Genomic DNA, 144,179 nt, shown 5'->3' on the forward strand with positions numbered 1-144,179 from the left:
TACCTCTTCCTCTGTGGCGCCCACCTGGGCGAGCCTGACGGGACAACCAAGGCACGAGCAAAGGAAATGCCGGCTAGGCGTAAAATCCCCCAAAAACGGCAGAGGCGTGGGAGCCTGGCGCGCCGGCTGAGACATAGGAGCCTGACGATCCGGTATTAGGCATGAAAGCCTGTCAATCCCGCTGAGGCGTGGGAGCCCGATGATTCGGCTGAGATGTAGCAGCCTGACGAGCCGGCTGGGCGTAAAAACCTGACGATCTAGCTGAGGCCTTACGTGGGATGGGCCCCTTCCGAGCCAACTGGGGCAAGGAAACCTCTCGAGTCGGCTAGGGCATGGAAACACGACGATCCAGCTAAAGCACCCCCAGTTCCACCGGCGGTAGCCCCGGACCCAACGTCACCACCAACAGAATCGCCAGCACTCCCCGATGCTTCATTTGATGGCTGCTGCATTCTGTAAGGGCCGATGCTGGAGTCGAGAAGCAGGTACGGGGAGTCAAACATTTAATAAGGAACCAGGAACCAGGAACCAGACAGGAATAGCAGGTAACAAAATGACATGCAAACTATAATGCAGAAGTGGGGAACAGAGCTGGGGGACAGACAGATATAGGGGAAGTAATTAACAGTTGATTGAGTCCAGGTGAGTCCAATAAATTGCTGATGCACGTGATGAGGGAAGGCAGGTGTGCTTAATGATGGTGGCAGGAGTACGTAATGCAGGGCAGTCTGGCGCCCTCAGGCACCAGAGGGGAAGAGCGGGAGCAGGCGTGACAGATCAACTAGCCTTTTAAAATGAAAAACTTGGATTAGCTAACACAACGTGGTTGCTGATAATGGGCCTCTGTACACCTATGTAGATATTCCATAAAAAATCTGCCATTTCCAGCTACAGTAGTCATTTACAACATTAACAATGTCTACACTATGTTTCTGATCAATTTGATGTTATTTTAATGGACAAAAAACAAGGACATTTCTAAGTGACCCCAAACTTTTGAACGGTAGTGTGTGTATGTGTATATATATATATACATACATACAGAATACAAGCCAAAAGTTTGGACACCTACTCATTCAAGGGTTTTTCTTTATTTTTACTATTTTCTACATTGTATAATAAACTATGAAATAACACATATGGAATCATTTAGAAAACAGACAATTGTTAAACAAATCAAAATATTTTAGATTCTTCAAAGTAGCCACCCTTTGCCTTGATGACAGCTTTGCACACTCTTGGCATTCTCTCAACCAGCTTCACCTGGAATGTTTTTCCAACAGTATTGAAGGTGTTCCCACATATGCTGAGCACTTGTTGGCTGCTTGTCCTTCACTGTGTGGTCCAACTCATCCCAAACCATCTCAATTGGGTTGAGGCCGGGTGATTGTGGAGGCCAGATCATCTGATGCAACAACCCACTCTCCTTCTTGGTCAAAAAGCCCTTACACAGCCTGGAGGAGTGTTGGGTCATTGTCCTGAAAAAACATTGTCCTGAAAAACAAATGATAGTCCCACTAAGCGCAAACCAAATGATAGTTCCACTAAGCGGTAGCCATGCTGGCTAAGTGTGCCTTGATTTCTAAATCAATCACAGACAGTGTCACCAGCAAAGCACCATCACACCTTCATGGTGTGAACCACACATGCGGAGATCATTCGTTCACCTACTATGCATCTCACAAAGACACTGTGGCTGGAACAGAAAATCTCAAATTTGGACTCATCAGACCAAAGGACAGATTTCCACAAGTCTAGTGTCCATTGCTTGTGTCTCTTGGCCCAAGCAAGTATCTTCTTCGTATTGGTGTCGTTTAGTCGTGGTTTCCTTGCAGCAATTCAACCATGAAGGCCTGATTCACGCAGTGTCCTCCGAACAGTTGATGTTGAGATGTCTGTTAGTTGAACTCTGTGTAGCATTTATTTGAACTGCAATCTAAGGTGCAGTTAACTCTAATGAATGTTTCCTCTGCAGCAGAGGTAACTCTGGGTCTTCCTTTCCTGTGGCGGTCCTCATGAGAGACAGTTTCATCATAACGCTTGATTGTTTTGCGACTGCACTTGAAGAAACGTTCAAAGTTCTAGAAATGTTTCGTATTGAGTGACCTTCATGTCTTAAAATAATGATGGACCGTCGTTTCTCTTTACTTATTTGAGTTGTTCTTGCCATAATATGGACTTGGTCTTTTACCAAATAGGGCTATTTTCTCTTTACCACCCCTATCTTCTCACAACACAACTGATTGGCTCAAACGCATTAAGAAGGGAAGAAATTACACAAATTAACTCTTAACAAGGCACACCTGTTAATTGAAATGCATTCCAGGTGACTACCTCATGAAGCTGGTTGAGAGAATGCCAAGAGTGGTGCACAAAGAGAAAGCAACTGCATCATTTCTCGTCACCCTTTTATGAACCTTTGAGCTTTTTTTTTTACAACTACATGCACTTTGTGGAAGACTATTTCACCGAGTCTGGACCCTCTTACTTATCGGTGTTAGGCTAAAAATCTCTTTAACGTGATCAGTTCAAGAACACCTTCAAATGTCAGGCCGTGGCTGCCTCGCTCTTGTGAAACACCGCTCCTCTGTGTGGTGCTAAAGTTAAATGATTTCAGAGCCGAAGTATAGGGACTGCGCACAGCGGGGAAATTAGATGGTTTTCTATACTGACATATAGGCGTTTTCAGCACTGGACAGCGCTCGCGAGTGTTGTCGAGTTTATCATTGCGCATCCCCCACCATGCTCACTCATCAGCGAGGAAAGCGGCTGTGCGGATTAAATTTTCTATTTGGTTCTCTGATGAGTAGATAAACCACCTGACATTGCGTTCTCTATCAGGCCCGTAGGTCATCGGTCTCGATGGCAATTTTATATAGTTACCCCTGATGTTTCTCTTTTCCCCTTTTGTAGCCATTGGAATAGGGGAGAACAGAACCTAATGTAGGACCGTGTCTTTTGGACCTGTCTGGCCATATAGTTTCGGACATTATTGATTCTCAAGTGACTGAACGTCTTGAGTGAGGATGATTAAAGGGGGCTCTCGGTCGACCACCTCCCTTCCACCGGAGCCGGTGGAAATCATCCGGAGCAAAGCGCACTACCGTCGGGTTAGACTCAATGTTGGGGGTCTCCTCCACGAAGTTCTATGGAGAACGCTGGACAGGTTGCCGCGAACAAGGCTGGGCAAACTACGAGACTGTAACACCCACGAGTCTCTCATGGAGATATGCGACGACTACAGTTTGGATGATAATGAGTACTTTTTTGACAGACACCCCGGGGCTTTCACGTCCATTCTGAATTTCTACCGCACGGGAAAACTGCACATGATGGAGGAGATGTGTGCCCTGTCGTTTAGTCAGGAGCTGGACTTCTGGGGTATAGATGAGATCTACCTGGAGTCCTGCTGTCAGGCCAGGTACCACCAGAAGAAGGAACAAATGAACGAGGAGCTCAAACGAGAGGCCGAAACTATGAGGGGCCGGGAAGGCGAGGATTTTGATACCACATGTTGTTCTGAGAAACAAAAGAAACTGTGGGATCTCCTGGAGAAGCCGAGTTCATCGTTAGCTGCTAAGGTAAGCAAAGTCAGGTACACCTCTTCAAGTTTGTCTGAACTTTTCCCTGCATGGTCTTACTGCTCTGTCATGGGATCGCATGTCATCTTGCTGTAAGTGGATCGCCAGTTAATGTAACTTCACCTAGGTTCTCCTAGATAAACATTATTGGTGGCTTACCGCCACGTTGAAAAGTTCCATTTAGTCATTTGCATTATACTCAACAAATACTAAAAAGGTGCTACATTTTCTGTATGTCATTTGTTTATGACACGTCATTTGCTGAAATTGTTCATATTTAAACAATTACATGGCCTGTCCTCGAAAGTGGGAGTTGTTCTAAAGAGGTAAGTCATAACTAAAGATACGCGTAACTTTAAGTTTCTAGACTTGTAAGTGCTATGACTCACAGTTTGAGTGTGTTTGTGAGGAAGCATGTCATTGTAGGTTGACTTCACTGAAGTTGACATAAACCATCATGTGGCCTCTGATGCCTGGCTGGCTCCCTTTATCTCGGATCCAGTGCTTTTAATCTGTCATGTTCAATGGCTCTGGAAAGCACTATTCCACCTCTCCTGTACCAATGAATGAATGTAGCCTGTCACTGAGAGGTCGCCTGTCAATACCAATAGAGAGGTGAAGGTGTCAACAGAGCATTAGCGCCATCGTGACAGACTGATCTGATACTATGCAATGCAGCTGATTTTGCCCTCATATTGAATACTTAGAAAACTGAGTTTTGTCTGGAGACAAGTGGGCAATACTGGGAAGTGGGAAGGAACAGGTACAAAGACCAGTTCGTGATCAGTGTGTGATTAAACGCATGCATTTTGTAATTATCTCTGTCATTTTCAAACTCCAACAGTCTCTTTGATGTTAAACCCAGTGTGATTCCTATTAAAGGTCTCTTGAACACGCCGGCCGTTCATATTTGTATAGGTAAATCGAGAGAGGAAGGAGAGAGAGCAATATCTCTTACTGGAGGTATGCATCTCAGAGCACTGGAGAAAATAGATGCAAGAATCAAAACCATTTTATACATGTAACTCTTCAACTATTTATCGTGAGTTTATCAAGTATTTAAACTGATTCTGGTTTTTGGATTTCATAATGAGTGTCTGTTGTTGGCTAATTATTTCTGATGACATTTTCAGTGTTTGGTTCCACCCACCCACTCCTCTCTCTCTCTCTCTCTCTCTCTCGCTCTGCCTCATTTCCAGCGTTGCATTTTCTCTCATCATTTCTCTCATTTATGAGCTCATTGATCACGCTGCTGCAATAAGGCCATTTCACTAGGCTGGATCAATGTCATATTCAGTCACGTTAACTGCATTTTAAGTGAAGTGTTTCCACTACTGTTTGACTATGGCAATAATTAATTAGCATGATTAATAACAGGCCAATAACATGTTCTGAATATTACATCTGTAAATAGATTGAGTAATAATTGGGAGAGTGGGGGTCAATATTACACAGGTATCATGATATAGCTGGCTTGGTAAATGTGAGTGTTGTGTTGTTTTCTTGTTGTTGACCTTTTTCTGCTTACTTGTAAACCAAGACAGCATTACGTTTTTATGAAGACGTTGTAGAGTTCATGGATCATGCCCACTCTGATTTCTACCTTCAGTATTTTTCACCTGCTCTGCCTACTATTATATAATACAGTGAAGTCCAACAGTATTTTGGCAGTGGTACATGTTGTGTTGTTTTGGCTCTGTACTCCATTACTTAATATTTGAAATGATACACTGACTATGATACACACAATGATACACAATTATGCACTGTCCCTCAATTTTAGGTAACCAAAAGTATTTGGACAAATTCAGTTGTATGTGTGTTAAAGTAGTCAAACCTTTAGTATTTCCCATATTCCTAACACACAATAACTTCATCAAGCTTGTGACTCTATTAACTTGTTGGCTGCATTTTCAGTTTGTTTTGGTTGTGTTTCAGTTTATTTTGTGTCCAATAGAAATTAATAGTAAATAATCTATTGTGTCATTTTGAAGTAACTTTTATTGAAAACAAGAATAGAATATGTTTCTAAACATTGAATATTGTGGATGCTACCATGATTATGAATAACCCTGAATGAATCATGAATAATGATGAGCGAGAAAGTTAGAGGCACTGAAGATCATTCGCCCAAGACATGCTAACCTCTCGCCATTACCAATAACAGGGGAGGTTAGCATTTTGGGGTGGTGTGATATTTATACGTATGAAGGTAGTAGTACAGAGTTACTAGGTTTTTCTTGTCTAGTCAACAGGATCCAGATTCATCTCAGTGCATTTGGCTCATGCTGCACAGTAGGATTAGTGCTGTCTGAGGACATGGATATCTCTAAGGGGCTCAGAAACTTCTGAATGGAGGGGTGGGGGCAGGAGAGGGATGCGGAGATGAGGCAGCGGAGGGGTGGGGGCAGGAGGGGGATGCGGAGATGAGGCAGCGGAGGGGTGGGGGCAGGAGGGGGATGTGGAGATGAGGCAGCGGAAGGGTGGGGGCAGGAGGGGGATGCGGAGATGAGGCAGCGGAGGGGTGGGGGCAGGAGGGGATGTGGAGATGAGGCAGCGGAGGGGTGGGGGCAGGAGGGGGATGTGGAGATGAGGCAGCGGAGGGGTGGGGGCAGGAGGGGGATGTGGAGATGAGGCAGCGGAGGGGTGGGGGCAGGAGGGGGATGTGGAGATGAGGCAGCGGAGGGGTGGGGGCAGGAGGGGGATGTGGAGATGAGGCAGCGGAGGGGTGGGGGCAGGAGGGGGATGTGGAGATGAGGCAGCGGAGGGGTGGGGGCAGGAGGGGGATGTGGAGATGAGGCAGCGGAGGGGTGGGGGCAGGAGGGGGATGCGGAGATGAGGCAGCGGAGGGGTGGGGGCAGGAGGGGGGATGCGGAGATGAGGCAGCGGAGGGGTGGGGGCAGGAGGGGATGCGGAGATGAGGCAGCGGAGGGGTGGGGGCAGGAGGGGGATGTGGAGATGAGGCAGCGGAGGGGTGGGGGCAGGAGGGGATGCGGAGATGAGGCAGCGGAGGGGTGGGGGCAGGAGGGGGATGTGGAGATGAGGCAGCGGAGGGGTGGGGGCAGGAGGGGGATGCGGAGATGAGGCAGCGGAGGGGTGGGGGCAGGAGGGGGATGTGGAGATGAGGCAGCGGAGGGGTGGGGGCAGGAGGGGGATGCGGAGATGAGGCAGCGGAGGGGTGGGGGCAGGAGGGGGATGCGGAGATGAGGCAGCGGAGGGGTGGGGGCAGGAGGGGATGCGGAGATGAGGCAGCGGAGGGGTGGGGGCAGGAGGGGGATGCGGAGATGAGGCAGCGGAGGGGTGGGGGCAGGAGGGGGATGCGGAGATGAGGCAGCGGGAGTAATTGGTTCACTTGACAAATAGGGCCTGTGTCCCATGTTTTCCCTCCTTAACGAGGGAGTGGGGGATAACAGTGTCATGCTGAGGTCTAATGGCAGGTGACTGATGCAGCCTTGTTTTCCCTTCCGTAGCGGGGGAGAGGGGGATAACAGTGTCATGCTGAGGTCTAATGGCAGGTGACTGATGCAGCCTTGTTTTCCCTCCGTAACGGGGGAGAGGGGGATAACAGTGCCATGCTGAGGTCTAATGGCAGGTGACTGATGCAGCCTTGTTTTCTCTCCGTTAGGGGGAGAGGGGGATAACAGTGTCATGCTGAGGTCTAATGGCAGGTGACTGATGCAGCCTTGTTTTCCCTCCGTAACGGGGGAGAGGGGGATAACAGTGTCATGCTGAGGTCTAATGGCAGGTGACTGATGCAGCCTTGTTTTCCCTCCGTAACGAGGGAGAGGGGGATAACAGTGTCATGCTGAGGTCTAATGGCAGGTGACTGATGCAGCCTTGTGAATGGAAGACCTGGCTGAGGCTGCACTAAAGCCTGTCTCAGCATGTTTCTGCCTCATAGACCACAGTTCACTCTCAGTGCCCTCAGCACCATGGCCATACAATATGACGGGCTCACAGTGCATCAGAGGGTTGTAGCCTGTACACTTCCATCTTACCTTACATTGGAACACTGTTTAAAGAGAAGATCACACACAGACAGGGTCAGATTACAAAGCTACTATCAATGATAGTACTATTTTGATTCAATACTTTCTTTGATTGTCCTACGGCAACATTATTTTCCCTATACAACGTCAGGAGATGTCTGCTGGGTGATAAAACATACCAGGGGCAAGCAGGTTGTTGAGTCACCTGGTCGTGGCTATCGGTTGTGATTTGATGGTGATATTTCCATATGTCCACTCTGCCCTGTTCCACTGACATCCCTGATTCTCCGTCTCCACATACAATCACAGCACTCTCCCCTGTCCAACCTCCAACCTCCCCATCCCCTGAAAGTCAAACAATGGAACCTAAAACTACTGCAGTTTGGACCCAGAATTGGACTTTAGCTATGCAAAAAGGATGCTAGTATGGTATTAAATAAATGGCTTGGAGAATCAGTCGTCAGACATTTTAATCAGAGTATATGCTGTTACAGTCATGATTCAGTGGTGCTTGACTGTGATCCAAATGCACCATTCAGCTGTAGTTAAAAAGCCATTTTGTTAATACTATTTCTTAGCTATACTGAACAAAAATACAAACGCAACATGCAACAATTTCAAATATTTTGTTGAGTTACAGTTCATATAAGGAAATCAGGTCATTTAAATAAATAAATTAGGCCCTAATCTATAGATTTCACAAGGGTGGGCCCACTTGGGAGCCAGGCTGACCCAGTGGGGAGCCAGGCACAGCCAATCAGAATTCGTTTTTTACCACACAAAAGGGCTTCATTATGGACAGAAATACACCTCAGCACCCCCGTCCCCCCTCCCCCATCTGATGATCACGCAGGTGAAGAAGCCGGATATGCAGGTCCTGGGCTGGCGTGGTTACATGTGGTCTGCGGTTGTGTGGCTAGTTGGACGTACTGCCAAATTCTCTAAAACTACATTGGAGGCGGCTTATGGTACAGAAATGAACGTTCACTTCTCTGGCAACACTCTGGTGGACATTCCTGCAGTCAGCATGCCAATTGCACCCTCCCTCAAAACTTCAGACATCTGTGGCATTATGTTGTGTAACAAAACTGCACATTTTAGAGTGGCCTTTTATTGTCCCCAGCACAAGGTGCACCTGTGTAATGATCCTGCTGTTTAATCAGATTCTTGATATGCCAAACCTGTCAGGTGGGTGGATTATCTTGGCAAAGAATATATGATGACTAACAGGGATGTAAACAAATGTGTGTACAAAATTTGAGACAAATAAGCTTTTTGTGCGTATGGAACATTTCTGGGATCTTTTATTTCAGCTCATGAAACATGGGCCAGCGCTTTACATGTTGTGTTTATATTTTTGTTCAGTATGAATGCTAATGTATAGATTTACTACCACAGTATATTTCTGTTGGACTTTCCTCATACAGGACTGAGCGTCCCTGAACCCTGACCCTCACAGTAAACTCTTGGCTATACTCCTGAATGGGTTTGTGCTAGTTACAGTCACCCACTGCTATTTACGGTCACCTGCTCTAGGTTCTATCTCCTATTTTCCAGAAACATGTTTTTTACTCAACCCCCGTCTCTGTCTCTGGTTGAGTGATGATGATTAGGCCTACATTATGGCCAGGTTGACAGGTCCTCTGTAAATAATGAATGAGGGACTCCAGCAGCCTACAGTACAGCGGCCCTGTTCACATCTCCTCACGTTTGACCTCTCACTTCTTAAATGTCACCATTGGAACTTATCTGCAGTAGTTGACTTTTCTACCCACACAAGTTTTTTAAAAGTTTTATTAGTCGTATGTACAGGATACATACGGTATACACCTTCCAAATAAATGCTTACTTGCAGGTTCCTTCTCGACAAAGCAACAACAATAAGAAATAATAAAAGATAAGAATATGAACATACAGTAAACGGTTCAGTAGAATATAGTTTTAGGATAAGTATATCACAGGAATCTCAATTTCTAGTCCCCCGTCTTTTGGGGAACGGGGGATTGGGGGGCATCAGAGTCAGAATCAGAGCAGGCTGTCAGGCTTGTAGTTTGTGGCTTGTAGACCTAATGCTCTGATACCATCTGCCCGATGGTAAGGGAGTGAACAGCTCGTGGCTGGGGTGTGTGGTCCTTGATGATGACGCAGGCCTTCCTCAGGCACTGTTTCGAGTAGATGTCGTGGATGGGTGGGAGGACGGTCCCAGTGATGTACTGGGCTGTCTCCACCACCTGCTGGAGGGCCTTGCGGTCGTGGACAGAGCAATTCCCGTACCAGGCTGTGAGGCAACTGGTCAGGATGCTCTCGATGGCGCAGCATTAGTATTTGGAGAGGACCCAGGGTGGCATCCCGAATTTCTTCAGCCGCCTTAGGAAGTAGAGACTCTGTTGCACGCTCTTGACAAGAGTGGTGGTGTTGATGGTCCATGACAAGTCCTCGGCGATGTGGACGCCGAGGAACTTTAAACTGCTGACTCTCTCTACTGCAATCTCTTTGATGTGGATCGGAGCATGTTTCCTCTGCTTCCTGAAGTCAACAATCAGCTCCTTTGTTTTGCTGATGTTGAGGGAGAGGTTGTTGTCCTGGCATCACAATGCCAGTTCACTTACCTCCTCACTATAGGCTGACTCGTCGTTGTTGGTTATCAGTCCTACAACCGTGGTGTCATCAGCACACTTGAGGATGGAGTTGGGGTCGTGCAAAGTCACACAGTCGTAGGTAAACAGGGAGTACAGCAGAGGGCTGAGGACACGCTCCCGGGGTACACTGGCTGTGTGTGAGTAACAGCTTGGAGCTGCTACATACTGTAAGGTATTCAGGCTGTCTTAGAACACACTCTGCATTATAAGAGGGTTGGTCAGTGTGAGTGTGTGTTTGTGTGTAGTCGTGGTAGTAGTGTTACTCTGATACGGTAGGCTTAGTGGCTCCCTCCATTAGGCAATAAGCTTATGTAGATCACCTCTCTGGGTGGATACCCTCCAGTGCCAGTAGTACAGTGTTGCCTAGTTCCGCTCCAAACCAAGTGGGTCAAACTGATCTTGGCAGACTACTGTGGAAGCACAGAAAGCAGATGTCTCTGTCACTTACCCTATGGTCAAATGAGATTACCTTGTTAATTGGATGTTATTATTTATACCTGTCCAGACCTTACAATATTTAGCAGGCAGAGACTTGTTAAGCTATTTTAAACCCATTACTTAATTTACTACATTCAGATGCCTATGGTGTATTACTGTAGCGGTACAAAAATATCCGTCCCATTGAGGATGGATCTGTTCCATTTATAGAGGATCAATCCAGCCATGATGACAGGTATCTACAGTCAGTCAGTTGTTGTCGGCTAATTTGGATGTCCTCATTAAAATGTGAAAGAAACCTCACATTTGTAAGGGAAGCCTTCCCAGTCCAAAGGTATTACAGAACATCAGCCTGTGTCTAGCCTATATCCTGCTGATACAAGGTAAACCCTTGCCTAAACAGTCAATTAGTCCTTTTCTCTTCTGATCTCAGTTCCATATTTGGAAGGACTTTTGGCTCATTATCAGAAAGTGCATTTAGGAAAGTAATAACCTATATACGTAATTAACTTACAATATGCTATGATAGTGAGTAGTTATGTTAGCTTTTCCATAGAGACAAGATACATGTTATCATGTCATCCTCTGCATGTTGTTTGTATTGTTCTCTATGTAAATGTTTGTCTGTTTCCACCTAGATCCGCATTATCCTTAGAACCTCTCCAATGCTTTCTCCAGGTGGTGTTGCAAGGATTTAAAGTGAATCTTCTTTGAAATCCGAAGCAAAGACGTTTAGATATTTTGTCTGCTATCAGACCTAACCAATATTCTTAGAGGAATGTGCAGCCTTGGTGTTTGTGGTTCTTGTTGGTTACTCTCTCATTGTGTCAGTAATCCCCTATATGCCCCTAAAGCAGGGTACCCAAACTGGTGGCCCCGCGGGTGATTTGATTTGGCCACCATTGTTTTCTGAGCAAAAAAAAACAAGTTTTTTTTTTGTCTGTTGCAATTTGTTATTGTTCAACATAAAGACTGTAAAAACACCCGGAAATCTGCTCCAAGTATTCCCGCGCATAATAGAGAAATATTTGTAATCATATACGAATGTAAGCAAGGTTTGAAATTATTATGTTTCAGTCAAATATTATATCTATTTGGGCTTCTTGTGGTCAATTTGCAGTCTACAAATGATTTGTATTTATGTTCCGGCCCCCTGAACAAAATATGGCTTGTGGCTGAATCTAGTTGATGATCCCTGCTCTCTTAACCTTTGAGAAAACAAAGGCATAGCTCAAAGAAATAAACAGACAATTAGACAACTTTTTGGATTTAGCCTGTTACTGACATATCTTTAAGCCTGGTCTATTTTTAGTTTAGATTTGAAATCCACGACCACAGGGAGACATCCAGCACACAGCCTTCAGAGATGCTCCTCTTCACATCTTGCTCACAAACCAACATTTACATGATCGATTCTTCACGTCTTTGATAGTATTCGATCAATGTGTGTCAGGACATGGCTGGAGAAGGAGAGGAGCCTGTAATCGATGGAGAAAATCTCCTCCATCAGTGTGCTGCTGAAATGAGGATGACATTGTTTGTGTTGTCGCCAGTGTTTCCCATGTGTGCCATATTTTCTAAGCCTGGTAGATTTTTTAAAGCCTTCAAAGACTGTGTCTCTTTGCAATCACAGTAAACTACTGCGGCAGCAAGAAACATATATTCTGCTGTCAATCAGATGCATTCAGTATGAGATATTCCCTTATTAACGTGCCTCTGAAATCAACCTTGTGGCTATTTGGCAGAATAGGGTCATGGAGAAATGTGTTGTTAATGTGTTGAAATTGAGGTCATACCTTTGGGCTACGGTTTCCTCTCCATAGAGATTATGAGTGGTGAAGAAGGTGGTTCCCTGGGACACTATTCAGGGTATGTGACATATAAATAACTTCCTCCATTGATGGAGGTCATCTATTACCTGTATGGACAGCAGCTCCTGCCTGGCTCACTATGCTCCTCAGGGGCAGCCTTTGAGTTGACCTGAGCATGTGACTAACCATACAAAGCTGTTTTATTTGTTTTGGGATGTATTTTTTGATTGCTTGATGTTATTTGGTTTTTTTTATTTTTATAATTCACTGATACTACGGCCCATACACTGTAAAACCTATTTTTTTTCTGTAACACTTTTAAAAGCTTCAAGGCATTTAGGATTTAAATGAAAACGCGTCACGGTGTTAAGATTGTAAACACCGGAACGTTTATTCACTGTAACACTTTAAACAGATGAACACGTTTATTCAGCATAAGGCATTTAGGTTTTAAACACTACTGCATGTATTTGCATATTTCCCAGCATGCCTTTCATGTGAATATGAGAGATACCCACCCATGACTGTGTTGTTAGTGACAGAGACATGGTTAATGCGTTCTTGCAAGCTATCTGTATGCTATTGAGTATGGCAGGAGCATTTGCAAAATGCTTGACTAAAATGTAAATGTAGTAATCATTGGATATAAAAAAAAAACAAAGCATGCTGGGAAATATGATAATGAGACCCTTCCCATGTTTCGTTCACTCTGAGAGACAATGGGTTATAAATGTTTCTATAGTGTAAATCAATAATCAATGCACTTGATACACATGCATTACAATGGTCTCAGGGGCAACCACCAGGTTGCCCCTGAGAAAGGTTAAATGCTAGTGTTGATCAATATGAAAGATGCGTCTCTCAGACCATATTTATACAGTATACCCAGGGGCAACAGGCTTGGCTGTGCGTGGGGTGCTGCAGGTGAATTAAACATCTGTACCCCATTTCTGGTCTGTTAGAGCACTGAGAGTGAGCGATAAGAAATGACATGAATAATTAAATGAAACAACAACATCGAACAGAGTGGAAATGATACCATGACATTCAAGAGGGCCTCTATCGGGTGCACACGCTTTTGAAACAAAAATATGGGCCTAATTGTAAAGATGTCATTTAACGGTAAAAAATGTATTACTTATTAATGTGGCATGAACCTGTCGTGGTTGTGTTCATGCCTGCGCAACAGCAAACGCAAACCTGTAGTGTATTCAATGTTTAAAAAGGCTTCTAAAGTTTATAATTTTCACTTAAAATGTCCATTAATTATAATCCACATAATAATTCACATTTCCTGTTTATTTTCCGGATTATTTTCCTGCTGTGAGAAACTATTCAAATTAAGATAGCATACCTATACCTGCGCACGTTCACCCACTCCAAAATAATTCTAGCATCCAAACAGCACCCGCCATTTGATGAATGGAACAGCAGAAAGTGTAGTGACATTCAGCTATTGTCATTAGGCCTACTCTCTTGTAGCCTGAATTAATTGATGCGTCTTTATGACAAATGAACCTTTTTTTGTTAAAAGGAAAGTCGGGACAACTGAAAAGGGGTTGAAATACGGGATTGTCCCAGGATGACAAGTGCACCCACATGGAATATAACATTTAAAAAACATGACAGAGAGGTGGGGGTGTTTGTTAAATTTGGAATATTTTTTTTCTTCATTATTATGTAACACTGTAGCAGTTCAAAATTGCATTTGAAACAAATTGGAGAATGTTTAAATTAGCAATAAAGTATTTTGAGCGCCACCGTAAATCCCACGAACATCGGAACAAAACAAACAGACGGACTGAGGAAGAATACTTTCGTAATAGATCCAGTGTTATGGTGATTTTGCATGATTGTATATTTTGTATATTGTATATACCTCATATCTATGAAATGGTTTGTATAAATTTCTGCATTGTATTTCTTGTGTTATTTCATCTCAGTTGTGGGTGAAATGTTATATCCTTATCTCTGGTAATACATGCTAAAATGCTGATTAAGTTATTTTCACCTAAGTAATTAGAGCGGAGAGAGGGAGAGAGGGAGAGAATGAGAAACAGGGAAGGAGAGAGAAAGACGAGAATGAATGATGTAGAGTAAGGGGGAGAGAGGGCTGAGATGGAGAGATGAGAGAGAGCGAGAGAGAGAGAGAGAGGTGATATGGAGAGACGAGAGCGAGAGCTGAGATGGAGAGAGCGTGAGAGAGGGGAAGATAGCATGTGCGTCAGTGCTCTTTGTCTGTCACTGTGCATAGCGGTGTCAGGCCAGTGGGAGATATATGGCAATTGAATCAGCAAGGCAGCAGAGAGGCTGTGTGCCATGGATTTTATAGGCATTCAGAAAGCACCTCAGCCAGACACTGTCACCCAGCATCGACCCCTCAAAAACATCTCTTTCAACACAGATCATAGGAGAGTCTCTCACACATCTTGTCAGCATACTCCACTCCTCACACATGTTCACATGATCATTGGTACGCACACACACACACACACACACACACACACACACACACACACACACACACACACACACACACACACACACACAAATCCATCCATCCCTAGTCTAATCTTATGTCCTAGTAGTCATAAAGCATCTGCCGTGTCAATCATTTAAATAACACAAACCCCAGCATGCTAATGTACTGTAATTCTAGTGTGGCCATCCATCGTCAAGTCATGCTGAGCCAGTGGTCCAGCGGTCCATGCACGTTACTTTGCCTTTCAGCCTTTCTCTATCTCTCTGTCTGTCCAGGGTGTGTCCTGACTGTCCTCACCTGACCCAACTTGCCTTTCATCTTAATGCAATTGTCATCGATTTTCTCCGCAGAAACAATTTGCTTGTCAACCCATACTGGGTGAAAATATATGGGACCTGGCGGGAGCTGTAGAACTCTGTTGATGGCTTCACCTTGACAGAGCACATAAAACTGTCATCCTCAGCCCAGACGGATACCCAGTTAATCCTTAAGAGTCTAAGCCAGAGGGGAGGAACTGTTTGGAATTGTTTTAAGATGGGCATATCAAGGATCATTTAGCAATATGATTTGGAATGGAAACACTTTACTTGACTGCCAGCACTATAACACGTTATGACACGGTCATAACCATGTCATAATAAGTCATAATAGCTGACATAACTTGTCATAAGCTTTTATAATATGGTCATAACGCTGTCATGACACATATACTGTATTTAGACCTGTTGTGACATATTGCATTATTTTATGGCTGGTTATGACACCTACATAACAGTGTCAAAACCCACAAAACCTACCACACAAGGCAAAACATACCATTACACCATAGCCTGTGTTAACAGTATTTTTACGTCATATGTACAGTACCAGTCGAAGGTTTGGACACACCTACTCATACATGCGTTTTTATTTATTTTTACTATTTTCTACATTGTAGAATGATAGTGAAGATATCGAAACTATGAAATAACACATGTAGAAACCAAAAAAGTGTTAATTAAACAAATCAAAATCTATTTTATATGTGAGATTCTTCAAAGTAGCCACCCTTTGCCTTGACAGCTTTGCACACTCTTGGCATTCTCTCAACCAGCTTCACTTTGAATGCTTTACCAACAGTCTTAAAGGAATTCTCACATATGCTGAACACTTGTTGGCTGCTTTTCCTTCACTCTGTGGTCCAACTCATCCCAAACCATCTCAATTGGGTTGAGGTAGGGTTATTGTGGAGGCCAGGTCATCTGATGCAGTACTCCATCACTCTCCGTCTTGGTCAAATAGCCCTTACACAGCTTGGAGGTGTTTTGGGTCATTGTCCTTTTGAAAAACAAATGACAGTCCCACTGAGCGCAAACCAGATGGGATGGCAAATCGCTGCAGAATACTGTGGTAGCCATGTTGGTTAGGTGTGCCTTGAATACTAAATAAATCACAGACAGTGTCACCAGCAAAGCACCCCCAACCATCACAGCTCCTCCTCCATGCTTCACGGTGGGAACCACACATGCGCAGATCATCATTCACCTATTCTGCATCTCACAAAGACACGGTGGTTGGAACCAAAAATCTCCAATTTGGACTCATCAGACCAAAGGACAGATTTTCACCAGTCTAATGTTCATTGCTCATTCTTGGCTCAAGCAAGTCTCTTCTTATTATTGGTGTCCTTTAGTAGTGGTTTCTTTGCAGGAATTTGACCATGAAGGCCTGATTAAAGCAGTCTCCTCTGAACAGTTGATGTTGAGGTGTGTCTGTTACTTGAACTCTGTGAAGCAGTTATTTGGGCTGCAATTTCTGAGGCTGGTAACTCTAATGAAATTAACCTCTGCAGCAGAGGTAACTCTGGGTCTTCCTTTCCTGTGGCAGTTCTCATGAGAGACAGTTTTATAGCGCTTGATAGTTTTTGCGACTGCACATGAAGAAACTTTCTTCAAATGTTCCATATTGACGGACATTCATGTTCCATATTGACGGACACACACACACACACACATCCATCCCTAGTCTAATCTTATGTCCTAGTAGTCATAAAGCATCTGCCGTGTCAATCATTTATATAACACAAACCCCAGCATGCTAATGTACTGTAATTCTAGTGTGGCCATCCATCGTCAAGTCATGCTGAGCCAGTGGTCCAGCGGTCCATGCACGTTACTTTGCCTTTCAGCCTTTCTCTATCTCTCTGTCTGTCCAGGGTGTGTCCTGACTGTCCTCACCTGACCCAACTTGCCTTTCATCTTAATGCAATTTGGGCTGCAATTTCTGAGGCTGGTAACTCTAATGAAATTAACCTCTGCAGCAGAGGTAACTCTGGGTCTTCCTTTCCTGTGGCAGTTCTCATGAGAGACAGTTTTATAGCGCGTGATAGTTTTTGCGACTGCACATGAAGAAACTTTCTTCAAATGTTCCATATTGACGGACATTCATGCCTTAATGTCACGATGGACTTATTTAAGCTGTTCTTGCCATACTATGGACCAAATAGGCTATCTTCTTTATACCACCCGTACCTTGTCACAACACAGCTGATTGGCTCAAAAGCATTAAGAAGGAAACTTGAACTTTTAACAAGGCACCCCTGTTAATTGAAATGCATTCCAGGTGACTACCTCATGAAGCTGGTTGAGAAAATGCCAAGACTGTCATCAAGGCAAAGAGTGGCTATTTGAAGAATCTCAAATATAAAATATATTTTGATTTGTTGAACACTTTTTTGATTACTACATGATTCCATATGTGTTATTTGATAGTTGTGATGTCTGCACTATTATTCTACAATGTAGAAAAGAGTAAAAACAAAGAAAAACCCTGGAATGACTAGGTGTGTCCAAACGTTTGACTGGTACTGTATATTTTTTAAATTGACCATATTAAATTATCATTGTAATTGCGCACCCTTTGATGTCAGACATGCACCTACCCCAATGCTCTGCTGTTGATGACTGGGATGAATGCAGGAGCAGATTTCAGGAGCAGGACAAGACACCATCTTTTTGACTGATGACTGATATAAGGGCATGCACGTGATAGGCCTATCTGGCTTACAGTTTATGATTATGATGATCATAATGCTTCTTGACAGTATCATAAAGTATATTTTCTTAGTCCAAGCAAAGTGACACAGGAGGGTCATAATGCAGTATGCCATTGGAAGGGAGGACAGTAGCAGGTGACTGAACTGTTGTTTATAGCCATTTCAATTTCAGTATTTGTATTTATTATGGATACCCACCATCTGCTGCCAAGGCAGTAGCTACTCTTCCTGGGGTCCAGCTAAATTAAGTCAGTTTACACAATTTTTAAACATTACAATACATTCACAGATTTCACAACACACTGTGTTCCATCAGGCCTCTACTCCACCACTATCACATATCTACAGTGCTAAATCCATGTGTATTTAAGTGTATAGTGTCATTCTGTTACAGATTTTTGGTTAATTCTGTTACAGATAAGAGTGTATTTACAAGTTATTTAAAATATGATTTAAAAAAGTCATGACTGTGAATATTTCATTACAATAACAACAAAAGATTTAAGAAACAAACTTTCAAACGAAAGGAATTTCAGATGACCGTCCTACCCATGCTAGATTACGGAGATCGGCTAGATGTTCTTTACCATTCGGCCATCAGATTTGCCACCAATGCTCCTTATAGGACACATCACTGCACTCTACACTCCTCTGTAAACTGGTCATCTCTGTAAACCTGTCACAAGACTCACTGGTTGATGCTTATTTATAAAACCCTCTTAGGCCTTACTTCCTCCTATCTGAGATACCGACTGCCGCCCTCATCCTCCACATACAACACTCGTTCTGCCAGTCACATTCTGTTAAAGGTCCCCAAAGCACACACATCCCTGGGTTACTCCTCTTTTCAGACAGGAACAAGCTGCAAAAAACACTAAACCTGAACAGTTTTATCTCCATCTCTTCATTCAAAGACTCAATCATGGACATTCTTACTGACACTTATGGCTGCTTCACATGGTGTATTGTTGTCTCTACCTTCTTGCCCTTTGTGCTGTTGTCTGTGCCAATAATGTTTGTACCATGTTTTGTGCTACCACCATGCTGTGCCTCCAACTTGTTGTGTTGCTATCGTGTTGATGTCATGTGTTGCTGCCATGCTTTGTTGTTGACTTAGGTCTCTCTTTATGTAGTGTTGTGGTCTATCTCTTGTTGTGATGTGTATTGTCAAATATTTGTATTTTAAAAAAATCCCAGCCCCCATCCCCACAGGAGGCCTTTTGCCTTTTGGTTGAATAATGTAAATAAGAATTTGTTCTGAACTGACTTGCCTAGTTTATGTCACGTTCGTTGAAAGGATCGGACCAAGTCGGAGCGTGGAATGCGTACGTTTTCTTCATTAAAAGAATGAACACCAAACAAAATAACAAAATAACAAACGATACACTATAGTCAAGATCCCACACTAGAAAGTGGTGAAAAGGCCTGCTTAAATTAAATATGATCCCCAATCAGAGACAACGATAAATAGCTGTCTCTGATTGGGAACCATATCAGGCCAACATAGATATACAAAAACCCTAGACATACAAAAATCCTAGACATACAAAAACTAGAGTACCCACCCTAGTCACACCCTGACCTAACCAAAATATATAGAAAACAGAGATATCCAAGGTCAGTGCGTGACAAGTTAAATAAAGGTGAAATAAAAATACATGACCTTGTAATGTAACTGGGTGTCAAGTAAAGTGTTACCAAAAACAGATAGTCAAAAATAAATCAAAAGGAAGGTTGTTTTAAAGTATCTGTCCTATATCTGTGCCAATTGAACTGATATGTTGCAGTAGTGCTCTAACAATTGAATATGTATAGTGGACAGATTAGAGTGGTTGAAGTCTTAAACCTTTACTGCAGCATTTCCCAAACCAGTCCTGAGCACATCAAGGGGTGGACATTTTTTTTACATATTTTTTTATCAACCTTGCACTGACTGTAAGTCACTTTGGACAAGAGAGTCTGCTAAATAACCTAAATGTAAAGGTTAAAATGAACACTTGCAAAGCACACTGCTGGATATTATTCTAATGAGCTCAGCTCTATTTATATTTTGATCAAATTTGGCCTTGTTTGGGGCAAAGTCATTAGAATAATACCCAGCAGTGTGCTTTGCAAGTGTTAATTTATAACCTTTACATTTTGGTTATTTAGCAGACACTGTTATCCAGAGCAACTTATAGTCAAGTGCATTAAACTAAGGTAGATAAACAAAAAACATCACAGTCATAGCAAGTACAAAGATGGTGTTACCATTACCGCGAATGTTGTGGTTAAGCAGGCTACTTTCAAGTTTATTTTTGTATTAGAAATTACAAAAAAGCATGTATTTTAATTAAACTGTTACAAAATACATGACTTGTACTTCAGGCCAGTGAAATACGAAGTAGGCATTGAAACTATTGAAATACCCATATTATGCAGAATAACAATATTAATGGAACATGCAACAATTTCTAAGATGTTTACAGTTCATATAAGGAAATCAGTCAATTTAAATCAATTGAATAGGTCCTAATGTATGGATTTCACATGACTGGGAATACAGATATGCATCTGTTGGTCACAGATATCTTTTTTAAAAGGTAGAGGCGTGGATTCAAAAAACAGTCAGTGACCACCACATGAAGCGTGACACATCTCCTTTGTATAGAGTTGATCAGGTTGTCGATTGTGGCCTGTGGAATGTTGTCCGACTCCTACTCTTCAATGGCTGTGCGAAGCTGATGGATATTGGCGGGAACTGGGACAAGCTGTCGTACTCGTCGATCCAGAGGCATTGGAAGAACTGGGACATTTTCAGCTTCCAGGAATTGCATACAGATAATTGCGACATGAAGCTGTGCATTATCATGCGGAAACATGAGGTGATGGTGGCGGATGACTGGCACGACAATGGGCCTCAGGATCTCGTCATGGTATCTCTGTGCATTCAAATTGCCATTGATAAAATGCAATTGTGTTCTTTGTCTGTAGCTTTTGCCTGCCCCATACCATAACCCCACCGACACCAAGGGGCACTCTGTTCACAACGCTGACATCAGCAAACCGCTCGCCCACACAACGCCATACACATGGTCTGCGGTTGTGAGGCCTGTTGAACGTATGCCAAATTTTCTAAAACAACATTGGAGGTGGCTTATGGTTGAGAAGTTAACATTACATGATCTGGCAAAAGCTCTGGTGGACATTCCTGCTGTCAGCATGCCAATTGCAAGCTCCCTCAAAAAACTTGAGACATCTGTGGCATTATGTTGTGCGGGAAAACTGCACATTTTAGAGTGGCCTTTTATTTATTTTATTACCCCCTTTTTTCTCCCCAATTGGTTGAAGTTACAGTCTTGTCTCATCGCTGCAACTCCCGTACGGACTCGGGAGAGGCAAAGGTCGAGAGCCATGCGTCTGCCGAAACACAACCGAACCAAGCCACACTGCTTCTTGACACAATGCACAACCGAACCAAGCCACACTGCTTCTTGACACAATGCACATCCAACCCGGAAGCCAGCCGCACCAATGTGTCAGAGGAAACACCGTACACCTGGCGACCTGGTCAGCATGCTTTGCACCCGGCCCGCCACAGGAGTCGCTAGTGCGCGATGAGACAAGGATATCCCTGCCGGCCAAACCCTCCCTAACCCGGACAACACTGGGCCAATTGTGTGCCGCCCCATGGGCCTCCCGGTCGCGGCCTGCTGCAACAGAGCCTGGGCTCAAACCCAGAATCTCTGGTGGCACAGCTAGCACTGGGAGGCCCAGAGTGGCCTTTTATTGTCCCCAGCACAAGGTTCCCCTGTGTAATGATCATGCTGTTTAATCAGCTTCTTGAGATGCCACACCTTTTAGGTGGATGGATTATCTTGGCAAAAGAGAAATGCTCACTAACAGGAATGTATACAAATTTGTGTACAACATTTTGAGAAATATGCTTTTTGTGCATATGAAACATGGGACCAACATTGTACATGTTGCGTTTATAATTTGTGCAGTGTAAATACATGTAACAGAATTACTGCCCATCGTTGACACTAGCTGCTAGCACTGTAAATCTGTAACAGTTTACTAACCACTGTGCTTCCACTAATGGACGGTACATTCTAGAAAAATAGCATGTTGCTGTCAGGTTTTACAGTAATATGCTGTAAATTTAAGTTTCAATAAAGGTCTTGTAAATCTGCAGTGATTTACTGGCTTCTGTGCTGCCAGTTTTTTACTGTAAATTGACAGTAACCTTTGGTCAGAAGAAATAGTTATGTTGGCGGTGACAACAACTACTTGAATACAGATCTGAAAGAATGACTACTTTTCAAAAATATTTAAATACAGATCTCAGAAAGTGACTACTTTTTACAATCTTTGAATATAGATCTAATAAAGCAACTAATAAAAAATTCAATAAAAACATGTGAATACCAATCTCAGGAAGTGATTACTTTTCAGAAACTATTGGATTTCCTGCCTTCAACTAAAAGGCTCTGCATGACCAATCTGCCGTCTACAGTAGCTGTACAGCATTTACAGCGATGTGGCCACCGTAGAAGCCAGAGCATTCATACTTATGCACTTCGCAGAGCACAGCTGTTGTGAAGGAAGATGTCAAGGAAGTGAGTTGATGTTTATACAGTACCTCCCGCCCCCACCTACCGTCAACCAATCATGTCAATGTGGAGCTTTACGGAACTATACAGAGCCCTCTGTATTCTTACAAAATGTATGTGGCGAATGGCGATGGGGTACGGAGCTCAATTTGGCCTCTGCAAGCCTCTGGAAGCTCCGGCTTGCATCCAATTGCATCGTCCAGAATCGCATTCACAGAGCAAGCATGAATTGGCATTCTATCTGCATGTTGCAGATAGAAATATGATGAATAGAGCACACACAATGTCCTATAATATTTCAATCTATTTGACAATAGATCATATTTGATTTACATAATAGGGTGAATCTAGGCCCTCAAAAAAATACTTTATGAAATATGTATAGTACATTTGGGAAATTTTTGAATAAGGTTTAACACTAAGCAATGTGTTAATTTAACCAGTGTCTACATGAGTCCACAGACTGCACACTTTCGTTGTTGACAACTTTCGTTGTTGATTCAACACTCTCAGTGTTGATTCATATTAATAATAATAATTGTATGCTCGCTTCGAGGCAACCTTTACGCAGGTCAACATTCACAAAGCCGTGGGGCCAGACGGATTACCAGGACGTGTACTCAAAGTATGTGTGGACCAACTGGCTAGTGTCTTCACTGACATTTTCAACCTCTCCCTGACCGAGTCTGTAATAACTGCATGTTTCAAACAGACCACCATAGTCCCTGTGCCCAAGAAAGTGAAGGTAACCTGCCTAAATGATTACCGCCCCATAGCACTCACGTCAGTAGCCATGAAGTGCATTGAAAGGCTGGTCATGGCTTACATCAACACCATCATGCCAGAAACCCTAGACCCACTTCAATTCGCATACAGATCCACCGATTACACAATCTCAATCACACTCCACACTGCCCTTTCCCACCAGGACAAAAGGAACACCTATGTGAGATTGCTATTCATTGACCACAGCTCAGCGCTCAACACCATAGAGCCCACAAAGCTCATCACTAATCTAAGGACCCTGCGACTGAACAGCTCCCTCTGCAACTGGATCCTGGACTTCCTGACTGGCCACCCCCAGGTGGTAAGGCCAGGCAATAACACATCTGCCACGCTGATCCTCAACACTGAGGCCACTCAGGGCTCCGTGCGTAGTCCCCTCCTGTACACAAATCAAATACAATTTATTTATATAGCCCTTCGTACATCAGCTGATATCTCAAAGTGCTGTACACCCACAACTGTGTGGCCAAGCACTACTCCAACACCATCATTAAGTTTGCTGACGACACAACAGTAGTGAAGAGGGCATGACAGCACCTATTCCCCCCCAGGAGACTGAAAAGATTTGTCATGGGTCCTCAGATCCTCAAAAGGTCCAACAGCTGCACCATCAAGAGTATCCTGACTGGTTGCATCACTGCCTGGTATGGCAACTGCCCGGCCTCCGACTGCAAGGCACTACAGAGGGTATTGTAAACGGCCCAGTGCATTACTGGTTCAGTACCATACCAGGCTGTGATCAACCCAGTACACCACTAACGGCCCAACGGCCCTGCCATCCAGGACCTATATACTAGGCATTGTCAGAGGAAGGCCCAAAAAAGTGTCAAATACTCCAGTCTCCCAAGTTATAGACTGTTCTCTCTTCTACTGCACAGCAAGTGGTACCGGAGGCCAAGTCTAGGTCCGAAAGGCTCCTGAACAGCTTTTACCACCTACCACAAGACTGCTGAACAATTAATTAAATTCCAACCTGGACTATTTACATTGACCCCCCCCCCTCTTTGCCTTTCACTGCTGCTACTCGCTGTTTATTATCTAAGCATAGTCACTTTACAAATTACCTCGACTAGCCTGTACCCCGCACATTGACTCGGTAACGGTTCCCCCTGTATATAGCCTCGTTATTGTTATGTCATTTTCTTGTGTTACTTTTCATACCATTTTTTTTACTTTACTCGTTGAGTGAGGTCTTAGTGCAAGCATCGGTTTATGTTGGTAAATAGATGCCTACGAATAATATAGATGAACTCTCTTGGTAGATAGTGTGGTCTACAGCTTATCATGAGGAGCAATACCTCAGACTCCTTTAATATTAGACATTGCGTACCAGCTGTTCTTGACAAATAGTCAAACACCCTCACCCCTCGTCTTAATAGACGTAGCTGTTATGTCCTGCCGATGCATGGAAAACCCAGCCAGCTCTATATTTTCCATGTTATCGTTCAGCCATGACTCGGTGAAACATTTGATTTTACAGTTTTGAGTCTCCCGTTGGCAGGATAATCTCCAACGGAGATCATCCAGTTTATATTCCAGTGGTTGCATGTTGGCCAATAGAACAGAGGCCCCCCGATCTCCACCCCCTGTATTTCTGTCTTTTCTCTGTGCGAATGATGGGGATTTGGGCCTAGTTTTGGGAAAGCAGTATATCCTTCACGTCGGACTCATTTAAGAAAAAATCTTTGTCCAGTTCGAGGTGAGTAATCGCTCTTCTGATATCTAGAAGCTCTTTTCGGTCATAAGAGACGGGAGCAGCAAAATTATGTACAAAATAAGTTACAAACAATGTGAAAAAACAAACAAAATAGCACAGTTTGTTAGGAGCCCGTAAAACGCCAGCCATCCCATCCGGCGCCATTATTATCAAGGACAGATACTGTGCGCCAGTGGATGACCACTGAGCAGAATGTTATTTTAGAATAACAGTACTCTGCCTCTTTCTGTTCTGTTCTGTGCTGTGGATGTGGAAAATCACATGGTGTGTTGTGGCAGACAAGGCTGAATGGATGCATATTGAAATCACACAATATTTCTCCCCTTGCTTTTCCCTTTTTACCTCTCTTCTGTCCTGCTGTTCCTCCCTGCTATCACCCAGAGAGGTGTGGCAGCCATGTTGGGGATAGTGTTGCAGTGCTTGCCAGCCTGGCAGATGTAATTACATGAAACTGATACACAACCCAACACCGGTAATCTCCATGGAGGAGTAATAAACAACAATGTTCAATTAACACAAGATCATGGTTGTTACCACATTCACAAAGTCAAAATTGGATATATCGTTACAATTCATAAAACCAGAAATGTGCTTTTTGTTCTTAATTGAAGATTGGGGTTAGGCATATGGTTTTCAGTGTGGTTAGGGTTAGGGTCAATGTTAGGGTTAGGTTTAAAATCATATTTTAAGTAGGTAAATTGTAGAAATAGGCAGGGGTTAGCCATTTGTGACTGTGGTAACTAGCGACGAACCAAGATAGTAGACTTAGCATAAAGCTGCAGGGAGTCATGTTTCTGGTGCAGACACTTTAGATTAAATAAAGCTTTATTGTGGACTGATTTTTGTATCATCCATTGTGCGGTTAGACTCCAGTTGCTTTTAGACTATAACAACTGACTATAGCAATTCTCTCATACTTTCAGCAATTTCTCATACTCTCCTAGCTATGTATAGGCACAATATAAGTATAAATTCACCAGTTTTCACTTACATTCTGTCAAATTCAGTTGGCAGCAATATACAGTAGATTTTTGTTGTTGATGCTTTTTCCCTTTCACTAAGCAGTTCCTAAAGTGCAAATGGAAAGCCAACCAGAATTAGGTAGAGCAGAACAGCATTTACAGCCGCACCTGACTGAGTCAGTGAGTGAGTGAGAGAACAAAGCAGGCGTAAAGACAGATGGGTGAGAGGGAAACCTGCAGCTATCCAGATGGGTCTCTCTCTATGGCCTCTGCTCTTAGACAAACACACACATGCAGAAGACAGAACAGTCAGTGGGTTCAGGTATATCGCTCATTCCCAAACGAATGGAGAAGATAAGCACATAATGAAACCATGGAATTATATCAAACGTATCTTTCCATTTAGTATTGAGGCATGTGTACAAAACATTAGGAACACCTGCTCTTTCCATGACATAGACAGACCAGGTGAATCCAGGTGAAAGCTATGATCCCTTGTTAATGTCACAAGTCAAAAGATTTAAGTGCCTTTAAACGGGTTATGGTAGTAGGTGCCAGGCTCACCGGTTTGAGTGTGTCAAGAACTGCAACGCTGCTGGGTTTTTATTGCTCAACAGTTTCCGTGTGTATCAAGAATCCATCGAACTTGACAAAACTGTGGGAAGCATTGAAGTCAACATGGGCCAGCAAACCCATGGAATGGTTTCGACACCTTGTAGAGTTCATGCCCCAACGAATTGAGTCTGTTCTGAGTGTATTTGGAACTACAAGCAAATGGCCTGGGACATGGACTTATGATATGACACATTTTTGTTTAAAAAAAATTACAAATAATAATAATAATTAACACTGAGAGTGTTAAACCAATACTCAAAGTGTGGAGTCTGGACCCAAATAGACACCGGAAAAGTTTTAAATGAACACACTGCTTAGTGTAAAGCCTCATTCAAATAATAACCCCCATGACTGTATTTAAGATACTTTTCAAAATGCATTTGGTGAACTAACCCATTCACTTGACTTGTATTGATTATTATTTTTATTATTAAAAAAATATAAATAATACTTACTAGCTCTGACTTTAATGATAACTACTTTATTGTGTGAAGAAGTACTTGACTGTGATATGTGGTTGTCCCACCTAGCTATCTTAAGATGAATGCACAAACTGTAAATTGCTCTGGATAAGAGCATCTGCTAAATTTAAAACATGTCAAATGTCATGCATTTGTATGCATTGTATTTATTAGTATTTATTACGGATCCACATTAGCTGCCGCCAAGGCAGCAGCTACTCTTCCTGGGGTTCAAGAAAATTAAGGCCATTATACCATTTAAAAAAAACATTACAATACATTCACAGATTTCACAACACAATGTGTGCACTCAGGCCATCCCTACTACGTATCTGCAGTACTAAATCCATGTGTACGTATGTTATCGTGTGTGTGTATGCATGTGTCTGTGCCTATGTTTGTGTTGCTTTACAGTCCCTGCTGTTCCATAATGTGTATATTTATCTGTATTTTGAATCTAATTTTACTGCTTGCATCAGTTACTTGATGTGGAATAGAGTTCCATGTAGTCATGGCTCTATGTAGTACTGTACGCCTCCCATAGACTGTTCTGCACTTGGGGACTGTGAAGAGACCTCTTGTGCTATGTCTTGTGGGTTATGCATGGGTGTCTGAGCTGTGTGCCAGTAGTTTAGACAGACAGCTCGGTGAATTCAACATGTCAATACCTCTCACAAATACAAGTAGTGATGAAGTCAATCTCTCCTCCACTTTGAGCCAGGAGATGTTGGCAGGCATATTATTAATGTTAGCTCTCTGTGCACATAGAAGGTCCTTTTTTTATGGCACTTGACCACACGACTGAACAGTAGTCCAGGTGCGACAAAAGTAGGGCCTGTAAGACCAGCCTTGTTGATATTGTTGTTATGAAGGTAGAGCAGCGCTTTATGATGGACAGACTTCTCCCCATCTTAGCTACTGTTGTATCAATATGTTTTTACCATGACAGTTTACAATCCAGGGTTACTCCAAGCAGTTTAGTCACCTCAACTTCCACATTATTTATTACACGTTTTAGTTGAGGTTTAGGGTTTAGTGAATGATTTGTCCCAGATACAATGCTTTTGGATTTAGAAAAGTTTAGGACTAACTTATTCCTTGCCACCCACTCTGTAACTAATTGCAGCTCTTTGAGGGCTAGGCCCCTTTTTTCTCAATTTCCGCCTGAATGACATGCCCAAAGTAAACTGCCTGTTGCTCAGGCCCTGAAGCCAGGATATGCATATAATTGTTACCATTGGAAAGAAACCACTTTGAAGTTTGTAGAAATGTTAAAATAATGTAGGAGAATATAACACAATAGATATGGTAGGAGAAAATCCAAAGAAAAACCAAGTTTTTTGAGAGAGAGAGACCATGCTCTTACAATGGCAAGTAGAAGGGCGTTCTCAATTCTAACTCCCAGGATGCAATTCCTATGGCTTCCGCAGGGTGTCAGCAGTCTATATTCAAGGTTTCAGGCGTGTAACTTCCAAAACGAATAAGAAAGATCAGTTTTAGTACAGGGAAACTTGGAAATTACTGTTTGCGCACACCATGAAGAAAGGACCTGCTAAAATCGGTTTCCTATTGAACATACTTCTTTCCGTAAGAAATATTATAGTTTGATTACATTTTAAGGTATCTGAGGAGTAAATAGAATCGTATTTTGACTTGTTGAAACAAAGTTTAGTGGTAGATTTTTGGATTCCTTTCTCTGCATGTTGAACGAGTGGATTACTCAAATCGATGGCGCCAACTAAACAGACTTTTTGGGATATAAAGAAGGATTTTATCTAACAAAATGGCAATACATGTTCAAGTTTGGACCCTTTGGATGACAAATCAGAGGAAGATTTTTAAAAAATACGTGAATATTTAATCACTATTTGTGAATTTATGAAACCTGTGCCGGTGGAAAAATATTTTGATGTGAGGCACCATTCTCAAACAATCGCATGGAATGCTATCGCTGTAATAGCTACTGTAAATTGGACAGTGCAGTTAGATTGACAATAATTTAAGCTTTCAACCGATATAAGACATTTGTATGTACCTAAATGTTTAATATCCTTAATTTGTAGGATTATTTGTTTGAATTGCTCATCCTCCAGTTTCACCGGAATTTGTCCCGCTAGCGCTTAAGAAGTTTGTTAAGGGTTGCAGTCATTTCAGTTGCCATAGTAGCTGAAGTGTATAGTGTTGAGACATCCGCATACATAGACACACTGGCTTTATTCAATGCCAGTAGCATGTAGTTGCTATAGATTGAAAAAAGTAAGGAGCCTAGACAGCTGCCCTTGGGAATTCCTGATTCTACCTGGTTTATGTTGGAGAGGCTTCCATTAAAGAACACCCTCTGTGTTCTGTTAGACAGGTAACTCTTTATCCACAATATAGCAGGGGGTGTAAAGCCATAACGGATACGTTTTTCCAGCAGCAGATTATGATTGATAATGTCAAAAGCCATACTGAAGTCTAACGAAACAGCCCCCACAACAGTTTTATCAATTTCTCTCAGCCAATCATCAGTCAGTTGCATTGTATCATCAGTCAGTTGCATTGTATCAAAAGCATTGTATCTGGTCAAACACATTTTTTTCCAAAATGTTACTAATGGTTGGTAACAGGCTGATTGGTTGGTAAAGGGGGCTTTACTATTCTTAGGTAGCAGAATGACTTTTGCTTCTCCCCAGGCCTGGGGACTCAAACTTTCCAGTAAGCTTAACCTTTTCACATGTGAGTTCCAAATATCTCTAACGGTCGCCCCAGCATGAGTGGTTTTATGCACGTGATGTCAGAATGCTCTCACTGTTCCAAAATGGGATTATAACACAATGGGACAGTTAACACGCTGCCTGCTAATTATCTGTAGGCTATGTTTCAACTTGTCAATTTCAAATTATTTTCTAACAAGTTGCATTTTCTAACAACAGTTTGAATTGAGGTGTGTTCCGCCTCCTAATGAATTCACATAGAAGTAGTTCATTTCAGCGTTGCGGACAATTTATGTTTGCGGCTTTACTGAGCTGGGTAAACTTCTCTCTTCCAGGAGAACCACCTGCACTTCACTCATGTTTGTGCAGATCAAGTATGCATATATTTGCACAGTCTTACAAGAATTGGACAATTGTCTTGCTGGCACTCACTTTGCCTTCCTTGTTGCTTTCTTTACACATAATAACTTTGGACATGTTCCTTATTTTCTGTGTTGTCATTTCTACTGTAGGCGCATACAGTATGTATGGAACATAATGTATTTACAGTTTTATTCACATGTTTTCAATTACTGGTGACAAATAATGCATTCTGATTATTGCATATATTGTAATGGACACCTATGATGTGTGTAAAATACTTTTTTGAAGGTTGAACTGATTATAATGAGCTAAGCTATTTGCCATCCATGTGTGGCGCCATGTTTGTTGACATTGTACAGTGCATTCTGGGTGTCACGTAATCTGCCAGACCAAAGATGTTATAATGAGGTGAAGGAATGGTTCACTAATTTTTTGGTTAAACTTTCGGAAATAAATGAAGGGAAGTGGATGATCATATACGACACACCCCCTTCAACATGTATACTATAAACAGACCAAACACATCTAGTCTCCTCTTATTATCTTTGGTTGATGCGGGGGAAAAAACAAGCATGGCGGCGCGCATTATTACTCAATTATTTTGATCAATGGTGAGCTCACCCGTGATGTGATTAATTATGAATAATATTAGCTAATTCATATTGTAGTTTCTATCGTCCTCAGTCATTTTCCATCCAGGTTAGCAGACCCCGGGTGCTTGTCATTGTTGATAAACAACAATCATTTTTTCACCTCTTCCACACTTACTTTACGGAATTAAAAATTACAATGCTTGTCTTTCATCATTTGGTCAGATATACTTGGATATGTAGTGTCGGCATTTGTTGCTGGCATGTCATGCCTAAATTTGCTCATCTTTCCAATGAAAAAAATCATTAAATTAGTTGGCAATATCAGTCAGTTTTGTGGTGAATGAGCCATCTGTTTCTTTGAACGATGGAGCTGAGATTACTTTTTTCCCCAAAATATCATTTAACGTGCTCCAAAGCTTTTTTACTATCATTCTTTATGTCATTTATCTTTGTTTCATAGTTTAGTTTCTTCTTTTTATTCAGTTTAGTCACACGATTTCTCAATTTGCAATACGTTTGCCAATCGTTTGCCAGCCAGACTTATTTGCCATTCCTTTTGCCTCATTCCTCTCAACCATACCATTTTTCAATTCCTCATCAATCCATGGGGATTTATCAGTTCTACAGTAATTTTCTTAATAGGTGGATGCTTATTAGTAACTGGAATAAGCAATTTCATAATGTGTCAAGTGCAGCATCTGTTTGCTCCTCATTGCACACCACGGACCATCAAATATTCTTTACATCAACAACAAATTAGTCACTACAAAACTTATTGTAAGACCTCTTATACACTATATTAGGCCCAGCCTTTGGTTACTATATTGTGATCACTACATCCAATGGATCTGGATACTGATGTCAAGCAAATTTCTGCAGCATTAGTAAAGATGTGATCAATGCATGTTGATGATTTCATTCATGTGCAATTCTTTACTACCCTGGTAGGTTGACTGATAACCTGAACCAGGTTGCAGGCACTGGTTACAGTTTGAAGCTTTTTCTTGAGTGGGCAGCTTGATCAAAGCCAGTCAATATTAAAATCACCCAGAAAATATACCTCTGTTGATATCACACACATTATCAAGCATTTCACACGTGTTATCCAGATACTGACTGTTAGCACTTAATACTAAATACACTTAATACTAAAGGTACAAATGATAACCTTACTGGGTACTACAACAGTGGCAAGTGTTTGTACCCCTTTACAAAAAAAATCTAAAACTTTTTTTTCTTAGAGTCTAATACAATGTCCTGGAACTCACAAATTATAGGCCACAAAAGGCCTGCAAGTCATATTGTGCTGGCTTGCAAAGTGATGTCTAATTCCTATTGGAATCCAGACAGTTTTGAATCACCCGCCACCTGTATTCAGAACGCCCGCCAGGGTTTGGTAGATGGAGCTATGATACTAGCTAAAGCATATAAACTGGGACAACCATTTTAGTTTGCACAGTTGCAATAAGTCCAAGTAACATCTTGAATTAGTTTAGAAACGGTTTGTAATTTATATTTGAATAGCATAAGATGAATTAATTAATCAATCAATGTACATGCACAAACATAGATATTGATGGGAAATATGATAACGATGGGCGTGGTTTTGGTTCAAAGTGGTGTGTATGACTTTCAGGTCCCTCCATAGAGTACCACAGTTTGAGTCATAATACTCATCAAATCTAGCGGTCAAACAAGGAAATGATTCTGATTGTTTTCCCACCAGTCATTTTTTCCCATAGGGGATTTTAGAAACACTTCAAATAAGGACTGTGTTACGTATAGGCTTACCCTGGCGTGACGTTTTGATAACTATGGAAAAGGTGACTTTTATCAATGTATTCGCCTGCTCATTAGCTGTTAATGTGGCTATCATAAAGAACTGCAAATGCCAGGATGATCTGGATGAGACTGTCAAATTGAGGCAAAGGTAAAAATCTCTGGATTTAGAGCCGCACACTCTAGGAGCTCGGATGCAAAAATGTAATTACCAACGTTTCGACAGCCAAGCTGTCTTCCTCAGGGTATAATCACAAACACTGCGGGATGACTCGTTTATATAGTGTCAAAAGACACAGGTGTCTGTAATCATGGCCAAGAGTGGCCTAATATCATTGGTTAATAATCAAATTATTTAAATGTCATACAAAGAACAACATACAAAGAACAAATGGATAGCATACGATCAAAGATTCATTTGACTACACAAGCTTACAAACAATTACAATGGTAACGTCACAATAATCACAAGAAAGGCTTCAGATCAAAGTCTACGTTGAGACCGAAGGGCAAAAATCTCTGGATTAACTATCTAATATTAGCTAAATGTAGTAATGAATAAATTGGCTACATTTCTTAAAATTGACAATTATGTGAACTGTCTTATGCAAGTTTTAAATACCTGTTAGCAAAGGTGTCAGATAGAGATGACGTAGTTTCGCATATTATGCTAATTAGCATTTTCAAATCTGAGACTCTACTGACCAAAAATATAAATGCAACATGCAACAATTTTTATGATTTTACTGAGTTACAGCTAATACAAGGAAATCAGTCAATTGAAATAAATTCATTAGGCCCTAATCTATGGATTTGACATGACTGGGGCAGCGGCGCAGACATTGGTGGGCCTGGTTCCCAGATGGGTGGTCCTATGCCCTGCCAGGCCCACCAATGTCTGCTCCGCTGCAGAATTAGACATTCCCCACAAAAGGGCGTTACTAAAGACAGAACTACTCCTCAGTTTCATTGGCTGTCTGGGTGACGGGTCTCAGACCATCCCGCAGGTGAAGAAGCCGGAAGCGGATGTCCTGGGCTGGAGTTGTTACACGTGGTCTGCAGTTGTGAGGCTGTAAATTCTCTAAAACAATGTTGGAGGCAATTAACATTCAACCCTCTGCCAACAGCTCTAGTGGACATTCCTGCAGTCAGCATGCCAATTGCACGCTCCCTCTAAACTTGAGACATCTGTGGCATTGTGTTGTTTGAGAAATGCTCACTACAGGGATGTTAACAAATTTGTGCACAACATTAGAGAGAAATAAGCTTTTTGTGCAGATGGACATTTCTGGGATATTTTATTTCATCTCATGAAACATGGGACAAACACCTTTAGTGTTTATATTTTTGTTCAGTATAAATAGAATCATATATATTTATAAGTCATGTATTGATAAGTCACCATGTCCGAGAGAGATTTACACGGTTATCAAAACGTCACGCCAGAGTGATCCTACACAAAATCCATTCCTTATTTTAAGTGTTTCTAAAATCTCCAGTGGGAAAAATAAATTGTGTAAAAACAATTGGAACCATTTCCCTGTCTGACCGCTAGGTTTTATGGGTATTATGATAGCTCCACTGTGGGGCTCCATGTGGGATAAACGAGGCCCTTAAAATTAGGCCTTATGAAATATGTATGGTGTTTTGTTAAATAAATAATAAGGCTTTACACTTAGCAGTGTGTTAATTTAACACTATTCCAGTGTCTATATGGGTCCACAGAATCAACATTGTCAGTGTTCATTTGTTTGTTTTATAATGTCACAACTTGTTTATACTTATCTGTACACAATATCATTGGTTGATTGGTTTGACTTGATTATATAAACCTGTTAAGGAGAATGGACATTTACAGAAATGTATTGTGTAGATCAAATGTGATCTATTGTCAGATAGATTTAAATATTATAGGACATTGTGTGTGCTCTATTCATCAAATTTCTATCTGCAACATGCAGTTCCAGATGCAGCCATGCCATTCATTGAAGGCAGCATATCCAATAGTTTCTGAAAAGTAGACACTTCCTGAGATCTGTATTAAAATATATTTTTAAGTAGTTGCTTTCTCAGATTTGTATTAAAATAGTTTTAAAAAGTAGTGACTTTCTGAGATCTGTATTAAAATATATTTTAAAGTAGTTGCTTTCTCAGATCTGTATTCAAATAGTTTGAAAAAGTAGTTACTGGGATCTGTATTGAAATAGGTGTAGTCACCTCTAACGTAAATATTTCTTCCGCCCAAAAAACTGTTACTTTCCACAAAGCATCTAACTATAGTTATCCCAGGTCTGTCATACAGTCAAATCTGATTTGGAGAGAAATATTTTAATTGCTTCCAGAAATATATTTCATGGTGCTTGGACATATAATGATTCCTTTATCCCCTGCAAAGTGAAAGCAGTTAATTAATGACAAGCTTAATGGAGCTGTTGATAACTTGTTGCTAGATGCAGGCTCTAGTGGGATAATGGTGGTCTTCATGTTGGTTGTGTGTGAAGGGGAGTGAGGTCAGGGGACCTCCCAGAACTATAGATCAGCTCTGATCTAGATAAGGCCAGTATGGGTGATAAGGGAATCCAGGGGTGCCTGTGTGTAGGCCTCCATTGATCTACTGACTTTTCATTCTCCTACACGGATGAGGGACGAACAGTGGTTACCATAGAGATTGGCTTATGTATCCAAGGCGATGCTCGGCCGGCTGGTGAGAGGGAACCCGTAAGAGGGAGTTCAACTGGATTTCTCAATCAATGTTTCCTCCTTTAACCCCTCTTAAATTCTTCAGGGGAATGACCTATTCAAACAATGACAGTCAATAACGATGGATAGTAAACAAAATGAAAAATCAGAAAGAGGGAGAGAGAGAACAGGAACAAAATATGCCTGTGTTTGCATGTCTGATGGCTTCTGTATTGACAGATCACATTCCAGATAGTGCACTCAGGAAACTCTGACCTGGAGGACCTGGGAAGTATCAGTGTGGTGAGCCTAGTTCCTATTCCCTGGGGGATCTGGCCCAGTACATAATGTGATGTGTGTTTTAGGGAGATTTAGAAGGACCATGCCGGAGAGGAGAGCCCTGATACTGTAAATATTATACCGTGTGCTTCTCTTTCTAGTTAGACTGGGATTCTGTAAGGAGTGTGTGTGTGTGTGTGTGTGTGTGTGTGTGTGTGTGTGTGTGTGTGTGTGTGTGTGTGTGTGTGTGTGTGTGTGTGTGTGTGTGTGTGTGTGTGTGTGTGTGTGTGTGTGTATTTCCCTTTCCTTCACAGCAGAAGCTTCTCGTGGCTTCTATAAATATATAGCCGTAGACAGGAACACACACGTGGAGATCTAGCTAATGTACTCCCCCACATATACACACGTACACAGAAGGTAAGCACACACACAAACAGACACGCAAATCAAAATAAATCAAATGTTGTATTCGTTACATGATTGGTAAAACAACAGATGAAGAGTAACAGTGAAATGCTTACTTATAGGCCCTTCCTAACAATGCAAAGAGAAAGAAAATAGAGAAATAAAATTAAAATAATAATACGTAATAATGAAAGTAATAATAAATACACAATGAGTAACATTAAATTGGCTGTTTACACAGGGTACCAGTACCAAGTTGATGTGCAGGGGTACGAGGTAATTGAGGTAGATACCTCTTCGATACCTGTTTCTACAACTTGATTGGAGTCCACCTGTGGTAAATTAAATTGATTGGACATGATTTGGAAATGCACACACCTGTCTATACAAACCCCTACAGTTGACAGTGCATGCCAGAGCAAAAACCAAGCCATGAGGTTGAAATGGGGAAGGGTACCAAAACAGTTATGCAGCACTGAAGGTACCCAAGAACACAGGGGTCTCCATCATTCTTAAATGAAAGAAGTTTGGAACCACCAAGACTCTTCCTAGAGCTGCCTGCCTGGCTAACTGAGCAATCGGGGGAGAAGGCCCATGGTCAGGGAGGTGACCAAGAACCCAATGTTCACTATGACAGAGCTCCAGAGTGCCTCTGTGGAGATGGGAGAACCTTTCAGATGGACAACCATCTCTGTTGCACTCCACCAATCAGGCCTTTATGGTATCATGGCCAGACGGAAGCCACTCCTCAGTAAAAGACACATGACAGCTACTTGGAATTTGCCAACAGGCACCTAAATGACTCTGAGAATCAAGATTATCTGGTCTGATGAAACTAAAATTTAACTCTTCGGCCTGAATGCCAAGCGTCACATGTGGAGGAAACCTGGCACCATCCCTACGGTGAAGCATGGTGGTGGCAGCATCATGCTGTGGATAGTTTTTCAGCAGAAAGGACTGGGAGAGAGAGAGAGATCCTTGATGAAAACCTGCTCCAGAGTGCTCAGGGCCTCAGACTGGGGCGAAGGTTCACCTTCCAATAGGATAACAACCCATAGCACACAGCCAAGACAATGCAGAAGTGACTTCGGGACAAGCCTCTGAATATCCTTGAGTGGCCCAGACAGAGCCCGAACTTGAACCCAATCGAACATCCCTGGAGAGACCTGACCTGAGAATAGCTGTGCAGCAACACTCCCCATCCAACCAGACAGAGCTCAATCAAATCTGCAGAGACAAATGGGAGAAACTCCCCAAATACAGGTGTGCCAAGCCCAAGAAGACCCAAGAAGACTCTGAATACTTATGTAAATGTAATGTTTTTTAAATATATTTTTTAAATCATTTTGCAAAAATGTACAAACAACCCTTCACGACAGAGTAGGGATATCCAACATCACACTGCACTGGCTGGGACACGTTGGCCAAAATTCTAAGTGTATCACTGACAATTAACAGAAAAACTCCACAGCAGGCATTAGTGTAAAACTAGGACCCCACAATAAGGCCTTATGAAATACGTATTTTATCGTTTTAAGGAGTGTAATTGTATTGATAACATATTCGCTTAGGATCTCACGATGCATGGCTCAGAGGATGAAGGATGGAGGGTGTGTGTGTGTGTTTGTGCCTGTGTGTGGTGTGTGTACCTATGTGTGAAAGAGAGGGGGGAGAGAGAGAATGAGATCGAGACTTTTCTAGGTCAGCACAGGGAAGCGTTGTAGCTGGTTGCATTTCTATTTAAAACTGATCATACTGTATGAGGACACACATTTATTTGGTTTTGAATTGGTTCTGTGGCAGGATGAGTTCGCAATGCAAAAGCCCTCATATTGGTATATTGTAATTCAGAGTAAAATTTTGGGCTTGAGAAAATAAGAACAGAGGTCATTCAGCCAACAGTAAGCTAACATTCCCAAGGAGCAATGTTCATTTAACAGATATAGTATGTGTGTTCTAGAGCTGTGTGTGTTCTGTACATTTTCTTCACTGTGCTAGAACTGCTTTGGAGCAGATAGAGAAATACCTGGAGAAATACATTACGAAAGTGCCAGGGCCATATGTGAGCATGATTTGTGAGGAGTGAGGAGCATAGGTTGTGTCCCTGGGGTCATTCTATGCTAATATCTGTGGTACTTCTGAATCCCGTGACATTTTGTTTAACAAGGACCCTCTGCCTCTTACAGCACCGGCTACATGTGAGCTAAAGCCTATGGTACTAATGGTGGTGACGTGAATAGTGTCATATCACTTAAGTAGTGTCAGTGGACTGTGTGAGGCTCATTCATCCCCACTCAATTAAAGCTGTTGGAGTCTATTCCATTCTCATGACATTACTAGGGCAATCTCCAGGGAGGAGTATCTTGTAGCTACAATGCAGTAGGCTAATACCAACCTGAAGCCCTATGACAACTCTGCACAGGGAATGATTGACATCTGAGGGCGTTTCTCATTAAAGGATGTTCTCTAATTATCTAACACTTGGTTACACTGCACTTGTAACCAAGCAAAGTGGCTGCCTATTCGAAACAGTGGGAAAGGTGTTGTTGCTGTATGTGAGAGTCAGTGCTGTGTGTCGGTGTGACTCTATTACAGTGTAGTGTGGGTGGGCTGACTGTGTGAGTCTCAATCACAATCCCATTTCTCTGCAGGCAGGCAGGAGTCCCAGTCGTCCCCTTTCTTCCCTTCCCAAGCAGACGGCTGGGTAGCCTCCATCCCACTCAGGCTCTGCTCTACCCCCCCATCTCCAGCCTCCGCCACCCCCTCTCCCCAAGTCACTATGGAACAGCCGGGACACAGGAATATTTCTGCTTGTTTCCTTGACTGTGTCTAGGAGGAGAGCTAAGTGGGCCATGCCAGCTCCCGCCACTGTGCTATATACAGCCCAAAAAGGATCAGGAGCTGAGTCGAGATAGACTGCCTCTCCAGAGAAAGAAAGAAAGGATAGACAGTGAAGGGGAAACGGGGAAGGACAATGAAAGACAAAGTGTAGGAAGTCAAAGAAAAAGAGGAGAGAAAGAGAGGAAATGTAGTATAAGAGTGGGTGAGAAGAGAGAGAAGGGGCAAGCAGGTGAAGGTTGGGGATGAGGGAAGGAGATTGGGCACAGAGCGAGAGAGAAGGGGGTGGTTAAAGGAGAAGAGAGGGGGAGATGCAACGCAGCAGGTCAGAGACACTTGACCATCCACAGATCCTGAACTGTGGGCACACTCCTAACACTATCCTCCTCTCGTTCTTTTTTCCTTCACCTCTCTATTTTCTCTCCCTCCTTCCCCTGGTTTTTCCTCACATCCTCATGTGCTCTGTACACTCCTCCTTAATCGCTTTGTTCTCCCAACCATTTCTCGCTGTCATTGTCCTGTCTCTTATGCTCCTTCTTTATGTTTCTTTATGTCTTTCCCCTGTGTCTCCCCTTCCTCGTTCTACCCCCCAGCCTCCCTAATCCTTTTTTACATCTCTCTTTCCTCTGCTTTTCCCTCCCAGCCCATCCTAAACCTTGACAGTTATGTAATGAAGATTACACAGCCACATTGCTGACTCAGAACATGCACCGAATATCGTTGCTCTGCAGCTCTCTCACATGGCATGTGTTTACAGATACTGATTTGGTGTTATTATTATTTGCCCTCATAAATGACCAGAAGTTATTATCTGGCAGTCTGATGTGGGTGGAGCTTGTGTGTTTTTGTACTGATCGTAACTTTTTTTGTACAAAATGTTTCCACCATCGTTTCCTGTGACCGAAAAGAGCATCGGAACAACGATCACTAACCTCGTTTTGAATGAATATTTCTACTTCAACGAGTCGGCGGTGCTACAGCTCAAACCGGACCAGGACCTAATCCCGGAGACTTGGAAAAGGAAGAGACGAAATAGAGAGAGGCTGATGTGCTGGAACCCTGATGAAACTACGTTGGCGAGTAAATAAACCGTCTCTACCCTTCTTTCTATTGATGAACGTACAATCATTGGAGAACAAACTGGATGAGCTCCGTTCAAGGTGCATCCTGTTTCCATTGATCGTTGTTGAGATGTTTCCACAACTTGATTGTAGTCCACCTGTAGTAAATTCAATTGATTGGACATGATTTGGAATGGAAACACACCTGTCTAGATAATGTCCCACAGCTGACAGTGCATGTCAGAGCAAAAACCAAGCCATGAGGTTGAAGGAATTGTCCGTAGAGCTGCGATACGGGATTCTGTCGAGGCACAGATCTGGAGAACCTTCCAGAAAGACAACCATCTCTGCAGCACTCCATCATTCAGGCCTTTATAGTAGAGTTGCCAGACAGAAGCCACTCCTCAGTAAAAGGCACATGACAGCCAGATTGGGGGTTGGCAAAAGGCCCCTAAAGGATTCTCAGACCATGAGAAACAAGATTCTCTGGACTGATGAAACCAAGATTGAACTCTTTGGCTTGAATGTGAAGAGTCACATTTGGCGGAAACCTGGCACCATCCCTGTAGTGAAGCGTGGTGGCAGCATCATTTTCAGTGGCGGGGCCTTTGAGACTAGTCAGGATCGATGGAAAGATGAACAAAGCAGAGTACAGAGAGATCCTTGATGAAAACCTGTTCCAGAGCACTCGGGACCTCAGGCTAGGGTGAAGGTTCACCTTCCAACAGGACGACAACCCTAAGCACACAGCCAAGACAACGCAGGAGTGGCTTGGGGACAAGTCTCTGAATGCCCTTGAGTGGCCCAGCCAGAGCCTGGACTTGAATCCGATCATACATCTCTGGAGAGACTTGAAAATAGCTGTGCAGCAATTCTCCCAATCCAACCTGACAGAGCTTGAGAGGATCTGCAGAGAAGAATGGGAGAAACAGGTGTGCCAAGCTTGTAGAATCATATCCAAGACTCAAGGGTGTAATCGCTGCCAAAGATGTTTCAACAAAGTACTTAGTAAAGGGTCTGAATACTTATGTAAATGTGATTTCCGTTTTTTATATTTAAGAAATGTGCTAAATTTCTAAAAACCTGTTTTTGCTTTGTCATTGTGGGGTATTGTGTGTAGATTGATGAGGGGGGAAAAAACACTTAATACATTTTAGAATAAGGCTGTAACATAACAAAATGTGGAAATAGTCAAGGAGTGTAAATTATTTTTCTATGCATTGGAAGGAAGGAACGGCAGCCTCGGGTAAGCTCAAGGGGGGAAGTGTCTCGAGGTTACGCTTGCCTGAGTTAGAATACCTCATGATCAGCTGTAGACTGTACTATATACCAAGATAGCTTTCATCTATATTTTTCGTAGCTGTCTATTTACCACCACAATCTGATGCTGGCACTAAGACCACACTCAACGAGCTGTATAATGCCATAAGCAAACAAGAAAATGCTTATCCAGGGAAGTGCTCCTTGTGGCCGGTGATTCTAATGCAGGGGGTGACAAGGTGACAGTGGAATGTCCTCTCACAATCATGGACTTTATTAAGAGGTACCTCTCCAGTCTCCATGTGGTTACTATGGGCTCTGTCTATTGACGACTATGTGGTGTCCTGATGAAACTACAGATAGTATGGGCCATTATGCAGAGACATTAAGTAGCAGCAAACAATGAGCAGGCATTCACAAAATATTGTGTTGTTCCTGGAGTCTGTTGCAGTAGTGATAACCAAAATATACCTGTGTTCTGGGATCTTTATGTATGTATGTGACTATTTAATGACAGATAAATCATCAAATAAGTTCAACACCATAGTGCCTTCCAAACTAATCACTAAGCTAAAGACCCTGGGACTGAACATCTCCATCTGCAACTGGATCCTGGACTTCCTCACGGGGCACCCTCAGGTGGTGAGGGTAGGCAACAACACATACACTATGCTGACCCTCAACATGGGGGCCCCTCCAGGGTGTGTGCTTAGTCCCCTCCTGTACTCCCTTTCACTGATGACTGTGTGCCCGTGCATGACTCCAACACCATCCTTAGGTTTGCTGATAACACATTGGTGGTTGGCCTATAGGGAGGAGGTCAGAGACCTGGCAGTGTGGTGCCAGGACAACAACCTCTCCTACAACGTCAACAAGACAAAGGAGCTGACCATGGGCTACAGGAAATGGAGGAGCCAAGCACGCCCCCATTCACATCGACAGGGCTGTAGTGGAACGGGTCTAGAGCTTAAAGATCCTCGGTGTCCACATCACTAAGGATCTATCATGGTCCATACCACGTGTCAAACTCATTCCATGGAGGGCCGTGTGTCTGTGGGTTTTCACTACTCCCTTGTATTTGATTAATAAATTAAGATCACTAATTAGTAAGCAACTCCCCACACCTGGTTGTCTAGGGCTTAATTGAAAGGAACAAACTAAAACATGCAGACACTAGGCCCTCTATGGAATGACTTTGACACCCCTGGTCCACACACACCAACACAGTCGTAAGGAGGGCACGACAACGCCTCTTCCCCCTCAGGAGGCTGAAAATATTTGGCATGGGCCCTCAGATCCTCAAAAAGTTCTACAGCTGCACCATTGAGAGTATCTTGAGTAGCTGCAACACCGATTGATATGGCTTGGAATCTGACCATAACTCACTACAAAGGGTAGTGCGTATGGCCAAGTATATCACTGAGGCCGAGCTCACTGCCATCCAGGACCTCTATGCCAGGCAGTGTCAGGAAGGCCCTAAAAATTGTCATTGTCTCCAGCCACTCAAGTCATAGACTGTTCTCTATGCTACTGCACGGCAAGCGATACTGATGCATCGGAACCAACAGGACCCTCAACAGCTTCTACCCCCAAGCTATATAGACTGCTAAATAGTTTGTTAAATACCCAGACTATCTCCATTCTCCACTATCTCCATTGAGTCCATTGACTCATCACATACGCTGCTGCTACCATTTATCTATCCTGTTGCCTAGTCACTTTATTCCTACTTATATGTAATATCACTTTATTCCTAGTTATATGTACTACTACATGTGTTATATGTATCTATCTCAATTACCTCGTTCCCCTCCACATCGACTTGGTACTGCTACCCCGTGTATATAGCCAAGTTATTGTTACTCATTGTGTACTTAATATTACTTTTCTATTATTTCTCCATTTTCTTTCTCTCTGCATTGTTGGAAAGGGCCAGTAAAATAAGCATTTCACTGTTAGTCTGCACCTGTTGTTTATGAAGCATGTGTCAAATAAAATGGTCTTTTATTGTATTTGTATTGTAGCCCAGGAGAATGAGGGCTCAGGGGCAGATGGGTCTTAGCTAAACTGAGCAGTGTGATTTCAATTGAACGGGTTAGTGATCTGTGGGAAACGTGACTCCCTCACCAACCATTACATGAGCACACTTGTGGTTCCTGAGGCAGCCCAGAGAGCAAGCAATCTGGTTAGATGGAGAGCTGAGGGACTCCTCAACTACGGCAGAATTGACAAATTACATTTCTCAGTATTTGATGATTTATCTGATGATGATTTATCTGTCATTAAATAGCAACATACATACATAAAGATCCCAGAACACAGGTATCTTTTGGTTATCACTACTGCAACAGCCTCCAGGAACAACACAATATTTTGTGAATGCCTGCTCATTGTTTACTGCTACTTAATGTCTCTGCATATTGGCCCATACTATCTGTAGTTTCATCAGGACACCACATAGTCGTCCATAGACAGAGCCCATAGTAACCACATGGAGACTGGAGAGGTACCTCTTAATAAAGTCCATGATTGTGAGAGGACATTCCAACTGTCACCGTGTCACCCCCAAAAGGACAAAAAGACCTTCATCAAACTTTCATGTCAATCTCCCTCTTCTTCTCTCTTTTACTCTTCCTCAAGACTGAATAGTCACTTCAAAGTGAAGGTTTACTTGAGACTGAGGACTTTAACTGAGGACATTGCTTGATAATGTTATTGTGTAATGCTGTACACTCTGCCCACTGGCACAGAGTTTCCAGTAGGACAGGACAGGGGTCTGGGGAAATGAGGAGGCTGGTGATTAGATAGTGAGTGTTTATCACACTCAGTATTAACAGGGAAATCCCCCGGGTCTATTCCATGGGAACCTTGGGTGCATGGCCACAGAGTTACAAAATCTCCCAGGATTTGCTTTCTAATCTTAATCTGATCCTGGATTCTCTGAGTCTAATGGTAAAAAGTGATTAGATAAATGCATGCAATGGCTCCTGTTTCCCCCTTAATAAATCCCCCTCCTGAATCCAAGTGTTTGAGATTGGGGAGGTGACCAGTACCTTTATGATCAAACTTTAGCAATGTAGAAGAAAAAGTCATTTTTCCTAAATTGGTCATCATAATTTGATCTGGTTTCATCCAAATATCATCCAATTTCATGAAATACATGATTTCAACCATTGAAGGTTTGTGACTTGCTGCCACTCTGATCTGTCCCATATATAATATTTTTCATGGAACCACTACCACATATCACTTTGATTGGTACAGTACTCTCTCTAACAGGCGTAACAAATATAGCCTCATACAAGACACACCTCCAAAATTGTTAATGAATGTAAAACGACAATACTATGCCGTTTCAGTGCACAGTGTATAGAATTCCTAAACAGTATATTACCATATTCTGTGTACAGCATTTTCACTCACGAGTGCAACAAATATAGCCTCTTACACGGAACGCCTTAAAATATGTTAAAATATGTTTCCATGCAAACAACATTTTCCCACAATCCACCATAGTTAACACCGTAAAACACATTGCCGGTATTTTACTGTGCATTTTAGTGTTTCACTGTTGAAATTACAGAAAGGTCTTAGAGTGTGCTGTAAAGCAATTGTACGGTATTTTACTGTGGATTCTCTGCTAATCTACTGTATTCTGTTTATAAAGTATCATACTGTTGTTTAATACTAAAATTACAAAACATCTGCTAACAGTGTACAGACAGATCCAATACCAAACAGACACAGTTACAGACATATTATCAGACATACTATCAGACATACAGACAGGGTAGGAGTGTGTTGGGAAGGGGTGGGGGAGGAGAGGCGGATAACAGCCGCAAATTAAAAGTCTCAGCATGGCTCCATGATTGATTCACTTCATAAAGTGAATGGTTGTGGTCTCGGCTGCTTGGGGCTGTGATTGCGTCCTCATTAGAGAGAGGCAGTAATGTACTTTTACTGAAGGGCGGGGGGTGAGAAGGAGAAGGAAAAGGAAGAGGGGGAGGCTGGTGAGGGAGTGTTACGGCTCCATGTATGGCAGGGGCTGTCTGGGCCAGCGTGCCAGAGTGACGGGCTGTTTACTTGCTGCTGGATGGATGTAAGCAGTGTGCTGTGTGTCACCCCCAGTCTGACGTCTGTTTAGCCTTCCCTCTGCCGGAGTGTGTCGAACCCACTTCACTAACCATGCCTGGGAGACTGGAGAGCTACAGCTAGAGAACTGGGAAGATATGTTCTCTATGTTTGGCTTCCTGTCTCTCCTTGCCTTTCCATACCCCTCTGTCTTGTATTCCTATTTTATAGATGCCCATAGTTGTTCAGGGACATGTATCTCTCTCTTTTAAACAGAGACTCCCCCCTCTCTCTTTTGCTCTCTCTCTCTTTTTTTCTCCTCCTTCCCATCCTCTCTCATCAGCAGCTCCAGGATCCTTGGGATGACAACTGCATTACACACATCCTGTTGTGATTTAAGGTTTCATTCCCCTTGCAAATCACCCTGCCTGTCACTCTCTCTTTATACAAGCGGGATGCGCTGGCCGTTCAGACTGGAGACGGGCAGCCAGCCACAGTCTCCGCTGGCCCCCTGCCAGCACGGGGCCGCGACGGACACTTATCACTCTCACAACAATATGACACAGCCAGAATGGGATTGGCAACGGAGAGTAGACAACTTAGATGTTTATACCTCCATGTGTGTGTGTGTGTGTGTGTGTGTGTGTGTGTGTGTGTGTGTGTGTGTGTGTGTGTGTGTGTGTGTGTGTGTGTGTGTGTGTGTGTGTGTGTGTGTGTGTGTGTGTGTGTGTGTGTGTGTGTGTGTGTGTGTGTGTGTGTGTGTGTGTGTGTGTGTGTGTGTGTGTATTTCCCTTTCCTTCACAGCAGAAGCTTCAGGTTTTTCCTTATTAATTATTCAACTGAGGGCACTACTTGAGTGGAGAAATCCAATCCCTCCCTCATTTTCTTTTTTTCTTTGTCTCTGCAGCCTGAGAGATTGAAAGGAGGTTTGGGAGAGGTGATCAAGAAGTCACTCTGACACACAGTCTCTTCAGGGTGTTCTGGGCCACTTAGGTCCAACTGATCTTACCAGTAGTGATAGACTTACTCACTAGCTCCCATTCATCAGAGCGCTATACTAGCTCCCTGAAGCCAGAGTTCCCAGTAATCACTCCTCCAATAAAAAGAGAGTTTCTTTCCACTCCTTTTAGCCCATATTGCTTTTCTGTAGAGATTGAGAGATGTACTGTCACTGCTATATCCCACCTCGCCTCTCTCTCTCTCTCTATCTCTCTCTCTGTCTAGCTCTGTCTCACAGCCAAGTTGGGATGTCATTCCTCCAGGCCATCCTCCTCCCTCTGTGTTTTGTTTTGTCCTGTTTTTGTGAATGCCTTGTGTCTCTGCTATGCAAAAAAAAAGCCTCATGTCACTATGGAAACTATTACTTTAGTTATAGCCAAGATACTGCAGTCTCTCTCCAAATTGGAGCATATGGTAAGTGCATATGCTTGTGTTTAGTTTTCCCATCATTCAAAAAATAGCCATCGCTTAGATCCTACCATTTTATCAATGATCTTCAGAGGGCAAACACCCCACTGGGCACTGACTGTCAATACAACATCTATTCCATATTGGTTCAACATAATTCAGTTGAAATGACATCGAAACAACGTTGATTCAACCACCGTTTGCCCAGTGGAACCACTGGACAACAAACCCATGCCATGATGTCCCCATGCCCATCCTATCAGGTGGCTGGGCATTGTTTTAGAAATGCCATAAGGACTGTGACAGCCAGCTGGCCACGCTCCCCAGTCCTATTACAGCCCTGTCCAGACTGATCACAGTGTGACCAAGACCCACTGGACTGGCTGTCCTGCTCTGCTACAGCAGGAGAGTTCCCCTCCACAGTAAAACACACAGACAGACAGAGAGTCAGCAGGGACTTCCATTACAGAATGCACAGAATGCGCAAACCTTAGCTGGAGAGAGTCTTAATAGGTGAAAAAAAGGGTGTGAACTACAGCAGAAAGGGAGATAATTGGAATGCACCCCTATGGGAGAGGTCCTGTGCAGGTCATAGGAGGGGAAAACATTGACATCCATTCATCATGTCCTTACTTTATATGTTGAAAACACAGTGTAAATATGGTGTATAATAGCTGATTGTGTATGTTCTGTGTCCCATATGCTTTACTGGCTGAACAGTCACTGGCTGTGTGGAATAAGTACATCTTAAAGTGTTATTTGTAATGAATGGCTACATCTATGTGTCTCGAGCTCTCTAAGCCAAGAATGACTGTTCATGTTTAAAGGTTATATCGGTCATGACTTGACTTTAACATTAATCTGATGACTGTTATTTATCTAATCAACTATGTTTAATTGTTACCCGATTAAATTAATCATGTAACAATAATTGTTAACTCAGTTGGGTCTGGGGCACCACGAGAGCAGTTTTTAAAGAGTTACCATCTCCCGAATGAAACTCTAAAATGTCTTTACCTATCACATCTATAAACAGTCAACTTATTAATAACCTTGTATCACATCATCATTCTGAACAGTCGTAACCTCCTTGCATATGCAAAAACCTGAGCCTTACTTATGATTATGTACTACACAAAATTGTTTAATTGTTTCTTTACTAGCTAATTAAATGGTAACACAGGATAAACATACACACTTAATACGTTAAAAACAGGTCCCTAGCGGAATAACAACAATATAGCTGCTTGTTACAAAAGAGAGAGGGCGAGAGAGGGACATGAGAAATCATGAATGTATTTACATGAAATGCCTAGGGTCGCAGGGTATCTCTCTTGGAACCGGGGCGCCTTGGAAAGGGGGATGGGCCTTTTCGCGGCACACTTGTAAGGCTCTGATTGTCCAAAAGGGTTCCAACAACTCTTCTCCTGTTGTTCTCCTCTGTAGTTGTCTTTCACTTATTTTACCTTTATTTAACCAGGTAGGCCAGTTGAGAACAAGTTCTCATTTACAACTGCGACCTGGCCAAGATAAAGCAAAGCAGTGCAACAAAAACAACAACACGGAGTTACACATAAATAAACGTACAGTCAATAACACAATAGAAAAATCTATGTACAGTGTGTGCAAATGTGGAAGAGTAGGAAGGTAAGGCAATAAATAGTAGGGAGGGAAGGCAATGTCTAGTAGCCGGTGACTTGTCATGTTGTCCTGAACAGAACTACAGAGTTCATTTTCCTTCCAATCACTCTCGAAGATGCTTCTTTGATAAGCTAGCCAGCTGTGTCGATGGTTCCCAGTGGGGTGAGGAGAGTAGAGTAAAATGATGGTTTGAACAGAGTAGTAGAATGATCCTACTTAAATTCGCTTTCGAAGATACTTGCCTTAGGACAGCTAGTCAGATGTACCAGTGATTGTCCGGGAGGTGAGTTTATCGTCTCTACCTCGTGTTGATATTCAAAGTTCAAACCATTTTTAAACGTAAAGCTGCAGCTCTACGTTTCTCTGGTCTGCTATGTTAATTCTTAACCCATAATTTTATACAGTTTGTTCAAAGGTTGTTTTTGTTTGCCTCCTGCCTGAGGAGAGATCTCCACAGAGGACTACATTATCACATGTACAGTACAGTGCATTCTGAAAGTATTCAGACTCCTTGACCTTTTCCACATTTTGTTACGTTACAGCCTTATTCTAAAATTAATCAAATATTTTTTCCCTCATAATGACAAAGCGAAAACAGGTTTTTAGAAATATTTGAGAAAAAAATACCTTATTTACATATATATATTCAGGCCCTTTGCTATAAGACATGAATTTGAGCTCAGGTGCATCCTGCTTCCATTGATCATCCTTGAGATGTTTCTACAACTTGATTGGAGTCCACCTGTGGTAAGTTCAATAGATTGGACATGATTTGGAAAGGCACACACCTGCTTATGTAAGGTCCCACAGTTGTGTGCCATGAGGGTGAAGTAATTGTCTATAAATCAAATCAAAATGTTATTTGTCACATACACATGTTTAACAGATGTTATTGCAGGTGTAGCGAAATGCTTGTGTTTCTATCTCCAACAGTGCAGTAATATCTAACAATACACACCGCTAACCACTACGCACAGTTTACATCGTTGTCTCGTCATAGTCAACATAGCTACTAGAATTAATGCATTCGTAAACCTACTGTAATCATGCAGTGCAGTGTAGTCAGCAGCAATCAGTTTAGCAGTTACGCCAGCCGGCCCCAGTGGCAATAAATTAATAAAACCAAAAGCTTACCTTGACTTCTCTGTTTGAGCGGGTCTTTGAGTAGGCTAAAGAAACTAGCTGCATTTGACACTAGCTAAGTGAAAGTGAAAGTGAAAAAAATATATACTACAACATATCGATAGCTTTCTCTCTCTTGCTTCTCCTTCATTTTTCAATAAATTCATTTGTGAAAAACTCTGGCTACACCATGGTGCTACCCTACAGGGTGCTGTTGAGGCTACTGTCGACCTTCATTGCAAAACAGTGTGTTTTAATCAATTATTTGGTGACGTGGATATATTTAGTGTAGTTTTATCTAAAATGATAACTTTAAATGTTTCACTATTTTTATTTTTATGAAATTCACTGAGGAGAATGGTCCTCCCCTTCCTCCTCTGAGGAGCCTCCACTGATGTACACATGCACACAGAGACACACACAAATGGCAATGTCCTCACTGCAGTCCTTGTCGTTCTTATTAACGTAACGATGATAAAGAGGCTGTAGCCACCAAGTGTGCACTTCTAACTGCAGGATTCTAACTAGATATTAACTAGAGAACAGCTGAGCTCTTCTCTAGCTGATGGAACTGAATGCGAATGAGACAGTGGTCTCAGACTGACCCATGAGAGAGACATCCCCTTTCTATTTATGCCCATTTGCTAGGACAGGAGGGTTCAAATATAGACCCAGTTATCCTCTCCTCAGTCCTTACCCACTGAATTATTCAACCACAGACTGACTGCTGCACGGAAGAAGTGTGTCCCCTCTCAACAATGTAATATTCAAGTTTTGTGTGTTCTGCTAACTCTGTGTGTGTGTGTGTGTGTGTGTGTGTGTGTGTGTGTGTGTGTGTGTGTGTGTGTGTGTGTGTGTGTGTGTGTGTGTGTGTGTGTGTGTGTGTGTGTGTGTGTGTGTGTGTGTGTGTACACCACCGGTCAAAAGTTTTAGAAAACCTACTCATTTAAGAGTTTTCTTTATTTTTACTATTTTCTACTTTGTAGAATACTAGTGAAGACATCAAAACTATGAAATAACACATGTGAAATCATGTAGTAACCCAAAAAAGTGTGAAACAAATTTAGATTCTTCAGAGTAGCCACCAGAGTGCCTTGATGACAGCTTTGCATACTCTTGGCTCTTATCTCTTATCTCAACCAACTTCACCTGGAATGCTTTTCCAACAGCCTTGAAGGAGTCCCCACATATGCTGAGCACTTGTTGTCTGCTTTTCCTTCATTCTGCGTTCAGACTCATTTGTGGTCCAAAATGCAAGAGGCAATGTACTCAGAATATTTCAGAGGTTAGGCAAAAGGAAATATGGGAAAAGTATTGGGAAATGAAGTATAAGGAGAAGAGGACATGGATCTTCCACATGGTGGTACAGCAATCTAAGAAAAATGTGCGGACAGTCAACACAGCAGGTCGTTTCTGTACCATCTTCCAAACCAGAGCGATTCTGTACAACAGGTGTGCAAAGTGTTTTTTCTGACAACATTGGGCTACCACCCCAAAAATGACAGGTTGATTGTCACAATGATGGGCAAGTCAATCACCAAACTGATTCCACCAAAGGATCAGAAGCAAAAGAAAGCTTCAGCGAGCAAATTGAACATGAATCCAATCCTGCAACACATTGAATCCTTCCATCCCCAAATCATCCACTACAGATAAGAGCATGCCCCACATCGTCTCTACCTCCCTAGTGACGTCAATATTCGGTTCATGCATAATGACTACAAGGAGAAGAACAAAGATGCCAGCTGCGGTTAGGAAACCTATCGCAAGGCGGTAAAGGGAAGGAACATCAGCTTTGTGAAGCTTGGAGAGGAGGAGTGCGAGCTCTGTTTGGTGCAGGGTCATCTTCTGAAGATGGAACACAGGGAGAATGAGGCCATGAAAACCCAAGCGTGCCAAGACAACAGCGATGCAGCACCTGACTTCACCATCACCAACACCGACTGCATGCAATGTAGGAAATATGAGGAACATAAGAAGTCTGCAGGGCAGAGCAGAAGCCATTACCAGGCTGATGCACAGAAAGATTGGCCTGAGGACTGGTCTGTGAGGAGCGTTGATATGCAAAAAGTCATCATGCTCCCTCGCATGCCAGGTGTGAAAACTGCATTGTTCACAAAGAATCGTTGCCTATCACGAGACATTCGCCACCATTGGAAAAGAGTCTCAAAAGCAGAAGAAAACAATCTCAGTGATATGGCATGAAGGAACAGCTGGTCGGAAGGCAGAGGAGATTACTTCATCTTATGTAATAGCACTGGAGAGGGAGAGAGATGTCAAGCATGCAGTGTATTGGGTGGATAACTGCACTTCTCAAAACAAAAACTGGTGCCTCCAAACATCACTGGTCAGTGTTGTCAATGCTGACTCAACCTTGATGGAGGACATCACCCTCAAGTTCTTCGAGCAAGGACACACCTTCATGAGTGCAGACAGTTTCCACCATGGCGCGTGGAACAGGAAATGAAAGCTCGACCTGGAGGTGTGGTGTACGACTTCGGGGACTTCCTCTATGTGGTCGCTACTTCCAATGCAGGAAAGGTGGAGGTGGTCGAAATGAAAAAGGAAAACATCCTGGCATGGAAAGCTGGCCATTCCATCGTCAAGCTGAAGAAGGCAGCAGTACCAAAGCTGGCAGAGATGGCTGAGAGCCAGTTGAAGTGTGGATCCAGGACCCTCTTCTACAAAGTCTCCTATGAAGAAAAGGACTTCACAGAGCTTGATTTCATCATGAAGAAAGTCACTCTAGAGACACCCTCGACACTACGTACACAGGATAGAGGGATAGAAGAGTCCAAGAAGATGGACATCATCACCAAGCTGTGTCCTCTGATGCCTGCAAATCAAAGGCACTTCTGGAATGACTTGGCTGTGAACAGCATTGCTGAGGATGAGGAGTGATATGGAAAAGCACTGATGAAGTTTTACTTAAAAATGAAATGTTACTTAAAAATGACATTTAACTATTCAGCATTTTATCAATTGTAGCTAAATGTCATTTGGGTCCTCTTGTGAATATGAACATGTAAATATGTTTAAAATGTATTCTTAAAGCTGTTATGTATTCATTCAAAAGTGTCATTTGAAATAATACAAATAAAATGTTTTTATTAGCAATCTCATGGTCATTTTCTATCATTTGTATTACCCTACATCATACATCAATCATGTTCCATCATTATATATTACAAGACAGGTCATCATTTCATGTGATTCAAACCATTTCAGTGCTGCTTTTCACATTTATTCTTATAACAAGACATGGGCTACTTGTCAAACACAGTATGTAATGTGACTGATGCAGAACCTACATCTCTACGTAAATACAACTGGCATCTTAATGGAAGACACACAAAGGACGCAGTTTGAACTCTGTTACACTGCCAGTAATTACACTGCTCTTGTATTAATAGCATAAATGAGAAGTATAGTAAACTAACAAATGAAAATGGAAAATACTGCTCTTTGCTTTGGTATTACCCTGCAATTTATAACATGTAAGGAAAGAAGGCAACTGCTGGCAGTTGTGGACAGATCATTTTATATTGATATTCAGTGTGAATTAAAGGGAAAGATTTAGTATGGCAAAAAGACGTGTGAGAGACGTGGAATCATTTATCTGCATGTAACAGGAGATTTTAGTCGTATGATAAAATGTGTCTTTAGTTCAGAATAAGTATTACCAGAGGTAGTGAAGTCTTCTGCTGTCGGGTGAATATATAATACTCCAAGGGAGAGACGTTTGTCAGTGCTGTTAGATGTCAGGAACAGACTGCAGGCAATTTGTATGTCTGCTCGTTTTTCTTTCACATCACAAATGTTATAAATGGCTGCCAAAGTGACAGTTAGAGGTAAGTGCCGCCATGGCTTCAATATCAACCCTAACAGGTCATGGTTTTGAAAAGGAACGTTTATCTGAGACAGAACAGACAAAAACATGCGATCAGGATAGGAAGACGAGAAAAGTGGTGAGGAAAAGAAAGATGGAGAGAGCAGAGTGATTTGTCAAACTGGTAATGGTCCAGGAACTCTCTATAATCACCACCTGGTGAGCTCTGAGTCGGTTGTCATGACCACAATGAGCGATGGGCCGGGTGGCAACAACAGTATGATTATTTTCTGGTGATGTGTCCACAAGTGACAGACCACTGTGGGAGCTCTACACCTGTGCTTCCCAAAGAGTGGGTCACAGCTGGACCCTAAGGCGACTATAGAGACACTGTCTCTGGTGAATTGACGGGTCACGAAAGCTCTAAAGGCTTTATGTGGGTAAACTTCGACTGTTCTAAATACGCCCTCTACAGGCTACAGCTTGCTGGATAGGAGAACACTTCTCCACCTCTCATCGTTGTTTGTCAGAGGGTCTAGAGGAAAATATAGTGGACCTGCCCACAGCAGGACCCACTGATCTGAGTGCACAAAAGCCTTCTCCTGTTTCAGGGAAATAAAACCTGTGGGTCCATCCCACCTACGTTTTGCTGTGACAACCTGCTGTTGCGTCAAGTGACACCTCTCTTTGTGGTAAACACAAAACAGGACTGGACAGGTCGCTAGGGTCACTGGAGCGGGATATATTAGTGACTGTTAATTAGTGGTCAACTGACCAGCGTAGGCATCTTATCGCTTCCTGTTGTACCCAGCTTTCAGCAGTGGCTGATATTGAGCTTCAGGTTGTGGTCGATAACATTGGAGATGACCAATCAAACAACAGGGTTTAGCCACTGGAAATCTTGAGATTCACATCGACGCAGAACAGCAAAGATCTAGCTGTCACTACGCTTCTGTATTGTATCTCATGTGACGTTGAGCACACCAACGTTTCTGGCTCACCTCAGTCTAACTAATGCGAACATGGGTCGTGACCCTTGCCCTTAGCCCTGTGTAGTTTAATCTCTGATTTGTACAGTATGTTCTCTCTGATCCTAATCATTGTTTGCAATCAACCTCTTAATTGTCCTGTGGCCATCTCTAGCTCAATAGTTGTTTTATAGCCCTCCTGTCACTCCAGAAGTTTCGACATGCCTCAGTTACTTTAATCGGGATCAAATCCTCATATTGTCCATCAGCTAATCCCCATGTTACACACTCGGCCCGCCAACTAAGGACAGATGGCCCACACTGGGTGTTGTTTAAATATGTGTACTGGGTGGCAATCTCAAATCTCATAGATATCCTAGTCCTCACTTAGTTCACTAGAGAAATCCTGGCAATAGACACTTCTGCCAGCCCTGGTATACCGTACGTGTGTCAAAACCATAACAAGACAAGAGAGCTGGACTTTATGCATGAAATAAGAAAAAGAACAGTCTTTAAGTACTTGTCATGTCAGCGGTGTGAGATATCTTTATCAGTAGGAAGAGTGTGAGTGCTGTGAGCCTCCTGGTGTTGTGTGTTCCTGGCCCACTCAGACACATGCCCACCACACGTAGATCAGGATCACAGCCACACTACTCCCATTAGAGGGAGCCTCACAATCTGTCTGTTTTTCCACTGCCCTGAGGAAAGCCTCACTGACAGTCTACTGAGGGTTCCCACTGCAAACGCAGCCAAACAGGAACTCAGAGAAAACGAGAGGTGCCTCCTCCATACCAAGATACAGCACAAAGAGAGGGAGAAGGAGAGAGAGGGGGGGGGGGGGTAGAAGGGGTGAGAACTAATGAGAGGGGAGAGGGAGAAAGAAAGAGGCAAAGAGAAAGAAAGCAAGAGAAAGACACCATTTAACCACTCACCAGTCAAAACTTATAGAAAACATCCTCAAAGCAAATAGAAAACCAGAGCATGTGGGCTGAAATAGCTTCTTAATAAACCATGAGTCATATGTAACATGTCTCCTGCCATGACTATCTGTATTTATCATGATGATGTCATTTGTTGTCTTAGGAGCACATGAATTCATCCCTGTCTTATCCCTATGTCAGAGTCGTTCATTTGTGACTCCAGACCCTCAGTATAAGTGGGCACCATGGTCAGCTAAGTGCTCGGGGCCATCAATCTACACACCTGCTGACCCCACTCCACAACCTTGACCCGTTCCATTGTAAGAGTACTACAGTTCTTCATTGGTAGAAGGTGAAAAAGGAGCATAATATCACACCACATAACATACACATAAAGAAGCCTCTGGAATCGTGACCCACACCGCCTCTGGAATCGTGACCCACACCGCCTCTGGAATCGTGACCCACACCGACAGTGCATTCAGAAAGTATTCACACCCCATGATTTGTTCCACATTTTTCTGTGTTACAAAGTGGGATTAAAATGGATTTAATTCTTAATTCCTTTTTTGTCAGCAATCTACTCAAAATACTCTTATGTCAACGTGGGGAACGAATTGTAGACAATTGTAGAAAACATAGGAAAAATAATACACTAATATACTGTATCTTGATAACATTAGTATTCAACCCCCTGAGTCAAAACATTATAGAATCATCTTTGGCAGTGATTACAGCTGTGAGTCTTTCTGGGTAAGTCTCTAAGAACTTTACACAGCTGAATTGTGCAAAATTTGCCCATTTTCCTTTTCAAAACCATTTTCAGGTTTGCCATAGATTTTCAAGCAGGTTTAAGTCAAAAGTCATATTCACTGTCTTCTTTGGCCTTGTGTTCTAGGTTATTGTCCTCCTGAAAGGTGAATTCATCTCCCAGTGTCTGGTGGAAAGCAGAATGAACCAGGTTTTCCTCTAGGATTTTGTCTGTGCTTAGCTCTATTGCTTTTTTCCCCCTGAAAGCTTCAAAGTTCTTAACGGTTACAAGCATGCCCATAACTTGATGCAGCAACCACTATGCTTGAAAATATGGAGAGTGGTACTCAGTAATGTGTTGTATTACTTTAGTGCCTTGTTGCATAAAGGATTCAGGTTTTGTCATTTTTATTCTGTACAGGCTTCCTTTTTTCCCCTCTGTTGATTAGGTTAGTATTGTGGAGTAACTACAATGCTGTTGATCCATCCATTTCTCCTATCACAACCATTAAACTCTGTATCTGATTTTAAGTCACCATTTGGTCTCATGGTGAAATTCCTGATCGGGTTTCTTCCTCTCAGGCAACTGAGTTATAAAGAAAGCTGTATCATGGGTGCACCTCAGCCACGCTCAAGGTCCTAAACGATATCTTAACCGTCATCGATAAGAAACAATACTGTGCAGCCGTATTCATTGACCTGGCCAAGGCTTTCGACTCTGTCAATCACCACTTCCTCATCGGCAGACTCAACAGCCTTGGTTTCTCAAATGATTGTCTTGCCTGGTTCACCAATTACTTCTCTGATAGAGTTCAGTGTGTGAAATTGGAGGGTCTGTTGTCCGGGACTCTGGCAGTCTCTTTGGGGGTGCCACAGGGTTCAATTCTTGGACCGGCTCTCTTCTCTGTATACATCAATGATGTCGCTCTTGCTGCTGGTGAGTCTCTGATCCACCTCTACGCAGACGACACCATTCTGTATACTTCTGGCCCTTCCTTGGACACTGTGTTAACAACCCTCCAGGCGAGCTTCAATGCCATACAACTCTCCTTCCGTGGCCTCCAATTGCTCTTAAATACAAGTAAAACTAAATGCTTGCTCTTCAACCGATCGCTGCCTGCACCTGCCCGCCTGTCCAACATCACTACTCTGGACAGCTCTGACTTAGAATATGTGGACAACTACAAATACCTAGGTGTCTGGTTAGACTGTAAACTCTCCTTCCAGACTCACATCAAACATCTCCAATCCAAAGTTACATCTAGAATTGGCTTCCTATTTCGCAACAAAGCCTCCTTCACTCATGCTGCCAAACATACCCTTGTAAAACTGACCATCCTACCAATCCTCGACTTCGGCGATGTCATTTACAAAATAGCCTCCAATACCCTACTCAATAAATTGGATGCAGTCTATCATAGTGCCATCCGTTTTGTCACCAAAGCCCCATATACTACCCACCACTGCGACCTGTACGCTCTCGTTGGCTAGCCCTCGCTTCATACTCGTCGCCAAACCCACTGGCTCCGGGTCATCTACAAGACCCTGCTAGGTAAAGTCCCCCCTTATCTCAGCTCACTGGTCACCATAGCAGCAGCCACCTATAGCATGCGCTCCAGCAGGTATATCTCTCTGGTCATCCCCAAAACCAATTCTTTCTTTGGTGGCCGCCTTGGCCGCCTCTCCTTCCAGTTCTCTGCTGCCAATGACTCGAACGAACTACAAAAATCTCTGAAACTGGAAACACTTGTCTCCCTCACGAGCTTTAAGCACCAGCTGTCAGAGCAGCTCACAGATTACTGCACCTGTACATAGCCCATCTATAATTTAGCCCAAACAACTAACTCTCCCCCTACTGTATTTATTTATTTAGCTCCTTTGCACCTCATTATTTCTATCTCTACTTTGCATATTCTTCCACTGCAAATCTACCATTCCAGTGTTTAACTTGCTATATTGTATTTACTTCGCCACCATGGCCTTTTTTGGCCTTTACCTCCCTTATCTCACCTCACTTGCTCACATTGTTTATAGACTTATTTTTCTACTGTATGATTGACTGTATGTTTGTTTTACTCCATGTGTAACTCTGTGTTGTTGTATGTGTCGAACTGCTTTGCTTTATCTTGGCCAGTTCGCAATTGTAAATGAGAACTTGCTCTCAACTTGCCTACCTGGTTAAATAAAGGTGAAATTAAAATAAATAAATGCATCTTTGTGCTGAATGGCTGTATTCATACACCATCCAAAGTGTAATTAATAAGTTCACCATGCTCAAGGGGATACTTTTATTTTTACCCTTCTTTGCGAGGCATTGGAAAACCTCCCTGGTCTTTGGTTGAATCTGTGTTTGAAATGCACTGCTTGACTGAGGGACCTTACAGATAATTGCATGTGTGGGGTACAGAGATGAGGTAGTGATTCAAAAATCACGTTAAACACTATTATTGCACACAGAGTAAGTCCATGCAATTTATTATGTGATTTTTAAAGAAAATGTTTTCTCCTGAACTTTTTTAGGCTTGCCATAACAAAAGGGTTGAATTCTTATTAACTCAAGTGTCACGCCCTGACCTTAGATATCTCTGTTTTCTATATATTTTGGTTAGGTCAGAGTGTGACTAGGGTGGGTACTCTAGTTTTTGTATGTCTAGGGTTTTTGTATTTCTAGGGGTTTTGTAGGTCTAGGGGTTGTTGTATGTTTATGTTGGCCTGATATGGTTCCCAATCAGAGACAGCTGTTTATCGTCGTCCTGATTGGGGATCATATTTAGGCAGGTCTTTTTTTTTTCTCCCACTTTCTAGTGTGGGATCCTGTCTATGTTTAGTTGCCTGTCAGCACTAGTTTGTATAGCTTCAAGGTCCGTGTGTTTTGTTGTTGTTTTTGTTTGTTCATTCATTAAAAAGAGAATGTGCTCATACCACGCTGGGCCTTGGTATCCTTATCCTTATGACGAACGTGATATCAAGACCTTTCAGCTTTTCATGTTTAATTCATTTGTACACATTTTGAAAAACAGAATTCCACTTTCCACATTATGGGGTGTTGTGTATAGGCCAGAGACAAACAAAAACAATTCAGGCTGTAAATTGTGGATACTTTCTGGAGGCACTGTAATTCTTTCTCTGGCTGTAAACCATTCTAAAATTCCTTCCCCACATAGCAACCCGTGTGTAAGTAAAAGTTGTGACACCCATTAGAGGATGTCCACCCTGCTCCAGTAGATGCTCCTGATGCTTGCAGAAGAGAGAGTATTTCCTGCCAGATGTCCTGGGAGAAAGGCCGGTGTTAAACAGCTGTTCTAGTGGAGGCCAGTGACACGCATGGAGCCATTTCCCCTCTTGTACACAGTCAGACACACACACACACTCTCTCTCTCTCTCTCTCTCTCTCTCTCTCTCTCTCTCTCTCTCTCTCTCTCTCTCTCTCTCTCTCTCTCTCTCTCTCTCTCTCTCTCTCTCTCTCTCTCTCTCCTGTCTAAACCAGCTCGTGTGCTTTAGCACAGCTGAGAGGCAGAGGCATAAGCTCAGAGTTTACACCCACCCACCTAATCCTACACACACACACACACCTGTTTCCCGGTGACAGCGCCACCTTCACAGCTTCAGAGGACACAGCCCACTGCTTGGGAGCCCAGCCATCCATCTCTCTGTCTTACACTCTGCACCCCATTTATCAGGACAGGCCCAGGGTGGGAGGGGAAGGTTGGGAAAGGTGGGTAACATTTGCTGTCATCCCCCCATGATTGCATAATCACAGTCAGCTCTTCAATGTGACAAAGGAGAGGACGTGAGAGGAGGTTTGAGGAGAGGAAACTGTCTCGCTGTACTGTTTGTTTGGCATCCAAACCTCTCTCTCTCTTACTACTCCATCTCTCCTCTCTATGTGTCCTTCCTCTCTCTGTGCCTCTCTTTGTCTCTTTACCACTCCACTCCCCACCTGCCTCATATAAGGCTGTTTGTTAGTGGTTCTGGGAGGGTGATAAAGGAGTAGGTGAGGAGGGGAGACAAGTTTGGGGGAGTTTGAGGGTAGACTTGCAAACACCTGGGTCACTCCCAACATGGAACTTTCCGACCAGTCTGTTCCCTATTGGTGTAGTTGTTTTTGTCTACACTGTTCTCTACCCCATACTATTCTCACGTCAGGCCTGAGGAAGACTCAGTGTTTATTGGCAGTGGCTGGGTAATTCCATCCATCCTTTCCAGTACATTGTCATTAATAGAAACAAAAACAAGGGACACTGAATCCTCCAGCCGTGGCCTGTACGACCTAGTAATAAGCGGGGAGTGAAGGAGGTCAAGCATACAGTACATAGATCATAGCACCGCTACACATAACAAGATCAGAAATACCCTATGTGTGCCAATTTCATCCAGAGAGAGAAATAATTAGAGAGAGAGAGAATGTTCCCTCTACAGACAAGATCAGGTGGTGAACTGGGCGAGCAGAGCCATGATTAAGTGCAGTGAAATTGAATCCATACTCTGTGGTCCAGGAGAGAGGGAAAGAAAACGTCCCATCCTATAGCAGGCTTTATAGAGCAATACAATCCTATTACATGTATCCTTCTCTGTCCTCTCTGCTCCAGGTGGCAGACATGTTTCTTGTACCGTCTTTTCCATCCCTCCCCCTCTCTCACATCTCCCCCTGGCCCTGGGCTGGCCTCAGCTTCCATCAGACTGGTGGTAAAACTAGATGTGACGCCCAGGGGGGTGCAGACAGTACATGATAGCACAGATCTCCATACAACCCCACAGCAGAGCTCCTACACTACCTGCTCTGGTGGCGAGTGGAGTTCGCTCTCCCTCTTCCTCCCTCTTTTCATCCTTCAACCTCCATGAAGCTTGATGAAGCTGATTGACCTGCTACCTCTTTGTGCACCCCACTAAGCACCCACTCACACATACCTTGTTCAGGACAGGAGGATCGCTCTGCTCGCACTTCAGGACATATTAAATATTCACATTGCCTCCAAGGAGACGGGGGAGGGGCCGCTAGCGCTTTGGTCTAATTAGGAGTATATATGGGCAGGGTGGGGAGGATTGCATGTGTGTGTCTGTATGCTACTGAATTTATAGACATGTACTGTGTGTGTGGTATGCACACAAGTGAACAGGAGTGAATGTGTCTACATTTCACCTGAATTAATGTTTGTCCTGTCTTGTATGTGAATATCTGCCAGATGTAGCAGTAGTGAACGGCAGTGGATCCGCAGGCTCCTTTACCTCATCATTTACTCCTAACGACAGGCAGTGAGGTCATGGGGACATATCGTCCCGTTTCCTGTTTGCGTAACACTCAGACACCAGAGACACATCCAGCCCTGCTGTTCCTTTACCGCTGCCCTGCCTGGCCTCCTTACAGACACATCCAACCCTGCTGTTCCTTCACCGCTGCCCTGCCTGGCCTCCTTACAGACACATCCAACCCTGCTGTTCCTTCACCGCTGCCCTGCCTGGCCTCCTTACAGACACATCCAACCCTGCTGTTCCTTTACCGCTGCCCTGCCTGGCCTCCTTACAGACACATCCAACCCTGCTGTTCCTTTACCGCTGCCCTGCCTGGCCTCCTTACAGACACATCCAACCCTGCTGTTCCTTTACCGCTGCCCTGCCTGGCCTCCTTACAGACACATCCAACCCTGCTGTTCCTTTACCGCTGCCCTGCCTGGCCTCCTTACAGACACATCCAACCCTGCTGTTCCTTCACCGCTGCCCTGCCTGGCCTCCTTACAGACACATCCAACCCTGCTGTTCCTTTACCGCTGCCCTGCCTGGCCTCCTTACAGACACATCCAACCCTGCTGTTCCTTCACCGCTGCCCTGCCTGGCCTCCTTACAGACACATCCAACCCTGCTGTTCCTTTACCGCTGCCCTGCCTGGCCTCCTTACAGACACATCCAACCCTGCTGTTCCTTTACCGCTGCCCTGCCTGGCCTCCTTAGAGACACATCCAACCCTGCTGGTCCTTCACCCCTGCCCTGCCTGGCCTCCTTACAGACACATCCAACCCTGCTGTTCCTTCACCGCTGCCCTGCCTGGCCTCCTTACAGACACATCCAACCCTGCTGGTCCTTCACCCCTGCCCTGCCTGGCCTCCTTACAGACACATCCAACCCTGCTGTTCCTTCACCGCTGCCCTGTCTGGCCTCCTTACAGACACATCCAACCCTGCTGTTCCTTCACCGCTGCCCTGCCTGGCCACCTTACAGACACATCCAACCCTGCTGTTCCTTCACCGCTGCCCTGCCTGGCCTCCTTACAGACACATCCAACCCTGCTGTTCCTTCACCGCTGCCCTGCCTGGCCTCCTTACAGACACATCCAACCCTGCTGGTCCTTTACCGCTGCCCTGCCTGGCCTCCTTACAGACACATCCAACCCTGCTGGTCCTTCACCCCTGCCCTGCCTGGCCTCCTTACAGACACATCCAACCCTGCTGTTCCTTCACCGCTGCCCTGCCTGGCCTCCTTACAGACACATCCAACCCTGCTGTTCCTTCACCGCTGCCCTGCCTGGCCTCCTTACAGACACATCCAACCCTGCTGTTCCTTTACCGCTGCCCTGCCTGGCCTCCTTACAGACACATCCAACCCTGCTGGTCCTTCACCCCTGCCCTGCCTGGCCTCCTTACAGACACATCCAACCCTGCTGTTCCTTCACCGCTGCCCTGCCTGGCCTCCTTACAGACACATCCAACCCTGCTGGTCCTTCACCCCTGCCCTGCCTGGCCTCCTTACAGACACATCCAACCCTGCTGTTCCTTCACCGCTGCCCTGTCTGGCCTCCTTACAGACACATCCAACCCTGCTGTTCCTTCACCGCTGCCCTGCCTGGCCTCCTTACAGACACATCCAACCCTGCTGTTCCTTCACCGCTGCCCTGCCTGGCCACCTTACAGACACATCCAACCCTGCTGTTCCTTTACCGCTGCCCTGCCTGGCCTCCTTACAGACACATCCAACCCTGCTGTTCCTTTACCGCTGCCCTGCCTGGCCTCCTTACAGACACATCCAACCCTGCTGTTCCTTCACCGCTGCCCTGCCTGGCCTCCTTACAGACACATCCAACCCTGCTGTTCCTTCACCGCTGCCCTGTCTGGCCTCCTTACAGACACATCCAACCCTGCTGTTCCTTTACCGCTGCCCTGCCTGGCCACCTTACAGACACATCCAACCCTGCTGTTCCTTCACCGCTGCCCTGCCTGGCCTCCTTACAGACACATCCAACCCTGCTGTTCCTTCACCGCTGCCCTGCCTGGCCTCCTTACAGACACATCCAACCCTGCTGTTCCTTCACCGCTGCCCTGCCTGGCCACCTTACAGACACATCCAACCCTGCTGTTCCTTCACCGCTGCCCTGCCTGGCCTCCTTACAGACATATCCAACCCTGCTGTTCCTTCACCGCTGCCCTGCCTGGCCACCTTACAGACACACACGCTATGATTCAGTCCCCTCGAGAATATCTCCCACTCCCACTTACCACAAATCAACCCTACTCCTCTCACATCACTGATCCGGCCTCTGCCTGGCTCCCACACCCACACGAATTGCCATCTTGTGAGACCCTGATGCCATCTCCACACACACACACCTCACACTTCCTCCTCCAGGAAACTCACACGTTTCTGCCACACTGCCTGATTCCCTGCTTCAGTCAGTCACTCTAGTCTAACCCATCCACCTCTGTAGAGTGTTGTCTTTGCTATGAGTGGCCTGGGTATACTTCTCTCTGAGTGAATCCATGTAACTGTGATCTCTTCTCTGCCTGGCTGGCTGGGACTGGCACTGCGCCCAGACTGGAGTGGGAAGATGCATTATGGGAGATAGATTGAGGGGGAGGGGGGGGCTGTCATGCTTCGGCTGCTCTTCTATAGTTAGCACACACACACACCTGGAGTCAGTTTCAAGGCTGCCGTTCGTATTTAGTACGAGTCATTAGGCACGCTGCAGCCCTGTCTGCTCGTCAGGCCACATTAGCCATGATCTGATCAGTGTGAGTTCCCCTCAAAGGCCCGTTTTAGAACCAGGCCTCGGGAGCCAAGAGCTCCGTGTTCCCTTGTATGCTACTTTACTCACCCACTCGAGCCAGAGAGATGTGCATACAGTTCCCATTCACACCACACTGTGCTGCTTGGATTGTAGTTGATATACACTGAACTAAAATATAAATGCAAAATGTAACGTGTTGGTCCCGTTTCATGAGCTGAAATAAAAGATCCCAGAAAGTTTCCATACGCACAAAATGATTTATCTAAATTTTTATGCACAAATTTGTTTACATCCATGTTAGCGAGCCATTCTCCTTTGCTAAGATAATACATCTACCTGACAAGTGTGGCATATCAAGAAGCTGATTAAACAGCATGATAATTACACAGGTGCACCTTGTGCTGGGGACAATAAAAGGCCACTCTAAAATGTTCAGTTATGTCACACAACACAATGCCACATACGTCTCAAGTTTTGAGAGAGTGTATAATTGGCCTGCTGACTGCAGCAATGTCCACCAGAGCTGTTGCCAGAGAATGTAATGTTAATTTCTCTACCATAAGCCGCGTCCAACGACATTTTAGAGAATTTGGCAGTATGTCCAACCGGCCTCACAACCGCAGACCACATGTAACCACGCCAGCCCAGGACCTCCACATCCGGCTTCTTCACCTAAAGGATCGTCTGAGACCAGCCACCCGGATAGCTGATGAAACTGTGGGTTTGCACAACTGAAGAATGCCTTTACAAACTGTCAGAAACTGTCTCAGGGAAGCTCATCTGCTCGTCATCCTCACCAGGGTCTTGACCTGACTGCAGTTCGGGGTCGTAACCGACTTGAGTGGACAAATACTCACCTTCGATGGCCACCGGCACGCTGGTGAAGTATGCTCTTCATGGATGAATCCCGGTTTCAACTGTACCGGGCAGATGGCAGACCGCCTGTATGGAGTTGTGTGAGAAAACGGTATGCTGATGTCAACGTTGTGAACAAAGTGCCCCATGGTGGCGATGGGGTTATGGTATGGGCAGACATAAGCTACGAACAACGAACACAATTGCATACTATCAATGGCAATTTTAAGATGCCGTGATGCCGTGACGAAATCCTGAGGCCCATTGTCGTGCCATTTATCCACCGCCAGCCCCCCCATGTTTCAGCATGATAATGCATGGCCCCATGTCGCAAGGATCTGTACACAATTCCTGGAGCTGAACCTGTCCCATTTCTTCCATGGCCTGCATACTCACCAGACACTGTCACCAGTGGTGGAGAAAGTACCCAATAGTCATGCTTTAGAAAAAGTCAAAGTCACCTAGTAGAATCTAAAAGTCTAAAAGTATTTGGTGCCTTCGGAAAGTATTCAGACCTCTTGACTTTTTCCACACTTTGTTACGTTACAGTCTTATTCTAAAATGGATTGAACTTCGCACAGCCATTGATGTGTCAGGACAACATTCCACAGGCTACAATCAACAGCCTTGTCAACTCTATGCGAAGGAGATATATGGGGTCAATCTCACGCCATATGTATTGAATTCAAAATTAAATCAATCGTGAACATGAATTACCTGTTGCACAACGTTCGGCGCAGGTGTTGGTGACTGGTTCGCCATACACCTGCGCCGAAACGTTGTGAAACAGGTCATTCATATGTCTACCTAAGTAGATAGATGGTTTGTCATTAAATGTATTAGATAGACATGCTTCTAATATCCATACATTATTGACACGTGACTGACAATTTTGAAGTACGTTAGCTAAAACACTAAAACAAGGTGACGTCAGAACGTTTACTTAAGTAGGCAATAGAAAAAAAGCCTGTCTATCATGTTCATTGATGGGTTAAGATGAACCGTCACTCGAAAACTAGTGGACCAATAGAGACTCATTGTCTACGCCTCCCTCTAAACCCCGCCCTTCATGGAAAAATAATGCCAAAACTCGAAATCAAAAAGACAGGCAGTGAAAGCAAAGAAACAGACATTTAAAGCAAAGATACGTGTAGTGTAACCAAAAGGTTGTACATGCAGGCAAGAGCATAGGCAAAATCTATTCAATAGGATTGGTTGCTGGGAAGGTTAACAGAAAATGATTTTTGCGTTCGTTTTCAAATATTTTCTTTAATCATTTGCCAGACAGTTTTGCTCTCGCTTTTAAATGATTTGCTTACAAGTTTTGGGGTTTTGCTTTTGATGTATTATTTTTGTTTACAATTCCATACATTTTGCTTTCAATTGTTTGGTTTTTGATTTTGACATCCGTTATTTCACCCATTCTCGAAAATATAATTTTTACATTCTCAACTTTATTTTTCATGTTCTCAATGTATTTGATTTTGAATTCAATACATATGGTGTGAGATTGACCCCATGCGCGCTGCATGAGGTGGTCATTCCAGATACTGAATGGTTTTCTGATCCACGCCCCTACCTTTTGTTAAGGTATCTGTGACCAACAGATGCATATCAGTATTCCCAGTCATGTGAAATCCATAGATTAGGGCCTAATACATTTATTTCAAATGACTGAAACTGTAACTCTGTAATTGTTGCATGTTGCGTTTATATTTTTGTACAGTGTAATTGACCTGGATTCTCAGTGCGTGGAGCTGGCTCTATGGCTTTACATGGTCCACGTTCTAACACTTAAGCTCTCCCCATCACGGCGTTGTAACCCAACACTGAGTGTGAGAGATAAACATCTACATGTAGACTAGACACAGAGAGCAGGTTGGATGAATCTTTCAGTAGGGCAAGCGGATATCTCTGCTTTATTTAATGCTATAACATAATACATTTAAAGGTGTGATAATGTTCACGTGATATGGTGTGTTATGTCTTGAAGTGTGTGGAATGTTGTGGAACGTCATTTGTGTTTGGTCCACAGACAGAGTTACAGTATTGCATGTCTGGATGTCAGGCGTAATGTGCACACGTAATGTGTCATGCATGAGGTACAGTACACCTAACATCAGCCAATGTGTGTCAGTTTAAGTGTGTCAGTGAAATACTCAAGAACCACAAACACTACACAGTATTAGAGGTCGACCGATTATGATTTTTCAATGCCGATACCGATACCGATTATTGTAGGACCAAAAAAAAGCCGATACCGATTAATCGGCCAATTTGATTTTTTATGCATTTGTAATAATAACAATTACAACAATACTGAATTAACACTTATTTTAACTTAATATAATACATCAATAAAATCAATTTAGCCTCAAATAAATAATGAAACATGTTCAAATTGGTTTAAATAATGCAAAAACAAAGTGTTGGAGAAGAAAGTAAAAGTGCAATATGTGCCATGTAAAAAATATAATGTTTAAGTTCCTTGCTCAGAACATGAGAACATATGAAAGCTGGTGGTTCCTTTTAACACGAGTCTTCAATATTCCCAGGTAAGAAGTTTTAGGTTGTAGTTGTTATAGGAATTATAGGACTATTTCTCTCTATACCATTTGTATTTCCTATACCTTTGACTATTGGATGTTCTTATAGGCACTTTAGTATTGCCAGTGTAACAGTATAGCTTCCGTCCCTCTCCTCACCCCTATCTGGGCTCGAACCAGGAACACATCGACAACAGCCACCCTCGAAGCAGCGTTACCCATGCAGAGCAAGGGGAACAACCACCCCAAGTCTCAGAGCGAGTGATGTTTGAAACGCTATTAGCTCGCACCCCGCTAACTAGCTAGCCATCGGTTATACCAGCGTAATCTCGGGAGTTGATAGGCTTGAAGTCATAAACAGCTCAATGCTTGAAGCACAGCGAAGAGCTGCTGGCAAAACGCACGATAGTGCTGTTTGAATGAATGCTTACGAGCCTGCTGGTGCCTACCACCGCTCAGTCAGACTGCTCTATCAAATCATAGACTTAATTATAATATAATAAGACACAGAAATACGAGCCTTAGGTCACTAATATGGTCGAATCCGGAAACTATCATCTCGAAAACAAGACGTTTATTCTTTCAGTGAAATACGGAACCGTTCCGTAAATCTAAATATTCCTGTTACATTGCACAACCTTCAATGTTATGTCATAATTACGTAAAATTCTGGCAAATTAGGCGGCCCTGAGCTGACAAGGTAAAAATCTGTTATTCTGCCCCTGAACAACGCAGTTAACCCACCGTTCCTAGGCCGTCATTGAAAATAAGAATGTGTTCTTAACTGACTTGCCTAGTTAAATAAAAGATAAATAAAGGTGTAAAAAAAATATAAAAAAATCGGTGTCCAAAAACACAGATTTCCAATCATTATGAAAACTTGAAATCGGCCCTAATTAATCGGTCATTCCGATTAATCAATTGACCTCTACACAGTATCCTTATAAACACATTGGAAATATAAGGAGACATACAATGAAAATATTCAATGGTCAGATAGACTTCGTCCTTGCCAATAGGTAAAGTGCAGTTTACACTTGAAATGGTGTGAACTTGAGTCATTAACTGTGAAATCCCCTTTGGATCTAATGTGTTTGTAGATTTTTATACATCACTTTGGTCCCTCAGGATCCTGACAAGATGAAGAACATGTTAGGTGTGGCTCTGATTGAGTTTGAACTGTCTGGCCTTTAATTCACTCTCTTTTAGCTGGGGCATTGAGCTGATGCTGGAACACTTATAGCCCAGACTGCCTCTACCTCTTTGTCTCTTTCTATCTCTCTTTCTCTCTCGCTCAGCCTCTCCCTAAAGGCCAGGGTGGGTTTGCAGGCACCTCACCTGCCAGGATTAATTAAAGCTAATGAATGATGAGTGGTGCCAGGGAGTAATCCTGCATTCCACTGACCTGGGACAGGGACAGGGACCTCCACTGTGACCTTGTGTCGAGATGACACACACACTAGCTGGGAGAGGACTAATAGGTGTGCCACACCCAGCGTACATGGCCCTGATCTGAATGAGCTCTGTTAATCCACAACACCTCGTCCAGATCCTGATGTACTCAGCATGTAGTACTCATCCTCCTGTCCCCTGTAACTTCCACACAGGTTCAAATGCTCTTATCATGCAGGGGAGTCACAGGCTGTGCTATGAATCTAGGTCTCTAGTAGTCTGCTAGTAGGACAGACTCACTTTGCAAGGTGCTTTGTAGAAGAACTAGGACAATAAGTCTGAGGGAGTCAGTCTGAAGGTGAGAGGCAGATGGGAGGGACTGAGAGGATAGGCAGAAAGAAGGAGAGGAACAAAGTCACACATTTGACAGGGATATGACACCACAGCAAATTTGAAATAAAAAACGTAACACCCACAGGGTTAAATGTAAGAATCTCTTAGTGTGTACTGTATATGTGACCATCAGAAATAGTGTTAAACTAACACTTTTAAAGTGTTGATGAACTAACACCTTAAGAATGTTTGGTCCCTAAAACCATGGGCAACATCTGACTTAAATTAACATTTTATTAGAGCTGATGCTGTTACACTTTCTCAGTGTCAGGGAATTAACACCTATTCTGTTACAGTAACTTGCTTTGGGGTGTTGTTTTAACACTGTAGGGCAGGGATGGGAAACTTTGATGGGGTGGAGGCCACAAAAAAAAAATATGGTTTGCGTACCCACATCCAAAGCCTCCACATTGCAAGCAAAACACTGTAGTGGCCCCCCTCTAGACAGAGAGAAAACCTTTTTGCATGACTCAATAGGCACGCTGCAGTCCTGTTTAGAGTTAATTTTGTGCAATTCTACACATTTTGCAATGGTGTGTAGAGAAAATGTTACAATTTTAAAGCAAGTTTGCTGCATGCTACACATCTTGACATGGGCTAGAGAGAAGATTTAGCAATTTTATAACACATTTCATGCAATTCTACTCATTTTGCCATGGGGTGTAGAGCAAATGTTACAGTTTTAAAGCAAGTTTCATGACTTCTCCACATTTTGCCATGGGGCAGAGAGCAAATGTTACAGTTTTAAAGCACATTTCATGATTTCTACACATTTTGCCATGGGACGGAGAGTAGATTTTGCCATTTTATAACACGTTTCAAGCAGTTCTACTCATTTCGCCATGGGGCGGAGTGAAATGTTTGCGATTTTTAATATGAATGAGACTGAAAATCAATGGGGGGGTTATTTGTTTAGATAGATGGCTGCTAACCTAATTTAGCTAAAAAAATTAAAATCTAAAAATTGTTAGCTGACATGGACTAATTCCCTGACTATTGGTGAATAACATAACAAGAGGGAAACTGCTGATGCACAACCAAATTTAGAAATGGCATCTTGTGTAGCCTACTATTTTAACTCGCAACAGTAAGTTGAGACCCCAGCCCAAAATAATAATGGGGGGGGAATTGATCCAAGGGCCTTCAAAATGCATTTTAAATGGTACCAGTGCCACCCATGATTGTGTTTTCTAGTGACAGAGACACAACTGTTGCAATGGATGACATCCTGTAGCATTCAATTAGTGAGTGCCTAAGCTCATATTTTCTCCAAAAAATGACATTATAACAAGGCTTTGCTTTTTTGACAATACCATACTTTGACAGCCTACTTTTACCCTAACACAGTTGTCTGAAACTACTGGTTTGCAAGTCATTTCACTAGCTTGCGTAGTGTTACATAATTCCAATCAGAATTCAGCCAGTTAGGATATCCAACAATTGGAACTTTTAATCACCCGCAATTTGCAGTTAGAATGACTGTCAAGGTAGGGAAGATTGAAAAATTAGACTTCCGGGCCTCCCGAGTGCACTGCATCGCAGCGCTTGAGGCATCACTACAGACCCGGGTTCGACCGGGAGTCCCATAGGACAGGGCACAATTGTACGGGTTAGGGCAGGTTTTGGCCGCTCTAACGACTCCTTGTGGTGGGCCGGGCGCCTGCAGGCTGACTGTGGTCGTCAGTTGAACGGTGTTTCCTCCCACATATTGGTGCAGCTGGCTTCCAGGTGTCCAGGCGGGCAGGTGTTAAGAAGCGTGGTTTGGTTAGTCATGTTTCGGAGGACCTTCACCTCTCCCAAGCCCGTTGGGGAGTTGTAGTGATGAGACAAGGATATCACGAAAAAGGGGGTAAAAAAATATGTACAGTACCGGTCAAAAGTTTTAGAACACCTATTCATCCCAGGGTTTTTCTTTATTTTTACTATTTTCTACATTGGAGAATAATAGTGAAGACATCAAAACTATGAAATAACACATATGGAATAATGTAGTAACCAAAGAACTGTTAAACAAATCTAAATATATTTTATGTTTTAGATTCTTCAAATAGCCACCCTTTGCCTTGATGAAAGCTTTGCACACTCTTGGAATTTTCTCAACCAGCTTCATGAGGTAGTCACCTGGAATGCATTTCAATTAACAGGTGTGCCTTGTTAAAAGTTAATGTGTTGAATTTCTTTCCTTCTTAATGCATTTGAGCCAATCAGTTGTGTTGTGACAAGGTAGGGGGATATACAGAAAATTGCCCTCTTTGGTAAAAGACCAAGTCCATATTAGGTCAAATGTTTTAGAACACCTACTCATTCAAAGGTTTTTCTTTAGTTTAACTATTTTCTACATTGTACAATAATAGTGAAGACATCAAAACTATGAAATAACACATATGTAGTAACCAAAAAAGTGTTAAACAAATCAAATATATTTAGCTTATGCCTTGATAACAAAATGTATTTCCTTCTTAATGTGATAGGGCTTTTGATTCAAATAACGCTCCATTGTGCACTTTGGCGTCAATTTCAATCCCACCGGTATTTTTTTGTAATTGTAAAAAAAAAAAATTAAATGTTTTTTTATTTAACTAGGCAAGTCAGTTATGAACAAACTGTTATTTACAATGACGGCCTACACCAGCCAAACCCGGACAACACTGGGCCAATTGTGCGCCACCCTATGGGACTCCCAATCATGGCCGGTTGTAATACAGCCTGGAATCAAACCAGGGTGTCTGTAGTGACGCCTCTAGCACTGAGATGCAGTGCCTTAGACCGCTGCGCCACTAACCCCACTAGCATCAACACTCAACGATGGTAGATAGCCTAGCGGTTAAGTAACCAAAAGATTGCTGGTTGAAATCTCTGAACCGCCTAGGTGAAAAATTGGTCGATGTGCTCTTGAGCAAGGCACTTAAACCTAATTGCTCTTGAAGGTCACTCTGGATAAGAGCGTCTGCTAAATGACTATAATGTAAATAACACTTTTTACCTCAACACCAAGAGTTTAACACCCGCAAATTTGCTCAGATAGGGAACGCTGGTAATACACACACCATCTTTGGATCAATGTGCACCCTCATCTCATGTATGTTCTGTCAATCACAAGCCACATAAAAGACGAGAAGAGTCCATTTTTAAGCTAAGACTACCGTACAAAGGTGGGAGGCAGGGGCGCTCCAGTACAGTAGGTGGCTAGCTAGGATACCGGTAAACAGTGACCTTCGCCCCGCCTTTCGGGCACTGCTTTCCTGCAGTTCTGATAATGAGGCCAGGTGCTTAGCAGGCGGGAGCGAAGGACACTGTCTACTAGCTAACACTGTGGTACACATCAGGTGGGAGGCGGGGGTGATACCGGTGTCTAGCTTGCTAGGTCACCAGTAGACAGTGGCATTTGCCATCGAAAAACTCAGATAATACCAATATTTTAATCGCATATCAGGGGAAATCCAGAACATCAAAAGTGTCACACAAGCATGAGGATGACGTGCTAAAGGGGGAGCATTCATGCATGAACAAATGGGGTGCTCGAGGGAAGAGGGGGGGTCAGACATGAATGCTCAACCAGGCAATTAAATCATATTTATCTTTGACCTTTTTTTCTCTTAAAAAGCTGGTAGTCCTGATATGACAGTAACCTTTTCATAATGTTCAGGAGGAATCAGTCAGAGAGCTAAATGGGTCATGAATTAATCATATTCTTCAGGCGTCAGCCTCACAAAATGACTGTTATTATTTGCAGCAGCCATACTCAATAAGTTTAAAGCGTCGTTGAAAAGTAATGTTGTCCCACAGTTGGATTCAGACAAAAAAGCGTTGAAATGATTTGGCATTAATGTTCTACATGTCAATGCACTGACGTTTGCATGTTGTCTTGGTTGTGTTTCAACAGGTCCTGGCCATCATCTCCATCCTCTTTATCGTGCTGTCAACCATTGCCTTGTCTCTGAACACCCTCCCGGAGCTGCAGGACATAGACGAGTTTGGCCAGGTGACAGACAACCCTCAGCTAGCTCACGTGGAAGCGGTGTGCATCGCCTGGTTCACCATGGAGTACCTGCTCCGCTTCATCTCCTCGCCCAGCAAGTGGAAGTTCTTCAAGGGTCCACTAAACATAATAGACCTGCTGGCCATCCTACCCTACTACGTCACCATCTTCCTGACTGAATCCAATAAGAGCGTTTTACAGTTCCAGAACGTCCGGAGGGTGGTGCAGATCTTCAGGATCATGCGTATCCTCCGTATTCTGAAGCTGGCCAGGCATTCCACAGGGCTTCAGTCTCTGGGCTTCACCCTGAGGAGGAGCTACAATGAGCTGGGCCTACTCATCCTATTCCTGGCCATGGGCATTATGATCTTCTCCAGCCTTGTCTTCTTCGCCGAGAAGGACGAGGAGGACACCAAGTTCAAAAGCATCCCGGCCTCCTTCTGGTGGGCTACCATTACTATGACTACGGTGGGGTATGGGGACATCTACCCAAAGACTTTACTGGGTAAAATTATTGGGGGTCTATGCTGCATAGCTGGAGTGTTGGTGATAGCCTTGCCCATCCCCATCATCGTCAACAACTTCTCAGAGTTCTACAAGGAGCAGAAGAGGCAGGAGAAGGCCATCAAACGGCGGGAGGCCCTGGAGAGGGCCAAGAGGAACGGCAGCATCATCTCCATGAACATGAAGGAGGCGTTTGCACGCAGTGTCGAGCTCATGGACGTAGTGGTAGAAAATAATGGAGAGAACATGGGGAAGGTGCAGGACAACCACCTGTCTCTTAGCCACAGGAAAGAGACTCCCAAGAGGACCACCTCAGAGATGGGCTTCACTCAGTCATTAGAGCCCAGCTCACCAGACAAAGCCCATCCCGCCAGCCCTCAGCAACTCAACGCTCAGAAACTGGAGGAGATGTACAACAAGATGGCTAAGACCCAGTCTCAGCCTAACCTGAACAGTAAGGACAAGGGGCATTTGTCTAAAGCGCCCAAGAAGAGAGACGAGATAGAGATGGGTATCATCCCCACAGAGCCTGCCCCAACCACAGACATGAGGAGCATGTCCAGTATTGACAGCTTCATGAGTTGTGCTGCTGACTTCAACGAAAGTGCTCGCTTCTCCCACAGCCCCAGCACCATTGTTCCAGGGAGGGTTAGCACCAACCCCGTGCTCGAGACCACCCTGGAGCACGAGGCCATGGTGTCCCCCCACAGCACCACCAAGGTCCCTGGAGGACGAGGCTCCAAGCACAGCCTGTTCTCTGACAGCCCCCGGGGCCTACGCTTCAGCAACCCGCTAAAGAACCGCTCCCTCAAGGTCAACTTCAAAGGCGGGGACACAGACCCTTCCTCCTCCTCCTTACCACAGGGGCCAGGGGGCGGGGCCCTCTCAGATAGCTCTGCCCTCTCTGCCCACTCCCTCGTGAGTCCTGAGGTGTCTGTCTACACCACTGCCAGCAGCAAGACTCCACCCCCTGAGACCCTGATCCCGACAGTCTTCACATTCCATGACGTGTCCATCAGTAAGTTCATTGATGCTGACACGGACGAGGAGGAACACCTCCATGATAGCTCGGGTACAAATGCCTCCCAGAGGCTTCTGGGAAAAGCCAGCCCCAAGCTCAGCTCCTACAGCAGCCACCACCGCATGGCCAACCACCTGGAGGGCTCCCAGAGAATGCTGGGTAACAGTGTGTTCCCCTTGGAGGCCCAGTCAGGTGGGGGACAGGGGAATCATGTGCTCTCCCGGGGAGAGAGGAGTCGTTCAAACACCCATAATGAGAGCAAGTGAGGTAGGGGAGGGAATAGATAGTACAGACAGGACCCAAACAGGAGGACATTGTGCATAACTCTGCAGATCTGGTCACACACTGTAGATTTAGGCATTACTGAATCAGCATTGTGCTAAAAGAAATGTTGTTGATTTCCTTGTGTTTTCTTCCTCAAAACTGGCCTTAGTTATATGTGACTATGTGTATGCATAGCGTGCACGAGTGTTTGTATGTCTGTAGGTGTATGTGTATGCAGGATGATAAGGTAGATAAACATACACACACAGTTATGCAGTATTTTATGTATATTGTTTTCCTTTTTTTATAATATAAATAGTATATTTTCTTTTGTCTGTTATTTTATGACTCTATCTGAGAGGTGAACTTTCATCCTTGTTTAACAACAGTTTGGTTCAGCCATTAGAAAGGTAACGGCCACTTTGATTTCCTGTCTGTTTCCTCATTCCCATCACACCTCTGCCTCCCACCTCCCGCCTCCCGGGTAGCACTAACCGCATTAACCAAATATTTTCAATTCTGTACAGGGTATTCTTTGTTGTTTTGTTTGTTTACTTATTTTTTTTGTTTTTGATTGTGTGTTTTATCCAGACAGGTTAGGGTTAGGTTTAACCCGCTCTCCTTTATATTTTAATACTCTCTCAGATGTGTGGTTGTGGTTGAATGTCATACTTCATATCCAATCACCATTGATACTGGGGAGGGGATAATAGCATCCATTTCGGCTGGATTGAAAGTACTGAAAATACTCAGATTTTCCATTTTAAAGTTCCACATTTGTACAATTGATAATACTGTACGAGCATATAACTCAACAAGAACATGAAAAAAGAACACACTCATTGTGCAAAAAGTTATATTTTTCAAATATATTTTTAGAATGGTATATTAGAAGAATGAATTATACTAAACTCATAGATTTGCATTTCAATACATTGTTTTATTTTAGAGAGAATATTACAAGATAATGAATTTGTATTTTTTTGCTAGTAGTTAGGGTAAATGTTTGTCCTTCTATCCTTCGTAAATGTGAATGACTTTGTATAACACTCTGTTAAATCCAGGGCATCTTTAATCATATCATGGACCCACAAAATGTTATTAATTAATTATAACAACAATAGTTTCAAAACAGCAGAATGTCCGAAATATTTCATGAAGCCTTGGACAAATTCAAACACAGCAGAGATGAAGGGAGAAAGGAGGAGTGGAAATACGGAAGGGGGAGATGGTAAGATGGCACACAGGAAAACAGGACAGGAAGAAAGAATAGGGAAGAGGGAATCATGATCTCATTGGATGACTTCCACACTATGGATGGTAGAGCTGGGGACCAGCTGCCAGAATTCACAACAAGCATCATATGGCTACTTACACAGACACTGACAAACACAGAGCCACTCACATGCTCATACGCATGCAGTCAACACATGCTCATACACATGCAGTCAACACATGCAGTCAACACATGCTCATACACATGCAGTCAACACATGCTCATACACATGCAGTCAACACATGCTCATACACATGCAGTCAACACATGCTCACAGGCATGTTTTATGTGGGTTCAATCTAAACTTAACCTATCCCAGTACATATCATAGGTAGTATCTGATACAGACCACATTTCCAGCTCAATATATCCACTACCCTCATACACTTTACAATGTTAAAAATATGATTTTACTTTAGCCTTTAAAACACCCGGCTAAACACTCAATATAGAGTGATAAAAAAGTGTATTGTTGACTTCCATTGTCCTATTTTTATATTGTCAGACTACATGCAAAGAGATAGGTATTTCTGTGCCTCTGCCAGTAACAAACTTGCTTCCCTCCCCATCTCCACTCTGAAAATTCTGTCACTATAGCCTCAGTTTAATAGAGCTCACATGACAATTCAATAAAGTGTAAAGCAAATAAACACAGAGAACTGGGTCACCATGCTGTCAGGGTGTGGTATTAAAGCACACCAACACCCAGACACGCAATACACACAACACACACACACACTGGTAGCACACAGAGACACACACAGCAATAGTGTGCTGCCTAATAGACTTAAATAAATACACACATAATTCTGAATAACCAAAGCCAAACACAATCACACATGAGGGCATGGCCTACTAAAGAAATATACTATCAAAAATTAAAAGAGATCCCTAGGGGGGCTGGTGTGACCAACCATTTAGTTAGTTACAGTCAGATGATGAGAGAACAGTTGGGCAGAGAGCTGTCTGTTCCTCCTGATGTCTGTAGCTATTCCTGTGGACCTCAGGCCCTAGTCCAGCCCCACTTTATATCCATAGCCAGTCCACTATTAGATGATTTTATCCCTAACAATGGAATATTGGGCCATTTAGTCTGTATTGGAATGAATTGAATAAGCATTACAGAGCATTGTAGGACACTTGACCTCTGAACACACACCCGGTAGAAAGACCATTACCCCCTGACTTACCAGAGCAGCATTACTTCCTTTAAGACACATCTTAAATATAGATCACTTTATCATCTATGTTCATGCTTTTCAAAGGGAAGATGGCTATTAAATCAATAGAACTACTGTACCGAGTCAAGGAATAATGTCTGTCTGTTTAGTGACTCAAACACTGAGGGATATTTTGAGTGTGTTCCATTCTTCTGTTTAACACAAAACACAAGAGTGTTTGTGATCATTTTTGTGTATTTCCTACTGAAAGGGTTGCACTCTTGATCATGTTTGTGTATAATGACAATGTGCAAATGATGGTTGTTTTGAGGCAGGTTTTTGGATTTGAATCCATTTCTCTGGTTCCATAAATACCAGTCTGGGCAGGGCAGTGGAAAGATCACGCCACCAACAAAGTTGCTTAGGTACACATGTGCCTTTGGCAGTTAAAGTCACAGAGTTCTTTGAAAGTAAACATTTTAAAGAGTAAAGTGTCAGGGAAAGGTGGAATTGGCATTTACAAGAAAACAACAGGCCAGGTAAAGTTGTGAGAGGGTTCCGTTGTGGGAACTGCACATCCATGGATAAGTTGCATTTTAGAGACAAGAGGGTAGGCCTACATTGTTCTCTTATTGCAAGGTGTATTATTATTCTCATAAAATGATATTATTATATACCTGCTTCATCCGTCTCAGAATACTTTGTCAACTGTCCCGTTCTCTATAGCTGAAAGTCCTCGGTGGCATCTAACCTTGAAGTCCGGTTCAGTTCTCAAGCTCCCACATTTGGTAATTGCTTCAGTGAGTGGGCCCCTAAGTAACTACTGATTATGTGCATAACATCAAGGCCCAACACCCCCTGTATTAAATCCAATACAAACTGAATTCAGACAAATGATTCATTCAAAAATGTATTTGGATCTTTCCTGTGTTAGTAGTCTTCTAGGTCTAGGATATTGATGTTTAACAATCAATACATTGAAACAAAGTTGGAGATGGGGAAATGGGAGGATATATGCATAGATCATACGAAAGTCAGGGTCTCCTTCCACAGAAAATACTACAGCAGAGCTCATTCACACATGGTAAAGTCAAATTTAACAATCAATCAATCAAATGTATTTATAAGCCCTTTATTTATTAAAAATAAATAAAAAATTGTCACAAAGTGCTATACCGAAATCCAGCCTAAAACCCCAAACAGCAAGAAATACAGATGTAGAAGCATGGTGGCTAGGAAAAACTCCAGAGAAAGGCAGGAACCTAGGAAGAAACCAAGAGAGGAACCAGGCTCTGAGGGGTGGCCAGTCCTCTTCTGTGCCGGATGGAGACTATAAGAGTACATGGCCATTTAAGGCCAGATTGTTCTCCAAGATGTTCAAACATTCATAGATGACCAGCAGGGTCAAATAATACAGATTTCAAACCACGCATAATGGTGATCATGATTCCTGTTTCTCTTTTACACTCTGGTGTTGGATGAACTTCTATGATTTTATTGTGGCTTTTATTTGTTTTTGTTTCCCATTTTCTTGTATTATAAATAAATGCGCTCTATTGGACCCTGAGCTATGTCTTTGAAACGGGCCTCCTACTTGGCCAAACCAAACACACGGACTCCAGACAGACTCATTAATACCATTCTTACTACATGGTTGTAAATATGATGTCCCCAAAAGCACAATTGATTATTTATTTGATTCATGAATTGTATTTCATCGTCACCAACTACCAAACAAACAGATGCAGCCAACTGCTAATGCTCCACAAACTGAACAGAATTATCCCCCCTTTTCCAGAGAATGTACCCTCCCCTCCCCTCCGCTCTCTCACGCAGCCCTCTATGCTGTCCTTTTAAGTTTCATGCTTTGTTTGTACCAGTTTACTTTCTAGGCTCTTGTCTGTTTTGTGTTCTGTTGTTTGACGCATGTAGCGCTACCAAGTTGTGACACAGAAACTGTACATTTCTTGTACATAGCAAAAGCAAAATGTCTATGATCTTTTTGAATCAATGTTCTCCCTTTACTGACTGAAAACGAAATACAAGTCCAGAATGAAATATCAGTCTCTGTCTGTTCTTGTTGGTATGTATTTATAAATGCATCAACGCATGTCAAACAGTGTCCAGTTCCACTAAAAACTGTGAGGAACTGAATGATATTTGCGTTAGATGTCAAATGTATACAGTATCTGCTATCTAATAGCGTCCTCCAGTGTCCGAGATCTACATTGTGAAAGCATACACTCAACGAGTGAAATATGTTGGCCTCTCTCTCCGTCTCGCTATCTCTCGGGCGGTCAGTCTAATCAATAATGCAAAGAGGGAATTCCAGACCTCGTTATTTTTTCATTAACATTTTATGAAGCAAAGCCCTGCCCTGGAATCACTGCATTTCAGCCAGGCCATGAACTACGTTTCCATATATAGTTTTTATGTGAGTAAATTCATACCATATTTTTTTTTTAAATCACGACAGCTGTGATGGAAACAGGAAGTTTTGGTACAATTTCACAAATAGCGACAGATAATTTGTTCGTTCGACATGGTACGATATTTTTGTGTGGGTAAACTTAAATTACACCTTTATGCGCAAATATTGATATAATAACCATCATATCTAAGTAAACTTGGAGTCACTCGGTGACATGGTGGTTCTCCCACTAGGAGTCACTCGGTGACATGGTGTGTGGTTCTCCCACTACAAATCGGGAAAACATGCAGTTTATTAGGCTACAGATTAAATCAATTATGATGAACTTCACTGCGTGGCGAAAGTGCACGGTATGAACTTGATGCTCCTTTCCAATAAATGTTGAGGGTCTTATTATGGTGACATGATGATCGATGCTTGACTGCCGTTTGACAAATACAAATATTGTCACTCTTATCCAAGGGTGAAAGTAGATTTAATTTGACCTCCTTTGTGTGCACGCGCGTGGTACAAAAAAAATGCAGCTGAGCGGCCCTGTACGTTCTGCCGCCGTTGGCGAGACAAAACATTGCCACCCCCATTCTATCCCGGTAAACTATAATAGTGTACAACAGCCGCAAGCAATAGATTTGTCCTTCGGCCATTTTTTTCTCGGCTAATAGTAGGCGGAACAGAACATAATAGCAGCCCACTTCATATGCATATGCTACAAATTAAACAGAATTTTAACACATCTGGTTAGTAGGCTGTACAATGTCAATAAAATATCCTACTATTTTCAATCTGATTACAGTGATAAAATCCCCAACGTCTCCATTAAATACGTTTTTTTTGTGCTTTGGTTGGGAAAAACAGCTTGCTATAAAGAGAAAATGTCGCTCTGAAAAAGTCTCAGAAGAAAGCAGAATAATGAAAATAGAAGATCCAGGGAGGAATGGACAGAGAAATAGGCATTCTTATCATATTTCTCCAATGCCAAACCATAATGTCTCGTTTGCTATGAAGCGGTTGCTGTTTTCAAATCGTTAAATATTAGACATCCTTACAAATCTAAGCATGGTACTTTCAAAAGTTACTTTTCCACCCAGAGGCTCTAACGACGCAGACAAATTTAAGCTTCAACTGCTGCTTAACCCAACAACAGAAGGGCTTCCCTAAAAGCTGCCTGGGTTTAAGCATCTTCTCTTTTCAGAAAGTGAAAAGCTCAATTAGTAGGGACAGAATAGCAAAGTACATTTTTTGTCTTCTCGAATATCGAACGCTGCAGCTCAGATTCAGAATGTCAGAGACGAATCAATAAATCTCCATATTCATCAGTCACGTCTTTTGTGGGCATTAAAGCTTGTTTCCAGCATGAGGCATCACGGAATTAAGCATTGTAGAACGCTTTATATTACCTGGACCCTTTCCTTTTTTTTTACATATATATATATTTTTTCATTTAAAGATAACAATAGGTATTATTTTTTTCCCTTTTCTTTAAGAAAGGTTATGGCATACCCTCACTCAGTTTGAGCCCTGGTTTTAACTAAACACACTAAACACCCCTCTCAGACTTTACGGAGTGCATGGTGACAGTATTGGAGGATGTGTCTATACTGACAAATCTGTGGATAGCATAATTGCATCTGTAATAGGCTCAAACAAAACCTTCTTGCTGTTAGTGAAGTCGAATTCAAGTTAAGACAAGTGGTTAAATGTATTTATTACTTTCAGCACCTTTTACTGTCCATCGCTGTTTGATTCTGCCGCATCCGCTCCAAAGCTGATGTCTGCCCGTTTGCCTTTTTAGTTGACTTTCTCATGCACTCTCTCCTTATTATTAATAAGTTAATGATTTAAAAAGTCTGTCTCATGACATTGTAATACATTTGGTATCCAGTGTATGGGCTGCAGAAAAACCTCATAGGGTACTACTACTCTTTCTACCCTAGGCTACATCATTTATGTTAAATTAATTTCAACTCAAATCAAATTGTATTTGTCACATGCGCAGAATGCAACAGGCATTCTTACCTTACCGTGAAATGCTTACTTACAAGATCTTAATCAACAATACAGTTCAATACAATAGAGTTAAGGAAATATTTACTAAAAAAACTAAAGTGAAAAATAAATTTGAAAAAGTAACAAAAGAAAATGACATAACAATAACGTGGCTATATAAAGACTGTTACTGGTACCCAGTCAATGTGTGTGTGTGTGTGTGAGGGGGGGGGTACAGGTTAGTCGAGGTCATTTGTAAAGTGACTATGCATAGATAATAAACAGCATGTAGCAGCAGTGTGAAAACAATGTAAATAGTCTGGGTGGCCATTTGACTAATTGTTCAGCAGTCTTATAACAGGCTGTAGAACATTTTGAGCTGTAGAACTCTGGAGCTCTGACAGAGTGACCATCGGGTTCACCTCCCTGACCAAGACCCTTCTCCCCCGATTGCTCAGTTTGGCACTGTCAACTGTGGAACCTTATATAGACAGGTGTGTGCCTTTCCAAATCATGTCCGATCAATTGAATTTACCACAAGTGGACCAATCAAGTTGTAGAAACAACTCAAGGATTATCAATGGAAACAGGATGCACCTGAGCTCAATTTTGAGTCTCATAGCCAAGGGTCTGAATACTTATGTAAATAAGGTATTTCAGTTTTTTATACATTTGCAAAAATGTATAAAAACTTGTTTTCGCTTTGTCATTATGGGGTATTGTGTGTAGATTTATGAGGAACATTTTTATTTAATCCATTTTAGAATAAGGCTGTAATTTAACAAAATGTGGAAAAGGGAAAGGGGTCTGAATACTTTCTGAATTCACTGTATACCATTTAGTCATTATATAGGCCATTTGGGCATGGTTCCCAGATTTTTGGGTTTGGAACCTGACTTCCTATGATCATATGTAGCAAATGGACATAACACCCCGATTTGGTACTTTAATACTTACATGTACCATTTGAATGTTATATATGCCATTTCGACATGGTTCTCTGACTTTTGGTTTTGGAACCTGACTTCCTATGATCATATGTTCCAAACTGACATTTTTCCCATTTGGAGAATTTAATGTGACAAGAGGACATTTTGCCCATTTGAAGTATTATATGCCTGACATGGACATAACATAGGTCTTATGGACAAAATCACATAAAATAAGACAAAACTATATCCATACTGCTCTTTAGTAATGGATCATTGACAAAGAACAAAGAAAATGTGAAAACGGTGCAAAACTTACTTTCAAATATGCTTTTGAAATTTGTAATTTTACCCTTGAGATGTTACTTGCTGTCCATTTACGTTATTGTTTCTGACGGTAGAGCGCACACGCCATCTATAGGATTTTTGGTTTATTGCATGGTGCAGTAGGCATATGCCATTTGCAATACATTTTGGACGATCTGCCATCCAAATCGTTGGTATTTGCTTTTGTGTATATGGTTTGTCCAATGGCAATAAGTTGCCATTCATTTTTGCCAATAAAGCATATGGTTTCCCATACCATACTACGGAAAAGCAACAAATAAAGCTTGACTTGCACTGGGTCAGTTGTTCGCTCTGGAGTTTGCCAAAGAGGGTTTTGAGTTTGAGCTCTGGGACTGCAACACCGTAGCCAACGAGCAGAATGCCATGCTTGCCCGGGAACTGGGGGCCCAGGCGCACACCTACACGGTCGAGCTTTCCCGCTGGTTGAATATTAGAGACCACTGAGCAGGTGCGGCGCGAGGTCGGCGATGTCACCATGTTGGTGAACAACACCGGGGTGGTAGGATGAAAGCTGCTGGAGTGTCCTGATGAGCTGCTGGAGAGGAAGCTCCTCGTCAACTGCCATGCACTCTTCTGGGTGAAACTACAGAAATGACCTGCACCACATTAATTTCACATTAAATGCTCAGATAAAATGCCTGTGTTAGAAATAAAATCAGAGAGCATCATAAAGCATCTCTTTGAATGACATAACTCGACCATTATACTTGTGCACTGTGTGCAATTGTGCAGACAGTGTTTGCTCACTGAAATGTGAAAAGTGGAGTATGTAACGTCAGTTGATGACATGCATGCCTCTTGAATTCAAGGCATGCATGTCACCTCAGACGTATTCACTTACCCCTGCAATCCAAAATGGCACAGCACCAATTATGATGGAATGTGAATCTTCTTAGTCCCGTGCTCAAAAAATGGATAAGCTCCAGAAAAACAAATGCCTATTCATCCTATTACATGTTCCTTTCTTTCATGTGTGACACCTCACCTCAGAATGACATGTATTAAACAGTGGCCCAGGGTTACTGCAAAGGTTTGGGGATAACTGGTTTTACCCCTCCATTCAACAGACAACAAAGGATTTTTCTGCCTCAGATGAAAGCTAAGAACCATGGCCACAGTTGTCCAACTGAATGTATTCAGTCTTCCACATTTACCCCAACACCTCTAAATCAGAGAGGTAGGTGGGGGGGGGGGGGCTGCCTTAACACATTCTTACCTTGTCAGCTCAAGGATTTGATTCAGCAACCTGGTTACTGGCCCAATGCTCTAACCACTAGCCTACCTGCTGCCCCAATTCAAAGTGCCCTGGGGAAGTGCCCTTCAGCACTGCCTGTGTAGAGGTGAGACTGGAGCACTGGACATTTACTTGGTTTCCTCTTCATGCTTAAATGTACTTTTAATGTCTGTTGGGTTGTTGTAAACCATATCAGATAAGATGAATGATCACACAATTTGTCATGCATCTATTGATGAAAGAAACTCCCTTCTGTTCGGTTGGTGCCTAGCCAAACTCGGCTAGACGAACTGAACGAGTGTGCTCGCTCGCATACATTCAACCTTCGCTTGAAAAGACCTTTGCTTGAAATACAGTAGCCAGTATACACTTCCTCAAAATATAATTAATCTAAGATAACTCAAGAACATTATTAATTTTGGCCTTTTTTTGCACAATTTTAAATCTAACTAGGATGTTTGGTGCAGTATTTCTGAAGTGAAAAATGTGCATGAAAATGAGTTGTCTATCATTAAATGACAACAAACACTTCATCAAAGAATCCCTACTGTTGACCAATCACCGACGAAGGGGCGTAGACTTCGGCTTCCAAACTTTGGCTTGCCTTGAGAAATGTTTTTGTGTGCACGAACAGCCAAAATAAAACTTTACGCAGTCCAAAATGTCACAAATATCATAATATATTCACAAACTGTTCTGAATGAGAATGCCTTCATCGAGATTTGGTTGGGCCCCCCTGGCTAGACTAACTTGTCAGATCATCATTTTTAGATTGATAAGGCTTATTGAGTGACTGTCAGTGACAGACAAAACAAGACAAAAACTGCTGATCCACAACCAAACTTGAAACTTGCGCCTTGTATATTCTACTATTCTAACTCTCAACAATCCCTCCCAATTTGTAAAAAATAATTTGGGGTCAGGGGCCCTCTAGCAGCCAGGGTCCCTAATGTCGCTTATGCCTGGAGCCGACCCTACTCGGCTGCTCCACACCATAGAGGAACAAGCAAGAGTTATTTTGCAAACCCTGTCAGTAATGTTTATAGGCCAACAGATGTAGCACTCTCCCCTTTTCACCCCTCAGGACTACTGTGCATGTAAATTTGGGGCGGTGGGGTTTCATTAAACCATGGTTTTCTGGCAGAAGAGGGCCTGGACGGCATCAAAACCACAGGTCTGTCCTTATATTGTCGACACTGGTATGTTCACTGGCTGCGAGATGAGGTAAGACACCCTTGTTGGCCATCTAGTTCCACAATGATGCCATGACCTGTGCCATTGAACCTACTGCATCTATTTTTGCTCTCTGGCACGCTCAACAGGAAGGAGCTGCAGGGTTTAATTCCCCCCTGGACACAGTGCAGACAGCCTTGGCTGCCATCCTTGGGGACAAGCACATGATCGTCATACTATGCTTTATGTGTTATTTCTTACATTAGTACCCCAGGTCATCTTAGGTTTCATTACATACAGTCGAGAAAGACTACTGAATATAAGATCAGCGTCAACTCACCATCAGTACGACCAAGAATATGTTTTTCGCGACGCGGATCCTGTGTTCTGCCTTTCAAACAGGACAACGGAATGGATCCCATGCAGCGACCCAAAAAAACGACTCAGAAAAAGAGGGAAACGAGGCGGTCTTCTGGTCAGACTCCGGAGACGCAGCCAGCGGGTTTCTCCACGCATCGCGCCGACAGAAACAAACATCTTTGTGGTAAGAAGAGGGGCGGGGGCGTATGCCTCATGGCTAACGAGACATGGTGTGATGAAAGAAACATACAGGAACTCAAATCCTTCTGTTCACCTGATTTAGAATTCCTCACAATCAAATGTAGACCGCATTATCTACCAAGAGAATTCTCTTCGATTATAATCACAGCCGTATATATCCCCCCCCCCCAAGCAGACACATCGATGGCTCTGAACTAACTTTATTTGACTCTTTGCAAACTGGAATCCATTTATCCAGAGGCTGCATTCATTGTAGCTGGGGATTTTAACAAGGCTAATCTGAAAACAAGACTCCCTAAATTTTATCAGCATATCGATTGCGCAACTAGGGGTGGAAAAACCTTGGATCATTGTTACTCTAACTTCCGCGACGCATATAAGGCCCTGCCCCGCCTTCCTTTCGGAAAAGCTGACCACGACTCCATTTTGTTGATCCCTGCCTACAGACAGACACTAAAACAAGAGGCTCCCACGCTGAGGTCTGTCCAACGCTGGTCCGACCAAGCTGACTCCACACTCCAAGACTGCTTCCATCACGTGGACTGGGATATGTTTCGTATTGCGTCAGATAACAATATGGACGAATACGCTGATTCGTTGTGCGAGTTCATTAGAACGTGCGTTGAAGATGTCGTTCCCATAGCAACGATTAAAACATTCCCTAACCAGAAACCGTGGATTGATGGCAGCATTCGCGTGAAACTGAAAGCGCGAACCACTACTTTTAATCAGGGCAAGGTGACTGGTAACATGACCGAATACAAACAGTGCAGCTATTCCCTCCGCAAGGCTATCAAACAAGCTAAGCGTCAGTACAGAGACAAAGTAGAATCTCAATTCAACGGCTCAGACACAAGAGGCATGTGGCAGGGTCTACAGTCAATCACGGACTACAAGAAGAAATCCAGCCCAGTCACGGGCCAGGATGTCTTGCTCCCAGGCAGACTAAATAACTTTTTTGCCCGCTTTGAGGACAATACAGTGCCACTGACACGGCCTGCAACGAAAACATGCGGACTCTCCTTCACTGCAGCTGAGGTGAGTAAGACATTTAAACGTGTTAACCCTCGCAAGGCTGCAGGCCCATACGGCATCCCCAGCCGCGCCCTCAGAGCATGCGCAGACCAGCTGGCCGGTGTGTTTACGGACATATTCAATCAATCCCTATACCAGTCTGCTGTTCCCACATGCTTCAAGAGGGCCACCATTGTTCCTGTTCCCAAGAAAGCCAAGGTAACTGAGCTAAACGACTACCGCCCCGTAGCACTCACTTCCGTCATCATGAAGTGCTTTGAGAGACTTGTCAAGGACCATATCACCTCCACCCTACCTGACACCCTAGACCCACTCCAATTTGCTTACCGTCCAAATAGGTCCACAGACGATGCAATCTCAACCACACTGCACACTGCCCTAACCCATCTGGACAAGAGGAATACCTATGTAAGAATGCTGTTCATCGACTACAGCTCGGCATTCAACACCATAGTACCCTCCAAGCTCGTCATCAAGCTCGAGACCCTGGGTCTCGACCCCGCCCTGTGCAACTGGGTACTGGACTTCCTGACGGGCCGCCCCCAGGTGGTGAGGGTAGGCAACAACCTCTCCACCCCGCTGATCCTCAACACTGGGGCCCCACAAGGGTGCGTTCTGAGCCCTCGCCTGTACTCCCTGTTCACCCACGACTGCGTAGCCACGCACGCCTCCAACTCAATCATCAAGTTTGCGGACGACACAACAGTGGTAGGCTTGATTACCAACAACGACGAGACGGCCTACAGGGAGGAGGTGAGGGCCCTCGGAGTGTGGTGTCAGGAAAATAACCTCACACTCAACGTCAACAAAACTAAGGAGATGATTGTGGACTTCAGGAAACAGCAGAGGGAACACCCCCCTATCCACATCGATGGAACAGTAGTGGAGAGGGTAGCAAGTTTTAAGTTCCTCGGCATACACATCACAGACAAACTGAATTGGTCCACTCACACAGACAGCATCGTGAAGAAGGCGCAGCAGCGACTCTTCAACCTCAGGAGGCTGAAGAAATTTGGCTTGTCACCAAAAGCACTCACAAACTTCTACAGATGCACAATCAAGAGCATCCTGGCGGGCTGTATCACCGCCTGGTACGGCAACTGCTCCGCCCACAACCGTAAGGCTCTCCAGAGGGTAGTGAGGTCTGCACAACGCATCACCGGGGGCAAACTACCTGCCCTCCAGGACACCTACACCACCCGATGTTACAGGAAGGCCATAAAGATCAAGGACATCAACCACCCGAGCCACTGCCTGTTCACCCCGCTATCATCCAGAAGGCGAGGTCAGTACAGGTGCATCAAAGCTGGGACCGAGAGACTGAAAAACAGCTTCTATCTCAAGGCCATCAGACTGTTAAACAGCCACCACTAACATTGAGTGGCTGCTGCCAACACACTGACACTGACTCAACTCCAGCCACTTTAATAATGGGAATTGATGGGAAATGATGTAAATATATCACTAGCCACTTTAAACAATGCTACCTTATGTTACTTACCCTACATTATTCATCTCATATGCATACGTATATACTGTACTCTATATCATCGACTGCATCCTTATGTAATACATGTATCACTAGCCACTTTAACTATGCCACTGTTTACATACTCATCTCATATGTATATACTGTACCCGATATCATCTACTGTATCTTGCCTATGCTGCTCTGTACCATTACTCATTCATATATCCTTATGTACATATTCTTTATCCCCTTACACTGTGTATAAGACAGTAGTTTTGGAATTGTTAGTTAGATTACTTGTTGGTTATTACTGCATTGTCGCAACTGGAAGCACAAGCATTTCGCTACACTCACATTAACATCTGCTAACCATGTGTATGTGACAAATAAAATTTGATTTGATGTAAATGCAGTACCCTGCATTTTTAAAAATAAACACACAATACATTTCCTTGACCAAAAAGTAGTTTGACAAAAGATTTTGAACTATAGACTGCTTCCTTGGGAGGCCAACGTTGCAAAGTACCGCTTCATGTGAGGTGTCAAGTGCATGCTGCCCTTCATCAAGCCAATGGAGCAGAAGGCTGCCACTACCAACAGCCATGCTAAATCCTCATAGGACCAATCCTTCCTGCCCAAATGGTTTGTGTCACCAAATACCAACACCATCTGCACACCAAAGGGTCAGTTGAGACAATCTTACTACACCCTGACAGGATATCTAAAGGGTGAGAAAGTGCATTATAGCAACTGTTATCACTTTTTGATAAACTTGTAAAATCTTCATAACAGGTTGTCAGGGTAACAATCTGCTACATCAAATGCCATTCATGTGAATAAAATAAATGGGAATGTGTATTAAGTGTGATTATTTTATTTGAGTGTCACAGCTAATCAAGAGGCTGTACACAATGACTTTCACTGAAAGTGCAAAACCACTCAGGTTTTATACAAGATCCTGTTCACTCAAATTTATAGACAGTTTCTGCACCAAGACCAGACATAAAGACAATGCTAGGCGCAACTACATGCAACAGAGAAACATTTTAAGTCCTATATTTTGAGGTCATGACCACCAGTCCTCCATAAGAGTAAAAACAATGGAAATCCAACTATTGAAAAAAATGAAGAAAAAAAAAAAACACTTCTCATTTGATTCTGCAAAGAGTCATGAAGTCCAATTCAGCCAGTTAACTCCAGAGTGCTGTCGGGGTTGTCAATGTATGTTCAATGACAGGTCGTTATTATGGCAAAAATCGACAAACAAGCAGATATATTGGTCATATCAAAGCATAACATTCACAAAGTTGAGTGTTGGTGAAGCCAGCCTTCCACAACTTTCCATAACTGCACAGCATGCCAATAAAGGACAAAGACAACTCCACCCCCCACAAAAACTATTGCTCTTCCATTTCTTTTAACACCATTTAAAAACCCTTAAAAATCCCAATTCGTCGATGAACATGTTGACCCATTGTCCAAGTATCCACCATGAGTAGTCAATTGATCAGTCTTTGTTTTGTCCATTCAATCCTGATGAGTCAGTCCCAGTGTGGCCCATGGGCGACAGTGCCCAGTTATTGTGCGTCAGTGAGGAAGCTTCTGTGTCCATCTTCACACCAGCTGTACAGAGGCAGCCTGGAGGTAACCCTGCAGGTACTGGAGGGCCTCAGCATTCAGGCTGGTGTTCAGCACAGAGGGGACCTGCCATGGGAGGAAAACAGGAGAGATTCACTCAGTTGTCATTATTCAGGGATGCATTAGCAATCTAGAAGCCAAAATGTTGTACACTACACCCCGCTCTGCTATTCCTGGGGCCTCACACAGTCTATGCTGGGCTAGAGCACCTTCAACACTCGGTTGGGTGACTGGCTCAGTCAGCTGGGGCTTCACTTTTATAAGTAAGCCTTGTCCGAGACAGAATGCACCATAGGACAGGAACCCATCTTCAGTGTCTGTAGTATGAGGCAGCTTGTTGTACAAGTACACCCCTTTGAAAGAACACTAGTCTGTCGCAAGGTCGTACCCCCTATTCAACTCATTAATTCTGAGTGCCAAACAGAGACATTAGGAGCCATTTTAATGTCTTTGGTTGGACTCGACCGGCTATCAGGCCAACCATCCAATCTCAGAACGGACACTAACCAAAGACAGAGTTGGTACTTAACTTTCATTCCATGTCGTTTTGCTTAAAATGACCGACTAAATCATATGAGAGTAGAAGATTGGAACACAAGGTGGACGTGAAAATAAAGAATTTGCTAGCTAGCATTAGCTATCTCTTGGAGTCTTGCTGTGTAGTTGTTCCTGCTATAAGGGAGTGATTTAGTCAATAGGCCCACTGCCTCTAATATAGCCTAGTGTTAGTGCATTTCAATAAATCAACTTACCCGTCCGGGACATGAAGTAGAGAGCTTGTGGAGAGACTGAGCTAGCAGGATCTTGGGGTTGCTGACCATCTCTCCGATAGGGTCGTGCTCCTTCTTCCCAGCAAAGGCCAGCTGGGAGAAAGCAGTCTGGTAACCGGGTGTGTCCTCTATGTCAATGAAGTGCTCGTCATCAGGGATGCTATCATCCTCTGGTAGCTCAAATAGCCCAATGAGGGCCTGAAGCAGGGGGGTCCTAAAGAACAAACTATTTAGCAGGCCATTCATTTAGTAAAAACACTGCAAAGTGTAATAATATTCCAGGACAGTTTCTCACCAGAGTTTGGTGTACTCAGTATCTATCATGGCAGGGCACTCAGTGAGGATCTTGGTGATGCCCACAGCACAGATCTTCTTCTCCACTGGTCCAGACACCTTCTGCACCTCTGGAATGACTATCTTCTCCAGCACCATGCCAAACATCCTTAAAGAGAAATTAGACTCAGCACTGAGAATACCTCTCCACGTGGTTCTTATCTTTTATCATTCATGAAGGCCTATAATATGGAATATGATAAAACATTCCAAGCTCAGCCTAACATGCCATGCAAGTGTGTGTAATGCAGTAAGAGGACATGGTTGGCCTTTAAAAGCCAATCGGGACAACTGACTGGCATGTATGCAGATCAATGTAAATGAGTCATCTGCACACTCCGCTCCAAGGCTACACTAATGGACAAACTGAATCAAACGTGTCAAAGGTCAGTCTCATTTAATCTGACAAGAGATACTTACTTTGGCTGTATGCTGTCAAAAATCTCCTGCAGAGCAATGGCTCCGTACTTGACACCATAAAGATTGATAAACACCATGAAGCCTGTGGAAAATAGGAGGGCCTGTGAAAATGTGCAGCATTGAGAGATCACACAGAGCTCATTCTAAAACTGGGTTAATATAACCCTACACACTCCTGTTGTGCTAGCATAACAAAGTTTCAATTATACTTCTTAACCTGTCTGGGAACACAGACAATGAAATGGTAGGGCACCAAATACAAATCAACAGAAATCGCAAACATACAAGTATTAGGCACCATTTTAAAGATAAAAATTCTCATTAAACCAGCCAGTGTCTAATTTCCAAAATGTGGAGCTTTCGCTGTAAAGCAAACGATTATGTTAGGTCACCACCAAGTCACAGAAAAACCCAGCCATTTTTCCAGCCAAAGAGGAGTCACAAAAAGCACAAATAGATAAAAATTAATCACTAACCTTTGATGATTTTCATCCGATGACACTCATAGGACTTCATGTTACACAATACATGTATGTTTTGTTCGGTAAAGTGCATATTTATATCCAAAAATCTAATTTTACATTGGCGTGTTATGGTCAGTAGTTCCAAAACATGTGGTGATTTTGCAGAGAGCCACATCAATTCACAGAAATACTCATTATAAAATATTGATGAAAATTCAAGTGTTATGCATGGAACTTTAGTTAAATTTCCTTAATGCAACCGCTGTGTCAGATTTCAAAAAAGGTTTACGGATAAAGCATAATCTGAGCACGGCGCTCAGAGCCCAAAACAGCCAAAAGAAATATCCGTCATGTTGCGCAGTCAACAGTCAGAAATGGCATTATAAATATTCACTTACATTTGATGATCATCAGAATGCACTCCCAGGAATCCCAGTTCCACAATATATGTTTGATTTGTTCGATAAAGTTCATAATTTATGTCCATATACCTCCTTTTGTTAGGGCGTTTGGTAAACAAATCAAAACGTGCGTTCAAGTCCAGCGGAATGCTCAGACGAAAATTTCAAAAAGTTATATTACTGTCTGTAGAAACATATCAAACTATGTATAGAATCAATCTTTAGGATGTTATCATAAATGTTCAATAATCTTCCAACCGGATAATTACATTGTCTGTAGAAAAGCAATGGAACGAGAGCTGCCTCATGTGAATGCGCGTGACTGAGATGGAGGCTGCTGGCAGACCTTGGACTCATTCCCCTCTCATTCAGCCCCCCTTCATAGTAGAAGCCTCAAACAGTTTCTAAAGACTGTTGACATCTAGTGGAAGCCTTAGGTAGTGCAACATAACCAATAGCCCCTATTGAAGTTAGTGGGCTGAGTTTAAAAACTACAAACCTCAGATTTCCCACTTGGTTTAGATTTCTTCCTCAGGTTTTTGCCTGCCATATGAGTTCTGTTATACTCAGACATCATTCAAACTGTTTTAGAAACTTCAGAGTGTTTTCTATCCAATACTATATTAGCATCTGGGACTGAGTAGAAGGCAGTTTACTCTGGGCATGCTTTTCATCCAAAAATGCTGCCCCCTATCCAAAGAAGTTAAATAAACATGCCAACATTTGTTTTAAGCTATACTCACTCTTGATGAACTTGGTGGTTTTGGAGCTCTGCAGTCTCTGGAAGAGCAGGATGAAGATCTGTTTCCTGTACTGAACAATGGACTCCCTGAGAGGGAGTGAACAAAATAACTCATGATACAGCCCCCATGTCAACTACACACAAAGTTCACCGTTAGAAGACAAAGGTGGAGGCTGTTGACTCACGTCGGCATGTGCTCTATGATACTGTTCATCAGGTAGAAACCTTGGTGGTCATTGGCCTTGGAGGCTATGAGCTTCTGGAAGACTCCTAGCAGGCCAGGCTGTATAGGGAGAGCACTTTAACATCAGATTATCACAACTAACTAATTGCATGCATCAACAGGTAGATTAAGACAAGAGGTTACAGAAAAGTACAGTAAGACTCCTCTTATTACAGTAAGAGTCATCTTACCATTGACATACTACCCCCAGCTGTAACTCACTATTTTGTCAGCAGCAGAGCTGGCTATGGTGGCTCCCCCCTTCTCCAGATATGCTTGAAGCAGGCGCACCAGAGGGGGAATGTTGCCAGTGCGTTCCCACAGCACAGGCTGCAGCAGGTGGGGGAAAAGGGCCATGTAGGAGTTGGGGATGGAGCTAGTGTGGATCTCCAGAAGCAGGGACATCACCTGGAACACGTACGGCACAAACTCTGCAACAGGAAGCGGGACATTTGATGTAAGAAGGGCAATGTGCAGATTGCCAACAACACGGCATCCATGCGATTCAGAGGATGGCTTTTCAACCCCTTCATCCACCTACTCAGTTTCCTAGGCATGTTCTAGTCAGACAGGCATCTTACGCTTAACATGAACTTCTATAGCCTGCTTCTTTCTATAGCCTGCTTCTTTCTAGGGTACAGCCACATACCCTGTACATCATTCTGTAGGATCTCAGTGAAGACTGGGAAGAGGGCCTCCTCGAAGCTGCCCACAGTGGTTGTGTTGGCCTTGCAGGTGATCCGGATGGACAGGCACAGGGACTCAAACAGGTAGTGGTTAAAGTGAGGCTTGCTGGGGTTCTGGAAGAAACATGATACAGGTAAATACCAGGGCTGGAACTTGCCATGGACCTCCCGATACGATATCACAGCACTTACGTGCCAATACGATATTTATTGCGATTATATAGCGATTCAATGTTCCAAACATAATGCTCTTCATATGTCTGCTGCAGAGGGACAAGAGAGACAGTCACAGAAATATAAAGTGCTGAAAACAAATTGGCCCCCTATCTAAAAAGATGGAGAACAAGCAATGAAGGAAAAATACTGGCGTTCTTGTACTTGGTACATCCAAGTAGCGCAAAAAAATTGTATGGCAATATTTTCAAATACGATACTAATAATATCCTGATTTGTAACTATCGATGGTGCCAGATTTCCTCCAGACGTGACTCTTGGCATTCAGGCCAGAGTTCAATCTTGGTTTCTTTAGGTGCCTTTTTGGCAAACTCCAAGTGGGCTTTCATGTGCCTTAGGACTAGCTTCCGTCAGGCCTTCCATAAAGGCCTGATTGGTGGAGTGCTGCAGAGATGGTTGTCCTTCTGAAAGGTTCTCCCATCTCCACAAAAGAACTTTAGAGCTCTGTCAGAGTGACCATCGGGTTCTTGGTCACCTCCTTGACCAAGGCCCTTCTCCCCCAATTGTTCAATTTGGCCAGGCAGCAAGTTCTAGGAAGAGTCTTGGTGGTTCCAAACTTCTTACATTTAAGAATGATGGAGGCCACTGTTCTTGGGGACCTTCAATGCTCCAGAAATGTTGTTTCGGTATCCTTCCCCAGATCAGAGCTCTACGGACAATTCCTTCGACCTCATAGCTTGGTTTTTGGTCTGTGGGGCTTTGTATAGACATGTGTGTGCCTTTCCAAATTATGTTCAATTAATTTACCACAGGTGGACTACAATCAAGTTGTAGAAACATCTCAAGGACAATCAATGGAAACAGGATGCATCCGAGCTCAATTTCAAGTCTTATAGCAAAGGGTCTGAATACTTCTGTAAATAAGGAATGTTTAAAAAAAATTTTTTTTTATAAATGTGCCAAAACTTCTAAAAACCTGTTTTCGCTTTGTTGTCATGGGGTATTGTGTGTAGATTGCTGAGGATTTTTATTGATTTAATCCATTTTAGAATAAGGCTTTAACGTAACAAAATGTGGAAAAAGTCAAGGGGTCTGAATATTTTCCGAAGGCACTGTATGTTATGGCGAAATTGTGACGTTTTGGTGTTCGGCAATTTATTCCCAGCTGTTTATCTTGAGGCAAGTCTAAGTTCGGTAGTCCACGCCCCTTCATCTGTGATTGGCAACAGTAGAGATTTGTTAATGAAGTGTTTGTCATTCAACGAGAGACGACTATTTTGCATGCATTTTTTTAACTTGAGAAATACTGCACTAAACATCATAGTTAGATGTAAAATTGCACGACTAAGACGTCCTCGACAAGTGTCAATTTATTACAGATTTCTTGAGTTGTTAATCTTAGATAAATTTAGAGATTATTTTTTGCAAGTGTACTAGCGTCTCAAGCGGGACAAACCGTAATATTGCAAATTTTTTTCTTGTTTTGAAGCGAAGGTATTTTAAGGGAGCATGCGAGAACAGACATGAATTACGCCAAGCCAAGTTCTGCAAGGAGCAAACCGAACCTGTGTTTCCAGATGCCTTTAGACAATGCAAGTCAGCTCATATGTACATGCATCCACAGCAATGCAGACAAGAGATGATTGTGTGACCTACCTTGCTGACCAGCAGGAGCTTGTGAGTGAGCTGGCCAATCAGAGTGGGGATGTAAGGAACAATGGCCTCCTGCAGGAGGGAGAAGCTGCGCATGATGGCTGGAAGAGAATAAAGGAGAAGTCTGGGTAGAGGACAAGGATCAGTCAGTACACACTGAAAAAAGTTGTCACCTTCCTTTTAAGGTTGCAGACATTAGGTCCTCCGTGACGACATTAAGCAAAAGGACGGATAGTTAAAAATACAATGAAAGCCATAGAAGTTATAAGGAGAGCATTTAACACTCAAACTAAAGTACCTTTCATGATATATTCATTCTCTGAGGAGCCAGGCAGAGCCAGAGCCTTGAACAGGTTGTTTAGCAGCTGTTCTGTGAAGGGGGCCATCTCTGCAGGAGTGATACTGAAACATACGATGACAGATGATTAATCACTACTGACATGAGGCACCAAAAGTTACAGACTAAGGTTATTGGTAATGACCAAAGTTTTATTAACAAACAAACTACTATGGATGTGGTGTATAGTTGATTATATTTGTGTAGTGTGGTGTTGGAAAAGACAAAGTCTTTATTTAATTATCTAAGTATAGATGGTTACTACTCACAGAGTAGAGTTGTTGGGGCCCCTCATGGTGAAGAGTCTCTCCAGTGCATGGGCAGCGTAGGTGTGCTCTACCGTGCTCTCTGCCTGCAGGTGGGCCACCAGCAGAGGGACAGCCTGCAGCAGCTGCTCTTTGGGCAGCTGGAAGACAAGGGGACCGAGGACTGGTTATTCACGGGCCCCTGCAAGCGTTGATGTCAACCCTTAGTAAATGGGCTGAACTCGTGAGAATTAACTTTCAGAGGGTAGAGAAAACAAAATCATACCTGACTCCTGAAGATCATGACATATTTGATGGCATCAGCCTTCAACACTGGGAACTCATTGACTATAATAGAACAGAGTAAACATGTTCCATAAAAGTGCAGCGATAAAGCAATCCACAGCTGTGATGGTTAATTCATTGTTTCCAAGTTCAAGTTTATATTTACCGTTCTGGGATTTGAGGTCTGTGAGAATGTGGTTCACAAAGAATTCTGTAAGGTTCACCAACTCGTTAGCTTGCGTGATACCATGCTGAAAAAGAAAAATTGTCTGTGTAATTTGCTCAATGTCTCTACTGCAATAATATTTACACTTGAAGACAGAAGTTTATACACTTAGGTTGGCGTCATTAGAACTCGTTTTTCAACCACTCCAAATTTCTTGTTAAACTATAGTTTTGGCAAGTCAGTTAGGACATCTTTGTGCATGACAAGTAATCTGTCCAACAATTTTTTACAGAACGATTATTTCACTGTATCACAATTCCAGTGGATCAGAATTTTACATACACTAAGTTGACAGTGCCTTTAAACAGCTTGGAAAATTCCAGAAAATGTCATGGCTTTAGAAGCTTCTGATAGGCTAATTGACATCATTTGAGTCAATTGGAGATGTACATGTGGATGCATTTCAAGGCCTACCTTCAAACTCAGTGCCTATTTGCTTGCCATCATGGGAAAATCAAAAGAAATCAGCCAAAACAGCAGAAAAAAAAATGGTAGACATCCACAAGTCTGGTTCATTCTTGGGAGCAATTTCCAAACGCCTGAAGGTACCACGTTCATCTGTACAAACAATAGTACGCAAGTATAAACACCTTGGGACCACGCAGCCATCATACCGCTCTGTCTCATAGAGATGAACGTACTTGGGTGCGAAAAGTGCAAATCAATCCCACAACAACAGCAAAGGATCTTGTGGAAACGGGTACAAAAGTATTTATATCTACAGTAAAACGAGTCCTATATCGACATAACCTGAAAGGCCGCTCAGCAAGGAAGAAGCCACTGCTCCAAAACAACCATAGAAAAGCCAGACTACGGTTTGCAACTGCACACGGGAACAAAGATCGTACTTTCTGGAAAAATGTCTCCTGGTCTGATGAAACAAAAATAGAACTGTGTGGCCATAATGACCATCGTTATGTTTGGAGGAAAAGGGGAGGCTTGCAAGCCGAAGAACACCATCCCAACCGTGTAGCACAGGGGTGGCAGCATCATGTTGTGGAGGTGCTTTGCTGCAGGAATGACTGGTGCACTTAAAATAGATGGCATCATGAGGGAGGAAAATGTGGATATATTGAAGCAACATCTCAAGACATTAGTCAGGAAGTTAAAGCTTGGTCGCAATTGGGTCTTCCAAATGGACAATGACCCCAAGCATATTTCCAAAGTTGTGGCAAAATGTCTTAAGGACAACAAAGTCAAGGTATTGGAGTGGCCATCACAAAGCCCTGACCTCAATCCTATAGAACATTTGTGGGCAGAACTGAAAAAGCTTGTGCGCGCAAGGTGGCCTACAAACCTGACTCAGTCACACCAGCTCTGTCAGGAGGAATGGGCCAAAATTCACCCAACTTATTGTGGGAACCTTATGGAAGGCTACCCAAATCGTTTGACCCAATTCTGACCCACTGGGAATGCGATGAAAGAAATAATAGCTGAAATAATTAATTCACTCTACTATTATTCTGACATTTCACATTCTTAAAATAAAGTGGTGATCCTAACTGACCTTAGACAGGGAATTTGTACTAGGATTAAATGTCAGGAATTTTTAAAAACTGAGTTTAAATGTATTTGGCTAAGGTGTATGTAAACTTGGGACTTCAACTGTATAACCCATCAGATGTCACAAACACACCCAAATACAATAGGCATAATGACCTAATCATACCTTCGCTGTCTGGGCTTTTGAGGCCAGAGATGTGACCAGGTAGATGGCAGCGTCTTTGTGCTTCCAGTTCACCCCTGGGTTCTTGGCATACTCCCCAAGCATGGAGTTGACATAGCCAGAAAAGATGGCTGTGACCGGGCCCTCAAAGAACTTACACAGGCCTCTCACCAAGTCACAAGCAGCCCTGCGCCGAGTGTCTATGTCTGCAGGAAGGAGACAGAACCGAGTGGTGAATATCAGTGTGCCTTGAATACCTAAACTTCAACAATCCTCCAGTTCAATTTTGGTCTTGAGTTTTAAAAAAATGTTTTTACCTGATCCTTCAAGATCTCTTCGGATATATTCCTCAGAGTTATCCTCAAAGGCCTCCTCATCAGCACCTGGAGACAGAAATCTATGTATCAGTATCAAAGACCATTATGCAAATCGCTGCCGTTAATGTACAATGGCAAGAGCAGAAACAGTCATGTAGCCATTCATCCCCAAGATACTGTTTCAGTCTAAACTCACTTCTGAACTCCATGTTGGGCACAATGACCTTCTCACAGATGCTGGTGAGTATGTTCTGGTCCTCAAACAGATGCTTGTAGTGGGGTCTTTCACACACAGATGCCAGGAACTGAATAGCATTGCTCACAAGCTACGTCACAAATATAAAAGGAGCAAAAATGTATTTATTTAACTAGGCAAGTGGGTTAAGAACAAATTCCTATTTTCAATGACTGCATAGGAACAGTGGATTAACTGCCTTGTTCAGGGGCAGAATGACAGATTTTTAGCTTGTCAGCTCAGGGATTCGATCATGCAACCTTTCAGTTACTAGTCCAACGCTCTAACGACTAGTCTACCTGCCGCCCCAAGCAAACGTATTAGCAGGTGGTCAACATGATCTATTGATAAGCTACATGAATGTATCAGCAGTCTCACCAGGTCGTACTTGACCTCCTGGCCAGTGGAGACCAGCAGGTTCCAGATAGCGGTGACAAACCGAGGCAGGTAAGGCTGGAATTCTTCATCGTACTTCTGGGCGTACAGAGCAGCGTTGTCACAGATCTGAGACTTGAGCAGCTCCAGAAGACCTGCCTCCTCTTCATCCTGTTGGGAGGAAAAGACAAGACCGTATCACAAGTTTAATCAACTGATTCATTAATAGCCACTTGAACATCTTAGAGTGAAAGTGCTGTTAATCACCAGATCCACGCACATCTGTTTGTAGTAGCTTGTTATCCAAGGTCAACAAGTTATGGAAATTAGACATCCAGGTCTCCATGTTGTCCTCAAAGAACTCTGGAAGGTCCTGTGAAGGCAGAGACAAAGATGGAAGAATGAGATAACTCCAGTAAAAAAGCATCACATTTAAATACAGTAAGTCCCTGTGGACATAAAGCAGGTAAGAGGCAGGGGGTGGACGCACCTGAAAGTTGAGACTGTAGAAAAGCTTTGAGATCAGAGTAAGGGACGAGAAGAGGATCTTCAAAGCATTGACGTCTGTCGCATGGGTCTGACACAGCTCAATGGTGGCCTGAAAAAACAATAGACATTAATAGCAGACAATGTCTTCCCATGTCTGAATAATTAAGGTACTATACAAAGTAGAAGCAAGGGACGGCAAGGAACAATTTCCAGACATGTTGTTTTTACTTGAAATACACTTCAATTGTTCAAGTTGATTAACTCTGAAACCAATCCACCACTAACCTTGAAGAGTTCAGTCAGTGGATTCGCAAATGTGTCCAACACCAGTTTAATCTCCAGCCATAGCTCATTTGACTTAAACTCATGTCGATACCTGGGAAAACAGATGATCAGTGTTAATATCTTTCAAAATTAACCACAAAGACATGATTGACTCTGACACCTATCATTAGAGGGCCACGTGTCATGCTCATGGTGGTTTACCTCTTGAAAAGTGAGTGTGCGGTCCGGAGCACTCCGTTAATGATGTGGAAGTCTCCGCTCTGGAAGCGGGTTACCATCTCTGTCAGGAGGTCTGGCCATTTCAGAGGGAAGTCCTCTCTACCGATGATGCTGATGGCATCACTCAACTGTAGAACAGTAAATACAGAAAAACTGTACCATCTCTACAAATCTACCTTTTGATTGTATACATGTATTATTCTAAAGGATTGGGAAACCATGGATTCCAAGAACCTCATATGAAACTCAAAACAAGCACCAGCCCACTGACTTTGATTTAGAGTAGATGAACAGGTAACAGGTCTTGACTCATGTGAAGACATACCTGTTTCTGAATCTGTTCAGGGCTGCTCAGCATCAAATTTACAATGTTGGCCTTGATTGTGGTCCGGTCCGGATCTGAGATTTTGTTGGGTTCATCTTCAATCTGAAAGAGACAGAATACAAAGTAACACTTGTCATGCCAACATTGGGACAACAATACTTGCACAAACCATAACATTTGTTCCAATATAACTTACTATGCGCCAGTTCCTCTTGATGTAATTTTTGAAGGTGACAGCTGCACACACCCGGATCACATTGTCTTGGGATTTCTCCAACAATGTAAGCAGCAATATTGGGTAATTCTGGTTCCCTTCAACTGACTCAAGAAACTTTTCAGCTGGAAGAGGGAAATAAGAACATTCCAGTCAAGCACTGGAAAATTGTACATAAATGCCCAAGTATATATCATTGTATATGTTTATTGCTACCATGACTGATCAGGGCATGAGTATTTTAAAATTAACAAGCATTCTACTCTGAGTTCCCATACCTGGACGTCTTACGGATGGATCTGGGTCCAGAGTTTTGCGCATAAATTCTGTGAGGGTCTGAAGGTTTCCATCATTTAGCTCCATGGTGCCCTGTAAATATGGTCAAAATCAATTCGTTAGGCATAGTAACGGTAGTGATGGTCTAAACTGAGTAGTACCATTAATAACTGATTGTCTTCGCTACAAGCTCATGAAAAGTTATATTGACAAAAAAACGCAGATGTTATATTCACCCGATCAATATATGATTGAGTAAGTCATACTAGCTCGCTATACATCACTAAAACACCAGGTACTGACAAATACTTTGGCCTAAAGCTAGCAGATGTTAGCCCATCTTTGCCGTCCGACACGTTTGGAATACATTTTTAAAATGACAACCTTTGTGCTCCAATGACATTCGTTATTTTCCTCTGCGTCAGACACTTTACCCACTCACAGTAAATCTAGGGATGGACTTTGGGGGATGCCGTTAGCAACTGGCTAGCTAAATTAGCATGGTACTCTGGCATGGTGATGCATGGTGATGCTGATTCAAAATACTTCAGTTTCAATACTTTATGTCAACTGTAAGGCAGGTTGCTTACATCTCAAATATCCAACACTTGTTTCGAGGATATAAAACTTAGCTACGGAGTAAGTAAATCACAGCAAGTTGACTTAATGACTGCGCAAGTTAGCTAGATAGTTTGGTAGCCAACTAGCCATAGCGGTCTGGTAGGCTAACTTTGAACGTCTTCTCACGACTTGTACGTTAGTAGCTAGCGAGATGATATTGTGTTCCACTTGGTTAGGCCAGATAGCCCGTTCTGCAATTAATTTTCTGTTTAGGGAACACAGCTAGCTAGATAACTAAACGTGAATAGCTAGCAAGTATCGTACTGACATTGTTCTACTAGTAAATGTTTGCTGATGCTAAATTATCCACGATAGGCAAATTAGAAACGGCTACCGCAGTTCTCCGTCTTTCTACAAGCAAGCCAGTAATGTACATTAAACTGTATCATTTGATACAGCGGTGAGATGTTATACCTTCTCTTGTTTTGAGTTGTCTCTCAGCCAGTATGTGCTGTTGTACGATTCGCTGCTGCCTGACTAACGTTAGCTTGTTTAAAGAAATCTCAAGCCACTGACTGCGCGGCATGTGTACGTACGGGGCATGCGCAAAATAAGTTTTGAAAACCACGCTAGACACGCCCCTGTGCAATTGAAAGGGAGTGAATGGCGTTGGCAAGTGTTCAGAACAGATGCTATGTTATTGATTCATTTATCACTGTTATTGATTGATGAAGTGTGTTCACCTCGTTATAACCTCGTATTCATGTCATGGAAGGCCAATAGAACAACTTAAAGAGAAGAATCAAAGTGTCTGTTGGTTCCTCTTTTCTTGTCTGGTGCCTTTGAGTCAGGACATGGCTGCCCACTAGAATGTTCCATATTGCAGTATAGATACTAAATTAGCCTTCAAGAACAAGTCAATTCTTCATTTTTTATGAAAACTTTTATCCATCACAGAGAAACATGTAATACAATAATAATGCACTTGTTAGAACAATTAAGATGTCAATACAAAACTGCTTGAACAGAGTAAGCAAGCTCATTTAACCATTCTACAAACGAATGACAACTTTAACATGACAACAACATAAACACTTTTTTAAATGAGCCTAAACCCGCTTTCCTGTCTGACAGTGTAAGGAGCAGTGGCTCAGACATTCTACAGGTTGTACGTCTGGCGGATGTTCATTGTGTCACGCAGCATCAAGTCTCGCAGACGCCACAATGCGTCCGCCATGGTGGAATGGGCGCCCTTGCTCTTCAGCCAATGGGACGGCAGCCGGCTCTCCTGCTCTTTGGTCAGCCGCACATCTTTCTTTCGAGCTGCTCAAACATGTCCACATACAGAAGACATACATACACAAGGTCATCACACTCACATACTTCTGCTCTGATCTTAATGCAAAAATGTATCAAGGGAAATTATACATGCATTCACGATACACCATGCAGGTGAATCGATAAATTACAATACTGTCTGTATATACATTTCTGTTATTCAACAAGGCAATTTACTGATAAATCAATCTCTGACATATTATATAAGTGATTTGTAGATTTGTTGTGGTGTGAATCACTTTCTTTCAGTGAGGAGAAATCACCTGAGAGAGTTTGGTCCCACTTGCTGATGGTGGAGGACTCTGCATTGAGTCCCTCAATGTACTTCAGGTACGCCTCCGAATGGAGCAGGCGCTGGGGCTTGGGTGGCGGGGCTACAAATATGGGTGTTGAGGGCTGCTGGAGGGCAGGCTGGCCCTGTCCTGGATAGGGTGGCGGGGCCTGCTGCCCAAGACCAATCATCTAAAAAAACATCAAAGGCCTCTTTACTTCTCATACTCAAATACAGATGTGAGTAATGATGTGACTAATCAAATAAACATTTACAGTCTATGTGCTTTTCTTAAATACAATTGTATAGAAGTGTAGATTACCTGGGTTCCATAGGCTCCAGGGGCACCCGCGTTGACACCTGTAAGGAAGGCATCAACAATCACAGAGCGCTCCAGACCACAGCTGTCAGCAGCTGGCCATCTTGGATTGTGTTGTGTACTACTGACTTTACTACTGCTCTTTTAAGAAAAAGAATAATTTGGGTCATTACAGCCTCTCAGCAACAATCTGCATTCAAGGTAAGGGTACTTCAGAGAATACATGACCCTGTTGATGAATCACTCAATGACAGAGTATCACTACAGGACCTCAGCCTACGTTACAGGTAGCCCCTCCAGTGAGTTAGAGTGGCATACAGGAAGCATCTGCAGTGGCGTGGCAGGTAGGGTGGCTGTGAAAGTGCTCTTACCCGGGTATGGCATGCCAGGGAACCCAGGGATGCCTGGCATTAGGTGATGATGGGGCAAGAGAGGCAACATCATGTGATGTGGTGGCATGCCAGTCATACTAAACATGCCGTCAACTAGGTCCTGCAGCATCATGTGTGGCATATATGAACCCATCATGCCTTTGGGGAGGAGGGTATAGCAACAGATGCATGCATCAGTGCGACATGCAACTGCAACTAGCTAGCAGAGATCATGCACTAGCTAAATGACTAAACATTCATCTAGATTTAGGATATTTGATAATCCATAATCAGACATTCATACACATGTAATTCATTCACAAATCACAAGCACTACTTGAATCAATCAGACTGATGGTAGAATGATGCAGTGAAACTGGTAAGCTTCTAAATAAATGTTGAAGCAGTGTATCATTGAAAAGAGGGGAAAGTACAGTACTATAATAAAGATTAGTAATGAAGAAATGAAAAGGGTACAGCTTCTTATTGCAGCTCCAAGTGTCCCCAGGGGGGTGCATCCCCCTCTGTTATGGGATACCTGACATGTCATGCTGGGATAAAGCAACACCATTGGGGTCGGGGGAGGAACCACCCTCAGAGCCCTACTGGGGTACCTGCTCTAGGGAAAGCCAGCTGCTGGGCAGCCCTCTCCCGCTCCTGCTGCTCGGCCACTTTAGCTGCTCGCTCTGCAAACACAACAAACACACACACGTACTAATACAACTTTTTGCAAGGGAATTTGCAGAGATACTACTGCAAGGGGCATTGAACAAACTACCACAGACTAAGTACATTTGTAAGATCTTTTACCCTCATACTCAGCTTTCTTGGGAGACTCCAGGTTCCTCCACTCGGTGCCCACCAGACGGCTGAGTTCCCCGAAGGAGAAGTCTGGGTGTTGGGCCTTGATGACCGCTCGCATCTCACTGCTGAACAGGATGTAGCCACTCATGTTGATCTTCCTCTTGGAGCCCTCCTTCTTGGACATCCCCTTCATGGACTTGGGAGTGGACTGCAGTCAAGTAAGGGAGAGTGTGTCATGTCATCTCTCTACTGTCATTGCTATACACACCTCCAACTGGATGGCTAAGAGGCCTTTTTCTTGAATCTCACCTTGAACATGCAAATCATTTGAGACATGTTTTGTTTCAATCAGGATGCATGCAATTCAGTTGACACGTCTTTATCAGGGTGCGACGATCTTACCAATAACTTTTGAGACAAATGTAAAAGAGCTTTACCTTCACAACATGACCACACATTTGCCCAGTGTATGTTGCTGCTCTGACCTGTGGAGGGGTGTAAGGCATGTCCATGTCGCTGCCTGCCATGGGGCTCTGGAGCTGGGGTATGGAGGTGTCTCCCAGCTCCCCATCATCCTCCCCCAGGTCCTCCAACTCCTCATCTGTCATGTCGGCAAACTTGGCCTCCAGCACTGCGATCTTCCTGTCCAGCAGAGGGGATGGCTCCTTCTGGGGCACAATCAGCTTCCTGTACGGGACACGTGGAATAGACTGCAGTTACACCTGGGTGTTGAGTTCTGTTCTACCTTAACTAAAAGGAGTGTTTTTGACCGACTCCGAACTCCCCCTTTCAGGGTCACTCAATTCTGCTTTACTACGTTGTGGAATGGTTTCTAACTATTGCTGATTATGCGACAGTATCTTGAGGAACGTAAAAAGTCAAGCCACTCACCTGAAGTAATAGATCTCGTCCTCCACCACCTTCCCAGAGAGGGAGAAGCGCTTCAGACCCTTGAACTTCTTCATCTGTTTGTCACTCTCGATGTAACGACTCTCACAAAGCAGAACGTCCTCCTCAGGCACTTCCGTGGGCCGGCACGAAAGGTACTCCTTGAAGGAGGACACCGCACACTTCCCTGTGGAACAAGTCAACAGAGAGGGATATAAGCATGGCACATGCCCAGTGAAATACAATCAACCCATGCACTTAAACTTGTTTCTCTTCTCAACATTTGAAAATAACATGGCATATCATCAACCCAATAATAGGGTCTGTTATCAGGGCAGAGAGAATACCTATGATACAGGTCATGGGGCAAGACTCCTCCAGGTTGCTAAGGAACACTTCCTTCTTGTAGAACATCCTGGTGGGCTCGTGTTCTGTCTCCTCTGGGTGGATGAAAATAGGCCCAAAGAAGTAGGCCGCTCCGTCCCGCATCCACATCTTCTCAATTCTGGCAGATAAAAATAAAACCCACTTCATTCAACTAAATAAATAATCACTACATATCAAGCCACATCCCATTTTGGAAATTGTGTCTGTAGAGTTGTATTTACCCTACCTGCCTACTCGGTGGCGCACTAGTCCATGTGAGCGAATATAGATGCAGTCTCCCACTTTCAGCCAGGTGTCATTGTAGCAGAGCTGCTCATAGTATTGGCAGCCTGGCTCCCCATTGGTCATGTCCAGGATTACATCCTCCCTCTCCTACACATACACACGCAATATAGGTTGTCTTTGTTTGCACTCTGTTGGATCACATATTAATCCAATTTAATCTCATTCCAATTGCCCAATATTTTCTAACCACTCACCTTATCCATAGTGTCCAAGGCTTTGCCCTCTTCTTGTATCTCTGCAGGCTTCTCTTCTTCTTGTTTAGGGGCAAACATGGATGCAACCCGGACTACAGGCAACGGTACGCCCCGAGGGACAAACCTAACGGAGCTCAGGGGCATGGTCCACATCTTGATCTTCTTGAAGGACTTGGTCTTGGCTGAGTAGCGAGACTCACAGACATACACATCGTCTGCCCTGAAGCCCTCTGGGTGAAGCTTAAAGTAGTCCTGGGATCAGTTACAAACAAAAAGCCAAGGCCAATGACTCACTTGAAATGTTTTATGCTTCAACCATATTAGAAAGAGCTGGAACATGAAAATGGAAATAGAAAAGAGCTTAGTACCTTAACAAACATGACAACACATTTGCCCAGTATCTTGCTGACAGGAATCTTGTTGAAGTAGTCGCTCTTGAAGACCTCCTTCTCCAGGAACTTGCGTGTAGCGAGATGGAAGGTTTCATTCGGCCTGTAGAACCAGCAGCCATACAGCCACTTCTCACCTGGAATGGGGAGAGAAGTACACAGAGCAATACTATTACAAAAGGACAGCACAATTGCTACAGCAAAAGGAATGATTGAATGTGACAAGTCGGGCCATTTCCACAACAAAATGTAAATACAGAATCACTACTAATGCTTTTCAGTAGTGGTTGTGCAAAGCCACCAACCTGCATCATCCTGCCACAGGCGCTCAATGCAGACGATATGCGGCTGCAGGTTGGGCTCAGCAGGCTCCACGTACACATAGTCTCCCACGTGGTACATGCTGTCTTTGAAGCTGCAGTCCTGGCTGTAGGTACGCTGGAGACCAGACTGCCACGCCCCTCCAGCAGGGTCCTCACTCTTCTCAGCTTCTGTGCGTTCACAACTCAACTCAGTTAATCAGTCAGTCAATAAATACTATTTCATAGGGGCATAATGATGACTAAAGACCTATAACTGATGCCACTGGGTAACTGTTGTTGGACACTGCTTTGATTGGTGGAATAGGTATATCTATCTGCCTTGCTTCAAGTTGCTAGGTTCAGAGTGTCAGTGAGAGCATACCTTTCTTCTCCTCCTCCCTCTTGAGCTTGTCCTCCTCTATCTCCTTGGGCAGCTTCTCCTTCTTCTCCTTCTCCACGTCACTGTGCAGGTGTTTGGAGGTGTAGCTGAGGGCGGGGGTGAGCAGGATCTCTCCATTCTTACACAGCTCATCTCGGATCCGGATGAAGAACTGCTGCAGCTCCACCGCATCCTCAAAGATCTCAGAGTCCGTCCTGGAGTGACAATCACATGCACTTCAAATATCTCATAGGATGTTCTAACTGTTAAATGCACAGAAATGAGCTCTATGGTTGATATTACCCAAATATCGCAGAGAGAAAATAAAAGAGAAAATGGCAAACACTGTTTCCTAATTGTGCCCCACCTGTGCATGCGCCTGGCCTTCTCTAGCACCTCAAACATGTGATCCTGGAACACGTCCAGTCTCTTGTAGCGTCCCCGGTCCACGTTAGCTCTGATGATCTCAAAGTTGAGCGGCGGTCTGTCGGGGCTGCTGGGGTCAGTAGCGGGGATCTCAGCCAGCGAGTCGCTGTAACAACGCCCCTCGTCATCCTGGTGACCAAGCACGGAGACGAAGAGGCTGCGGATGAGCTCCTGGATGAGGCGGGCCACGTCGGGCACATGGGCATCCTCGCCTCCCTCCAGATCCCGGCGAGTCTCCAGCAGAACACGGTGCAGCACAAGAGCGTCGCGGTAGATCAGAGACTCTGGCTCGTTGTAGGTGCAGGCGTTGTTGAACATCAGCACCAGGTCCTCCACCAGTGCGTCTACATCCTGGTACTTGTTGGCCAGCATGTGGCTCCTGACCTTTTCCATGTCCACTGGCTTCTTGATGGCGATGTAGTAGTTGGGCAGTTCAGCGCGCGATGGAAGCCGTAGGAAGATGGTGCTGAGGCGGCGACCACGCTTGTCTGTGAAGTTCTTCACCGCCTCGTACAACTCGTTCAGCTTCTGCTGCAGGGGGGTCAGGTACTTGGACTTCTTAGGCGTGATACCACTCTTCCCTGGAATTACAGAGGGGGTGTGTGTATTATTATTTTGGGGATGAAGTGATAATGCGAAATTACTAGACTAAAATGACATCCATGTACTGTATCTGAATTATTTAAGCCAAAATGTCAGCAACGTACTTATTTTCAACTTTGGTGACATGTCATCATCGTCAGGCGTTGGGCCAAGATCCCTCCGTTTGTCTTTTATGACTTTCTCCAGGACGTTGGCATCGTTATAGACCTGGAACAACGCCAATTGTTCAGTGGCAAAATTGAGGGGCATTTAGAGCCAAAGACAGTTGCTACACTGCATACTGCTGACATTATGGAAATGTAGTTTCTATCTTAGAAATCACGATTCATTATTAAAGGTAAGACACTAGTACGTTACTGCTAAATAATCTAGTAAGCACATTTCATTGCCCTGAGTCTGACCCCTGTTGGCCCATCACCTGTGAGCCCTCCTCATTGTAGTGTCGTGCGTTGCGGAACATGAGCTTCATGTCCTCCAGCAGAGCGTCCTCAGTCATGTATTTCTCAGAGCGGATGTTGTGGTCGATGATCCTCAGGTCCACTGGCTCCAGGATGATCTTGTAGTAGTCCGGGTAGTCCTTCTTGGAAGGCTTGACCATGAAGAGCTCACAGAGCCTCCGGCCTGTGCCCATCTCCCGGGCCTCCGTCACTGCGGAGTACAGGGCCTTCATCCGGTTCTTCTTGGTGTTTTTCTTATGGCTGGTGGTCACAGGGATGTGGGTTAGTTAAAAGAAGGACACTTTGCCTTGAAGGATCAATAAAAAACAATGCAATGATATTGTGGCCAAAACAATAATTTTATAAACCAAAAGTACAGGGACTTTTATTTTGCAGGAGCCTGGCATTTACTATTAACTCTGCTGAGAAGGTTAAATAAGTAGTGCGTACCTCTTCCTCTTAGTGCTGCCAGTATCAGACATGGTAGAAGAGAGCATGCTGTCCCCATCCATGCTGTCGTCCTCCCTCCTCAATAGCTCTGTTCTCTTTAGCTAGGAAAACCACACAAACACACACACAATATCAACCAGCTGCTCTTCCTCCCACACGTTCATGAATATAAACTACCACCTCTAACTCTCCCCATCTCTCTCAAACAAATCTCCACTTACACAAAAGTAGTGCACTCACAGACATAAAAGCCATCATGGTTTGGCAGGTCCACTATTTCATCTTCTATCTTTTGATAAGTACAACATGCAACTATCCACCAAATAAATGATTGCAACCAGGTACAGTACATAGAGAACACTGCCCAAGACACTATTGCATAGTAACACAGGTGTGAGTCAGACCTAATCAATGTTTAAAGGTCCCGTACAGACAGAGACAGTGAGTCAGACCTTATCCATGTTTAAAGGTCCCGTACAGACAGAGACAGTGAGTCAGACCTAATCCATGTTTAAAGGTCCCGTACAGACAGAGACGGTGAGTCAGACCTAATCCATGTTTAAAGGTCCCGTACAGACAGACAGTGAGTCAGACCTAATACATGTTTAAAGGTCCCGTACAGACAGACAGTGAGTCAGACCTAATCCATGTTCAAAGGTCCCGTACAGACAGAGACAGTGAGTCAGACCTAATCCATGTTCAAAGGTCCCGTACAGACAGAGACAGTGAGTCAGACCTAATCCATGTTTATAGGTCCCGTACAGACAGAGACAGTGAGTCAGACCTAATCCATGTTTAAAGGTCCCGTACAGACAGAGACAGTGAGTCAGACCTAATCCATGTTTAAAGGTCCCGTACAGACAGAGACAGTGAGTCAGACCTAATCCATGTTTAAAGGTCCCGTACAGGCAGAGACAGTGAGTCAGACCTAATCCATGTTTAAAGGTCCCGTACAGACAGAGACAGTGAGTCAGACCTAATCCATGTTTAAAGGTCCCGTACAGACAGAGACAGTGAGTCAGACCTAATCCATGTTTAAAGGTCCCGTACAGACAGAGACAGTGAGTCAGACCTAATCCATGTTTAAAGGTCCCGTACAGTCATCCTATTTCCCAAGTAAAAATAGCCTTTGAATGACCAAAACATCACCCATAATATTTTTACACTATTAAAAACCTCAGATTTGAAGAAATTGTACCTTCTCTCAACTATCAGGAAGCCTGAAAGAACAGGCTGAGTGGGCGAGGAGCTTATATTCATGAGCTCGCCTTGACTGACAGTTCTTTGAAACAACCTTGTGGTCATTGACAGGTAACAAGGTAAATAATGGGAAATGTCACTGATGACAAGATAAACAATGGGTCACATGTCATCCCGAGCCTAAATAGTATCCCACTGGGCACAAACTGGTTGAATCAACGTTGTTTCCATGTCATTTCAATGACATGACGTTGAACCAACGTGGAATATTCGTTGAATTGACATCGGTGCCCAGTGGGATGCCTCAACCCATTTTCCCTGCAAAATGCTCTCATGCTCAACAGAGCTGATCATGGACTGTTGGATATCCGACAAACAGCAGCAATACACAATTGAATTTCTATTGTTTTGTAAATAATTACAGAATAAAGTTCACTGGTACGCTTCTTCACAATAATTAGTCATTACATGAAAACAGCATACAATAAGTGTACTGGACAATTTATTGGTGCCTCTGCATTATTAGCATTATAAATGACAATATGTTCAGAATTGTACGCATTGATCAGACATTTATTTATTTACAATAGGCCAGCATTGCCTAAATATTGATCAACATGAACACTCATGAGAAATAATGGTGAGACATCATTTGACATAACATAAAGTATTAGAGCCAATAAGCCTAATTTAGTCACCCGGCCGCCCTACATGTGTGTGAGACCCAGTGATTCGTGCAATTTGTAACACTCCCGACCGAATGCTTGAAAAAAACATATGTACAAGTGAATTACTTAGGCTTTAGGAAATACAACCAACTACAGAGATTGATAGGAAGCGTGAGAGGACGGGGACCCATGTACCACGCTTCAATTAAGCAGGCTTAAGTCACCCACAAGATTGAAGCGGGAGACAAATTCAACCATGGCCTCCTTGTCAGGCCTCTCACACTGGGCAGACAGGGGTCCTGGGAAGGACAGCTCACACAGCTTCCCCACATACAGCGCTGGTTCAAGGATGACCTCGTTGAAGAGGAGATCCAGGAGCCTGTCTACGTAGCCTGTATTGTTTTTGAAAAAAGAAATGTTTGTTAAATGGGTAGTGAATTTAAATGTCCTTTTATTTACCGTTCTGATTTATAATGCTATAAATTCATTGATGAAGTGATCTACTCATTCTACAATGTGATTTTTGGTGTTTTTGAAGTACTGAATTTGATGTATGCAATATTTGGTCGTGCACTGTTTTTGAAACTTTTCTATGCCTGAAATGCTCAATTGATTTTAAATTAATAACTATGACTTACAGTATGTTGGGTCTGTCTTCACAGCATTCTTTGCCTTGGGAAAGCTGATTTTGAATTACAGCATTCCTGATGCAGTGGTTGCCCGGGAAGCTGTGCAGAGGGAGTGGATGTTGAATTTTCTAAAACGTCTATCATGACAGCTTGATGATAGTGGAAAGACAAATGGAGAGGGAATTAGCCTGTAAGACAACAGCCCACACAATGGAATGGCAAAATGTGATTTTCAGGGGTAAATTACAAAATACTATACACACCGTAACTCCTTAGTGGACAACCTTCCTTTGTGCCAGCTGTGCGCTGGCAGTTCTAAGACTCAATGTTGGACGCTTAGGGATGGAAAAACCAAAACCATATAGTGACTATTAGGTGTGTTATGGAAAATAGATAATTCACAAGTCAAAGCAGTCACAGCCGAATTATCTAACGTTAGACCCGCGATCCCCCCCTAAATGTTGGCTACTGTGTCAGACTCATCAAACTCTAATACTCACATCATGGTCAGCGCTTGCAAGATCCACTGTCAATGATGGTACAGAATCCGTCTTCAGGATTAGCTTCCTGGCAAGACCTATCGAATGTTCTCCCCAACTGATAAAGTAACTTCACACTAAATGTGCACTGCACACGCGTGACATGATCACAATTTTCGGTGCAGCCTGTCCACCCCGAAATGAAAAGCAGCCATTGCTGTCAGATGTCTTCATAAAAATAGTGTAAGTTTAATTTTACACTATGGAATCCAGTCACAACACAGTGTGCTTTTGACGGCATGCTGGTAAGTAGATTGCTAGCTAACAGTCACACCACAGATTAAAGGTTACTAGTATCTTTGGTTGTATGTTCTGTGTAGGTTTTAAGGCGGTACATATTTAAATGAGTTAAGACGATAAGACGCTACCTTTATATGACGTTGCATAAAGCCGGAAGTAAATCCTTGGTAGTGCCTGCCTCCTGAATCCAAGTGTTTGGCACATAGGGACGGGACCAGTAACTTTATGATCAAACTTGATCAATGTACCAGCAACAGTCAGTTTACATACTACTTTGAACTGGTTCCATTCAAATATCTTCCAATTTGATGAAAAACACAATTTTCAATGTCTGGGACCTATAACACCAGAGAGGCCTGAGAGACCAGATTGCCTAAGAAGCAGTACCATCTCATTGTTAGTTAATACTCCAGCAATGTTACACCCAATAATCACCATAGGATACTTTACAGCCCACTAAAAACCATACAGATGCTGATACACAACTACAGCAGAGCTTGGGTTTGAACTTGAGTTTCAGCATTGGCAGCTCATACACCCACTGACCTGCTGAATGTGCTGGAGTTTCAACACACGCTTATAGATAGAGGAATGAGGCACATTGTAGCGCTTGGCGTTCTCAAACATCAGAGTGAGGTCGGCGTCTAGCTGATCAACACTCTCATACTCGTTGTTCTTCATCTTGTTCCTGTGTGTGGGGAATTAAGGGCTCTCACATTTGGAAAAGGATAGGGTAGAAATACACTGTACAGCTCATGCCATGTCATGCCACACAAAACATAGAGCAACTGATTTGAGAAAATTATGAAGCCTGAATAAATTTTTCAAGACATTTTAGAACACCTACTCAGTTTTAGAACACCTACTCATTCAAGGGTTTTTCTTTATTTTTACTATTTTCTACATTTTAGAATGATAATGAGAAGACATCAAAACTATAAAATAACACATATGGAATCATGTAACCAAAAAAAGTGTTAAACAAATCAACATTTATTTTTTATATTTGAGATTCTTAAAATAGCCACCCTTTCCCTTGATGACAGCTTTGCACACTCTTGGCATTCTGTCAACCAGCTTCATGAGGTAGTAACCTGGAATGCATTTCAATTAACAGGTGTGCCTTGTTAAAAGTTAACTTGTGGAATTTCTTTCCTTTTTAATGCGTTTGAACTTGTGTTGTGACAAGAAGATATCCCTATTTGGTAAAAGACCAAGTCCATATTATGGCACGAACAGCTCAAATAAGCAAAGAGAAATGACAGGCCATCATTACTTTAAGACATGAATGTCAGTCAATACGGAACATTTCAAGAACTTAGAACATTTCTTCAAGTGAAGTTGCAAAAATCATCAACCGCTATGACAAAACTGGCTTTCATGAGGACCGCCACAGGAATGAAAGACCCAGAGTTACCTCTGCTGCAGAGGATAAGTTCATTAGAGTTACCAGCCTCAGAAATTGCAGCCCAAATAAATGCGTCACAGAGTTCAAGTAACAGACACATCTCAACATCAACTGTTCAGAGGAGACTGCGTGAATTAGGCCTTCATGGTCAACTTTCTACAAGGTTCAAAAGAAACCACTACTACAGGACACCAATAAGAAGAAGAGACTTGCTTGGGCCAAGAAACACAAGCAATTGACATTAGACCAGTGGAAATGTGTCCTTTGGTCTGGAGTCCAAATTGGAGATTTTTGGTTCCAACCGCCGTGTCCTTGTGAGATGCGGTGTGGGTGAACGGATGATCTCCACATGTGTATTTCCCACCGTAAAGCATGGAGGAGGAGGTGTTATGGTGTGGGGGTGCTTTGCATTTGACAGTGTATGTGATTTATTTAGAATTCAAGGCACACTTAACCAGCATGACTACCACAGCATTCTGCAGCGATACGCCATCCCATCTGGTTTGAGCTTGGTGGGACTATAATTTGTTGTCAATGACCCAACACACCTCCAGGCTGTGTAAGGACTATTTTACCAAGGAGAGTGATGGAGTGCTGCATCAGATAACCTGACCTCCACAATCCCCCGACCTCAAACAAATTGAGATGGTTTGGAATGAGTTCACCACAGAGTGAAGAAAAAGCAGCCAACAAGTGCTCAGCATATGTGGGAACTCCTTCAAGACTGTTGGAAAAGCATTCCAGGTGAAGCTGGTTGAGAGAATGCCATGAGTGTGCAAAGCTGTCATCAAGGCAAAGGGTGGCAACTTTGAAGAATCTCAAATATAAAATATATTTTGATTTGTTTAATTAACACTTATTTGGTTACTACATGATTCCATATGTGTTATTTCATAGTTTTGATGTCTTCACTATTATTATACAATGTAGAAAATAGTAAAAAATAAAGAAAAACCCTTGAATGAGTAGGCGTTCTAAAACTTTTGACCGGTAGTGTACATTTTGAAGGCCAGATTACCTAAATCACACTTGCATGAATTTGTTTCAAATAACCTATTTTGTGGAACAGCACAATCTGCCATTTATTTAGCAGAGGTCCTTCCAATGGCTGGCCTACCTAATCTGGTGCAGGGAGATGGGCTGGCTGATCTGCTGGAAGTAGTCTGGGTAGTCTTTCCTGGAGGGCAGCTGGAGGAAGGGCTCGGAGATGAGTTGGCCCTGGCTGTTCCTGCCGCCACGCACAGCCTCGTACAGCTGGAAGATGGGGTTACTCATGTCCATGCTGTGGTGCATGCTCTCTGCCTCTGACTCCCCCTCGTCATAGTGGACAGACCCTGGGCAATGAGAGAGACAACTGATTCAGACAGATGAAGTCCGAAGTTTACTTTGCACTGCAATGTCCCCTCTGTTCTTATATGTTCCTCCAAAACAGCTAAATTAGTGAAGTGAAGACCAGTGAGACGTACCAGCCAGAATGCCATCGTCATCACTATCATACTGAAGAGCCATGGTAATAGCTGAGAGCCGGTCTCCCTGGGCTGACCTTCTGTTCCTGACACACACACAGCTGTTTAATTCGTGGGAAAATGCTTCTAAATGTTGCATGTTGTTTGTTTGACTCGTAAAGTCTACTTTCTACCATGTCTATGGTGTTACTTGCCTGATGCGAATACTGGACTTGATTGGCTCAGCATGCTCAATTTCTGTCTTTCTCTGTGCAAATACCTTTTTGATGGTGTTGGCATCCTTAAATGAATAAGAATGAGAGAGTTATAACAAACAAAACTGACATAGAATTCTGAATGTGAGGACAGCATACCTTAAAAACTTGTGACCCAGGCTCATTGTACATTTTGGCATTCTTAGCCAGAAGATCTATGTCTTTTGCCATGGCACCAACACTTCTGTAGTGGCTCATCTAAAAAATGAATAGACCAGTGATATACTGTACGTACACCGTAGTGTTACTTTAACCCCTTACAGTACATTCAGTCAGATGGTTGGGTGGCATACCTGTATCTTCTGGGCAATGATTTTCAGATCTATTGGGTCCTTTATTATAGCATAATAGTCTGGGTATTGCTGAGGGGAAATAAATCAAACGGTATAATATATAAATATTAAATCACAAAAATATGCAAAGGCCACAGTTTCGGAGATAATTGTTCTATTACCACTTTAGAGGGCAGTTTCTGGAATAGATCACTGACGAGATGCCCTGAGGGCTCGGAGAATGTCACCACAGCATCCAGCAGCTGCTCAAGGACCTCCTTCAGGCAATTGGGTGCATTCTGTCATTCAAAGTAAAACACAGTCATAAGAAACACTTACAGTTCAACAGAGTGAACTGATCTTCCATTTATTTGCCATGTTGTGCTATGTTTTGAGGGTTTACACGTACTACATGTGTGACAGGTTAGTCATCGTGTAATAAAATAATTGTCATGCTACATCGGAAGTACTGGTGTTACCTCATCCTCATTTGACCCTCCAGGATTATTTTGTGCATCGTCCCCGTCCTCATCATCGTCATCATAATCCCCCCGCTGAACAAACTCATTCTTAGTACGCAGGTAGAGGTCCCACAGCTTACAGGCTGCTCTGTACTCTGGAGAATCCGACTACAGACATGCAACACATTCCCTTTAATTTGGTTAACTCCAGGATTTAGGCCTGAGACAGGGCATTTATTCTGAAAACGCCTTCATACAAAACAATGCCTTGTAAACATGATTTGTCTCACCTAAAGAATCCAGTAAATGTGTTTGTTATTATACATTACCTTGTAGTATGCCTTTGCATTGTTGAATAAGAGCTGAAAGTCAGCCGTTATCTGCTCCACATCATCGTACTCCTCCATCTTCAGCTTCTGCTGGATCTTCATCATGTCAATAGGCTGAGTCACAACGTCATAGTAATCCGATTGATTTCTTCAACACAGAAAACACAATAGATAAGTTAATTTAATGAGGCTTATGTTCGTAGTAACGGAAACTCTTTTTTTTTTGACCCATTCTATGTTAACCATCCTCTTTACCGTCTCTTGGGTGCTCTTATGAACAGCTCACATAACATTCTTCCCTGGTCATCCTTATAATCTCTGATTGTGTTGTACAATTCATGGCATACTGCAATCTGGAGGCAAAACATAGTGGATGAATACAAAACAATATACAGGAAACAACAATGTTTATGAACAGAACACTCAAATACTACACATGGGTTTGACTTGTGACTGTGGATTTAGAGTTCACAAAATTCAATCATTCATTTTTTGGGGGAAGACATTAAACCCGAAAGGCATTACCAGAGAAGTTGAGTACACACAATATATTTGAATCGGAATGCAACGTTTCCACACACAAAACAGCTGTTAACTGGACTTACTGGATCAACAGTGGGAATATTTGAGGTTCTTCTCCTTTTCCGACCTACCGAAGATGCTGAGGATGAAGGCTGTCCATCGTCAAAGTCCCCCCCACTGACACTACTAGAGGGGGACGTAGCCCTTCTCCTTTTTGAGCCCATGAGTCTAATACCTGGAAAGAAGAAAAAGGAAAAATAACTACAGCATTTTAGGTCAATTTACCTCAAATGTGACAAATATTGTAGTAATATTGTATTATTAACATTATCATCAAAAGGGCGCTAACCCTGCTTCAACGCCATTACCTAGAATATAATAAAGGCCCTGATCAGTGTTTACTGGTCCTCGTTCGACGACTCTTCACTGTCAGATGAGGAGAGCAGTTGGGTGCTGATTTGACAGATGTCTGGGATAAAACAGCTGTAGCCTAATGTGGTCATTTTATTCCAAATTTGCTGTGTCACCATTAACACTATTGACAGATGAAAACATTCTCGTTTCTCTTTTGCTGCGAGATGACAGAGCCGTTGTGGCAATAATGACTTTACAGACAACAATGGTAAATCTCGCTTGCTAGCTGGCTAACAGTAACGTTACCTGGCTGGCCTCCTCAGCATCAATTACGGCAAGCTAGCTAACGTTAGCTAGCTAACGCTACCCATCATCTCCAGACACACAAAGACAATGCTGTGAATAAGTAACTAAATACTTAACCACGCTGATCGGTGAATGGTCATCGTTCAAAACTGCAAGATATTACCTTTAGTCTCGTACAAACCTTAATCTGTAGAAGAGAATGCAAACCATTCGCGAAAGCTGACAAATTTGAGAGAAAAAATTGGTGTGGACCTAGCAGCAGTGAAGACACAGCCGATCACTTCCGTTATAAACTTCAAAATAAAATCTCTGACTCGAATTTTACTTTAAGGATTTGATCTATTCTAATCATTGTATGCTGCGTTTACAGAGTAAGCCAAACGTTGATATTTTGCACAATTAGATCTGAAAAAGATCTGATATGAAACGACCTGATGTGACTGGTCAAATGACCAATTAGTGGGAAAAATATATCAGAATTGGGAATCAGAATCTGCCTCGTTTTTATTTGGACTATTGTAGTAATTTTAGACCAAATCAAAGTTTATTGGTTGCGTACACACATTTCCTAATGTTATTGTAGTTGCAGCGAAATGCTTGTGTTTCTAGCAACTACAGTAATACTTAGAAATAAAAAAAATTAAATACATTACCCAGAATAATTTTCTAAAATAAGGAATATAGGATGAGCCATGACTAGAATACAGTATATACATATAAAGTGGATGAAACAGTATGTAAACATTATTAAAGTGACCAGTGTTCAATGACTATGTCCATGTACGTAGGGCAACAGTCTCTAAGGTGCAAGGTAAAGTACAGTGTGGTGGCCGGCTCCAACAGTGACTAAGGTTCAGGGCAGGGTACTGGGCACAGAATCTGCCTAGCTTTTACTTTGACTATTTTAACCCTTATAGACCACAGTGGATAAAATTAGATCAGCACTCCAACTCTGAGACACATCCCATGTGCTCAAAACAGGGACACTCAAATCAAGAGGTTTTTTGGGGGGCTTTTATTTTGACAGTGAATTCCAAAAGTCACTTTTTAATTGCTGCTAGCTGTTGCTTATTGTTGCCAGTATACAATACAACAGCCACAATTACATATTGCATAAATGAAAAATGTTCTAGAAAGAAAATAAAAGTTTTTCTTTCATCAGTGCAATCTAATGGGAATGGAAACTAGTGTGCACAAGTAGACTTAATCAGACTTTTTTTTGTATTTGTATGGTCCAAAATCACTTACTGGAAAATGCATGAGAGGAAACTATGTTTTAGGCCCCAAACATTCCATTCTCCCATCAGTGATCCTCTGCTACTATGCTGCTTTTTGTATATAGAGGATTCCCAACACGTTTGTCTCCTACCTCGGGTCTTCAGATGTTTGAAGAACGTCACAGAGAATATGATACCTGTTTGGCTGTTCAACATCTAGACAGCAGTGTAGTATTGTTGTTATAAAACCATATGCACAGATTTATTTAGTTTATGTCACTCCTAAACCTCAGGTACAAACCTGAGGTTTGTACGAAGCCTTTGCCCTAGGTCAAAAATGCTGTATATTTTATCTTCAACCTTTGCCTCGCCTCGAACAACCGCTAGCGCGCGCAGTTATTATTGTTCCCAGAAAAATTCAGCCCTGTTTACATTAATGGAGTGGCTACTGATAGAGTTTCTGTATCCCAATTAGCACATCCTGAAACTATGGATATTTCTGCGTTTGTGCAGGATTCTTCTCTACATAGCTGAGTGCTGCCTATGTAGCTGTTGGGCTCTGTTGCCACTACACTCCCCCCTCCTAGATCGGCTTTGTCTGTTCATTAGTGTAGCCTAAAAACTTAATGTTGTACACAAAACTGTTCAAACTATTGCCTTCCATGCCTCAGTAAGCATAAGCGTGATTTCATTTCCTTTTTTTCAGGAGGGGAGTAGGCTACATGCCAGTGGAGGCTGGTGGGAGGAGCAATAGGAGGACAGACTCATTAATGGCTGGAATGGAATAAATGGAGCAAAGTCAAACATGTGGTTTTCATACGGTATGTTGGATGTGTTTGATACCATTCCATTAATTCCATTCCAGCCATTACAATGAGCCCATTCCCCTATAGCTCCTCCCACCAGCCTCCACTGCTACATGCAGCTATTTAAGGGAAAATAAAGGGTAAGACCAAATCAGTTGTATGACTGAATGCTGTCAACTGAAATGTGTCTTCCGCATATAACCCAACCCCTCTGAATGAGAGAGGTGCAGGGGGCTGCCTTAATTGACATCCATGTCTTCGGCACTGTTTGTTTATATGTTTCACACAAAATACCTTATTGGCATGTTCGTACAAACTTTGTTGTTGCGAGATCAGCAGCAGGACGAGTATGCAGGTCGGCAGGCTCGCCAGCAATCTGAAGCTGCGGGAGCTGCAGGCCGCAAGCAATGGCGGGAGAAGAAGAATATTGGGACAGGGACACAAAGGTGGATTTCTGAGTAGGAATGGAGGGGAAAAAATAGGAAGAAGTGGTTGATGAGAATGAGGAAAGCAGAGGTTGGATTTGAATTTGAGGCATATGGCAATAAAAATGGAGATGGGAAGGTGTGGTGAAGAGCTTGGAGTGCAAGCCAGTTATCGATGGACATGATAAAGAAGAATCTAGTCCAGTTGGAGGGACATTTTTGGAGAAAAGTCCTCACCCAGTGGTGAGAGTGGTGAAGAGTCATTGTCAGTCCTTTTGAGTTTTGAGTCTGAGTTTTTACCTGACAAAGTTATACTAGGATATAACAGTTACCCTGTTAGAGCTTTTGTGCGCCGAATTCGTTATGTTTCAGGGGAATGTGTAGTTTCGTGGATAAAGTTGTTTGTGTAGGGGTGCCAATGTTGCTGGGATTCGGAAGTGTCCGGTGCCAGAGTGTCAGGTGGAGGTGACCAGAGTCAGAGTAGTGCATAGGTTGTGGTCGTCTGAGGCAGTGAAGTAAGTAGAGGAGCATGGGTCAAGGGTGAGGGCCAGAGAGGATATTTGTGAGTAGTGGACCTTATGCCAGCACAGAGGGATAAGCCAACAAGTGATATATGCTTCAGCAACTGTACCTCAGAAATGGAATGTAAATCACACTGAACTTGCCCATTGTCAGAACTTGCCCCTTGTCCGACTCTTTTTACCGGTCCGGATACATGCTTGGCTGCCTAAAACATTCAACTGCCCAGAGGTGGAATGCAGCAAGACACAGGGTGCGTTTGAGTGGTAAGCCAAAAGCAACAGATTGTAGATGAAGGGGGAGGTGCATCTGTGACAGACGACAGTCGGACATTAATGTGGTTTTCCAGCAGCAAGGCTCAAATCAACATTCCATTGTTTATAAAAGCTTTTCTTTATAATGTCAAAATAACAATGTCTCCAACCCCCATATCAGTATAACACACACACAAACTGAAGTCATATGTTTAGGCCCACATTATACAATCAGTTAGTGACAGAGAGACTCAAATATTACATTCATATCCACTGTATACATGCGTCGTGACAAGGTTGGTTCCTGTTTCAGTCATGTCTTTGGTCACTTTTGCGTAGTCAAACAAAAACACCCTAATGATTGGTTAACAATAGATCCTCCCACATGCAGGTGATGGCTGCAGAATGAAGTTGGTAAAAGAGCAAGTTCACAAACTTGCAGTCAAAACTTAGTGACCTTTGTTTGATCACATGATTTTTGTAAAGTTCATGCAGTCGACATTTAGACCAAAAATAGAACAGTATGAAGTTAGGCAGAAACTGCTTCTCCAATAGAAATCCCTGATAACGCTTGTAGGCGATGTCATGGCGATGTTGGCTAGTTAAGCTCATGCACAGAAACACTAACAGTCATCTCGTGCTGAGCTGCGTATGTGCAGGCCGTCAAATCAAAAGGCACTCCTGCGATATAAATTAAAACATGTCAGTTGGTCACTTTCACGGGGTTGGAGTAATAACTTGTTCAACTACTTAAGACATTGACTTGAATCTAGGTTGTGCCTTTAGATTTAAGAAAAATTACAACTAAGGAAGTATTTTTCACTTCTCTCATTGACCCCTCAAACCACAAACCCCAGCCTGCTTGGTCTGTTTCACATATATTCCCGGAAGTCTCGCGATGTTGCGCCTTTGGGTTTAGAAACTCTGTGTGTAGGTGCAAGTTGGACAAATTTTAAACCAATAACGCAACAATGGTCACCGACTTGACAAAAGTGATCCACTCGAAAGCCCTCACAGACAGGCAGTTTAATTAGCAATTGAATGTTCTTTTTTCATCATTGTAAACATTGGCTAAACTGTGCAGGAAGCAGACAGGGAGTCAAGTAGTGTTTTTTTTAGCAGGAACTACTTATGACAGCAACTATAAAGATTAGCCTACGTCATCACACAAAATGTGTCCAAAGTGTAGGGACTGTGCCCTGCTTGTGCAACTGCAATATCCGTTACAACAGACAGACAGGAGAAGCCTGTAGCCTTCATAATATGTTTTGGAATGTTCCTTCAAATCTCAACAGAGTTTGTATTTCAGCTGTTCAGATATACTGTATGAGGCGGAGACACTGGGCACGTTTGAGTGGTAAGGTGAAAGTAGCCGACTGTAGACAGAAGTCGACTTTGTGGACTGTAGACAGAAGTCAACTTTGGGGAGGTTCATATGCAAGTCGGACATCTTCTGCTGTTTCTATGAAAAGAGACAATGGAAGATATGGTATTCACCTTTGTTATTGCTGATGAAGCCGGTATGGAAAAAAATAAATATTGACATATTTTAACAACATGTATGTAAATGTATCTAAATGTATGTGTAAGCCTTATACAGTGAACAAAAATATAAACGCAACATGCAACAAATACATTTGTTTTACTGAGTTACAGTTCACATAAGAAAATCAGTCAATTGAAATAAATTAAATAGGCCCTAAATCTATGGATTTCGTATGACTGGGAATACAGACATGCATCTGTTGTTTGCACATACCTTGAAAAAAGCACATGGGCGTGGATCAGAAAATCAGTCAGTATCTTGAGTGACCACCATTTGCCTCATGCAGCGTGACACATCACCTTCCTAGAGTACATCAGGCTGTTGATTGTGGCCTGTGGAATGTTGTCCCCATGAACCTCTTTAATGGCTGTGCGTACCGCTGGATATTGGCGGCAACTGGAATATGCCAGATCATTACAAACATGCTCAATGGGTGACTTGTCTGATTGAGTATGCAGGCCATGGAAGAACTGGGTCTTGCCGATATATCCCAGCTTCCAGGAATTACGTCAGATCCTAGTGACATGGGGCCGTGCCTTATCATGCTCACTCCAAGAGGTGATGGCGGCAGATGAATAGCACAACAATGGGCCTCAGGATCTCATAAGGTATTCTGTGCATTCAGATCTGCCATGATAAAAGACCATGTGTGTTCAATGTCCATAGTTTATGCCTGCCCATAGCATAACCCCACCACCACCGTGGGGCACTCTGTTCACAACGTTGACATCAGCAAACCGCTAGCCGACACAATGCCATAAACGCTGTCTGCCATCTGCACGGCACACTTGAAACTGGGATTAATCCACGAACAGCACACTTCTCCAGTGTGCCAGTGGCCATCGAAGATAAGCATTTCGGTTAAAATGCCGAACTGCAGTCAGGTCAAGACCCTGGTGAGGACGACAAGCACGCAGATGAGCTTCCCTGAGACATTCTAACAGTTTTTGCAGAAATTCATTGGTTGTGAAAACCCACAGTTTCATCAGAAGTCCAGGTGGCTTCGTCTCAGACAATCCTGCAGGTGAAGAAGCTGGATGTGGAGATCCTGGAGTCAGCATGCCAATTGCACACTTCCTCAAAACTTGAGACATCTGTGGCATTGTGTTGTGTGACAAAACTGCACATTTTAGAGTGGCCTTTTATTGTCCCCAGCACAAGGTGCACCTGTGTAATGATCATGCTGTTTAATCAGCGCCTTGATATGCCACACTTGTCAGGTGGATGGATTATCTTGGCAAATGAGAAATGCTCACGAATAAGAATGTAAGCAAATGTGTGCACAAAATTAGAGAAATATAAGGTTTTTGTGGGGTATGGAACATTTCTGGGATATTTTATTCCAGCTCATGAAACATGGGACCAACAATTTACATGTTGTGTTTATTTTTTTGTTCAGTATATGTACATACACTGAGTGTACAAAACATTAAAGACACCTTCCTAATATTGAGTTGTACCACCCCCACCCATCTTTTTTTGCCCTCAGAAGAGCCTCAATTCTTGGACTCTACAAGGTGTCGAAAGCATTCCACAGGAATGATGGCCCATGTTGACTCCAATGTTTTCCACAGTTGTGTCAAGCTTGCTGGATGTCCTTTGGGTGGTGAACCATTGTTGAAACACACAGGAAACTGTTGAGCATGAAAAACCCAGCAATGTTGCAATTCTTGACACAATCTGATGTGCCTGGCACCTACTACCATTCGCCATTCAAAGGCACTTAAATATTTTGCCTTGCCCATTCACCCTCTGAATGGCACACATACACAGTCCATGTCTCAATATTCTCAAGGCTTAAAAATCCATCTTTAAACCTGTGTCCTCCCCTTCATTTACACTGATTGAAGTGGATTTAACAAGTGACATCCATAGAGCTCTACAGTGGAGGGATCGTAACACCAATAAAACTGCATCTCAATGCAAGAGGTGTCACTACAGTCCTTAGTTCAAATCCAGGCTGTATCACATCTGGACGTGATTGGGAGTCCCATAGCGTGGAGCACAATCGGCCCAGCATCATCTGGGGTAGGCCGTCATTGTAAATAAGAGTTTGTTCTTAACTGACTTGCCTGGTTAAATATATGCATTTTTTAAATAGCGGTCAAACAGGGAAATGGTTCCAATAGTTTTTTCACCATTCATTTCTCTCAGGAGATTTTAGAAACATCTAAAATAAGGGCTGTGTTTCATGTAGGCTTACCCTGGTGTGATGTTTTGATAAACATTTAAATCTCTCTCGGACAAGGTGACTTTCATCAGTATATTCAGCTCTATTTACATCTATAGACATCATGTAAAACTTTCAATCCCTGCAAGCTCCTGCATGTCATCTCTAGCCGACACCTTTGCTAACAGGTATTGTATCAATTTAAAACTTGCACAGCAAAGTTAACAGAATTGTCCATTCAAATCAATTTAGCCAATTTATTAATTACTACATGTAACTAAAATTAGATAGCTATTCCAGAGATTCTTACTTTTGCCTTGATTCGGCAGTCTCGTCCAGATCATCATGGCATTTATAGTTTTTAGCATTAGCAGTTAATTAGCATTTCATTTTTGAGGGGTAAATACAGCCGACTGACAATATGAATAAAAGTCACCTTGTCCTGTGTGTGTATTCTGTGTGTGTGTTTCTTTTCTCTCCTTCTCCCCTCTCAGGTGAAAATCATCACTCCCCAATCAGTCACCAATCATCAATCAGAAGACACACCTCCTCCTGTTTCCTACCCAATCACCGTTCCTTTCCCTTTGTTTAAAAACCCTGTCAGTTGTTTGCTGTGGAGCTCAATCTCTCTGTAAATGCCATGTCTGTAGGTCTACTCTCGCTTTATGTGTTGACCTCTCTTTTGTTTAAGCACCTCCATATCACTTTGTCCTCACCTGTGAGTATTGTTATTTGGTTATGGTGTTTGTTTGCTAGTGGGAAAAGGGGGAACCAAGACAAGTCGCCCATGGGCATACACTACCCGCAGGTAAACTTTGTTAAATACACTAGTTAGAACTGGGCGGACCACCCACTGTATTTTTGGTTAGTTAGCTGTTGTTAAAGTAGGCTAGTCTAGCTTAGGTGTGTTTTTGAATACTTATTATTTCTTTCCTTGGGTCCAGCTCAGCCCCTTTTCCTGCTCCCCCCATTACCGTGTGTTTTACAATAAACCCTGAGTTTGACGGTAGCTTTCATTTGTTGCGGTTATTTCGTTCACACTTTTACTTTGTCACTATTATAAATTGCATGAGTTATGTTATGGGTCTCATTTCCATCCCCCCCCTAGACTGTCGGGCCAAAAGAGATTTGTAACAATGATGCTATATATACAAAAGTATGTGGACACCCCTTCAAATTAGTGGATTTGGTGATTTCAGCCACAGCCGTTGCTGACAGGTGTATAAAATCGAGCACACCGCCATGCAATCTCCATAGACAAACATTGTCAGTAGAATGGCCCATACTGAAGAGTTCAGTGACTTTTAATGTAGGATGGCACCTTTGCAACAAGACAGTTTCTCAAATGTCTTCCTTGCTAGAGCTGCCCGGTCAACTGTACGTGCTGTTATTGTGAAGTGGCCACACAAGCTCACAGAATGGGACAGCCAAGTGCTGAAGTGTGTAGCAGGTAAATCTCCTGTCCTCGGTTGCAACACTCCAAATTCCAAACTGCCTCTGGAAGCAACGTCAGCATAAGAACTGTTCGTCGGGAGCTTCCTGAAATTGGTTTCCATGGCGGGGGCAGCCGCACACAAGCCTAAGATCACCATTTGCAATGCCAAGCGACTGCTGGAGTGGTGTTAAGCTCGCTGCCATTGGACTCTGGAGAATTGAAAACTCATTCTCTGGAGTGATGAATCCCACTTCAGCATCTATCAATCCGATGGACAAATCTGGGTTTGGCTGATGCCAGGAGAACCCTACCTGCCCGAATGCATAGTGCCAACTGTAAAGTTTGGTGGATGAGAAATAAGTCTGGGGCTGTTTCTCATGGTTCATCAGTTCCAGTGAAGGGAAATCTTAACGCTACAGCTTACAATGATATTCTCAAATTCTGTGCTTCCAACTTTGTGGAAACGGTTTGGGTAAGGCCCTTTACTGTTTCGGCATGACAATGCCCATGTGCACAAAGCGAGGTCCATACTGAAATGGTTTGTCGAGATCAGTGTGGAAGATCTTGACTGGCCTGCTCAGAGTCCTGACCTCAACCCCTTAGAATACCTTTGGGATGAGCTGCGAACCAGGCTTAATGGCCAAAAATCTGTGCCTGACCTCACTAACGCTCTTGTGGCCCTCTACTCTTTTCTATTTTTACCAATGACCTGCTACTGCCATTAAACAAAGCTTATGTCCATGTATGCTGATTCAACCATGTACGCATCAGCTAAAGAAGTCACTGAAACCCTTAACAAGGAGTTGCAGTCAGTTTTGGAATGTGTGGCCTCCCGAGTGGCACTGTGGTCTTAGGCACCACATTGCAGTGTTAGCTGTGCCATTTGAGGTCCTGGTTCGAGTCCAGGCTCTGTCGCAGCCGGCTGCGACTTGGAGACCCATGGGGCAGCGCACAATTGGCCCAACGTCATCCGGGTTAGGTGAGGGTTTGGCCAGCAGGGATATTCTTGTCCCATCTCGCTCTCGTGACTTCTGTGGTGGGCCGGGCGCAATACATGCTGACAGAGTCGATAGGTGTACGGTATTTCCTCTGACACATTGGTGTGGCTGGCTTCTGAGTTAAACAGGCATTGTGTCAAGAAGCAGTGCGGCTTCTCAACCTTCTCCTCTCCTGAATCCGTACTGGAGTTGCAGCGATGAGACAAGACTGTAACTACCAATTGGATATGATGAAAAAAGGGGTAAAAAAAAAAAAAAACATTTTGGAACGTGTGGCCAGTAATAAACTGGTCCTGAACGGAACATCTCTAAAATGAAGAGCATTGTATTTGGTATAAAATCTTTCCCTAAGTTCTAGACCTCAGCTGAATCTGGTAATGAATGGTGTCGTTGTTGAACAAGTTGGGGAGACTAAATGACTTGGTCTTACCTTAGATTGTAAACTGTCATGGTCATAGATTCAATGGTTGTAAGGATGGGGAGAGGTCTGTCTGTAATAAAGAATCTGCTTTCTTGACAAAGCAACTCCTGCAGACTCTAGTTTTATCTTATCTTGAATATTGTCCAGTCATATGGTCAAGTGCTGTAAAGAAAGACCGAGTTAAGGTGCAGCGGTCCCAGAACAGAGCTGCACATCTTGCTCTTCATTGTAATCAGAGGGCTGATATTAATACCATGCATGTCAGTCTCTCTCGGCTAAGAGTTGAAGAAAGACTTTTTATAAGAAACATTAATGTGCTGGAAATTAAGTTTGTAAAACATTCTGAACTTACACACAACACTGACACCCACACTTACCCCACCAGACATGCCACCGGGGGTCTTTTCATTGTCCCCAGGTCCAGCAAAAATCAAGGAAACGTACAGTATTATAAAGAGCAATTATTGCATGGAACTCCCATCTGCAAGTGAACAGCAAACCTGGTTTCAAAAAACAAATAAACACCTCATGGCACAATGCCTCTCCGCCATGTGACCTACTGACATGTACAGTGCATTCAGAATGTATTCAGACCCCTTGACTTTTTCCACATTTTGTTACATTACAGCCTTATTCAAAATTTGATTCAATATTTTTTTTCCCACCTTAAATCTACACACAATACCCTATAACGACAAAGTGAAAACTGGTTAAAAATAAACAATATAAATACCTTACGTGCATAACTATTCAGACCATTTGCTAAGAGAGCTTAGGTGCATCCTGATTCCATCGTTCATCCTTGAGATGTTTCTACAACTTGATTGGAGTGTACTTGTGATAAATTCAATTGATTGGACATGATTTGGAAAGACACACACTTGTCTATGTATGGTCCCACAGTTGACAGTGCATCTCAGAGCAAAAACCAAGCCATGAGGTTGAAGGAATTGTCCTTAGAGCTCCGAGACAGGATTGTGTCGGGGCACAGATCTGGGGAAGGGTACCAAAACATTTCTGCAGCATTGAATCCCCCAAACAGCACAGTGGCCTCCATCATTCTAAAATGGAAGAAATTTGGAACCACCAAGACTCTTCTGAGAGCTGGCCACCTGGCCAAACTGAGCAATCAAGGGAGAAGGACCTTGGTCATGGAGGTGACCAAGATCCCGATGGTCACTCCGACAGAGCTCTAGAGTTCCTCTGTGGAGATGGGAGAACCTTCCAGAAGGACAACCATCTATGCAGCATTCCACCAATCAGGCCTTTATGGTAGAGTGGTCAGACGGAAGCCACTCCACAGTAAAAGGCACACGAGAGCCCACTTGGAGTTTGCCAAAAGGCACCTAAAGCACTCTGACCATGACAAACAAGATTCTCGGGTCTGATGAAACCAAGATTGAACTCTTTGGCCTGAATGCAAAGCGTCACGGCTGGAGGGAACCTGCCACCATCCCTACGGGGAAGCATCGTGGTGGCAGCATCATGCTGTGGGAATGTTTTTCAGCAGCAGGTACTGGGAGACTAGTCAGGATTGAGGGAAAGATGAACAGAGCAAAGTAATGAGAGATCCTTGATGAACCTGCTCCAGAGCACTCGGGACCTCAGACTGGGGTGAAGGTTCACCTTCTAACAGGACACTGACCCTAAGCACACAGCCAAGACAATGCAGGAGTGGCTTCAGGACAAGTCTCTGAATGTCCTTGAGTGGCCCAGCTAGATCCTGGACTTGAACCAGATCAAACATCTCTGGAGAGACCTGCAAATAGCTGTGCAGTGACAATCCCCATCCAACCTGACAGAGCTTGAGAGGATCTGCAGAGAAGAATGGGAGAAACTCCAAATACAGGTGTGCCAAGCTTGTAGCGTCATACCCAACGACAGCAAAACAGCAAAAAAAAATAGGCTTTAATCGCAAAGGTGCACAAAGGTGCTTCAACAAAGTACTGAGTAAAGGGTCTGAATAGTTATGTAAATATGATATTTCCAGGGTCTCTTTTCATTATGGGGTATTGTGTGTAGATTGAGAAAAACATTTAATTTAATCAACGTAACAATAACTGTAATGTAACAATGTGGAAAAGGTCAAGGGGTCTGAATACTTTCCATATACCTTGTATGTAAGTATTTTGTCTGTAATGTCTTTTTGTTATGTGTCGGACCCCAGTAAGGCTAGCTGTCACCATGGGGGTCCTGAAAAATCAAAAGTCTAATGTGAAATTATGTGAAAATATGTGTGTTTGGAACACTTCAAATGTGACATTTCGCATGTGAAATCAGATGAAAATGTGTTTTTGGAATGTGACATTTCACATGCGACATTTCATGTGTTTTTGGAACACTTCACATGTGATTATTATTATATATATATTTTTTTCATGTGATCACAAACTACAGAAGGACATAAACAGCGATAACATACAAAAAACCACAAAGAAAAGCAAAGGAAAAGCACGAGGCCCATCCCTATTGACGTGTTATTTGGTCCCACTTATCCATCTCTCTAGTGTATAATAGTGTTGAACAGTTATTTTGAAATAATCCAATACTAACATACTTGTTTTCTGAGTTTTAAAAATTAAAGCCTTCCCCAGCAGAATAAAGAGATGATATATAGTTTTGAATCTGTCCCTTAAAAGTCTCCCAAAATAACTGTTTGTGTAGTGATTACAAAGTCTTTCTTTGCTGCACCTGACCATATTACTGGACAGTAATCAAGATGGGACCAGATCAGAGCCTGAACAACTAGTACAGTTGATCTTTTATTATTTTTTACTTAACCTTTATTTAACTAGGCAAGTCAGTCAAGAACAAATTCTTATTTACAATCACGGCCTACACCGGCCAAACCCGGACGACACTGGGCCAATTGTGCGCTGACCTATGGGACTCCCAAACACGGCCGGTGATTGGGAGCCTGGATTCAAATTAGGGTGTCTGTAGTGACACCACTAGCACTGAGATTCAGTGCCTTAGACCGCTGCTCCACTCAGGAGCTCGAGATCCAGATTCAGAGTCTGAGATTCAGTCTGTCCCACGGTTGGGTTAACAAGCCACTTCATAGTCAACAAAGCACGTAGGAGTCGTGAGGCAAATAGCATAAAGCTCATTGTGTGAAATACGCAGAACATCTTACGACAGACATACCTCTCCCCGTCTTTGTCAATATGACTTGGCCATGATAACTGACCATCCAATCTTCTGCCTAGGAGTTCATCTTCTTCATCTTGTTCAATGGTCACCCTTTATGCACAACTCCAGTGGAGATTTAGGTCTAAGAGAATACTTTTATTATTAATTACCCACTCTGACACTGACTCTAACTCCTTGCTAAGAGTCTCAGTGAGCTCACAGGCTGTAGGTGCTGATGTGTAGTGTGCAATCATCTGCATTCTTTGTAATTTTGGCTTCTTGTAAAACACGTGGCAAATCATTTGTAAAAATAGAGAAGTATAGCTAGCTAACATTGAACTTGGTTGGTGAGCTACCTACAGATTCATGCAGGATAGTAAGGTTATGAGTTGGGATTATGGTTAATTGTTTAGCTAGCTAGCTACATTGCTAAACAAAAGACTCCACTATGCAAGTAACCATTTCACTAAACCTTCTGTATCCTCTGCATGTGACAGATAAACTTTGATTTTATTTGATATAGTATGCGTTTACCAGAGACGGCAATGTGAAGAACAACATGACCTGCACCAAAGTCAAATTAGGATATAATGTCACGCTCATTCCACAAATTCACTTTTAACAAGGCACACCTGTTCATTGAAATGCATTCCAGGTGACTACCTCATGAAGCTGGTTGACAGAAGGCCAAGAGTGTGCAAAGCTGTCCTCAAGGCAAAGGGTGGCTACTTTGAAGAATCTCAAATATAAAATATATTTGGATTTGTTTAACACTTTTTTGGTTACTACATGATTCCATGTGTGTTATTTCATAGTTTTGATGTATTCACTGTTATTACACACTGTAGAAAATAGTAAAATTAAAGAAAAACCCCTGAATGAGTAGGTGTGTGCATTTGACTGGTACTGTACACGTGTGTATTTTTACCAGATAAAAAAAATCTGATTCTACTGCTTGCATCAGTTTCCTGATGTGGAATAGAGTTCCATGTAGTCATGGCTCAAATGTAGTACTGTGCAACCTCCCATATTTTGTTCTGGACTGGTGGCATGTCTTGTGGGATATGCATGGGTGTCCGAGCTGTGTACTAGTTAGTTTAAACAGACAGCTCGACACATTCAGCTTGTCAACACTTCTTACAAAAACAAGTAGTGATGAAGTTAATCCCTCTTCCACTTTGAGCCATGAAAGATTGACATGCATATCATTAATGTTAGCTCCCCATATACTTTTAAGGGCCAGCCGGTGCTTCCCTGTTCTGAGCCAATTGTAATGTTCCTAAGTCGCTCTTTGTGGCACCTGACCACACTACTGAACAATAGTCCAGGTGTGACAAAACTAGGGTCTCTAGGACCTGCCTTGTTAATAGTGTGGGATAGAAGGCAGAGCAGTGATTTATTATGGATAAACTTCTCCCCATCTTAGCTACTGTTGTATCAATATGCTTTGACCATGACAGTTTGCAAACCAGGGTTACTCCAAGCAGTTTAGTCACCTCAACTTGCTAGATTTCCATATTTTCATTACAAGATTTAGTGAATGATTTGTCCCAAATAAAATGTTTTTTAGTTTTTGAAATATTTAGGACGAACATATATCTTGCTACTTATTCTGAAACTAACTGCAGCTCTTTGTTAGGTGCTGCAGTCATTTCAGTTGAGGTAGTAGCTGACGTGTACACTCTTGAGTCATCCGCATACAGGCCTGAGGGCACACACTTTCTAGAAGGGTTCAATTGAAGATATGGCAAATAGCAGTGGCAATATCGTCCAGTATTATCCTCAATAATTGTCCATCTATGTTGTCAGACCACGGTGGCTTGTCATTGTTGAAAGACAAAATCATTTTTTCACCTCTGCCACACTCAAAGTACCATGCTTGTCTTTCATAATTTTGTCAGATAATCTTGGATGTGTAGTGTCAGTGTTTGTTGCTGGAATGTCATGCCTAAATTTGCTAATCTTGCCAATGATATATATTAAAATAGTTGCCAATATCAGTGGGTTTTGTGATGAATGAGCTCGCACACGCTTTTCCAGTTCTGCCCACAAATGTTCTATAGGATTGAGGTCAAGGCTTTGTGATGGCCACACCAATACCTTGACTTTGTTGTCCTTAAGCCATTTTGCCACAACTTTGGAAGTATGCTTGGGGTCATTGTCCATTTGGAAGAACCATTTGCGACCAAGCTTTAACTTCCTGACTGATGTCTTGAGATGTTGCTTCAACATATCCACATAATTTCCCTTCCTCATGATACCATCTATTTTGTGAAGTGCACCAGTCCCTCCTGCAGCAAAGCACCCCCACAACATAATGCTGCCACCCCCATGCATCATGGTTGGGATGGTGTTCTTTGGCTATGAAGCCTCCCCCCTTTTCCTCCAAACATATGGTCATTATGGCCAAACAGTTCTATTTTTGTTTCATCAGACCAGAGGACATTTCTCCAATAAGTACGATCTTTGTCCCCATGTGCAGTTGCAAACCTTTTGTACCTGTTTCCTCCAGCATCTTCACAAGGTCCTTTGCTGTTGTTCTGGGATTGATTTGCCCTTTTTGCACCAAAGTACATTCATCTCTAGGAGACAGAACGGGTCTCCTTCCTGAGCGGTATGACTGCGTGGTCCCATGGTGTTTATACTTTCATACTATTGTTTGTACAGATGAACGTGGTACCTTCAGGCATTTGGAAATTGCTCCCAAGGATGAACCAGACTTGTGGAGGTCTACAATTTTTTTTGAGGTCTTGGCTGATTTCTTTTGATTTTCCCCATGGTGTCAAGCAAAGAGGCACTGCGTTTGGTCTTGAAATAAGTAGGTCTTGAAATACATCCACAGGTACACCTCCAATTGACTCAAATGATGTCAATTAGCCTATCAGAAGCTTCTAAAGTCATGGCATCATTTTCTGGAATTTTCCAAGCTGATTGAAGCTTATTTCTTTCATATTTTGTGAACAAATATGTTTACATCCCTGTTAGTGAGCATTTATCCATTGCCAAGGTAATCCATCTGCCTAACAGGTGTGGCATATCAAAAATATCATTACATAGGTGCACTTTGTGCTGTGGACAATAAAAGTCCACTCAGTTTTGTCACACAACACAATGCCACAGATGTCTGAAGTTGAGGGAGAGTGCAATTGGCATGCTGATGGCAGAAATGTCTACTAGAGCTGTTGCCAGAGAGTTCAATGTTAATTTCTCTACAGTCTTTTTATAGAATTTGGCAGTACATCCAACCAGCCTCACAACCACAGACCAGGTCTGGTATGGCGTCGTGTGGGCGAGCGGTTTGCTGATGTCAACATTGTAAACAAAGTGTCCCATGGTGGCGCTGGGGTTATGGTGTGGGCAGGTATAAGCTACAGACAACGAACACAAATGTATTTTATGGATGGCAAATTGAATGCACAGAAATACCTTGAGATCCTGAGGCCTGTTGAGAGGTACATTTTATTTAAGGTATCTGTGACCAACAGATGCATATCTACATTCCCAGTCATGTGAAAGTCATAGATTAGGGCCTAATGAATTAATTTCAATTGACTTATTTCCTTATATTAACTGTAACTCATTAAAATCTTTAAAATTGTTACATGTTGCATTTATATTTTTGTTCAGAAAACAAAAGATGCTGTAATTTCTACGCGTTTCACAAGATATGGATAAAAATAGCCTCAAATGAAAGCTGATAATCTGCACTTTATGGTGCATATTTATGGTGCAGTCTCCTGTATCAACATTACCAAGCAAACAAAAACAGGGGGAAGGGAGAATCTGTAGACATGCTGAGATAAATTAACATACTCTTTGCCAAAATTCAGCCAGCCTTCACAAGAGCATAACATATGTAAATATGTCCCCTTGTGTTTTACACCTCCAGCAGAGGAATGCCATTTCTGAGTGCATGATATTCAGTTTCACTGGAAGAAAGTGTTCTATGGATGGTCTTAAACTGCAGTAATTTATGTCTGAGATGATATGAACATGACTGGGCATTCAAACATATATGTATCTGTATCTGTATCCATTCATCAATACCAGGTCTTCCTCACAGTTTTGTTTTACATGTTTGGTGTCATAGGGAAAAGCTATCAACCCTTGATACAGTTTGAAAATAATTAACTTTAGAGGTTTGTTAGACTGCCTTAAAATATTATAGTTTCAATCTTTGACGCTTCTGGCTTGTCCAGTGTTTACTGCACAGAGAGAATAAAGTGTTGCATCTGTGCATCATGCTTCTTTTATTTCACAATGTACACAATTTAAAACAGCCAAACTCCATTCACAACAGTATTCAGTTGGTAAGACACAGACATTCAGTCAATACTAGGAATTGATTGTCCACAATCTATGTGTAATCCCAGCAGAAAAGAGAAATAAGCTAAATAACATTTAGATTCTGAGTAATAAAGAAATGTAATAATTTATCTGAGCAAACCAGAAACCTTTCAATATACAAATTCAAACAATACTTTAGAACCATTTAAATACAATACATTGGAAGGTTGTGCAGGACTATAGTAGATGAAAGTATCATTCTATCTTTACAGACTGCTAAGAGTATTTATCTTGTAAATATGTCAGTGTATTATGTCTGTTGTTTGTAACATTGTGTTATATGTGAAAATGTGATTGTATTATAAATTATATCTGAATGTTTAAGGACTTTTGGAAGATTAAGCCAAAAAGAGATCATTATAAAATAAAATCACCTCAGCACCATCATAGACTGGTCTTCCCTGGTTGCCTGACCCTGCTGAGACCCCTGTAACCATCTGGTCCTGCTCAGATGAGCCATGACAAATAATTACCTTGTCATACATTTATAAATTATATTATCCTAGAATATAATCAATAGTTAAATAATTGAAATTACCATTATTCCCAGATCCCAGACTGTTGCCTACCCATCAAATCAAGATGGAACATTGTATCCATTCACTGATTGTTATAAGATAATGTAAAATTCACCTGAGCTCTGTAGACTGGTCTTCTCTGGCTGTTTGACCCTGCTGGGACACCTGTCACCATCTGATCCTGCTAAGACATGATGAGCATAGTGTTGTGTAATGACTGTGCACCATGACAGTGAAGCCTGTAGAGTTGTTTATACCTTATACCGTGTCAGTGTGAAAAGTATGGAATTAGCTAGAAAAACTGACAGATCAATAACATTACATTGCTATACTAACTAATAGAAACTCCAATGGCGCAGTCAAAAGACATCAGAATATTGGTCTTCAATCGTTTGGCCGCTGGTTTCATTGTTTGATTCAGGTCTAGTGTGATCGAGGGAAAAATAATAGCTAACGTTAACCAACTGTTGGATAGCGCTAATGGTACATCAACTGGCGAAAATGAGCCAAGTTAATTTACTTCTGTTGAAACGAGACAAAACAAACGCTACAAAACATTTCAATATATACAACAGCTGTTAGAAACTCCTACCTGACAGATAGCTAGAGCTGAACTGGCTGTGGTAGAACTGGCTTCTGACAGAACTTCAGTCGAGAGGGGATGAAACATTAGGTAACGTTACATGGCAGTTACTACTAGCTCTGCACTGGGAATAAATACATTTTTATGTTAAGTCAAACAGCAGTTACCTTGCCAGATACATCAGTCAAATAGCGTAGCCAGTTTATGCTCTCCTTGCTTTTACAATTCTGAGAAAAGCTAAACACACAGAGACAACAGCTGCCTCAGTTCGCTGTTGTTGGCACGGGCCACACAATGCCTCTTTTTATATCACAGTGCAATGATCAAACTAGGGGGGGACAAAAATGCAATTTCAGAATTTCCTCAGTGAAGATTGTGTCCCTGGGCTTGATGTAGTTTACACTTATTGCAATAATTCATCAATATTAAATAAAGATGATTATTTGAAGAAATGACAAAGTCTCTCTCTGTCACACCCTGACCCCTATTATTCTCTATGTTTGGTTAGGTCAGGGTGTGACACGGGTGGGAAAGTCTATGTTTTCTATTTCTTTGTTTTTGGCCGAGTGTGGTTCCCAATCAGAAGCAGCTGTCTATCGTTGTCTCTGATTGGGGATCACATATAAGTTGTCATTTTCCTTTTGGGTTTTGTGGGATACTGTTTTCTGTTTCGTGCCTGTACCTGACAGAACAGAACAGAACAGAACAGAACAGAACAGAACAGAACAGAACAGAACAGAACAGAACAGTGTGCTTTCGTTTTGGTTATTTTTGAGTGTTTCTTGTAAATAAAAATCATGAACGCTTTCAACACTGCGCTTTGTTCCACTCCTTTCGACGAGACCCGTAACACTCTCAGTATATATGAATTTCCACGACAAGAGCAATTTCACCTTTATTTAACCAGGTAGGCTAGTTGAGAACAAGTTCTCATTTACAACTGCGACCTGGCCAAGATAAAGCATAGCAGTGTGAACAGACAACAACACAGAGTTACACATGGAGTAAACAATAAACAGTCAATAACACAGAAAAAAAGAAGAAAAAAAGAGTCTATATACATTGTGTGCAAGAGGCATGAGGACGTAGGCGAATAATTACAATTTAGCAGATTAACACTGGTGTGATAAATGATTAGATGGTCATGTGCAGGTAGACATACTGGTGTGCAAAAGAGCAGAAAAGTAAATAAATAAAAACAGTATGGGGATGAGGTTGGTAAATTGGGTGGGCTATTTACCAATGGACTATGTACAGCTGCAGCGATCAGTTAGCTGCTCAGATAGCAGATGTTTAAAATTGGTGGGGAGATAAAAGTCTCCAACTTCAGCGATTTTTGCAATTCGTTCCAGTCACCAGAGAACTGGAAGGAAAGGCAACACTGGAGGTGTTGGCTTTAGGGATGATCAGTGAGATACACCTGCTGGAGCGCGTGCTGCGGGTGGGTGTTGCCATCGTGACCAGTAAACTGACATAAGGCAGAGCTTTACCTAGCATGGACTTGTCAATGACCTGGAGCCAGTGGGTTTGGTGACGAATATGTAGCGAGGGCCAGCCGAGTAGGGCATACAGGTCGCAGTGGTGGGTGGTATAAGGTGCTTTAGTAACTAAACGGATAGCACTGTGATAAACTGCATCCAGTTTGCTGAGTAGAGTATTGGAAGCTATTTTGTAGATGACATCGAGGATCGGAAGTCGAGGATCGGTAGGATAGTCAGTTTTACTAGGGTAAGTTTGGCGGCGTGAGTGAAGGAGGCTTTGTTGCGAAATAGAAAGCCGACTCGAGATTTGATTTTAGATTGGAGATGTTTGATATGAGTCTGGAAGGAGAGTTTGCAGTCTAGCCAGACACCTAGGTACTTGTAGATGTCCACATATTCTAGGTCGGAACCATCCAGGGTGGTGATGCTAGTCGGGCGTGCGAGTGCAGGCAGAGAATGGTTGAAAAGCATGCATTTGGTTTTACTAGCGTTTAAGAGTAGTTGGAGGCCACGGAAGGAGTGTTGTATGGCATTGAAGCCCGTTTGGAGGTTAGATAGCACAGTGTCCAAGGAAGGGCCAGAAGTATACAAAATGGTGTTGTCTGCGTAGAGGTGGATCAGGGAATCGCCCGCAGCAAGAGCAACATCATTGATATATACAGAGAAAAGAGTCGGCCCAAGAATTGAACCCTGTGGCACCCTCATAGAGACTGCCAGAGGACCGGACAACATGCCCTCCGATTTGACACACTGAACTCTGTCTGCAAAGTAGTTGGTGAACCAGGCAAGGCAGTCATTACAAAAACCGAGGCTACGGAGTCTGCCGATAAGAATATGGTGATTGACAGAGTCGAAAGCCTTGGCCAGGTCGATGAAGACGGCTGCACAGTCTTTTATCGATGGCGGTTATGATATCGTTTAGTACCTTGAACGTGGCTGAGGTGCACCCGTGACCGGCTCGGAAACCAGATTGCACAACGGAGAAGATACGGTGGGATTCAAGATGGTCAGTGATCTGTTTGTTGACTTTCAAGGCCTTAGATAGGCAGGGCAGGATGGATATAGGTCTGTAACAGTTTGGGTCGAGAGTGTCTCCCCCTTTGAAGAGGGGGATGACCGCGGCAGCTTTCCAATCCTTGGGGATCTTAGACGATATAAAAGAGAGGTTGAACAGGCTGGTAATATGGGTAATAGGGGTTGTGACAATGGCGGCGGATAGTTTCAGAAAGGGGGTCCAAGAGAAATTGAGATTGCGTCGTCTATGGATCTGTTGGGGCGGTATGCAAATTGGAGTGGGTCTAGGGTGTCTGGAATGGTGGTATTAATATGTGCCATAACCAGCCTCTCAAAGCACTTCATGATTACAGAAGTGAGTGCTACAGGGCGGTAGTCATTGTGGCATGTAGCCTTAGAGTTCTTGGGGACCGGAATGATGGTGGTCATCTTAACATGTGGGGAATACAGACTGGGACAAGGAGAGGTTGAAAATTACCCTGAATATACCTGCCAGCTGTTCTGCACACGGTCTGAGCATGCACCCTGGAATAAAGCAGTCCTGCGGGTGTTGACCTGATTAAAGACCTTTCTCACGTTGGCCTTGGAGAGCGAGATCACCCAATCCTCTAAGTCTGTGACGGCCCTCACACCCGACACGATGTTGTTGTTGTCAAAGCGTGCATAAAATGCATTGAGTCCGTCTGGTAGAGAGGCATCCTTGGGCAGATCCTGGTTGGGTCTTTCTTTGTAATCCGTAATGGACTGTAGCCCCTGCCACATGCGGCGGGTGGCAGATTCTGTGTAGTATGATTCGACCTTATTCCTATATTGTCCTTTTGCTCGTTTGATGACTCTGCGGAGGTCATAGCGGGGAGTCTTGTACTTATTCTTGTCCTCGGCCTAAGCCTCAGGGTTATCTACGATATCTCTGTTTGCAGCAGCCCAGTCCTTTAGTTTAGTGCCAACCTCTGTGTTAATCCAGGACTTTTGATTGGACAAGCAGCAAACAATCATCATCGGGACAACGTCGGAAACACCTCTAATGAAGCCAGGGTCGGAGGTGGTTAGTTCATCAATGTTATCGGCAGAGTCGCTAAACATATTCCAATCACCACTAGCAAAGCAGTCCTGCAGCATTATCTCATTCTGGAGAGAGTCACAGGTACAGTTTTTCACAATTCCTGACATTTAATCCAAGTAAAAATCCCCTGTCTTAGGTCAGTTAGGATCACCACATTATTTTAAGAATGTGAAGTGTCAGAATAATAGTAGAGAGAATGATTCATTTCAAAATGTATTTCTTTCATCACATTCCCAGTGGGTCAGAAGTTTACATACACTCAATTAGTATTTGATAAGATTGCCTTTAAATTATTTAACTTGGGTCAAACGTTTCGGGTAGCCTTCCACAAGCTCCCCACAATAAGTTGGGTGAATTTTGGCCCCTTCCTCCTGACAGAGCTGGTGTAACTATGTCAGGTTTGTAGGCCTCCTTGCTCGCACACACTTTTTCAGTTCTGCCCAGAAATCTTCTATAGGATTGAGGTCAGGGCTTTGTGATGGCCACTCCTTGACTTTTTTGTCCTTAAGCCATTTTGCCACAACTTTGGAAGTATGCTTGGGGTCATTATCCATTTGGAAGACCCGTTTGCGACTAAGCTTTAACCAAGCTTTAACATCCTGACTGATGTCTTGAGATGTTACTTCAACATATCCACAAAGTTTTCCTCCCTCATGATACTATCTATTTTGTGAAGTGCACCAGTCCCTCCTGCAGCAAAGCACCTCCACAACATGATGCTGCCACCCCCATGCTTCACGGTTGGGATGGTGTTCTTCGGCTTGCAAGCTTCCCCCTTTTTCCTCCGAACATAACGATGGTCCTTATGGCCAAACAGTTCTATTTTTGTTTCATCAGACCAGAGGACATTTTTCCAAAAAGTACAATCTTTGTCCCCATGTGCAGTTGCAAATTGAGGTCTGGCTTTTTTATGGCGGTTTTGGATTAGTGGCTACTTCCTTGCTGAGCGGCCTTTCAGGTTATGTCGATATAGGACTCGTTTAACTGAAGATATAGATACATTTGTACCGGTTTCCTCCAGCATCTTCACAAGGTCCTTTGCTGTTGTTCTGGGATTGATTTGCAGTTTTCGTACCAAAGTACGTTCATCTCTAGGAGACAGAGCGGTAGTATGATGGCTGCATGGTCCCATGGTGTTTATACTTGCGTACTATTGTTTGTACAGATGAACGTGGTACCTTCAGGCATTTGGAAATTGCTCCCAAGGATGAACCAGACTTGTGGAGGTCTACACTTTTTTTTCTGCTGTCTTGGCTGATTTCTTTTCATTTTCCCATGGTTTCAAGCAAAGAGGCACTGAGTTTGAAGGTAGGTACACCTCCAATTGACTCAAATGATGTCAATTACCCTGTCAGAAGCTTCTAAAGCCATGACATCATTTTCTGGAATTTTCCAAGTTTTTTAAAGGCACAGTCAACTTAGTGTATGTAAACTTCTGACCCACTAGAATTGTGATACAGTAAGTGAAATACTCTGCCTGTAAACAATTGTTGGAAAGATTACTTGTTTCATGCACAAAGTAGATGTCCTAAACGACTTGCCAAAACTATAGTTTGTTAACAAGAATTTTGTGGAGTGGTTGAAAAACGAGTTTTAATGACGCCAACCTAGTGTATGTAAACTTCCGAATTCAACTGTACTTCCTGTTTGAGTTTCTGCTTGTAAACAGGAAGCAGGAGTACGGAGTCATAATCTGATTTGCCGAATGGCGGACGAGGGAGGGCCTTGTATGCTTGGTTGTGGGTAGAGTAACAGTGGTCTAGGACTATCACCCCTAGTGGCATTGGAGACGTGTTGATGGAAGTTGGGCATCTTGTGTCTTAGTGATGCGGAATTAAAATCGCTGTCAACCAGAAAAGCTTGGTTGTAAGTTTTCTTGCTTGTTTATAGATTTATACAGTTCATTATGTGCCATCTTGTTATTTTCTTGTCCTGCGGTGGAATGTATATAACAGTCACGATAACAGTTGAAAACTCCCTCGGGAGGTAGAAGGGTCAGCATTTGACCATCATGCATTCCAAGACGTGTGAACAGTGGGTCAACACTGCCACCGTGCTGGATTTAGCACACCAGTTGGTGTTCATGTAGAGGCAAACCCCTCCCCCCTCGGTTTCCCAACTCCATTGTCCTTTCTTCCCGGTGAATAGAGAATCCATCGGTGAATAGAGAATCCATCGAGTTGGATAGCCATGGGGGGTATCTTGTCCGAGAGTCATGTTTCAGAACAGCAAAGAAAATTGCAGTTTCAAGAGTCCCGTTGGTAACAAATCCGCGATCGGAAGTCATCCATCTTATTATCAAGTGACTGTAGAATGGATTGAAGAGGTGGCCGGTTTTCACTTCCCTTTAATCTCACCAGCATCTCCACCCCCTCTTGCCTCTGTAATGCCGGCATTTCCTCTTGGGTGACCCAAATATTGGGTCGGAATTACAGAAAGAGCCCAGGGCAGAGGAATTAGCTGTCGATCTAATGTTCAAAAGTTATTGTCGGTTGTATGAAATAATAGCCGATACATTTCAAGAAAATGAAGTAAAAATGACAAAATAATAAGTTGGGTTGTAGCTTGCAAAACGTCAGCCAACCAGTACGGTGCCATTTTCAGCCATGTTTGTGAAGGTAAGGTAGCTATAGTTAACCTCGTTCCCAGAGACTTCCGCCCAAATGTGCAGTCTATGGGGATCTAGAATATGAAGTAACAACTTGACTGTCTTTTGGGGTCCCCACAACCCGCTTGGATGCATTTAAGATGCATTAGTTTGTATCCATGAAGCTTCCCATGTTGGATCAAGAAGGAATAGTGCTATTTCAAGGAAGTCAGATTGTTTTTTCTGTCTGATGTAGAGCCATAGAGAACTCAGATTTCTCAAAAATGTAGGTAAACTAATGACAACACCATCTATATGGCTCAATAATACTAATATCTCCCAATCCCTCAAACTGAGGAGAAAATAAAAGGTGATCAACTCAAGCAAACCGGCCACATTGCCAACCTGTGCATAAGAAGAAGCCAAGCTTGCCATGTAACCTATGCTAACGTTTCAGCATAATAAAGGCTATTTCTCATAATAACGTGGAAACGGATTATTTTGTAATACCGACATAACGTTATATTTTTATTTATTTATAAATATATATAAATTATTTATATATGGATTATTTTATTATAACGAGTTATTTAATTATTTTGTAATAATGTGATCTTATCTCATAATAGTGATATATTAAAAAATGAATCTGAATGGTAGCAATATTTATTTTGTTCTCAATACTTTTGGTTTAATGTTTTGTGATGTGTGCAATACTAAGAACTTTGTTCTTAAATTCAAAATGTTTGCTTTATATTAAAGGCACAAAAGTCATTCCATATCATGTTAGCTAATGGTACCACTGGCAACACCTTGATACAGCAGGTCAGTGGGAAAGCATCAGCACCTTGATACGACACCTGTGCACTTGTCACTGTTAGCTAACGGCGCCTTCGCCTATGGAGGATCAAACCTTCCATAATTAATAAATAAAATAATAAATGCACACCTAAATGGATTAATAAATAAATCCACACATTATTAAATACATGAGCAAGGAAATAAAAAAACACTCACAAATGCATTCATTTTTTCTACATATCTGTATATATTTAATGATTAATTTCTGTATTTCTTCCGCCAATATGATAACGAGGGGGTGTCAATAAAACATCTGTGGGTGGTATCTAACGCAACAATGCTTGATCAATGTCAAGGTGCCCTGCTCGATTACTTTTGCCTGCTTTTGCACCACCTATGTGAAGCTAGCCACAATAACGATTAGCCACAATAGTGGACTTTGTGGTTCGCCTTCAAAATAAAAGTCCTGCATTAGAACAGATGCAAACAG

General features: G+C 42.9%; 3 protein-coding genes across 3 annotated transcripts; 1 reads left to right on the plus strand and 2 right to left on the minus strand.

Moving 5' to 3' along the window:
• The first annotated feature begins 2,788 nt into the window (after positions 1–2,788).
• On the plus strand, positions 2,789–79,206 carry LOC118388625 (potassium voltage-gated channel subfamily B member 1-like). The gene is made up of 2 exons (XM_035777871.2): positions 2,789–3,581; positions 72,834–79,206. Exons 1-2 carry the CDS (start codon positions 3,027–3,029, stop codon positions 74,718–74,720), a joined length of 2,442 nt encoding a protein of 813 aa, XP_035633764.1. The 5' UTR covers positions 2,789–3,026; the 3' UTR covers positions 74,721–79,206.
• A 9,974-nt stretch (positions 79,207–89,180) lies between these two features.
• LOC118388626 (exportin-2) lies at positions 89,181–102,520 on the minus strand. The gene is made up of 25 exons (XM_035777872.2): positions 102,356–102,520; positions 101,323–101,413; positions 101,027–101,169; positions 100,831–100,932; positions 100,488–100,633; positions 100,287–100,377; positions 100,003–100,110; positions 99,793–99,885; positions 99,516–99,683; positions 99,099–99,228; positions 98,903–98,968; positions 98,589–98,791; positions 96,860–96,944; positions 96,695–96,756; positions 96,433–96,569; positions 96,125–96,228; positions 95,830–95,927; positions 93,963–94,113; positions 93,536–93,744; positions 93,276–93,373; positions 93,092–93,177; positions 91,484–91,565; positions 91,026–91,172; positions 90,713–90,944; positions 89,181–90,026 (listed from the first exon to the last, which is right to left on the minus strand). The coding sequence occupies exons 2-25, from the start codon at positions 101,405–101,407 to the stop codon at positions 89,937–89,939; spliced, it is 2,916 nt and encodes a 971-aa protein (XP_035633765.1). The 5' UTR covers positions 101,408–101,413; positions 102,356–102,520; the 3' UTR covers positions 89,181–89,936.
• A 282-nt stretch (positions 102,521–102,802) lies between these two features.
• Positions 102,803–118,693, minus strand: LOC118388627 (protein polybromo-1-like). The gene is given in 30 exon segments (XM_035777873.2): positions 102,803–103,204; positions 103,483–103,681; positions 103,813–103,850; positions 104,181–104,339; positions 104,795–104,866; positions 104,991–105,192; positions 105,470–105,671; positions 105,876–106,059; positions 106,220–106,377; positions 106,486–106,631; positions 106,739–106,990; positions 107,107–107,264; positions 107,433–107,618; positions 107,812–108,023; positions 108,176–108,815; positions 108,942–109,044; positions 109,256–109,535; positions 109,725–109,825; positions 113,547–113,688; positions 115,526–115,742; positions 115,875–115,960; positions 116,069–116,154; positions 116,228–116,326; positions 116,422–116,490; positions 116,583–116,699; positions 116,880–117,029; positions 117,191–117,338; positions 117,446–117,543; positions 117,796–117,947; positions 118,554–118,693. Coding segments are annotated over 29 exon segments (4,818 nt in total). The 5' UTR covers positions 117,937–117,947; positions 118,554–118,693; the 3' UTR covers positions 102,803–103,031.
• Between the last annotated feature and the right edge of the window lie 25,486 nt (positions 118,694–144,179).

This window comes from Oncorhynchus keta, chromosome 10 (genome assembly GCF_023373465.1).
Source record: "Oncorhynchus keta strain PuntledgeMale-10-30-2019 chromosome 10, Oket_V2, whole genome shotgun sequence".
Classification (NCBI taxonomy): domain Eukaryota; kingdom Metazoa; phylum Chordata; class Actinopteri; order Salmoniformes; family Salmonidae; genus Oncorhynchus; species Oncorhynchus keta.

Bases quoted from the DNA above. Each gene is read 5' to 3' on its own strand.
- LOC118388625 (XM_035777871.2), top strand. From the start codon at position 3,027: ATGATTAAAGGGGGCTCTCGGTCGACCACCTCCCTTCCACCGGAGCCG. The intron at 3,582-72,833 runs GTAAGCAAAGTC...GTGTTTCAACAG, and splicing joins GTTCATCGTTAGCTGCTAAG to GTCCTGGCCATCATCTCCAT.
- LOC118388626 (XM_035777872.2), bottom strand. From the start codon at position 101,407: ATGGAGCTAAATGATGGAAACCTTCAGACCCTCACAGAATTTATGCGC. The intron at 96,757-96,859 runs GTAAATATAAAC...GTTCTATTATAG, and splicing joins AGACCTCAAATCCCAGAACG to TCAATGAGTTCCCAGTGTTG. The intron at 91,173-91,483 runs GTAAGTATCTCT...TTTCTCTTTAAG, and splicing joins TTTGACAGCATACAGCCAAA to GATGTTTGGCATGGTGCTGG.